This window comes from Danaus plexippus (assembly GCF_018135715.1).
Source record: "Danaus plexippus chromosome 13 unlocalized genomic scaffold, MEX_DaPlex mxdp_15, whole genome shotgun sequence".
NCBI classification, from domain to species: domain Eukaryota; kingdom Metazoa; phylum Arthropoda; class Insecta; order Lepidoptera; family Nymphalidae; genus Danaus; species Danaus plexippus.
In genome coordinates, this window is record NW_026869849.1 from 4,539,870 (window position 1) to 4,684,048 (window position 144,179).

General features: G+C 31.2%; 4 protein-coding genes across 6 annotated transcripts; 2 read left to right on the forward strand and 2 right to left on the reverse strand.

Annotated features, from left to right (window-relative positions):
* Positions 1 to 2,548: 2,548 nt before the first annotated feature.
* LOC116770286 (transducin beta-like protein 2) lies at positions 2,549 to 44,253 on the reverse strand. 2 transcript variants are annotated; one of them, XM_032661695.2, is made up of 6 exons: positions 43,942 to 44,253; positions 42,039 to 42,239; positions 19,007 to 19,230; positions 7,804 to 8,176; positions 5,223 to 5,408; positions 2,549 to 3,171 (listed from the first exon to the last, which is right to left on the reverse strand). In XM_032661695.2, exons 1-6 carry the CDS (start codon positions 44,063 to 44,065, stop codon positions 2,951 to 2,953), a joined length of 1,329 nt encoding a protein of 442 aa, XP_032517586.2. In that variant the 5' UTR covers positions 44,066 to 44,253; the 3' UTR covers positions 2,549 to 2,950. The 2 variants fall into 2 exon arrangements, with proteins under 2 accessions (XP_032517586.2, XP_061383798.1); XM_061527814.1 differs by lacking the exons at positions 2,549 to 3,171; positions 5,223 to 5,408; positions 7,804 to 8,176; positions 19,007 to 19,230 and adding an exon at positions 24,535 to 25,855 and having other exon boundaries at positions 43,942 to 44,228.
* A 165-nt stretch (positions 44,254 to 44,418) lies between these two features.
* LOC116770287 (coiled-coil-helix-coiled-coil-helix domain-containing protein 10, mitochondrial) lies at positions 44,419 to 49,031 on the forward strand. 2 transcript variants are annotated; one of them, XM_061527816.1, is made up of 5 exons: positions 44,457 to 44,547; positions 47,760 to 47,858; positions 48,207 to 48,360; positions 48,670 to 48,886; positions 48,968 to 49,031. In XM_061527816.1, the coding sequence occupies exons 2-5, from the start codon at positions 47,839 to 47,841 to the stop codon at positions 48,976 to 48,978; spliced, it is 402 nt and encodes a 133-aa protein (XP_061383800.1). In that variant the 5' UTR covers positions 44,457 to 44,547; positions 47,760 to 47,838; the 3' UTR covers positions 48,979 to 49,031. The 2 variants fall into 2 exon arrangements, with proteins under 2 accessions (XP_032517588.2, XP_061383800.1); XM_032661697.2 differs by lacking the exon at positions 47,760 to 47,858 and having other exon boundaries at positions 44,419 to 44,547.
* LOC133318694 (coiled-coil-helix-coiled-coil-helix domain-containing protein 10, mitochondrial) lies at positions 44,789 to 47,641 on the forward strand. The gene is made up of 3 exons (XM_061527815.1): positions 44,789 to 44,965; positions 45,036 to 45,180; positions 47,103 to 47,641. Exons 1-3 carry the CDS (start codon positions 44,916 to 44,918, stop codon positions 47,343 to 47,345), a joined length of 438 nt encoding a protein of 145 aa, XP_061383799.1. The 5' UTR covers positions 44,789 to 44,915; the 3' UTR covers positions 47,346 to 47,641.
* A 421-nt stretch (positions 49,032 to 49,452) lies between the features above and the next one.
* Positions 49,453 to 72,637, reverse strand: LOC116769928 (rho guanine nucleotide exchange factor 10). The gene is given in 14 exon segments (XM_032661138.2): positions 49,453 to 51,608; positions 51,611 to 52,370; positions 52,810 to 52,983; positions 53,428 to 53,691; positions 54,074 to 54,276; positions 54,436 to 54,634; positions 55,344 to 55,499; positions 55,788 to 55,910; positions 56,314 to 56,543; positions 57,030 to 57,189; positions 60,353 to 60,529; positions 63,249 to 63,459; positions 68,683 to 68,785; positions 72,442 to 72,637. Coding segments are annotated over 14 exon segments (3,690 nt in total). The 5' UTR covers positions 72,518 to 72,637; the 3' UTR covers positions 49,453 to 50,754.
* Positions 72,638 to 144,179: the final 71,542 nt, after the last annotated feature.

Consider the following 144,179-nt stretch of genomic DNA (forward strand, 5'->3'; position numbering starts at 1 on the left):
TAATCTGCGGGATATCTTCAGCTTCAGAATCACTAGGTTTATATGTCTCATCAACCACATCCAGAAATGTGTCCTCTGAGCTATCTGTGTGGTCAGATTCCGAGTTTGGTTCATCTATATTAACTTCTTCTTCCCCCACTGAATCAAAACTCTGAGAGGAAACTTCCATCTGACATTCAGATTTTGATTCCTGCTCTATTATAACCACATCTCTACTAGTCAATATTTTCTTTGTTTCTGGGTTATACAGCCTGTATCCCTTTATGTTTTCTGGATATCCAAGGAGAATGCATTTTTCTGACTTCTTGTCCCATTTCTTGCGCTTCTCTTTAGCTACATGGACCATTGCAGTACTACCGAAGATTCTGATATGGCTTATGTCGGGCTGACAGCCAGTCCATATCTCATACGGTGTCTTATTACCCAATGCTGCAGCCACGCTTCGATTCTGTAGATATACTGCCGTGTTAGTAGCCTCACCCCAGAATTCTTTCCCTAGGTTGGCATCAAAGAGTAAGCATCTTGCCTTTTCAACAATAGTACGATTGAATCGCTCACATAATCCATTTTGCTGCGGTGTGTATAGATTACTTTTTTGGTGTATTATGCCAGCACCTTTTAAATAATTGTCAAACTCTTTATTACAGTATTCTAATCCATTATCACTCCTTAATACTTTGATTGTCTTCTTAGTTTGATTTTCCACCTGGGCTTTGAATTCTTTGAAACACCTCAAAGCCTCATTCTTGTGTTTTAGAAAATAAACAAACACCATTCGACTACAATCATCGACAAACAACAAGAAGTATTTGGATCCTCCTATGGATATATTTTCCATAGGCCCACAGATATCTGTATGGACTATATCTAATAGGTCACTGCTTCTCTGATTGATACTCTTGAAAGGTAACCGACACTGTTTGCCTTCGCAACATGTATCACATGAAGATTTACCAATATCCACTTTTTCATCAAAAGACATACCCTGTACTGCAGTCTTCATCTGATTCAGGTAGTCTTTATTAATGTGTCCTAATCTGCGATGCCATGTAACACCTGATACAACTGATGCAGCCAAATGTTCCTGTTTTGTAAGTTTACTTTGTACACTCCATTTTCTAGTAATGCTGTTGCTACTAACTTATTATTTTTGTTATATACCGAGCAACTACTATCAGAAAAAGATACCTTGTTTCCTTTGCTTATGAGTTGGCTGACTGATAGCAAGTTAGTCGCCAGACTTGGAACACAATAAACGTCTTCAACCATAATTTCGTAATCAATATCACCAGTTGTAGTTATAATTTTCACATCGCCAGAACACAAAACTGACAACTTTTCACTGTTCGCAACGATAATTTCCTGTTTCTGATCATACGACGCATTCATAACCAAACTTTCATTTGCCGTAAGGTGTACACTGGCTCCAGAGTCAATATACCATGCATTTTTACTGAAATTCCCGCTTAGGAACACAGCACTAAACGCATTAGACTGCATTCGGGGTTTTTCCTTGAAGTTCGACGCGTTATTTTCGTTATTAGTACATTGATTTCTATAATGGCCTTTTTGTTTACATCTGTAACATGTCACGTTTGACTTTGACGTATCGGCAGTGCTACCAACATTGACATTTTTTCTTGACGCCATTTTATTTTTCTTGTACTTAGAATTCGAACGAGCTGCGAACGCGCCGCCAACTTCATCACGTTCCTCTATGGTTGACTCCATGTCTAACAATTTCGATTTGATAGAATCAGCCGTTATGCTAATGCCTGAATGCTCAATTGCCATGATCATCGGTGAAAATCGATCCGGCAATCCTGCTAATAACAATGAGCCTGTCCACTGGTCATTTATTTCAAAACCCGTGCCACTTAATTTTTGAGCCGTGTCAATAATTTGAGTCACGTAGGACGTCATTGAACTGCAGTTTTCCAATCTTATCGAAATTAGATTCCGTAACAGATTTATCCTTCTTGAAAAACCGTTGTCATCGAATAACTGTTGTAGTTTATCCCAGAGTTCTTTCGTTGTTCTTACACTTTTCACATGTACAAACAAAGACGGGTCGATTGTCATAATCAATTTTGCTCGAGTTTTCTCGTCGTCTGCAGCTCCTACTACAGCTCCTTCTGGCTTTACACAATGTTTCATGCCTTCAAGGATTAGGAAATTCTCTGCCGCGAAGCTCCACTCGCTGTAATTTTCCCGCCCGCGTAATTTGGGTACATTTACCAAGTAGTTTGCCGCCATCGTAATTCTGAATAAAATACTTTTATTTCACGAATGTCCAGCCAATCTACACAACACAGTGTAAACGCGTGTCGAAACAGTCTTTTTAACACTCGTACCGTGACGAAATACTTGTTAAAACACTACTTTTCATTAATTTTCTGGGCCCATAACCTATAATAAAACAACGCTATTTAGTGCAGAACAGAACTAACGTTTTTATTTAAAGTAGTTTTTGACGTTAACTAAACCATCACAGATGGCAGCACAAGTTCACAGATAACATTTTAGATATTACTTTTCTACACGTTTTTTATAACAATATTGTATAATTAACAAAATTATCTTTAATATACAATGTTACTATATTTTTTTTACCATTAATACGGAAATCGATTTTACATAAACACATAAATTTTTTGATATCGCAATAACATGCCAATTAGGTTTTTTCCTATCAATTCTACTAAAAGCCATAACATATCTAAATGGCTGGTTAATGGGAATGTTACAATCTTAAACTATTGTAATAAATGCAACTTTAAAAACTTAACACTTATATGACATGATAACGTCCCTCCTGAGGACGAACGAAATATTTACTGTTAGTCACTGGAAACATGTTTGTATTACACAATAACAATTCACGAGGCAATTCGATAATGATTAGGAAAAAAATATATGAAAGATAATTATATGTTAATATATAGAAAAATTAGTATTTTTTACCAAATTTCTCTAGAGTTTTTTTACACTCTAGTATAGTGTTATTGAGACGTTCCTGCGTCGCTAACGTCTGTTTGGACGTGAGTAGTCTCCTACAGCTGTTGATGGTAGTGTAGTATCCGCAGACGTTATGTAGTATCCTTATAGCGCGATCTCCGCAAACGAATAGATACTTACCAGCCGCGTCGAACAACATGTAGTTTATCAAACCTGGAAGCAATTAATGGTTTCATGGATTTTTGATATGATGACTTCGTTTGAAGGTCGTCTGGTTTTTCAATAATCGCGGGGACTCCAATGTAAATACACAAAGCTATTAAATTACCCGTCTGTACAACGGGGCGATAATGCATTACACCACGTGACCGATGTTCGTGAGAGGCTTGATCAAAACCTACGTAACATGTGTTCTGATATAGATACTCCTATTTGTTTGATTTTATGTGAAGTCGAGAAGAAAGTGCTTATTTATATAAGTAATTATATTAATCCGAGATGTCAAGCGGTCGTTAACTCTTAACAATTGTATTTAATTATTTTTTTAATACGCTATACATCAAGATAATACGATACATAAGCGCGTCTAGACAGAATTAAAGTGGTCGATATCGTTTACCCTTTGATATGTTAATAAAAATATATATTTTTTTTCTTAATGATAATTAAAGGCCACAAATATAAACAATTAGCATGGAGTTTAGTTATTCGCATTTTTATTGTTTACCAATATGAAGACTGATCTTCAATCTTTATCTTAACCAAGAATCTGCGTGGTCAAACGACATGCAAAGTTTCCAGTTTTCATAGATATATATTTCAAAGTATAAACAAACAATATTTTGGTATAGATACATACTAGTCTAATCACTCGAACGATCGAACATTTATATTAAATACAATTCTGTAAGCCTCAACACTAACACACCGGCATATAAACGGACATCATTAAATAATAATTTCCGACAAACAGTTCTATATCCGTACGTTCGATCGATTCGTGTCTTCAATAATTCAAGCAACACCTAAATATAAAGTAAACAGTTTAAAATGAGCCCCACTGAACCGTTTCCATTCATTTATGCTCTGACGTCAACGAAACTGTTTTACAAATAGACAAGAGATTTTAAAGAAACATACGCCGATTAAGCATATAAGGTAAAAATCATGACATACTCGTGTGTCAAGCTCAGTCGTGATTCATACTACGTTGTCTATATCGATATGACGTTGTGTGACGTTTTATTCGTGACCGTACAATGAACTTTGATATTAAGAACACCGTAATAAATAAAATCAGAAATTAAAAAAAATAAAAAACTCGTAATATTTTACATAGCGATCTAAATATAAGTGTATTTTTGTTTGTGTTTTGAAATTATCATCTGGATTAGTTTATAGCTAATACACGAATTTGTTAATTTTAAAATAGGTGCATTTGATGAAGTTTCGTATATATAGCAATAAAGAGACGGATATAAACTTGTGATATATACGAATAATTCACGCTTCACCTCGGGACAGTTTTTCTTTATTACCATAGAACGAAGGTTGGACAAGTCGCGAACATGGTCCAGGATGTCATACCATAAAGGCTATATATATAACATACATACTATATAACGGTGTATATATATATAAAGACGTATCAAATTAAATTCATTTCATACAAATATTGTTTGTACGTCGGAGTTTCAGCGGAACTTCCAAAATAGAAGCGTCGGCATCACTATAATAATACAAACAAGGACGCCTCGCTGTAATGGACTCGCTTACAGGAATATCGGATTTGATCGTGTTAATTTAAATCGGAGCCAAAATAAGTCACAGACGGACACAGATTGCTTTTATCTATATATTGCAGCTCACGAACAGTGTGATTACGGAGAGATTGCATCGAAAGTAATTAAATTGTTGTTTTTTTTTAGATAAAATTATAACATTATTACTGTATATTATATAATTTCGGCATGTAATAATGTTTTTAATTCAAAATTTGAACTAGTGAGACTTATTGGCGGTTCGTGTTTTAATAAATTTTATGTTACATCATCTTTCTTAACTACCTGTAAAAACACAGGCTATGTACTACATAAAAGAAATTATCTCAATATCCCATCAATATATGTCGAGATCTATTTGTAAGGATATTAAATTAAAAAAAATATTCTTTTCTTTTCAAAGGATAATACGGATACAACACCCAGAAAATGACGTAAGAATAAAATAGAAAATTCTTAAGTTTGTTGTATTAAATAACTTACCGGTGTAGAGATTCTCCACTGTATCGTAGAGTTCGCCGGTGTAAGTGTCATAGAACTCTACGTTGGAGTCGTTGGAGACGGCTAGAACCTCAGCGTTGGGTGATAGAGCTATCTTCGGAGGGTTGGCTGTCTGGGTGTAGGATCCGGTCTTGAGCACGTGAGGGGATTCCCCGCGCGAGTATTCAACTGCAATTGAGCAATTAATTTGCATCTTACTCCGAATACAGTGTTCCTTAACATATTTGTGACAACAAATCCTGTATAGTCCACATTTTCTTTCAAGATTTTATTGAATTGCGATAGTATATGTTTTAGTGTACAGTTTCTCAATACATACTATGGTAAATATTTAAAAAAAATTCGCCAATATCAGCTACTTTTTAAGACAGGACATATCAAAATATGTATTCACTTTGTTTTAATGTTGGTTTATATTTGAATAAATAAAACTCAAAGAAATAAATGGCAGTGTAGAAAGCTTCTTTTAATCAGCTCTTATTTTAGTTCTCAAGAACCCCCCCCCCCCTCCCTCCTCATTATATAACAATATTCATAGGATTGCATTAAAAATATTTAGCAGTCCATAATTTCTAGGTGCGCCACCATCCTAAATATGGAATGACGTAACTATAAAGCTAAGTATACAAATTTTCAGGTCAATCGATTGAATCGGTTTGAAAATTTAGTGTAATATTCCGTCAGAAAAAACATAGTTACGACCATAAGTTACAAATTAACTAAACCCCTTTATAAAACAGTACCAATAGATATGCTTGGTCCAAATTTACACATCCATAGTCCATAGTCACGCTAAATACGGAGCGTTGATAGTTTTTCATTCAGAAATCTCGCACATTATATTATTAAGATAGATTATTTAATGAGTAACGGGAAACGCTTCGTCAGCAGTGTGACGATGAAAACTTGGGACTAAAAAATGGATAACCATAAAAAAATGTTGTTTTAATGATCTAAGCACGGCGTAGGTTTATCAACTTAAGACGCAGAAGGCTAGGCAAAGCAGTATTGACATGAAAACTAATTTGTATTAGCCAGCCAATCATAAACTCTGAGTCAGACGAAACAATTCACAGAACATGTAAGTAGTAAGTAACTCAAACTATAATATAATATTCTCAATAATTTGGATTTTCTGTAATAAGCGGTTCTGGTGATTCATAAAGACCAAAACAATCCCATGTAAGCATAAATGCGAGTGGATCATACTTAGATTATATTAATATGCAATAGCTTCATTTAAATGAAACAAATATATTTCGGATATTCAACGCGGATATATCCGATATATATTAGTTTCATTTAAATGAATAAAACTCGCGAAAATCTTAGATCTCATTATGCAATAGTTTATTTTCCTGTTTGTTATCAAACTACCAACTCGAGTTGTGGTCATTTGATGGGTCTAGTAATTATAACGATCCTTTTAAATCAATGAATGAATCACACCAAATAAGTTCATACTTCCATATCAGTAATTATTAATTACGTAATGCCAACCTTAATATAATGCAATGATCAGGTAAATATACATGTTAAATTTTGTTCCTATCTTAGGAATATAGAGACTAAATAAATTGATATTGATTCCATACTATTACAGTAAGAAGACCTTATCAAGGAAAATCGATAGATAAAATAATTCTTTGAGAAAATACAAAGAAAAACAATCGTTCAAAACAACGTCGTGAACGGAAGGAAGGAAAAATTTTGCTATTAAATAGAGAAAAAGTGAATCATGATTATAATATAATCGTCTGATAAGAAAATGTATTTTTCAAGAATCACTGCTACAGAACGCTTGGTATTAATAGTGGAGCCATTAATGTATTTGCATGATGCAACATCGCATTTTATTGGTAGCAATTGATTGCAATGCAAAAGAATTTCATGGCGTATTATAGCCATACTTGAGAATAAAGATGCAACCGTTTTGTTTTGCCGTTTTTTTTCTCGCAAGCAGGTTACGATACAGCTGCACGGCCATACGGTTTACAGTGAAACCACCTTGGTCATGCATCTGAAGGGTTCATAATGGAAGATATGCAAAAGTACACATTGCGTTTTAGGTGGAATTGACATTAATTTAAATTTTTCCCATTATACTGATGTATATGTATATATACTTAATGACGCGGTTTCGAAGATATTTCGACATGTTTCTGTTTTCGTAAACACAACCGGTTCATGGGATATTTGCCATTGTAAACAAAATAATATTATTAAAATATTTATTGGAAATACCTAACTTGATACTATTTATAATAATATAGTATGGACGCATCAACTCTATGTAAAGTGACACTACCACCATCACACCATACTTCAAACAGCTAAAACTGCGCTGATTCATATATTATACTTCTCATATTTATATTACGGCAATAAGTTTGTTTGTCAGAGGATTTCACTTCTAGTAATTAACTGATTTTACCAATCATTCTGTAGCTCTTAACATTGAAAATCTTTAACAATAAATGAAGGAATTTTCCGAGGGAAATTAATCCATATCCTGCCATATCTATGTAGCAATAACCAGGGCAATATGAAACATGCAACTCACTTCTAGTATGATATATCTTCCACGTGCCGTCCTTGGATATGGTTGCGATGTGCGAGGTATCCACGGCGAATACAACGTCATAAACGCCGGACGTGTGACCGGTTAGCTCGTATGCTTTGGTCACTTGGTTGTATTCACCCGTTTTTTTGAAACACACTTCCATAATTTTAACGTCCGGTGAGAAACCGGTAGCGACCACGAAGCGACCGCACGGCGATATCTTGGCTGTGTGCGTGTGCATCAGGTATGTATCCAGCCTCTCGAGCTGTTGCCCCTTGAGATCCCATATGATCATATCGGTTTTCGACGAACATGACATCATGAACTTACCATTGCTTGATATACCAAAACCTATCACGTCATCCTCATGGGCCTATGAACAAAAACATACGATTTAATAAAAGCGAAATCAATAGTATTAGTGTTATAGCGTATAATGTTTTTATTAATTCGTGTCATAACACAGAACAACAGATGCAGTGGCGTCATAATGATCTATTAAAAAAACAACATTAACCAGCTTTACATAAATATTATACGTCTATATATTACGCGTAATTTACTAAGATACGAATATAAACGGCGTGTTCGGTGTGCGTTCCGAAGCATATCTTAGTAAACAGAAGATATTATCGTCCGCGTCCTCACACTACGAGATGGGGGCCAACGCACTCTGAGACAAACAAAATACCAGCCGGTACAAACACCGAATAATATATTCAGTCCCCATTGCAAAGATCAGTAAGGACAATAGGTAAATGAGCCCCGAAATGTTTTAAAGACAACATCACGATCCAAAACACGCTAATTTATTTTATCATCTGAAACTACCTACGGCGTAATGTCTTATTTATATTTGACTTTCATGATTGAATCAATTTATGTATTCAGAAATATAAGTATTAATATAAAGAGAAAAACTTTATATCCGGTTTAAAGTTATAAAAGTAAAACCCTTAATAATATTAACCCTTAGTAATTTTCATAACACGACAGGAAAATGATTCTGCATCTTTTGCCGACAGATACAAAACAAACGGAATGATAAAAACGTATATATAAAAGGTGATCGTGTTTAGAATATAAATTTCAATCCAATACATATTCAGAATTAAGATGATGTTTAATTTTGATAACTTCACGAGGAAATGTGGTGAACCTTCCTGAAGCTAAAAATATATCAACGAGGTTGCGCGTGCGACGATCCGATAGTATATACAAAGATATTATATACACAACTCCATTGTTTCAAAGGAAGGTCGACTCGCTGATAACGAGAATAATGGCTGACTGACGGCTAGCCGCCTCTTTCATCCATATACGGGCCACGGGCACAATGTGACTAAATATCATCAAAGAAAAATAAACCTTACCTTCCTAATTACAAGTTATGGAATACATATACTTATGATAATTCAAGTATAGTTTTTGCGTTATTAGCGAAAGCATACGACAATACGGAAAGATTTTTAATCACAGGAAGGAACTCCTTTGTTTAGTTAACAGATTTTCAAATATATTCAAAAGTCCTCGGCCGTTTGTCGTTTACAACATCTGTGATGAATATTTACGCTCGTAAAACAATGCTTTAAAAGACGCCTTCGACAATAATTACAATATATATATATATATATTTATTTTTATTAGCAAAACAATAAACATTAAATCTAATTATGGTTGCTAATAAAAACGCATTCAGCGTTCAGGACAATGGTAGGGAAGGCAAAAATATTATGACAGAAAGCTTTTAAAATTTATTTTCACTTTTTAAAAGGCCATTACAGGTTTCATTGAATCGACCCACTTCAATAACCACACTATAGGAATCCCCTACCTCGGGTTTTCGATTTTAAAAACTGCTAGATACTTTTGTGTTAACAGTCACTTGTTTTATAATAGCAATATGAATTTAAATTATTGGAACTGTATTAGATAGGCCGATTCATATAAACAAATCACCAGCGCTTTTACGACTAACGTATACGTTATGAAGCCACTACAAATTATTTCAGTCTGTAGTTCAAAGGACGTTCCGGGCTATGTGACAAATAATTAATAGGGCAAAAAAGATTTAAAAAATGTTTATTGTAGGAAACAAAAGTATTAATAAAATTATCATATTATTCTATCTTAGTAGCACTAGAAATTTCAAAACATCTATTTAAATTTTCACAGATAAAAATACCACTGAGCGTTGAAACCAAATATATCTTTACTAATGGTATAATTGATTATTATAAACATTGAAATTTAGCATTAATATTAAATACATGCATATTATACAACTGGATCACTATTGCTATAATATATATTTTTTTACTGTCGGCTCGTGTCTCAAAACAAAGGACTATAAAACAAATCATAGAGGTATTACTAGGAGTAATAGCAACTTACCGCAAAATACAATACAACTTAATTTTTATAGATTTAATTAAATTACAGTCGACCTGAATTACCGCAACACTGGCATATGCCACATGCATTACCACTTAATGACATTTACTTATCACACACACAGTATATGAGATGCATTAAATACTATGTTAGGATTGTAAGGAGTGAATTTATAAATAAAACCGTATGAAATTTTGAATAAAGAAACCAGCTACGTTTAAGGATACTTAAATAATAGATTTGTTCAGTATTTTTCTAAAACAACAGTCATAATAGAAAGATTCACATAACTAGTAAATAAAAACGAATGACAAGCAAGAAGTTTACATGTCATAATTTTATTTAAACACCATTGTTTTAATATAAAAAAAAAAATAAAGGTTACGCGGCTGTATAGTAGTAAACAATGGTGGGAGTGTGCGCTGTATACAATCTTGAAAGTGACGCTATTCAACGGTTAGGGAAATCTTGTGATAGCGGCGAATCACTTCAGGTTTTACACATTACATTCTGCTCTAACACAGTCGATTACTTTAACGCTGTTCTGATATAAAATAACTAATACATTTGAAAGCTGCTAATCACGGCAAGAAATGGCATAAAAGACCATAGAAAGTATAATCAATGTTATAGAAGGCGGGAGAGATCATGATTGTTTTAAACATTATTACCGATATAAATGAATTTCCCTTTTGACGTTACTGCTACGGCAGTCAGTAAGAAATGAAAAATAGATAATTTAAAAACAGTAACTGATTCGTAAAAGGCAAAACAATTTTCAGTTGCAATTTAAACTGTCATATATATTATGCAAATATAGTAGCAAAATAAACAACTGTATTAGTTCAATCTAATTAGATATTACTAATATAACATTGATAGATGCTGGATTCGGACCAGCGACATCCCTGATATAGCGTTACAGGCAACTCGCAAGTTGAGCTATCGTGTTACCTAACAAAAACTTAAATGGAACTCAGAAACGGTACCTCTATTTCTGTTTTTTATATAAAATATACAATTTTTCATTTGTTTATTGTAATGTTTCAAGCAAATACGATATAAGCAGTTTAATGGTTGATTGAACAGACGTTTCGACATTCATTGCAACACCGATTATAATTGCTAATATTTTTAAATACATTATTGTTATAAATATATATTTGCATTTACTTATCAAATTTTAAACTATTTAATCATATTTATTTTTGTTCAAAATTATTGTAAAAAAATTTAACTTTAGCTTCTTATAATAGGTCTTAGCAACGAAACGCCTTGACCAAATTAGCTTCTGGTCCATCTCTGCTAAAACGAATACAATGGCATCGCAGTTACTAAATTTCTGACATAAGATTGTTGAGCACAATATTAATACCCACGATATAATTATACGTATTGTATAATAATAGTCAAATGCCACATTTAAAATAATTTTTCATCACCTAAGGGATACAATTTTTAAGCAACATCCGAGCTAACGTTAAACGAAATGCAAAACGCTGATTAACTCATTACGAAAGCAACAAATGTTGTGAATAATACGGAGAGTTTTTTTTAGGTTTTCTTAAAATAAAAACGATTATGTACCTTACGAATACAATGGCTTCTTATCGAAAGTTACAAAATATACACGCAAAGGATGAAATAAACAAAGGGATTCATTCCAAACGCACTAAATTTACCTTTAATTCTAAGAAAACAATAGATAGACATTTGCCTTTCCTCTAACAGATCTGAGTTTAGAGGTTTATCTTTGTTATTTAAGCTCTGCTATATACAAAAGATGAAATGAAGCTATTTAGATAGTTAAGACAGACTATTGTTCTATTCTATTCTATTCGAAAAATTCTATTCTATAACACGATCATATAATTCCTTTAGGCATTTCAGTTATAAAATTTATTATGGGCCGTATATAACAACAAGTTTTTCAATAGTTTCAACATCTGAGTTCGATAGCAATCGGCTGACATTACAAGATCCGTTACCGACGTTAATTGCACATTAGAAATACAATTGAATTATTGAGAATTATTATATTCTGCTTGTTAAAGCCGTGCAAAATAATAATTACAAACAAAATATATTTGGAAATACGTAACTAAAAGGAAATGTGTGATTCATCATCAGCCTATAGGAGCCCATTGCTGAGCAAAGGCCTCTTCTCACATGGAGAAGCTTAGAGCATTAATCACCACGCTTGCTCAAGACGGGTTGGCGATTTCAATATTATAATTTGAAATTATAAGACCAGGATTCCTCACGATGTTTTTCTTCACCGTCCGTCAGTGGTGTCTAAATACTCTTAGATAGTACTACTTAGAAAATGTGTGATTGCTAGTCCTTTTTTACGACATTAAATTTGAATACTGTATATGTACATGAATGGAGTAAACATCATTGCATCTTGATAAAAGGACAATGACCGGAGGTTATCAAAAATTACTTATCACGTAGATTAAGTAACGAGAAGTTCCTTCTATCGATTGATTATTCCTTTGAATCAGAATTATTGGTGAGCGCAATAAACTTATATGGACTATGAACTAATTTATAGGTATAAGCATAGTCTAGTTTTTTGGCAGATATATAACAAATAATTTAAATGAAACTAAAATATGTCGAATATACTACGCGAATATTATTATTTTAAAACTACATAATCCCGACGTTTCGGTTACTTTTCAGCAACCGTGATGACGGGCAGACGAGATTCGTGATAAGTACAGTAATAGGTATACATTATATGGAGTATGCAATTTGATATTCAGTCTCATCTAATTACGTTGTATTTGCATTGTTTGCATAATGCATGATGGAATAGTGATTATATCTTAGAATATTATAAAACTAGTAAGTATATTATATGTATAATGTATATATAGTCATATATGTATATTTGTATTCTACATATAACTTCTACTATAAGTTCGATTTCCATTTTATAAATTCACTGTCAGCAAACTTCAATCAATGCCAATAAAAAGAAGTATCTAGTAAAACGTTTCTGTGTTAACATTTAAGCAGGTTCACTTTGATATTTTTCACATAAACTTGTAAGAAATTATATCAATAAATTACTGTAATCATTGAAAATTTCAGTATATATATATATATATATATATCGGATTTAATACAAATCCATTGTTTAAACAGAGAGACGCCAGCCTCTCTGACGTCACTTATTTTATGAACGATCCATGATATTTTAAAATGAAACTTCAATTCTTCTTAATGTATTTCTCGAAGATTCCTCATATTCACATTCTTCAATATTCCACACTCACTGAACTCTGTCGTCGTATTTATACCAGAATACAAACCTAGTTCTATTCTCCTTTTAAACAGTCATTGATTTCGTTTTACTTTTAACAATAATTATGAATACCAATAGGTTTTAATAATAATTGATGACAGCCTCAAGCTATTTTCATGTCGTATCCGTCATTAATGCTGATGACGCCGATATATATTACAAGAATAAATCGATCACATTTACATTGTATATGTGACCGTATGTCTATTTGTTTAATTTGAATGAACTGCACATGTTGCATTGTTTGCGACTAGTTTTCGCCCCGGTCTATGATGTGTTGAATGATATTTTTTTTTTTGTAGTAATAAATCTAATCTGTAAAAGTCATAATTGTTTCATTCAAATCGGTCCACTTCAAAGAAACACCAGCAACAGACTTGACAAATATTTATAATAAGATTTATATGATGCCAAGAAAAAAGATTGTCTTTGCACCTGGCTGATAAACCTAGGTAATGAGTTAAAAAGTTTTTATTCATCATAGGGATTTTATTTTTATGTTTATTAATTCTATAAATCTGTTGTTAACCACACTAAGAAAATAAAAGCTCGGGACATTACTATTTATCCGTCCCTTAGATTTTTTTTTTAATTCGAAGGGAAAGTAGGTTTATTCTTACATATAAATTATATTAGTTTGTGATTAAATAAGACATAAAGAAGGATAAAATCTCCCCAACAATTGGACATCTAACAACCTAGACCACTTCATACGTCGTATGGGATGACGTTAGTTGTTTCAAATCTTACCAGATTTTGTCGTCTTATTTAATAACAGTGTAATAGGACATGAGGGACATTTTATACTAGGTTTTTTCAATATAATATATTTTGCTGATATTATTATCATACGAATTCGTTGCGTTTATTATATATATAATATATGCGTTTATATTTGTGCTAATATTTCATTAGTAACATCATTTACAGGTTAATAAAAGTAACACGTGTTGTGACATAAATATATCAGTGGAATGCATTCTAAACATCTAATTGAAACGTACTAGTTGTGAATTTATATAAATAAACATCGCCCGTTTTAGTAACGGATCGGTAGGTACTAAATATAATCGCGTATATATAAATGCTTTGTGGGTTATACAATACGAAATGAGATGATAACTATAAATAGAAATTTTATCTAACGATTATAACTTTTCTATAAATATATTAAATCATACAACTACAATACAAAAGATCGCTGCACGTAATAATATAATCGGCAGAGGAGCAATTTTAAACGGCCTTAATGAGAACATCCGTACACTCCTTGTCAGCTGATAGTATTGCATTGCAATCCATTAGTCCCCTCACTCGACGACACCGATGGTATCATATTGGTTGAAACTTTTCCCATTAAACAATTACTTGACTTTTCAAAACTTATATTTATAACACAATCATCTTTTTAAAGAGCTATTTGTAAACGAGCCTTTTTTTGTAGAGAATTAAGAATGAAGTATCGGCTCTTGATCGCTTCGTATCATGTGATCGTTACAAAGTTTGTAAGGAGATCTGTTTGTTTTTTCAAACATACTAACTATACACATGTAATTAGAGTCCACTTTGTAATAACTCTTGTTTGTTAACTTTGTAATAACTCTTGTTGTTGTTTTAAGGGAACACATCGTAATTATTATGAAATTATTCTACTACTTTTCCGCTTGGACACTCAACATATTTTAATAACAAAGGAAGCAATCACAACAAAATGTAATAGTCATGTCAGTGATGTAGGAAACTTTTTATTCTTAACGCATTGGATTTTATTTTGTATTCAATACATGTACAGTTCTGTTGACAAGCAACCAGAGTGCTCTTCGAGCGATGCAACGTTGTAATTTGCTTCTCCAGAAACATAAAAAAAAAATTCGAATATAGTCAGTCAATAGAGAAAACGCTCGAATGAAATTCGTGTTCAAACAATATAATTAGTTGTTAGTACAGATACGTTTAAAATTTTTCACATATATACTGTTACGACTGACTAGTGAGTTCAAGGATATATAATCAACGAAGCGTGTAATATAAGTTATTGTAGATTCATGAGTTCATTAACAGTCTATTAAGTTTGTACGACGACCTTTGGGAACGGTTCATACATTGGATGCTATCACTATTGGATCAGGCCTTCCGCATCGCTATCAGTTATCAGTTGGTTATCAAACAGATAAGAAATATAACAAGATAAATGCATTGCGATTGTTCAGATTTTGTAATCCTAAGACGAACAATTACAACAGCACTATCAAGGATACATTGGACACGTACGAAATTACTAACAATTAAACATATGTAGGCATATGTAAAGATACGTATTATGATTTTACTAAGAAGGCTTAATTTTTGTTACCTTGTAAGTAGAAATCTTCCAAATTTCTATCGTTTCTAAAAAATTTACTCATCAACATTTTTACGGTGTTTCTTCAACAATTTTATTTTAGGAGAGTATTGTCTAACATAAAATTGTGGCATGGCAACCGAATTTGCTAAGTTGTGAGACGAAAAAACCAACAAAGAAAAGAGTTACTATACCGCTTATAGATAAAGATAATCTGTTCTTGTTAATGTTGTAAAAGTCTAAAAATATACAAGAATTAGCGACTTACTATTCTCTCTCATCTTAAGGCTAGAGGTATGTTTTTAAGTCGAATAAAATGTTGATTTCCACTGCATGTTACTATGACGTGTGTTTAGATGTATAAATAAGATAAACGTGGTGAGGTAACCATGAAAACAAGCGATAAAATTATCATCATCAAGAAAACAATTTAATTAATATCGCTTATTATAAATGTAACATTAAGTAATCGCTTGGTCATTACTTCAGACTGGATCAATTTCGATCTTATTGCCTGAGAACGGAACTGTTCTGGAATCGATTTGAGCCAAAATCAGGCAAAGTGGGATCAGAAACTGGAAAAACGTTAGTTTATTTATACAATAAACCAAACAATACATGACTTAGCATTGGAAAATTATCTATAAGGTTACTATTGTATAAGAATAATATAAATAATAAACCAAACAATGTATTCAAAATTATCACTAAACATCAAATAACTCATTATGATACATATAGTACATTTAAAACATCTTTGTATTCTGTTTTATGCTAAATCGTCTTTGTTAGGTGTCCTCGAAGATTACTTCGTGTGACGTCACAATGCCAGGAAATAAGAATACAATTTGTTGTATGAAATAAAAAGTAGTTACCGACTTCGGTCAAATGAATTCATATATTTAAGTATGTTACTTATTTAATAGAAATATTTGTTCAAACCACAATTTAATGTTTATATAATAAATAAAATATAAATATTTAAATTATGTAAAATATAAAAATGGAGCAATTGTTTTTGAGAAGAATGGCATATCCAAACGTATATATGATCAATTAAATTACATTCGAGAAAACATTGTAACATAATGAAACCATTTTAAAAATAGTTCAGGCTTTACGAAACACCCTTTGTACGTAAGAGGTGACCTTTAAAGACATTTTTTTCAGTGAAGGTCGTACTCTCGTGGGAGTTACCAACGCCCCCGACTCCTAGCCATATAAATTTCAAACCTTTCAATACAACCAAATCAAGTAAGAATCGATAATACAAAATAATTATAATTAAACTTAACACAGCGATATGTTACGGTTATATTTAAATAAAGATATGCTTTTATTCACTCTTAACTTTTTTTTATATGTTACATAAGGTTTCCTTTATATTATAATTTAAATTAGCGTAATTATTTCTTTTTTGTTTCTTATAAAAATGACGAGCACGTCAGATATTATTTAATAATAGAGCATGCACTCATTTACATTTTACGCAAACGTAAGTAAATCTTACGTTACCCCACCGCCGTTCAGACAATAGACATAATTTTACGTCACCGCTTTGGTATATAATGAGGGATTGCGTAAAGTTAATTGTTACCTTTTCGTTACTAAAACAGTTGACTTAGTAACAACTTATGCCTGAAAATGTAAATTGAAAAAGGATAACAGAAGAAAATTAAAAAAAAAACATCTAAGAAAAAAACGATTTTGCAATGGCTGAATACAGAATGCAATATAAAAAAACAAACAAGAATAAAAAAAAGAAGCTGGAAACGTAGAAAATATTATGATTACCTAAATACTTTTTGCTTCGCACTTTCATATACCGAATTTATAACCTGTATTTCGCCACTGGGTATGCGTAAGCGGCTTTTACACGGCTAGAGTAACGTTACGACGAATTACTAACGCAACATTATGATTCCTCATAACCTGTTTGTATCATTTTAATGGCTGTAATATATTTTTGAATACAGCATTTGGTACATCACAATTTCTGTATAATACAATCTTACATGTACTAATAATAATGTCATCTTTACTGCTAAAGGAATTGTTAAATTCAAATTAATTTTAACAGTAAGTTTTTTTTATATATATAGATGTTTATAGATAAAATAATCGTGATAAATATAATATGTTATGATGTATGCAATCTATTCACGACGTCGTCTTAGAAAAAACAATAACAATCCAGGAAGTGTTATGGGCCATAAATTTAACAATTTATTAATTTTGTTCGCGAATAATAATTTTATTTATTTAATATCAACTGTTTTGTTCGTTTGTAAATTTTTATAAAAGATTTTTAATCGATTACAAATTCAATTCAGCTAACTGGCACAAGCCCCGTTAAAATTCATCCACCAGTTGCGGATGTTAGGCCGCAAAAACGGACCAACAAACAGAGTTTAATATTGTATTGTCCAGTACACAACACAAACATACATTTGAATTGCATTAATATTTAATAGATATATAGAAAACTGCGTTGTTATTACTTGAAGAGTTGCGTGTCTCGCTTACCGACAGCCATATTTTAATAATCACATCGTACGTACAGTGAAACTGAAAGTAAAAGTATGCCAAGAAAATGATGCATATTATAAATAATCAATAAGATACCACAGATGAAGCTTAGCCACACCAAAGATATTTACATTTATTTGAGACCACATTTATATCATTTAAGACAATTGGTAGAAAACTTTCTAATTTTACGATGAGATAAATTTCATCAGGCAGAAGATTAAAGGACACTGCCACGTCGAAATGTTTATAAAATGTCATTTAAATCTTTTGTATTTATGTGTTTTTTACGATTACAACATTAAAAATACAATGTCATTTGCTTATATAACAGTTGGCCATACAATATTATGTATATATAATTCATTATATAAGCACATCAATGATTTTCCATCATTATAATATATTTAAAATTAATCGAATACTTTGTTTATAATTAAAGAATGATTTAAATAGATCTCCTTCATACTTTTGTTGTTATATTTTGTTTTCGTCACATTAGACACGAGACTTTGGTCTCCGAATTCTTTGTAGTTCATTAAAAATGTAATAATAAATCTATGTATGTATATTTTTGATATGTAAAACATTGTTTAAAAAACGTAATTTTAATAAGTTCTCACCTTATCGAACGTGATCATGGGATGAGCTGCTCCTATAGTGCCATCTTTTTTCTTCTCTATTTTGTACACCTGGATGTGATTCTCCTGAACCGTGTGTATCACGAAGGCTTTGGAGTCCGGACTCCATGCGATGTGGGAAGCATGGTCGAACGGAATGTTCACTCTTATATTCTTGTGATCTTTGACATTCAAGTCTCTTATATCCCATAGGATTATCGAACCATCTGTTAGAAAAAAAAGATTCCTTAAAATTACATTGATCGGGTACTAGATAAGCTGAATATTTTAGGGACAATAGGTGAGTTGTATGCTTTTTAAACTTATCTTTTTCTATAAGCTGTGTAAGAACACAGTCACGTATGTGATGACTGATATGTATACTCGATAATTGCGACATAAGACCATGACTGTTAAATCATTTTACTGTCAACCTCATTCCGAATCCTTCAAAATGTGGGCAGACGTCGACACTCATGGCTAGCGTTGGAAACTTTTAAACTGAAGCCAGTTTAAGAATTATCTACTTATACAAATATATATTTTATGTAGATCTGTCTGATTTTAAGTTTGATAGCTACATAGCAAACAAATAAAAAAGATCTAATATACGTATATTTACTAGCACGTATCATATATTTTTATATATAAGTGTAATGAATCAAGCCGTATTTAGCCCGTCAAAGATAGTCTTTGATTTCAGCGATGAAAATTTAAACATAGCAACCTGGCCTTCAGTCTAACAACAGTAGATTAATAACTGAAGCAATCTATGGCCAACTTAAAATGCAACAGCAGAGTAAAAGATTACTTAACAGTTTTTATCTCCTGAGTTACTTAAACTTTGTAACTATGAAATTGTTCACAAATTACTGTGAACTAATGATTAAGAGATAAGAGAAATCTTATACAGTTACCTAATGTTATTCTATGGTGGATATAAAGATTTTTTGGTATATAATGTTTCCATAAAAAATATATGAACAGAGTAATCGTGCAATAATGCGGGAACCAGTAAAAGGTCATCAGAGCACTGATATCGAAACTGAGTCACTGTACCAAGGTTTTTGATTTCTGTTGCAAGCTCGATACAAGCGACGGTATACCAACGGTTATTGGGTTAGCTAAGGTATACGAGTACATAACGTACGGTCAATGCGTCATATCTTAGTACGGAGGGAATAAACAAAGTCTATTGATGACGAATAAAAATTCACAAGTAATATGAAATTAATGATTTGGCTTTAAAAATATATTATAATATAAACACGGTGACGGCATACTATAACTAAACGTTGTTCCCTTATATAATGTCAACAAAAAATAGCAACTATACAGAAAAAACAACGTGTTGGATGACCACAAAAACAGCAGAACATTCAAAGTAGTCTGAAGTCAATAATGAATAATCATTGATAAACGGAAGGTCGGACATTTTTAAACATTAACTTTTATTGCATCAGTTTCTTTTTTACGCAAACATACTTTCCGTTTTCATAAGGAAATATTATCGAGTATAGTTTCGATGATATGTATGCGATAAATAAACATTATATAAAACGAACTAGCATACGTTATACCACAAACAAATAAAGCCTCATTAAGAACCAACAGCTTATCTTTCATACACAAACTATGGCCCTCGCTCGTGACGCAATATACATTCAAAATACTCGCAGATGTCAAAGGGCTTACTCAATATGACTCGTTCAACATCTAACTATTGCCTAAGTCTCACAAAGACCGATAAATAAACCTACTATCCAGTTCTATTAATAAATGTGAAAGATTCATTATAAAATATTTTATAATTATTTTAATACGCTCATTTTCGTTCCCTTAAAAGTTATCTTTTTTGTATGAAATGAAAATAGCAGAAAATTCTACTGTTCATGATTTATTTTGAATGCCTTACACATACATGATAGTTCATAAAGAAAAATTTCTTCCATAATATTTAATAATTCTGGATCCTGATCGATTCCCTGGCAATAGTGCTTCATAAATTGCGTTTAAAACTAGGATTTCACTCGCGTAACATTTACTTAACGTTTGCATAAAGTTTACTTAGAAATAGCAAAACATTAATTATAACATTAATTAATTAATTATCAATCCAATACACCCACATAGTTTTTTGTTTATCTGATATGAATCTCGTACACCTGTGAACTTGTTTTGTAAGTTTGACAACAACTTGAATGTTGGATGTCAGTGGAACAAAAAAACGGCATAAAATAACTCACGGCTATGGTTGAATCGTACCATCGGCTTCTATGATTAATATCACCACTAACAAACTGCGCTTTATATCGAAATCAACGACTATGATGAATTTTATTTGGAATTAAGCGTAATTTTATTATCAACTGCTGTCCGTTAAAAAAAAGCTGGTTTATGGGTCAGTGAAGATATACGCATTAATATTGGCGTCTTGATATTCAGAAAGCGACACTATTGGAGAGTTTGACCTACATACAGCGGCCATACAAACTTCTAATCTGAATAACAAAGATATGTTCAGTTATTTTATACAGCGTGTTCCTGTTAAAAATATATATATGTGTAAAGTCATACAAATAATATAACGCAAATAGGAAATGTAAGCTCAGCCGTCATAGTACATGTAAAATTATGGAAAATAATTATATATTTCTTAACAATCCAAAAATAAATGACAGCATGTTACACGGAGCGCGTTTAATTCTTTTAGTTCGTTGTACTTTTCAAGGGGACGAGGAAGTGTTGTTGTTTTATACAAAAAATATACATGAACTTGCAACCGTCAGTGAATACGTGGCCTGACAACGATGAAATGATATATTTCCAAAATGTACTTAGAATACTTTAAGCTTAATGAGAGTTAGTAAGGATTGGAGATTGAAATAAAAACCATCAAACCCCTTCTTTACTTTCTGTCAATAGAAATTGAAATAGATAAAAAAATAAATGATATAGAAAAAAAATATTTAATATAAAGTGAAGTGAACTAAATTTTAAAACTTATTTTTCAAAACATCCTGTACAACTCATAAAGGAGCCGCATAAGCCTTTCCCTATCTACTGTACGGAATCCAATTCAACGTCCGACTCTATTTATTCACCATATTTAAAAATTCAAAGGCAAAAACTCGTCTGTGTCAGTAATATACGAAACTCAAGGTTCCATGCTATTTAAGACGACACACATAACATATTTATTACCTACGCTAATCATTCATTTAATTTAACGTCAAACTTTAAAACAAATATGTAATATTTGATGGCAACGCAACCATAATGTATGAGCGTTCTGAAATCTGTTTGCACATACGCTATGCATCTGTTATGGTGTCAATGGTGTCATGGTGGGCTGGCGGGGGTCGGAGGCGTGTCCAAGTGGTGACGAAACAAGCTTTGTGCAAGATCGTTGTGAAACAGTATTGACACGGAGGCGAGCACGACGTTCCACGGCCACTGTAGCGCCATCAATATTTTAAACTCCTATACAATACATACATAACATAATACAACCTCGCGAGATTTCGTCTTCATTTATACGTGTTTAACAATTTTGTAACACGAAAAAAATCACATTGAATTTAATCACCTTTACCACTATCACAGCGAAAGTAATCCGTTATTTGTAAATACATAGACATATATAATATAGGTCAAATGTTTAAGATATCATTGTATCTATGTCAATAAATTGGATTACGCGTCCAATATCTGATATCAGTGTAATTTAAAAATTACTTGATAGGCATATCATTAGAAATTACTATGATCCGTCATTATAGTAACGAACAAAGGAATACTTACTAAAAGACCTCGTTAATATGGCACTTATCAGGTGATTTAATGTGCCCGTTCCAAGTAAGGCATTAGTACTTCCCAGTTTTTTCAATACCCTCATATTTGTGTACAGTAAGTTAGTTTGAATTCAAAACAGTCCACGCTGTTGGAAACCATCACTGTTTACATACAGATTACAGATTCCTAAACACCCAGGTGTACGGAGCACGATCAGCTGTTCAATTTGTTTACTTCCTTCAGCTGCGACAAAGCGGTCAACAACTCTAGTGATGCCTATGGCTAAATATTATATTTATTATATTTCAGGTTTGTTAGTCAGCTATTTGAATAAAACCAATTTATTACCGAGACGAGTTACAGTAAAATGTTATAGAAATATGTCTTGTTTCATTTAACAGGAATTGCGGAAGTATTAAATATGATTATAAAATTGATGTCATTCTTTTATAAACATTACATGTATTGTTTAATACTAAATAAATCCAATGTCGTATATTCGCGTGACAATTCAGGATAAGATAATCTATTCATACATTTTCATATTTACTTTAAAATTATTAAACACGCGTCTTATCTATTTAGGAAATGTAAAAATAATGAGCGCAATAATTTTATCTGATAACGACCCGTGTGTCAAATGTTAAAAGTGATCTATATAGATATAAAATGAATTTAAAAAGATTTTTTGCAAGCCCGAATGAATAACAAACGAGGTACAAAGACGTCTACGTCCGGTCGAAAGGGCGTTACCATTATTTATCCAAGATTTAGTAATAATTACACACATACATATATTATCCTTAGTGCATTTTCATGAGATTCTAATGCCACTTACCATTGAATTACAAGTAGAGAAAGCTCAGATATAAATATAACCAAGTAGGAATATTATGCCAACTAAATCGTGTTAATAGATTTATTTCAAATTAAGTATGACAAAAGTGGAAGCGGCCCTCGCTCATCTATGTTTCTTCATAACCTTATATAAGAGTTATATAACAACGGTCGTTCGTAAAGATTTTATAATTGCACCAGAGTTGCCTTCAAACTCTTATTTGTGAACGATTTACGTGTTACATTTAAAGTGTGACGACGTATGACGAAATTACTTGAAATTATATATCGGGATGATATTACCGAGACGGCCTACTTAGAATCCGAGAACCACAGCTGACTCAGATGAGAAAATAAAAAAAAAATCAGCGTTTCAATGAACCGAACGCTTAGTCACTCGGTATGGTGAAGGCGATGTATGATTAATATGAAATTTCTGAAGCATATAGATAAAGATGTTTGTATGCTTTAATCAGCTTATATTTATTTGTGTTACGTCATTCGATTTTCCTTGACGGCGAGGTTTGACCCAGACATACATGAATCATGGTATTTCATATCATTACTAGGAACTTAATTATTGAGGTAAAATAGTATACATCTAATATGTTATCTTGCAATAACATAACAACCTGCTTTATGTCGCTTGTTATTAAGCAGTGAAATCCAGCGCAGTGAAAGTGTTCTATCATATGATTGAGACATTAAATCGTATGAGGTTTGCATTAATCATGACATACTTTCTTTATTATTTTACCGTTGTTTATATATAATCAGAATACTTTGTGTGTACTTTATTACTTGTTAATGTCAAAATAAAACTTTAACGTCAATACATTATATATACTATGTATTGTTTATGTGTTGTGTTTCGTTTAGGGTAAAGTAAAACGACAGAATATTGAAAAAAATAATATTACGTTTATTGCAATACCGCAATTCGAAGGCACATACACAGTACGCGCGCTCCGTCAACGTAATACATCCAGAGTCACTTAAGAAATGTCCACATAATCAAGTTTTTTTTAGAACAAGTCATATAATAATCACACAAAATTTAGGCGGAACTAATTAAGGGTTCGTACGGTTGCAGAATAGGCAACTGATTTGAGATACGGGCTCGTTGGGCGCGTTCTTTGTGAACCTTGAGTAGGACGAGATCCATGGCAGCCCGGGCATCCTCCAGAGGCGAGTGACCGGAGCTGCTCCTTTGTACGCTACGCCCAAGCAATTCCTCGGAGAGAGCCCGAAGAGAACGTCTTAATGGAAATCCTCGTGAATGTGGATATAGTGCAGACGTATCAACGACGGCGCTATGTAAAAGCTTCAAAGATCTCAAATCGTTTTCCAAAGCATGTCCCACCAATATGGTATCGTTTCCGATAAATCCTAATATATCGTTCTGAACATCTTTCAGCGTCTTAGTCGCGCGCGCCAAGTCGCGCGGCCTGATGCCTGAGAAGCGTGTGTTGTGATCGACGACAGGCGAGCCAGGTTTTACCAGCGACCTGTATACCAGACGACCGTCGGCTGCGATCACGGCTACGCTGGCTAATTCGAGACCCGCTGTTGTATAACACATCTCCGTGTCGATAGCGTAAACACCGCCGCGAGGTGATCGTGCACGCACATAACCTTCGAGAGGCCCGTTCATACCAGGCTTGGTACCGCTCCAAACGTGAAAACGAGATGTGCTGCATCCCTTGGATCCAAGCGGGGCCTCGCAGCACGTGTGCCGGGAGTTACTACTGATGCGACCCCAATGATAGCTGCACGTTTCCTCGACCACATATTCACCTTCCCTAGTCATTCTAAACATTTTGTCACAACGAACACACAAATGTTCCACTGCATCCGCTTCCTCGTCACTATCGGACCGTGGAGTGCTTCCCCACGATCCTCGTCCACTGTCACTCTGAGAACCACCGGGTACGAATTCCGGTGCGTTGACATCGAAAGAAGTAAATTGAAGAGGTCGTCGAGGCGGTGGATTTATATAGACCACGGCCTTCGAAGAGGTGGGCTCGATTTCCAGGGGGTAGCCCAAAGCCCACATCCGCTTCGGCGAGAGCAGATGCGGGCGCAGGGCTTCCACTAACTCCTCGGTGGAGATCCTTTGCGGCGTCGACGGCGTCGGCGGCGCGGGCGGGGGGCGGCGTCGATCCCTGGGCCTGCGCCGGCGTGCTGCGGCGCCGGTAGGGTCCACCGCAGCGTTGGTCTCTTGATAAAACCAATCGTTCCAATGAGTATAAAATTGCATGTTTCTTGTTGGGCTTGTATACACATAGAGTCGAGAGAGCGAGCGCGGAGCCGAAATCGGTAAATACGTGTGAACGCGCGCGCGGGCGCTGTGCTAATGCCTCGCTGGTGGGGCAGCCCACGCTTTATACGTCACGTAGGTAGCGCGCGTTCGTTAACGGGACATGCCAATCGACCGGCCTATTCTCATTTTTCTAAACAATAATAAAAATTACTCTTTGTTAAAAATAAGTTAAAGCAATTAGCCCTATTGTGTCTCTAAAACCGTATGCTTCGGATTACTATTTATAAGTAGAAATCTATATCTCATTGTTTACGTCTATCAGCTGATTGAAAGTAGTACAAAGAGAGCTTGCTTACAATTAGTTATCAGTATTGCCAATTTTATTTCTGTAACATATTTTGTAATCGATGAATACATAGTTTAAAATATTTTTTTAAAGAAACAGAGAAAATATTTTAAATAAATAATAATTTAAGTACATACAGATAAGGAACTAATGAGTTATTAAACATAATTTGTAAATAGCACATTAAATATCTTTTGGTCAATGACGTCAAATTAAGACGCACAAAGCGAAAGACCATTTTCACATATAAGTGAAGACGGAACGTATATGAGACCGTTTAGGAGGGAATATTTTAAAAGTGCGCAGTTTATTGCATCAACAAAAGAAGATTTATCGAAAGTCGGGACGATGTTTGCAGCACGTACACGAGAGACGACACGTTTCTTAAAAGTTGAACGTCATTTGACGGATATCGAGTCAGCCGGTCTTAAAACGATATATAATACTTGAAACATTAACGAGTCTATTATAATTGTTACGCTTAAAACACTATTGACCTAATTTTGCATAGCTAGTATAATATTACGTGACCCACTTTCGTTGTACGTATACATTATATTGCGTAGTAATCATCTCAGCTGTATTATATCAATATATTTATAATAATAATTCCGATTACGATTCTATAAATGGGAAGGTAAAAATTTAATACATGCACATCCCCTCACAGGGTCAACGTACGCCCGTTTAAGATATTTGATGTATACTAAATAGCGTGTTCAATGAACCGTATTCGCTCGAGTGTTGTATCTCCGTTTCACTCTGCGTTCACACCTAAAGATAGTCCACAGTCTACAGTACAGTCAATGAGAACTGGCCCGTGTCCGGAGTGTATAGACCGACGCATGTGTGATATTGTTTGTATACAGAAGCGCGTGTAGGCGCGGTCTGTGGTCGCTGACATCGTCGATAACCTTCGAAAAGGTGTCAGAGCACGCAACGACATTAACGATAATCGTAACTAGATTTTATTAAACGTTACTGTTCCAACACAAACTGCCAAGTTCACAGACATACATACATTATAAAGTCTATAGTGTATATTTTTTATAACAATTCAATAAACAGCAGGATGTTATCGTTACGTCGCCAAATTAATACATAAATATTTTTATATAACTCCAGACGTGATATCGTCATTTTGACAATGTAGTAAACAAACATTTTGGACTGTAATTAATCAACATAATTAATCATTCTATTTGTATTGTAATTAGTCCATTTTATAATGCATGACTTCCATTAATAACTTAAATATGAAACATGACTAAAACATAATTACAAAACCCACTAATGTGTATTACGAAATTGATTCATAATTGATTTTAATGTTATACAAAAAATTGTCATAATTATTGTAGCGTAATCTTTTATTTTGTTAGTCATGTAACATTGAACGTGAATATCGATTGCTTTGTTATAAATTCAAGAACATATACAATATTTTCACTAAAACATAACGTCTTGCTAGTCAGATAGTATACAAATGCGGTCAGTAGTCCACGGCTTGTAAAAAGTACTACCGGAACATAAAAAATTCAAACGTATTCATTATAACCGATATTAGCCATCATTAATGATGTTTGATTTGTGTTATATATAGAGCACATTTATACGTTCATATAATCAACTGAATGAAAGCCAAAATTTCAATACGTAATTATTGTAACTGAAATAACATAGAAAAGAATCTAGTTAAGTAAGAACTGATTTGTAAATAAATAGTAAAAATTTTGACGTTGTCATTTAAAATCTATCAAAAATGAGGTGACTTTTGGTGAAAGTTCTACATCATTCACTGAGGCGGCACAAATTTGACCACAATTTCGCGATACCAACTAGGTCAAGGAACACTCCTTACTTCAAACATTAAAACTCCCACTGAATTAACCAATACTGTCAAAATTATAAACACGAAACGCCAAAATATATATAGAAGGTAGTAAAAGAAACACAGACAAAACGCGGTAGTGGAATAAATTATACCTTTAACCTAAAAATAGAACGTTTTTATATTTAAATACAAATAATGTAATTCAATGTGCCACAAGAACAGAGTCACGGCTTGTTTGATTGTTAATTTTGTTCGCAACCTATTTAATTAACAAAGGAATTATGTATTTATTATACCTAAAATACTCTATAACAGGATGAATACGCCTTCTATAATAATTAACCATTGCCCAATACGTATTATAAATAAGATTAAATTATTATAATTACTATTATTATGTATATTAAGAGCAACGCATAATGTAGAAAATTACGTTTTCTGCCCACCATGACGTTGAATTCCATCGGATTATTAGTTCATCGGGGAAGTCGCAGATCAATTAGTATGGGATTTACGTAGAGTAAACGCATACACTACAAGGAAATACTGTATAACAAAACATTAAAACAATATCCTTATCATTATAACTCGGTCATCATGAATATCAAACGACCCGATCTAAACCAAATAATCAAACCAATAATGATACGGTCGGTATAACAATAAATTGTATATTAATAAGATATTATATTAACCCATATCGTAAGAACAAAAATCGTAACGAATTATTTACTCAGACCGCGTGATGTTACTATTAAAACGAAATGCTGTGAGTCATTTCATTTCTTTGTTAACGGTACAATAGTACATTATTAATGGAGAACAACAGACCCATATATCTGTGCTGATACGAAGGTATCTACGACCGCTTATCGGTACACGCACTGAGAATTTCACAAACATACAATACAATTAAAAAATGATATTGCAGACTTTTACTATTTATAAACATTGTTATCAATGGTTTTGATTACGAGATCTGCTTTGCGCTTAGCCGATTTTACGTTATGACTTGCTTTGATACATGTATGTTTTAAAGAAATCTTATAGTTTATTGATCTCATTTAATTATTCACTAGATATAAGTAGTTAGTCGCAGTTTCGCTTTTGGACTTAAATATCGTGAACTTTTGTAACATCGATTTGCTAGTTATATCGTTAAAATTTGACAAACATATGTAAATCGCAACAGATATTCGTAAAAATTTAATATTTGTAAATATTATTAAATCGTAAGTCGATAACAATTGTTTTAAAATATATACATGTGAATTCATTACGAGGTGTTTATATTTAGATGTGATTGAGTAAAATTCAAGGCGGAGGACGCTTGGTTTGTCCAAGACGATACGGATTCCCCGTAGTTCAGGCAACTTGCCAGCACAGAAATAAGCTCATAATGATAAAAAATATAATAAATTTATTGAATACAATAGTATATAACAAACAATAAATATTATGTACGGTTATTAATATTGTGTTTATGGAGTGTTATTTGAGAATACCGTGACAAACAGCACGTCATACGATCACATATAATCTAACGTCATTTTCTTAGAATCATATCTATCCGTCTGGTGTTCTGAGAACGTTACGTAGTTGGAGAGCTTCAGATATATTCTAAATGTTGACATCGGATATAACGGTTCCATTATGTGTTTATCTGTTATACGACAAGCGGCAAATGATTTTAATAGGCCAACCGAATGACCACTTAGCGCAAACATCTCGGTCAATGGCCTTACATATATACGTTTCAAATTGTCTAAAATCACAAAAAATGACTAAATTATATTTGTATATTTCATATTTTTAAACTCGAATGGAATCAAAAAAAAATCTACAAATATTGTCTTACAACATACGCGAAAAAGATTCACGGAAGATAAAAAAAATCCATTTGTAATAAGTTTATATGTAATTCGTTTATATTAAACCTTGAACCGTTTTAACAATATATAGTTACTTCAAGTATATGAAAAGGAGGCGTCAGGCGTCAATCGTCGGTATTGCCTAACAGCTTAAATCGCTGGGTTTCTAAAAGGAAACAGACAATATTGAGGTGTTTGTGTTAATGTTGAGCAATCAGTCATTCATTTAAAGACGGCCCGAAGGTCTTACACACCACCTAAATATTATAATCAGTTAAGTTTCTTAACAAATATAGCTCTAAAATGCCCGTTCATATCCATTAACATGTAAAAAATTATATAACTTTATATAACACTAGAATAGAAGAATATTTAGTGTCAAATCTCCATCTCGATGATGCTTTTTGAGTTATTGTTTCTTATTTTATAAAGCAACTGAGTACCTCAATTATATCCTTCTATATTTCACTATAACCAATCGCAATACTGAATAATTTAATTCCTACAAAATAGAGTATGACACTCTGTCTATCAAACTTTATTACGACTATTTACGTCAACGTGTCGGTCGTAACAAGCCTGTACTAAATACATTTACAGTAAAAAATAGAAGCAACGGATTTAATAAACGCAACGTAATATTTAAAAACACAAATAAAAAAGAAATAATCAGACTGTGGCAGAAACTATTACGAATGTATATGTTGTACGAACATTCTATTTTATATATTTAACAAACGTTTTCAATGCAAAAAAAATATTAGCTTACATGTACGTTTTTTAATATGTTAGGCATTTACTACTGAACTTATTTTTATGAGACCCTAAAGCCTATATATTTAGAAAATTATTGAGACCTCTAGCAAAATTGTCGTATACAAACAATATCTATGACTCATACTTTCCTACTTACAAGATGTTTATAGTTTAACTAGAACATGGGATAATCGCATACAGGTACAAGTCTTTATATTCAGAAGCTATTCATAACCATCTTTTTTTTATATAGGTTAACAGAGTAATCGTAAACAGTATTGAAAAATCGTATGAAATGCCATGCAAACGGAGATTTACCACTGACGTACCGATTAAACAATAGTAACGTACCAATATAATATTAATACCACCTTTGTTTACATTTGCAAAGAAACCTTTTTAAAGTCAGAATACAATTGCAGTTATAAATTTTTTAAATTGTTACAAAGATTATTTAAATTTTAGAAATTATGTTTCTATAAGACTTAAGTAATTACTGTACTCGGAAAAACATTGTTCTCTTTTGAGGATTAATTCCAAAAAGATTTAAAAGTATTTTAAAATCTAATACATAGATGTATTATTCACGCCGATTATTCCTAATTTCATATTACTTTGATTTGTTTCATTTGTATTTCATTTGTTCCCCGATTGAAATTCTCACAGACTAGATAACAATTAAGCGACATAATTTGGGACGCGTGTCGAATGCGGTTTTCACTTTACACTGAAAACAACGACGCGGATGTAACTAACTGTACGTTTTATTTTTATTAAATTTGTATTTATATCAAAGTGACAATATACACGGATCAGTATTTACACCGGGCACCGTTAGCGTAACGGATTACAAGACTATGTGTGGGAAAGATAGCGTTACACGCATCTTACACAGATTTACATTCTATATAAACATACGAGACTATAATACGATATATTGAACAGAATATATCATAATTAAATTCACTATAAAACCTTCTTAGTTCTTTTATATAGTTTGATAGTTGTTATATTAGAATAACATTATGTCTTATAGAATTATGCATTATTTATGCAAGTGTACTTGCAAGTATTTTTATTACCGTAGTCGGAGAAATCGTATCTGATCGGAATAGGAGCCATAAAGAGTCGTTACGTAACGTTTTTTGCATTATTATTATAATTTCCACGAGATATAGCGGATATGATCTAATAAAATTTTATCGTTTTCGGACATTAATATATATCTCTGTAAATTGTTAAATTGTATCACAGTGAACGTATTTCACGTAAGGTCGCCATTCTAATCACAAAAACACAATTTTTTTGGCAATGACATTGATTTAGAAAGTTTTTTACTATAACTTATTTTTATAAACCACTAAAATCTCCGATTGTCACAAATTGAATGTAATGAAATGCCCAATCATTGTTTATCGGTCTCGCCTCTATGAATACACAAGCCTATTTGAGTCGTTTATAAATAAAAGTATATAATATTATTTACATATACAAATATTATGTACAAACATCCACCACCAATGTTAATAATTAATTAGTATCTGTCATGTGTAATTTCGATGGTCCTGTTAAAAAATATACACTCACATATAAACTAAATGTATAAATAAACAAAGTCAGTACATTAATGTTTTTATAATATATATATATATATAAATATTTGATTATGGAATATTTCACAATGTGAAAGTTCCATTACCTCACTCCCAGCGGCGAAGTAGAAAGTGACCGGACAGTATTTTTGTTTTGTATCGATATATTTGTAAACAAACTTACAACGTGTTTTTTTTTAATTTCGCAATAATATATCCGTTATTGGTAATATGATAAAGCAATTTCATCGCCATAACGATCTCTTATCATTCAACCGAATATTACGAAACTAAGAACTAATCGCTATTGTTTCATAAAGAAGATATTTCCTAATAAATTAATAGTATTTCAGAAATTACACATATATATAATTTTGAAGATTTTTTTTTATTTTCACCTTGGCATAATAAATTTAATATATTATTCTGACATGAACGGACGGCCGTTTTGTCTTTGTTCATCCGTTAAAGCATCGCGTGAATTACCAACGAGGTATGACACGGAGGAGTTTTTATATTGCTTTAAAAACTGTTGAATTCGTTAAAGTGAATATTCTAGACGGACGGCAAGGTTGATTAACATCTTCCGCGGGGTGACGACGCTGTTTGGAAAAGACCTCGACTAGTATTTTCCTGTTGCGTTACGCCCTTGACAATAACCGTTGAGTTTTTGTTCAATCTAAGTTACTATTCGGTTAGAAGGCTCTTTTTATATAGTTAAAATTTTCAGACTATTTACAATAATAAAATAACAATAATATATAATATATATCAGCCAATTTAATGTTTACGGAAAATTCTAAACGAGCATAAAAAATATAACTTAAAAATGAAATAGCAAACGCCATCTCACGGAAGATGTAAACACTGAATGCATTGTAAGAAATCGTTTATTAGTTGTTTTAACACAATTGTAGATGGCGCCACAAATTTAAAAATATTTTTCTTGTAGAAATCATATTGTAATGTTAAAAAAAAGGTTTCATCAAATCCTTACTTATGCTGTTTTCCGCATATATATATAACTAAAAAAAATCAAAGACATTTAGACTAATACAATCATATAAGAAGCGTAAATATTTAATATATATAAAAAAAAACCTATTACCGCTTGAGCAATTACAATAGAAACATAAACGTAATTAGACGATTAAAGAGATAATATATATATATATATAAATTAACAGGTCATTTATAGTATATAAATTAATAAATATACTATGAAGTATACATATGTATCCACCTCATAGTATATACCGCGTGTATTGTGTGTACATATATATGTATATATATATATAATACACGCGGATGACGTAAAGAAATTTTTGGGAAAACCATTTTACTATGAGTTATATTTTAAAACTTAAAATCGAAGTTTTACAATCGCAATATATTTTTTATTTGAAAAACAATGTTCACACAAATTAGCGATTGTCGTTTCCAATAATTTTGAATTTCAAGACTTGCTGGTGAAAGTGAACCGGTCTGTTTAGATTTAAACGCGGATTAAACATTTCACTTTGCTTTCGAATAATAATTAAATAACAATACAAATGAGAGACAAATATTTTATATGGAACAATAAAAATATAAGAAATTTATCAATAAATTCAAATAATATAAGGAAAGAAATTTCCTTATAAAATTATATCATACAACATATAAACATTTAAAACATCTGATGTAAACAAATGATACGACAGGTTTAATCATCACCTTTATTGGGAATTTCAATTTGATAATTTTGCGATTTTAGGTAAAAATGCTTACTCATATGGAAATATCGGAAATGATGGATATTGATGTGTTATCTCGCAATCTTTTAGTCTGAGGGATATCATTTATTTAAAAAAAAAAATTATCACTAAAAGCAAAAAACAAATGCACGTGTAAATTATTGCATGAATATAACTATTCGTTGTTAAACTTAGTCAAGAAGCCCTGAAAAAGGACAGTTTTTTATATATTAGAAAATGATTTTTTTTTATATAGAATGCAATTTTAACAGTTTTTCATATAGAATGCAATTGAATTTACGCTGCGATCTCCAAATAAAAAAAAAACGATAAATAGATTTAAAAGTCGTAAAAAATAAAATAAAAAAAAAAGGATTGCATCCGCGCTTCGAAAAGAAACTAACATATAGTGTAGGAACAATGAAAAAGAGGAGGCGGTGCGAATGCAGTGAACTGTAGAAAGTTTGCAACGAGACAACTTTCGCGACCGAATTCAAGAGAAAGTAGTCCGAAGCGGGGCTCCGACATTATATCACATGATACCACAGATTATATCACGATATTGATATAATAAAAAGATTTTATATACTATCTATATGTCACATTTAGAAATATGTTTACACATCTTTGTTTCCACACAAAAACTATTCGGATTATTTTGTAGAACTTTCCCATAAAATAGCTTTCGTTACAAAAAAAAAACTTACAAAAAAAAAAGGAGACATTTATACATATAAAATTTTAATTATATCTCTTAGTTACAAAACCTTCAATATTCTATTGCCTTATGACGTAAATAAACACTCATATGTTTTACATATGCATAAAGCTTTTCACTTGCAATTTTCTTTCCTCTGTCCTTACTATGAGTTTTCCGCCTACTTATGCACAGACAGTTTTAACATGTTACATTCAGAAACCATAGGTTATACGTTATCTTAACAGCGACGCGACGTTCAAACGGAAATTGTTTTTACGCTTCAAATCGTTTTACTTAAAATGATGACGTCACGAGTTTTATGAAATCAAATTTTTCATCTAAGTATATTATTTCAAAATTAATAACACTAGTAAAATAAATAGAGGCATAACATTAATATCCTTAAGCTATATTCAATAAAACGTTCAACGTCTTAGACGAACCTGCTCTCCCAACTTACAGTAAATTATAATTGATAATTGTTTGAACTAAAGTAAGTATATTAACTTATAATGAGATCTAAGACTTTCGCGAGTTTGATTTATTTATTTTAAAACTACATAATCTAAACGTTTCGATTGCTGAAAAGTACGTAAAGGTAACTAAAAGTTTTAAAATAATAAAATCCGCGTAGTATATCCGAAAATATATTAGTTTCATTTAAATATTAACTTATGTTAAATTGTATTACCATCAAATTTTAACTTAGTATGTTATACATAAAAAAGACGTTAGACAAGTAGATTACTTATATTTTCTTATATAGATATCAATATATATATATATAGATTGGTATGAGAGTGGTTCAAACAAATGCAAAATATATATATCGGAATCCGATAAAGATCATAGTAATATAATTCAACAATAAAGATCATTAAATCACAACTATTCATAGAACTGTTGTTATGAGATCAGCAATGACGGCGCCGACGGGTATAAGGTCATCGCGCTAGCTGGAGTTTCTTGGTCTCTAATATATAATGATACTACACAATAATACCTGAATTAGTTGCCATTAATTTTGTTGCTCTTTCGCGTAAAATATGCTAGATGGATTATGATGAAACTTTCAACTAAAAAAATAACAAAAAGGCTTTAATTCATCCCTTCATTCCGCTAAGTTTGAAATGGGATACATCATAACAGTTTTATATGTGAATGGTAAAATGACTTGACAGACGACGTCGCCGATGGTTGTTCAATATATATACGTAATTTATGTCTCTAGACGAGATTGTGGAATCTTCAGAACATCCTTAATATACTTTTAAAAACAGATTATTATTAAATTAATGTTATTGTATTCATCGGCTCTAAGAATCGAGATGAAAAAATTTATATATAAAGATTGATAACCCTAAGCTAATGAAATCTTCCATAAAAAAAAACATTATTATTTTATTCGCATTTTAAATTACGTGTGTGTTTGCATATTTGCAAGTTTATCAAAAACTATTTATAGCTGAGCAGACCCTCCACAGTATATTTATATAGTAATCGGTACTTAATTTGTATGTGCAGCCTGTGACGGCGGCCTTCTATTGTTCAATCTGTTAATGGCTGTGTCAAATCAATGGATTCGCTAAATCAGCGTACACTAACATCTCAGTGTATTTGCATCGTCAATTTTTCATTAATAAACCATCGTTACTAAGAACATACGGTGGTTCCTGAATGAGATAGATGAGATGAAGTGGCCGTGTTTAGTGTTTTTACTACGAGTTCGTATTGTCACACGACGTGAAATGTTTTTTATTCATAAATATTACCATATGATAGAAGTATGATCTGTGAATTTTAAACAGGAAATACTCCGCATAATGTGATAATGAAATTAGTGTGAAGCCAATTGTATGATGGACTAATTTCAACAAGAATATTTACTTAATAAGAATAAGAAGATCAATTAGGTTGAATAAAACAGTTACCCACGAACCTAACTATTTAAAAACTAAAGTCAAATTACCCCATTTTTTCGCAGGGTTAAAGTTCTATCGAGGACAATCATACATATATTTGTACTTTTTACAAACAAAAATTATAAAAAAAAAACATACATTTAACATACAAGGGGCATGTGGAGACGTTATCACTATGAAGAATTAAAATGTCGTAATGAAGAATTAAGAAATTTGTAAAATAATATCAGATAAGGAAATTCTACGTTTGTATAAATCGCTGAGATTATTTTATATTTCGGAGATAAGGCAAGGTTGAGTCGAACCGAGAATTCATTTCTTTCAAACGACCACGTATGCATTTTTAACAATATTTATCTTTATACAACAAAAAGTTTTAATGAAATTATAACCTATACAAGATGGATCACAACCTGCCTTTTTTGAATTTCATTGCGAGTTCAACAACTTCTAAAGTATTGGAATATATACGACACACCCACATATTAAAAAAAAAAAAGTATTTATTAATTTATAATATTCTACTAATATATAAAAAGATGTTATTAAGGTAACAAACATTAATAGTATGCTTAGACTCTGCTTAGTGCTATACAAATTTAAAAGAAAATCATTATACTTTTTTTATATACTTATTTTTATTTTTATAAGTTTTAAATACAGTAGTTAACAAATAAGAATATACATGAAAAAGTATGCAGTAACTAAAATTGTTTTGCTAAATTATTTAAACGATTAAATCAATAAATCAAACATCAAGCAAGTCCTTACTTGACTCTATTTGAATAGCTAGTATTTAAAATACTATTTAAGATATTATATAAGCAATAATTAAAAAAAATACCTTCTCATATATAAAAATTAAATTAAACCGTAACATTGCGAACATAGTCACGGGTAGATTCTTGTATAGATATGTACATAATTACTTAATGACGTAGTGAGGAAGTGAATCTTGTTAGTACAGCCTACAAATAAACATTGAACAAATAAGAACATCAAACAGACAAACTATTACGTAACTGATTTTAGTGTAACAATTATCATTGAAACAGGAAATAGATCCAAAAAATCAGAAATATCGCATATGTTCTTTTAAATATCATATAATATTTATTCTTGTAATTTGTAAAAATATATTATGGGTGTTTGTACGTACTTTATGAAAGTTATCAACGTAGCAAGAAAATCTATAAATATAGACTTAAATCCGAGGAAGACTATATAAATGAAATGGCTCAACGAAGTAAGCAAAAACGTAATACTTTAATAGACTTAATTCTGAAAAAGACTATAGGAGTGAAAACCGATCTTTGCAATTTTCAGCTGACTCAAATCAAAGGTCGTGATTTAATAAAATTTCAGTATAAAAAAATTTATAATAAATAATAAACTCATAAAACCAAACACTATCAACGGTCGTAAATTAAAAATAATTTAAACTATTTTTTTTTTTTTACAAATTTTTATTTAACTATCAAACACGTGAGACGTGTTGATCACAAGTTTGTCTTATCAATTAACACAACGTTAACACAATGATAATATTCTTTTTAATTCAATGATAAAAACACCATGATTGTCATTGAGTACTTCCTACTTATCATACTACATATGGTCGGTAAAGCCTGAAAAATTTCAGTACGGTATGGATTTAAAAAAAAAAAAATCTATTTGCTTTTCTCGTAATAAATAGGCTTATCGGATTCATTTTCAAAGGTTATATAAAAACGATAAGGAAAATCGTAAGAGAGAATCCTTGTAAGAGAAGATTACTCGTAAACAAATAAAGTCATTAACTTTAGACAATCCCGACCTTACTTCTCGACGGCTACATCTTTAGTAAGAAAATATTACCACAATAATAAGAGATTTGTTGATAAGGTATGTTCGCAACGGTTAAAATAATACAAGGCTTAGTTTCATAAGGTATAAATTTACGAAGCTGAAAAATATATATTATATTTGTATCAAATATATATTAGTAACTTATAAGCACAAAAAAAAACAAACGTTCCTACCTCAAACTTAATATAAAATTAAAAAGATGTTTAAATTTATCGAAAGATAACAAATTATAATTTAAATTGTGACAAGAAGAGTTCAAACGCCCAAATTTTAAAAGAAATAATATCGGCATTGGCGAAAAATATAGGTATCCAAAACATCTATAACAAAAACTCCAAATAATTAACTGCTTTTCTAACATTTTTAGATTGAAATTACTTGTACATTACTTGTTTCTCTTTAGATTTTCGTAAAACAATTTCGAATTTCGTAATGATTGACACAAAGACAGTTACAGTCTAACAAAACTAAACGCGACAGAAACACATAATATATATTTTAAAAATGGGACTGGTAGGAATTTCTATCGTCAATCTTATGAAGCTCAACATAGTTTGTTTGTTAGTTGCTATTGGTTTGTTCGCTTGTTTCATGGTTTCTTATTTAAATACCTAAATATTCCTCTACCTAAAAAATCAATCTACGATCACTGAGGAGCAAAACGAACCTCACTAATCACGTATTATTTATTACAGTGTGCCTAGAAGTTTGTATCGTCACACAACATACGAAGCGCAATGTTTGTCATTCATCAATAGATCTTCGCGTAACATAATTTTAACGCTATTGAATGATAAACGGAGAACGATTCGTACGGTGTGTACGGAGAATTTCGCTAAACAATATCAATATCCTATTATATAGATAATATAATATTTATCCTTCGCTATCAGTGAGGCTATTAAAAGTATCGTTTATAGCATAGTAACAGCCACGGGGTGTACTTATCAATAATATTATATTTGTAATCTTCGATCGTGTTGCGTGACCGTCGCGGTTCGGTCTGCTTTAATTAGTTATTGTGTAACAGCGTCTTGAATAAATAATAATAAAAAAATATCCTATCAATGTTATAAATAAATGATAATATCATTTATATTCAACTCACTCATTTGACATATTTATTTTGGGGATCTGTTCGATAACAATTTTTGTTTACATTAATATATAAACTCTATAAATATAATGAATTTCATTACGTTTCACTACGTACGTAATTGCTCCCCCACGATCCTACGATATAAAACAAGACCTCATTAATAATACCGAAGCCGATTGTCAAGGTTGTTTGTGAATATAAATTAGTTATAACATATGAGCCATCATTTCTTTGATTTTATTGAACCATAAAAATGTGAGCTTTTACATTTTATTGAGGTAAGCGTGAAGGTATAATTAAAATATTTTTAAATATTCATAAACAATACTTAACGTTATTGTAAAGGGTGTGCGAAGGTTACAAACATATACAACCTACTTCGATCACAAACATACATACATAATATTAATTACATAGCGAATTATGACGTAGTGGTAAATTGAACATTATAATAGTATGCCAAATTTTTATAGGACTTTAATAGAATGACTAAACTTAAACAACAATATTAATATCAAAATGTCACACCGGATTTTATTGCATTATTCATGAATTGACAGTATGTGTTTCAGAATTAATGAGCTCAGAATATATATGTACAACATATCGAATGTTTAAAACAAAAATCTTATAGCTTCCTTATTTTGTATAAATAAACATATAACAGCAAAACTGTGCAAATTAACTACCGAATTAATACAAATGGGATGATAATTTTAAAAGGCGTCATTTCGTCACGATTATAAAATACACGACGTAATGAAGCATAATTCGACCGTGATTAGACCTAGGGCAAGCGTCCTCGCCGGTGGACCATGAACGACTACAATGAAAAATAATATCTATATTTAAAATATCATATAGATAATAATCATCCGATACATTTTATACATCGATGTAAAACGATTATCATATAGCGGTATCGATATGCAAAACACCTAAGTCTTTGACCTGAGATCAATAACCTAAATTCCGTTTATAACAAATAAATATAATGAAATTTTCGGACGTAATAATCATCTAACGAATAACAAATATGATTCTAATTATGTTTTGTTTAATTTTAACAAATTTATTATTAATTTTAATTTCAAATAACCTTCAACAATACCACGGGATGGATGCCATGTGTTAATATTAATAATCGACCTAGTAATATAAATCGTCTGTCGCGGAACAGTGTCACAGACGGTTGAGGTTGGCGACCCCTGTATTCCGGTTAGCAGAATACATCATGGTACACGTCATGGAACTAGACCGGGAACATCTCATTATAAACATTCATAGAATATTATTCTAATGTAGTTTATTACGTAACGGTAAAACGAATTGTTTATTTTTATTTCTTTTTTTTCAACATAAAATTAATTTTCCACGCCGCCTTTATTATATTAATATGTTATAGTTTGAAAGGCGATGAAAAAATATGTCGCATACGTATTAATAAAAAATTAATCCTTCCGTTTCACGATATATATATATATATATACATATATTTCAAATAAGAAACAATAATATTACCATACGTGTTTATAATATTTGTTGAACGACTTCAAATATTATCGGACGAAGGCGAACGAACCACTTGTTTTACTTGTCTCTTAATAACGCAAAAATTTTTATTTAAAGTACTATTATTTTAATAAAACTCAATTGTTAAGATTTAATTAACGAAATATGTCTTGCAAATAAGCATAAACTTATAATGATTTTACTAAATTTATTTTCAGCGTATGAATAAAAAAATATTTTTTTTGTTTTTAATAAATAAGTTTGTTATGATATTTTAAATCAATTCACAATAGGGACCTCTAAAATACACATAACAGCGAGTAAAGCACACGAGCCAACTTCAACCCAGCCCGAACACAGCTAGTTTAGTAACTACATAGAAGTATTCATGTTAAAATTAACAAACACTATATAAAGCTATACAACAACAGAAACCCATCACCTGTCTAAGCTGTATATCACTTGTAAATTATAAGCGTATTGAGTAAACAATTGTGTAATTAATATATTGCATAAATTCACATTCGATAATATTCTCATAATCACTAATCCATCGAAATAAGGCATAGAATCGCTCGTCAGGAAGTTGGAACGTAATACACAGTAACTGGTAGATTTGTTCAGGCGTATCGTTACTATAGATTATTGTTAGGCCGTGCGTTATCTAATATTTCAGTTACGTATTCATTTTATCTGTTCTAACTTCCTGGCAACTATAGAGGAAAAATGTTTCTTTTCCACCATCTACTTCCTGCTTCCTTCTACAGTCGGCGCATTACAATGGCCAGTGCTCAATGAAATATATAGAGAGAAAAAAAAAATCAATTTTTACGTTATTATTATGACCATGGCAATGTTTTGAACTACGTATTAGTCACTACAAAGCGTTCGGTGTAATTTACACATATATTAAAATAGACTAACCGTCACAGGTAGCGGCCAAGAATTTGCCGTTCGCGGAGAAATCCATGAGGAGGACATTTCCCGGATGACCTTTGAGATTCTTCAGCAGCCAGGGATGGCTGAAGTCCGTCTTGCCCGCCTTCCACGTAGCGCGCTTCTTGCTTTTCCCGCTCGGACGATTCTCATTAGTAGAAGTTTCGGATACCGTCTCCGACTGAGCTCCTGTATTTAAAAAGAAATATTGAATAATGTAAAGAACGATCAAAAATAAAAAGCCCTTCAACGAAGCTGTCTTATTTCGACACATTCAACTAAATTCGTATAATTTTGTTTACGTCGAAAACATTTTTACGAATATATATATATATATATATATTTTAACTTTATCGAACTAATACATAATACAAAAGCTTGAAAATATAAAATGTGACTATATATTATATATAAGAGTTTACATAACTCTTTATATAATTAATCATAATAATTAACCGAACGTGATTTTTCAATCATAATACTTTGTTATTTACACAGGAAACAATGGCGGCGTGCTCTATCTTTTTGTTGCACCGATAAATGGAACCCGCGTTAAACTTTGACGTATGTAAAAAGCTCTGTACCTCGCTTTGTTATCGTCACTGTCTAATATGCTATATTTGGCTTCAGCTACGTTGGACGTCACTTTCACTGAACAACCGCTAACTTGGCATCGTTTGATGTTAAATAAGTGGCGATTCGAAATTTCGAGAAATCACTTTAACACTTCACTCCTACTATTTATATTAAAACTTATTGTATTTTGCGTACTTGCGTAATTTGTTCAGTAATAAACGGAAACAATTTTCATATTTTATGAAACACTTTAAGAAGTTTTATCGAGTCTGTATAAATTAAACAGTCATTATAATGATACTGTTTATAAATAACTTAAATTGATGTTTACATATTCTTAGCGAGACGTACGTAACATCGCGTCGTGCCGAAATACGTTTTAAAACAAGGCCGTTCAATACAAAATGTTAAAAATTTTAAAAATATCCATTTTAATATATTTTAAATTTTATATTCGCATAAAAAAATAAACTGTAATCCATCTTAAAAATTCAGACAGGTTTTCATTGCAGTAAACATATAAAATCTTATGCACAAATTGACATTATCATCTTCATATTTATTAATAAAATTATTGTTTTTAAAACTGAGAAAAAAATGTTAAAATTATATTTCCCTTTCATACATACCCTCAATATTATTAATAATTGTTTAAGTCAAAATGACTCAACATGGTTGAATCATGTGCATGCTGGATATATCTTGTCTTGGAAAAAATTGTCTCAGTAAGATTTTATAACATGTCTAATAGTTAAGGTTTCAATAATAAACAGTATCTTTAATGTACCAATCACTACTAACTCTTAATATATATAATAGTTGTGAACTTTATAACACTTAAGATATTCATATAAGATAAACATATCAAATAAATATATAAGCATAAATTGAAGAGAAGGTATATTGCATTTATAAATATTATGAAGGGGAAAAATCAATTACTTAATTATTAATATTATTAATGTTAGAAATTGTATTACAAATTAAGTTATTATTTTAAATAAATCACTATTAACACTTAACAAATACATTTTCATAGAAGATTCTTATAATGTTTTTAAATGGGATATGTAAAGAAAAATATAAAAAATAAATCATTAATAAGCAACATCTTTGTGATGCAAATTAATTACTATAAAACTAACTGTAATTTATAATAACTAGCTTAGCAAAATATAATGTAAGACATCACATGGTCTGTAAAGCCATGTGATGTTTCGAAGGTGTTGTATGAATGAAAATGTGCTAGAGAACAGGATTAATAAGTGAGAATAAGTAATTTAAGCCAATAATAGTACAATGTAATATTTAGTACCTGTTACGCTCTCAGATTCATCATTTTGTACATCACATTTTTGTTGGCCAAAGAAGGTCTTGTAAATAAAGTGTAGAATTACACACATAAATCCCGTTACACCAGCCAATATATAGACATTCATTTTTAACCGGAGTTATAACTCAATGTCACTTAGTTTTAGAATTAAAATAGAACCAATATCAATTAGCGGCAATAGCAATCACGCGGTTCCAAATTAACTAAAGTCTAAACCAAACTTCGACTTGACACTTGACGCTGACTTTGACTGAACAGTGACTGAGCCGAATAATCGTGGGTGAATGCCTGAATGGTAAAGTGACGTTGCCAGCATTGAAGAACTCAAACCGAATGAGTTCAATGTAATTTTAAAAATGCTTTGCCCCTAGCGAAGCTAACATAACAAAAGTAAATATTTATTTTTCTGAAATATAGTTTTATAAAGATACTGGCTGCAATAAGAATCGGAATATAAAAAAATAAAACTTATATGTCATATAATGAGGGAACACATGCTTTGACAGTAAGACAAAGATTTAAAAATTATTATGGTGACTATATTTTTTTAAAAGCTTAAATAAATATGCCCGCCCGTAGCAGATCCAGGTAAATAAAAGCAAACAAATAGTATATTTTACTTTAGTTTTTATATTATATATATAATATTATAAGTGATATGGTAGATAAATCTAATAAACGCTTGTCATGGTAACCCTCATAACTACGAATACATATATCTCGTTTTTACATAGCTTCAATAAGGTTGAATAGAAAAAGATAGGTGATTCTAAATTTAAACCTTCTAGAAAAAGATGTTGAAGTTTTATATAAACGTCAGTGTTCTGTCATGAGAGTGAATGATTCAGTATAGACTCGGTTATAGACTCATTAATACTATATTCTGCGACAACGTTGTGTTTTCTTGAAGGACTCAAGAATTGCAAGCTCTTTTAAAGTGTTAATTATTTGAAAAAATGCCTCGACGTGGTCGATCAGCAAGTCCGCCTCCAGCTCCTCAGCGAAGGTAGATATATTCAGATTGACTTGGAATTTCATTATTGGAATGATATAACCTCTAGGGCCAACAATTTCAGAGCTGCGCCGCCGCCATCTAGAAATGTACCAGCTCAGGCTCCTCCATCCAGCCCTGCTCCCATGGCAGCGGCTCAGCCGCAGCAGCCTTCGCTTTTCGGTCAAATGGCAGCAACTGCCGGCGGTGTCGCCGTTGGTTCAGCAGTGGTACGTAGTTTGTTTATTACGTAACTGGTTTATGTTTCGCTACTACTTTACTGATCTTATAAACAAATATCTTCAATAATAATTTATTTCACAATATTTCATAATGGTTCCCAGATACCTCCTTAATCGAGCACGTTTTTTATCTGGATTATGTCCAAAAGACGTCACGTGTGTGACTAGATATTTTTTGCTGTCTTATCGTGTTTACAAAATTTAAATAAGAAGTCATAAATACTTATGGTATTTATAAATAACTAAATAACGCTTAACTAAATTGACTTGAAAATGAAAACATTACAACTATACAGTACAAGTACAGTTTTATATTAGGGTGTTTAAACAATATAAAAGTATGTTGTTAACAACATTCAATATGTTTTGAAGCAAAAGAACAAAGGAAGCCATATTCTTGTATGAAAGAAATGATCAAGGTCTTCTGTTAATCATATTGGATTCAAAATACACAGTTTTTAAATTACATCAATAATCTTTTAAAGTTTTTCCATTAAATACTTTTATAGTATGGATGTTCCAATAATTTTTATTAAAATGCATAATATATAATGTATTTGGAATCTTTGATGTTACAAAAGTAATGAAAATACGTAAAACATGTTAGATTAATATAACACACCAAAACCAACCAGTGATGACATTTGTTACTGACTTTTTTATGTTAATCCAACTCTAATAATTTTGATATTTTGAACTTTAACTATATAAATTATAAGGGAACGGAGTTTTTGTTATTTAATAAGAAATTTGATGTTACTAACATTTATTGTTTCATTCTGAAACTGCTCGATGGATTTTATTGAACCTTAACAGTACATAGATTAAAATCAGAGTAATAGGTCATATAATTAGATTCATACAATAATTTTCCCCAAAATTCTGTGTAATTACTTGTTTATTTAGCTATAGTGGCTGTACTGTGTGAAGTTGGATATTCAAGTACATTTCTCTCTAGTTCCAAAGTCCACTTCCACAATGTCACAGGCAGAAACTATTTACTGGTCACATAAATATTTTTCTTTGCATACTGACGTTACAAAATATTGAAATATGTCTTAAGAAGATTCTTTTGAAACCAATATGTTCTAAAAAAGGCAGTTTTAAGAACCACAATAGTAATTTCATTTTTACTCATTTCTTTAGTTATTGTGTCCAAATCAATATAAATGCTAACAAATTGCTATTTTTAAAACTGTGGAAAAACCCAATGGGGAAAAGTCTTGTTGCTCTTTATTGTGACAAGTAATAAATCACTTCTGATAAAAATATCTCAAGACGAAGATGGCCCTGCTCTCTGAGATTTTCTTCAATAGTTTGGTTTTTAAGATGAATTTTAACACTTTGTTTGATGAATTTTGTCATACTTCATCATAATTTCCTTGTATCTATTAAAAAAGATAGTAATAAAAGATAATACTTGATGTTAAATGAATACTATAAAATATTTTTAGTATATTCTCTAAATAACACGACTGCTTTTGAATATAGAACAATAAAAATATAAAAATTAATCCTATTTCTACATTTTTCTTTAGACATTGTTCAAAGAATAAAATGAATGTCTTGAAATTTATGATAAGTAATATGATATGATTTAACAAAATAAAGATTGACAGAATTATAAATAAATCTCACAATTATTCAAGAGCCATTGAATTTGATTGCAACTAATAAAAGTTGGGATTAAAAATGCATGATGATAGTTTTTAATATTGGTCTGTGTGTAAGATTACCAAACTATGAGCGAATAAGGAATTCATTTTAAGATTTTTTTAATACCAAAAATATTGTTAAGTTTTTAAATCCTTGAAATATAAAACTAATCGAAGCAATTCTAATGAGAAATAGTTTAAAAGGAAGTTCATATAAATCACAATCACATGTTAATGAGTCGATACATGTTTCAGGGCCATGTAGCCGGTAGTGCTCTGACGGGTATGTTCAGCGGAGGTAGCAGTGAACCCGCTCAACAACAACAAGCTCAGCCGGCTCAAGCCACATACAGCCAGTACCAGAACCAACAGCCGCAAGGCCCATGCGCCTGGGAGATCAAGCAGTTCATTGAATGCGCCCAACAACAGCACGACCTCTCGCTCTGTGAAGGATTCAATGAAGCCCTCCGTCAATGCAAACTGAATAACCACATTTAAATCAATCAAAGGTGTCCAAGATGCTATTCGTTTTTCAAAGATATTTATTCCTTCTCAAGACCTGCGCATGCAAATTCATCAGATTGAAGACCCATGCTAAAGTACAGATGTTTCAAATCACATCTAATCTGCGACACCTTCCTAGTTATTATTATACATAATTTTGTTACTTTATGTAGAAATAAATTTTAGTAAATATATTAATTTTTTTTGAAATGACGTAGACATACCATATTCAATTTATTTTATAATAGTTATTAAAAAGTTATCAATAAAATACAATAGAAAACCAAAAATGTTTAATTTTATTTAAAATTACTTTTTAAAACCTTGTTCTTGCCACAATATTAACATGACGTCTATTAAGCAGTTACAGTGCCTACTGTTTTGTGTGAAATAGTTTTCCTATTTCAGGTTGATCTAGAATGTAATCAATATCTAATAAAAAAAAGAAGTTTATAATAATATAATCCTTTGTTATATTCCTAGAAAAATGTGCAACTGTAATAAAGGGTAGGTACTATTGTTGTTTGAATCTGCTAACATCTTAGTACCAATGTCCAGATAAAATGTCAGTGCAGCTTTAATGATACGTTAAAGAAAGTACATGGATTTAAATTCTAATTCGCATACGTAAGAAACATTCAAAATTTGACCGGACATTTTTATTCCTAAGACGTGTTTGACCATGACAATAAGTAGGACGTAACTTTGTACCATCCCCTATAAGGATATTTTAAAAATAGTAACAGTTGTGTTTAATAAAAAAAAAACAGTAGTATTGTGATATTAATTTGAAAATAGATTTATTTATTGCAACTTAGGATTGTATCGTGAGATTTATTGCTAACTGTGATTCAGTTCCGGCGGCTACCGTAGTCGCTCAAGATACTCGCGAGCCGATGCTCACGCACCAGCGCGACCGCCCACCATCGTAGTGACGCCAATGCCAAGACGCTCTATGTTCAGGGATGCTGCGGCCGTGGCGGGGGGAGTTACTGTCGGCACTACCATGGTAAATTAAGTTTCCAATCACTGTCATATACCTACTGTATAGAGTATTTGTTTTCAGTTGTTTTTTTTTCGGGCAATTTCGTTATTAATTTACAAATGGGAAAGGTGTTTAGGAATCAAGAGAAATATGAGTCGTGCTATTTATTTATCTAATATTGTTTTCATAGTTTTAGTATTTTTTTCTGCAGCCAGGATTCCGTTTTTTTATGTAAATTGTTTCTGTATTGCACACCTAGGTTTTTGAACATATAAATCATTAAGTTTTTCTTAAATTGTTTTATATTTATTATTTATAAATTAAATGTTGTAGGGACACTTAGCAGGCGAGGCAATCTCAAGTTTGTTTACTGGACGACGGAGAGAAGAGGTGGTCCAATCGTTACCTCAGAATTATCAAATGGGCACAGAGCCTTCAGGACCTTGCGCATATGAAATAGCCCAATTTCTAAATTGCGCTACAAATCGAGAAAATATTGAAGAATGCCAAGCCTTTAATGAAGCCTTAAGGGAGTGCAAGAAAAGGAATCGTAAGAATATTTGGTTATACGTTATAAAGGTACAGCTTGAACTGTTGGATAATTCTTATCACACTTTTTTTTTACTTTCAGATATTCCCTGAAACCAGCTTTGAAATAAAAAATATGAAACCATAAAATACATCTATAAATCTAAGTATGGCTTTTATTTTCTTCGTTACATATACTTTTAATAAATCTCAATTAGAATATTTTTCTAGTTACACAAATAGGTGCTAACACCGTATTCTCTATAAAGTCGTGTTTGCATTAGAAAACATATTTCAAATATTATAAATTTAATTTTGAATTGTTGTAGTTTTAAATCTCAAATCTCTAAAATGTTTGGAGCTGAAGTTTTTCGAGGAGATAAAATTACTTGTTCCATTATATACATGTTAAGTAATCACTTAGAATGTCTACCAATTTACTTTATATCAGATTCATAGTATCATCTGAATCTAAAATTTTTTTTTTTTTTGAATAATTCTCTTGGATGTATCCTTAATACGTCGAATGGAGATGTTATCTTAGTTCAAAATAAAAATAAAGTAAGTGGGGAAATAATAACACATAAATACAGGTGTATACATATAAACTTATTTATTTACACCTTATCAATAACATGTGACGCTTTCGAAGTGTAAAGAACCGTTTGTAAACTAAAACTGGTTACGAGAATTACAAATAACAATTACTCGTCATAATTTTGTTGCGTTTACGGAGACTGATAGAAAAACTGAGACAATAAATTAAAACATTTATATGTATGTCACTTAAAAAAATAAAAAAAAAACTAATCTGTACAATCCTTTATTCGGTAATTTACATTTTGGCACGTAATGCATTTAATATTGCCAAACATTTATTTGCATTTATTACACAAAGTTAAATAAATTTAATAATTTTCTTTGGACTGTTGATCTCTATTGTTGCACTGACCGAAACGTGTTAAAGTAACAATAAACAGCAGTAACATTGATAGATTATAAATATTTTATTTAACATGAATATTTAACTTGGGGAACGATTAACGGAAGATCACTTTGTGACTGGACAACCTCTACAGAGTAACACTAAGTAAATGGACAGTTTTCAGCGAATCATGACAAGAGATATTAAAGATTTTGGTTAGTTTCTTACATACTTAATGCAGATTCATTCGAAATGTCGTACATTCGTCATAATCTTTACAATCAACTAATAATACGTTTTAACGCTTAAGCTAAATCAGTCTAATTCTTAAAGCGACAATAAAGTCTAACAGTAAAGCTAAAACGAATGCCGTCATCACACACACTGGAAATTTATAATAAAAAAAACTAAGGCCGCTAGATTCTTAACTGAAAGGTTAAATCGTAAGACAACCAGTGTACGGTAAAAATTAGACAGTTAAAAAAATTTACAATATAATTTTCATTTCGATTTATAACACAACGAAATTACTCTATGTTAATATGGCGTTTGTTAAAATACATATTAATTATTATTATTATTAAGCCAAAAGTGTTCATCATTCGAGTAATATTCGAGCACGCTATGATAATAACATTAGTTTCGCAGTTTGAACATTAATAGATTACAATAGATTTTGCCATGAACATAATAAACAGACAAAAATATAATTCAATTGTATATAAAATAAATACGGGGTCGCATCAAGCATCAACGCAGCCGGTACCCGAATATAAGAATAATTTAAAGCCTACAAACAATATATCTACATAATAAATTTGTCAACCGCATTCCATAAATAAGGCATGTTACAATCACATGATACGCTAACGACGAAAATATGTTTAACATAAGCACGAGACATTTACATACTTACAATGTATATACAAACTGAATAGAACATAGCACGGGGTTAGAATATTAGTTCAAAGCCGCATTTCCCACAGTATCAGATGGGCGTCTTTAGGGTTTGGGTCGGCCGCTGGAGCCGGTCTCTCAGCGGCGTCTGCGGTCTGCCTCCAGTCCACGTAACCCCTCCCCCCCACCACCGTCACCACCGACCGCCGGCTACCCTCGCCCACGATATAATCAGCACCGCGCAGGCTCCGAGCGGCAGTCTTATTTGTGCTCCGCAACTCGACGGCGGCGGATGAATCGCTCCGTGATATGGAACGCTCTGAAGTGCTGGATTTGCTTGAAGATGAATCCGGCGTAGACACGGCCATCGGCACCAAGTTCGCGGCACCTGAAGCACCTGAACTGTTCCTAGACACTCCACGCAGCGCCATAGACTCCTCGCTGCCGGATGACGTGCACAGACTCGACGCTCGCGAATCTACTGACCAGCTGGACAGATCTAAGCTCCTAGGCCGTCCCGCTCTCATTCTTAACCGTCTGTCCAATGTACTTACACGGAACGGTATCGCAGCTAGTTCTGGGTCACTCCGTCTCAGCGACTCTCCGCCGGAGCCGCTCACGTCTGCTTCCCCGACACAGTCTTTAACGAACATCAGTTCTCCGAACAGTCCGTACACGTCGCAGGCGTTTAAGTTTGCGCATTTAGGCAATGTTTTGCTCAGTCGGACGTCGCCCGGCTTCTTCCTTCTAATAACAGCAGATTGAACCCGCTGCGGTCTATAGGGACTCATCTCTTCTGATATCCGTCTCTCCAGCTTCTGTTTGTCCGATTCTTCTTTGGATTCGTTCTCCTTATACTCTACGTTTTCTGCGAGCGCTCGTACGTTGGATAAATTTCGTCTGACGACATTTACGTCCATTTCCTCGATTCCGGCGTCAGGGACAGCAGGAATGTAACAGGACCAGCGTGAGCGTGATACGACACGGCTATGTGTCCTCCTATCAGCGGGAGACCTTCCAATTTTGGTAACGGAACAGTTACAGTCACACCGGCCGTCGTTCCGACCCACAGTAACCCCTGACCGGCCAACAGAGCTGAAACATAAGCCGGTTTGCTCCCCTCCCTAGCGCCGATAGTTTTCGCCACATCAGCGGCTATATCAATATTCTGCAGGTGCTCGAACGTCTCAGCGTGATACAAGCTAACGTACGTCGAATCAGAGAAGGCCGCCCACAGTCCGACTCCGGAATGCGCTAAATATTTCACAGAACGGTCTCCTTCGCCTTTTAATTCTAGTATTCTCATGATTTCGGCTGTGAGTGCGTTGATGGCGAACACTCTTTTCGCGCAGGTCGCGTACACGACGCCGTCGACGGGTAGCACACAGTGGACCGGTTTGTCTCCGAGCTCCACGGCCAGCGGTTCTTGCAGCGCCCACGAGTCGTCGTGGTTCCTCCTATACACGGACACTCTTCCGTTTGCGAGCCCCACGAACATTGAGTCACAGTGATATTTGATTTGCGTCACCGCCGCTGTCGTCGTCACTTCAGTCAGTTTTTCCTGTTTCTCTGGTTCCACTCCTGAGAATATTATTATCTTCTTGTCCTCGGTACCGAGCCACACCGTGTCTCCGCACAACGTCGTCACATTTTGGAGACCTTTTGCGTATTCCATTGACGTTACCTGCAATTTTAAATATATCTTCAAACATTCATCTTTTCAAAGTAAAGCTTTGATTTTAAACAAGACCAATAACGAAACAGAAGGCAATTTATAGAAAACTACGAATTCCTCGTACCTACTAGCTCATAGCAGAACAAATATTTGTTAACAGAATATAACAGACTCTTTCTTATTTCTCATCGACTACCATTTTAAATAAGAATAATTGGTTATTTGAATATATGTGTGAAGACGATAAACGACTTATGTATATTCTGGGATATAGTAACACAGAGACGTCTCACAAACACCATTTTATCAACAAAACTTGACATGAAACACCAAAAAAGTATTAAATCATTGAAGATGTTTATTTAATGGCCTTATTCTTGTATAAGTACGAATGCTGATAAGACATCTAGTGTTCGATGTCAATTAAGGCTACCAGTGTGTAACATACCTTAGTGTCGGGCAGGTCGAGTGTGACGAGCGTCTTGAGCTTGGCAGCTCGGTGTGTGAGGACGGCCACGTGACTGTCCGCTCCGCCCGCACACACCCACAACAGAGCGCGGGAGCGACGAGTGGTGGTACCACGAGCACTACCTGACGACTGGTAGAAACAACCACACCGCACCTGGACGATACGATTATATTAGATATTAAATAAAGTAAGCTATTAATTGTATTTTATTTTTAGATACAGTTATTATTAAGGAATAAATATTAATTTTCTTTTCTTTCTTTCTTTATAATTTTGTTGATCTCAGCATTGGATATTATGTTCAAAGTTATATTTAAACCTTCGTATTAATCACACGGTCTATGTGTGTGTATGGATTTAGATAAAATTTTTAATTCGATATTTGGAGAATTTTAATAACAAAACCGTGATATATGTATTTTTACCAACATAGACTAGTATTTATTTAATTAAATAAATTAATAAAATATAATCTCATCTTATAATTTTTATGCTACAGACAAACACACACACACAGGCGCCTAGACGTACACAGATACAGAAAAATGCACACACAAACATATATATAATAAACGACATCCTAAGACCGGGCAATACCTCGGTGAGTTGATTTGAAGAGTACACAGTGGTGGCCGTGACGAACAGCGGCATCTTGTGTGGTGGTGAGTGTGGTGCGGGCGGTGGTAGCCTCCAGGACGGACAGTTGGCTCTGTCCTGTGCGAGCTGCGCCAGTCTGAGCTCAGTGGCCCAGGCCCGCCTCGCGCCCGGCTCGTTGGCTTGGAACGTGATCGCTTCCTCACGGCCTCTGATAGTCAGCTGGAGACAGCACGAGTCCACCCACGACATCTCGTCGTCTTTTTTCTGGAGACAAGTTTTTATTGGATAAGCATTCAGTTTGTTATGTATTGGACATTTTTTTATTTGTATTACAGAACTTCTATAGTAATGAATTGAGTATTATATATTCAAGATCTATGCAATATAATTTGTTATAAAGAATTGAGATAAATGCACAAGAGTCAAAATTAGAGTTCCTCATATATGGCTGTGTATGAAACACATCTAAACAACATTAAAGACAATTTGGTTACAACCAGTTACATAAATCGTTACAAAACAACCACCAGTCGTAAACTTTGTTTTATACAAAAAAAAACTCGCAAATTCAAATTGTTTGATATTGATTATTATTTTAATATCGTCCATCGATATGAATTGCTATCAACTGGTAAATGATATACACCTGTATACTCTGCTGGATGTTCTGCAATAGGGCCTTAAATGTTTCTGGTGCCACTTCCGGGTATGGAGTCTTTAGTGACGCTGCGAGATCCGCCATCCTCGACACAGTCTCATAGTCGTGCATCAGAGATGACATCTCGTTACAGAGTGACTCGCCCGTTGAACTCGACGAGTTTGAACGGAGACTGCCGTTACGATTGACGCCTGTAGAAAAAGAATAGTTATATTTTATTATTAATTTTTTTCAAAGGTTATTAATTATATATAAAATAGATATAAAAATACGTGAATTCCGTGCTTTGATTGTATGAAATTAAATTATGTTTGTATGTTTGTAAAAATGTATGAAAAAACTAAGCATACCTTGAGCAAGTACTCGACTGAGCGTCGGCCATGTCCCTGTGTCCAAAACCTCGACGTCCTGGACAGGATACGCCCACTTCAGACTCAGCCGCTCGGTGTCATCACCGCCGGCACCCACAGACACGCATACCACAAGGTCGTTAAGTAACAACAGGCGACGCGGCTTGCGTTTAGTCAGAGTTCCAGATTGGTTGAATTCCTACAATGTATTTATATTGTCAATTTAAAGTTTAAAGTTGACCAGACCAAACTTTATTTCTTGAAGTTATAACAAAAAGATCTAGCGTTAATAGCATTTGTCGAACTATTTCATACAGCTAAATTTCCTAAACTTCTAATATTTATATAAACATATAACGCTAACTGACAATTAAAACTATTAAGCCTATTATGTATGTATATTTGGAACAATTCTTTTGTTAAAAATCTGTATCAAAAGAATTTATTTATATTACTTCAATAAATTATTAGTATTAAGATGAGCTACCATATACATGTGGATTTGATATAGTATAAGGCACATCCAATAACTCAATTCAGACCTAAGCTGCTAAATTATTCTGTCATGTGTAAGGCGGGCCATACATCTTCAGTAATATTGCACAATATTATTAGCAGTGCAACCATAATATTGAAAAATTGCGCAATTATTGTACAGTAGTTTGAGCGACCTTAAATTTTATTGCGCAATATGTATTTTTTGTACTGTGTAGGGTTAGTGTTGCGCAATATTTTTTCTGTTCACTGTTTCGGGCGGTTGTGATCGGTTCTGTCACGTGAATGGTTCGTTAATCTTATTGCTAAATATTATTGAACGTTTGGATTCAGAGGGTATTCAATATTATTGCACAATAAAAATATTGTGCAAAATTATTTTAGATGTATGGACTGAGTCAACTGTAGCCCACCAGCTGTAACAGGTCGTCTTGTCGGAGCAGATGTCTCTTATCAGCTCTCGCCGCCAGCAGCCGGGCCGCTCCGAACCTGGCGGCTCCGCCGGCAGCCCCGCCAGCCGCGCCCGCCACACCCCCGCGGGTCAGTCGACGCAGCGCAGCACGGAACGCCTGCAACCAACGCGCGTCAACAATTGTAGCAAACTAGCTTACTTTAAAAATTTCCTTTCGATGATATTTCAATTTCAAACAACTCGATCAATGATATAAGTGATTCATACGAATTATAAATGCCTTCATATAAAATTCCTTTACGAAAACAATATTTTTTTATATTTAAGTTTCTTATAGTCAATATAGTTACATAGTCATAGCTTCAGTATCTACATTTTCAAAAAAATCTGTCTTAGTTTCATATATGACTGTCATTATATGTATGTATGTTCGTCTTCACGTTACCTGTATCCTCTCGGCGTCTCGTTTCCTCTCGTTCAGGGCCTCAGCCATAGCCTCGAGTCTAGTCAGAGCTCGTTGTAACGCGACACGGTCTGAGTGACCCGGCGGAGTGTGCTTTAATAGATCCTGGAATTATTGTTATGAAATACATTTACTTATATATAGTAAATATAAATATTAATACAAAAAGATTTAGTCCTATATCGGTATCCAAATTGAACCCTAATTATAACCGAATTGGGCTTAAAATTGTTTTATTTTATTTGAAATCTAGTTTCCACATGATCAGTATTAGTAGTATTTAGAGTTATACTATAAACCTGTTAATGTACTATTTGAACAAAAAAAAAATATATTTTTTATATGGATGGATGTATGTCTTAATATGGACAAGCGTCAATATCACTATCGAGCTTTCAGATTAGGTACTTATATAGCCTACAAAACTACCTCCACAAAAAAATAATATCTGGCAGTTTAGTAATTATCGAGTAATCAAACAGTCATACACAGTGAGAAATAGAAATACCTGCAAGAACATAATGAACTGCGGGAATCTCTGTACAGGTTTCACCATCAGCCCGAAGAAGGAGAGCCTGTCGTGAGCGCTGATCTGTTTCACTTTCAAGAAATCGGCCAAAGCCGATTTTCTCTTAGACTCCATTTTCGCCAGTTCCATGGCTACTGAGAAGTTATTTATAAAGTCCGAGTAAACGTCCAACACCACCGCCTTTGAGAAAGCGTTCAGGAACACCTCGCCTGGAACGTGACAAATACTGAAATAGTTACACAACATATTCAACACTATATAAATATTAATAATAAACTTGGCCATAAAAAACAACAGAACTTTTTTAACGATCAAACCAAGTATGGCACTGAATAATGTAGTATTTTCTTAAACGTAATAACTATGGAAAACATAGACATGGCGAATTATTTATGCATGCATGCATGTTATGCATGTGCATTTAATTATTACATATTATTACATGAAACAAGGAACGGTATTTACTAGAATGAAATATGTTAGCTATTCAGTAATTACTAAGTAAGAAATAATTTTATGCTCTTCGAATGTCCAGTGGGGTGGATTCTATTCTATATGTAAGAAAAATATATACTATATAATTAATATACATATATGTACATATAGTATGAGGTTAGTATATTCGATTCAACCTAGTATACAACGAGACTGAATAAAACTAACATATATATATATTATATATAATGTGGACTAACCAATTTTTTCGTCGCGATCCCAGGTTCTAGCGCAGTCTGCGAGCGCGGTGCGGAAATGTAAGTGACATTGCAGTATGTCCGGTAGCCTGTGGAACAACGTGGATATCTTGCCAGCATTCAGGATAGCCGGGCTGCTCTCCTCCAACGGCTTCTTGTAGTCCTGTCACGTTTCATTGGTACATAATTAACTTTAAAGTGCCACATTATAATGTTACACGGTTAGTATACACTTGGATATGTGATTACGATTTTCAAACTGAATATATTATTTTTTAAAGAAAATAATCCAAATTATATTAAAAAAAAATAAGTACTTCTGATTCATGTTAAATTTTAGGCTGTTGGGTTAGGATTTTAATCTACAAACTAATACTGACAAACCTACAACTGTATTTTATATAATAAAAAAATATTATACGAGATAAAACGCAATAAAACATCTCATTAAATAACAGATGCGTCATCTCTTAGAATATCTAACGTGCTTACAGACTGTGAAAATATTAGCACTTGACTCTTCCTAACAACGTCTCTAGATAATCTAAACTAACACGAATTAAGGACTTTGAACCCACAACAATTACATTTCATTAAGATATCACAACAGATAAAAACTTCAGCCAGTCAAAAACTATTTTTTTTTTTCAATGATAAAATACATAACCAACCTTTTTGCGAAAACGATATTAATACGAAGATTATAAAACTCGAACAGATAAATAATTTTCAAGGCTATATAAATGTGATTTATATTTTAGTTATAATTCAACATTAAATCTACACTAATGGTATTCAAACGGGCTGTTTGATACAAAATCGGGCGTGCATTTCATGACATTGTGTTGATAAATTGCAACCGTTTTGGAGAACGAATTACATAAAAGATATAGGAAGAAGGAAACTTGTTAACATTGTGAGTACAAATCGGCTATTAGATCAAATGACCAACAACAAAGATGCTCAAACAGGCGCCGTCTGATATACTCCGACCTCGGACGGTACCATTAAAACTGTTCCACTTCCTAATATGCAAATATAGAATTCTATGACAATGACACGAGCCGCACGTATTAGAGAATATTAACATGTATTCTGTACAATTCTTGAAAGGATCCAACAGACGTATTCCAACAATGGAAATAGAAAATTTCGTATAAACTAAACGAAAGCGTTACATTCATATACAAGTTAACCGAGAGAAAATCACGCGAGAAAGTATGAAGCCAAAAAAAATATATACACATTATTAACCTTTTAATATTTTGACACATAAATAGTTATCGAAAGATACCGAGCTATAAAAAATATATATCGTGAAATTTTATCGATCAATTAGAATACCTTTCACTGGCTGGTAATATTGTTATGTAACGTGAATACAGAAGGCCGTCGCGGCAAGTAATAGTACTAATCTCATTAATGAACATTGGATTAAACTGTCAGGCAGCGAGTCTATAAAGCGGCCTGTCAAGTCACGCCTCCGTAGTGATAGAAAGAGTTGGTACTTATTTGCATCGATTCACTTCAAGTGTTACGTAACACGTTATCAAAGTATTCAACATCAATTATAATGGCCACCAATCCCTGTTTCTCTTGAATTATTGACGATATGTCCATTTTGGTATTTTGGTTCCAAGTACTTTCTCTTGTAAGAGACTAGAGTGCAAATAGTTTTATTTGGTAGACCATGTATATATATACATATATATACTCGTTTTAGTATAGAGAACAGATTTTACGCAATGACATTATTTGTGCCCGTTTAATATAATTTTATTTTGTAAGCGGACAATAAAATAGCACTTTAATAGTTCTGTATAACCCAAATAATTGTAACTTATAGAGCTGTGACGTCACGAGCTTAGATTTTATTGCAATAGTCAACGGAATCCTATTACGAGATGCTGTGTTTTGTAACAACGGAATGTCTCAGTGTAATGGTAAGGTAATTTTGATTCTATAAGTTTCTTTACCTTGATGTTTTCGCCATTAATTATATTTACATAGAAATATAACAGGTCCATGTTAATTCCGTACCTGTTAGCAGTAACATTGAAGGAGCTACAAGTGACGTTGGTTGCGCAAAACAAACATTCGACACAGCCTTCGAGCGCTTGAACGTTATTGAAATGCAATTAATTCTCGTTTTGATAAAAAAAAAAAACCTAATTAATTTTTCATGTCCATGAAATTTATTCATAGAAAATATATTATAGTAATCTTTTGAGTATAATTCTTACTTACAACTCGAGGAAAAATTTAAAGTACCTAATTAAATAGTACAAAAAAAAAAACGCAACGTAAAATTAATATCTCAATTAAGCCATAGCCCAGTAAGCAATTGTTGAGACACGTTTACTAGTCGACAAAATACTTACAGTTTAAACGTTATTATGACAATTAAAGATAAAGTATACCATGACTTCAAGCGGTCGGTTTACAACTTAATGACGTTAGCATTGAAATATTATTTCGCGTATATCTTAAAAAGGGCTCCTAATATGATTAAAGTTAGTTGCGAGTTATTTTACTTCATAGGGTAGGTATCATAGTCACTGTCTCTTTAAAGCTGACGCGATAGATAAAATTCATTATTTCTGTCCTCGTCTTGAACATAAACTATAATCTAAATTGGAATAACTTTTATCGAGAAAACTATTAAAACGATTTATAATAAGCTGATGAAATAAACCACACTGTGCTTGCAATAGTTTTGATTGTTAAGATAATAAACAGATATTTATCCCTAACATAATTTACAGCTCCCATTACTTTATTCTCGAAAATCGTTATAAAGCTATAATGAATAGAGCAATCACGAATACTTTAGCTGGGGGTAATAAATTTCAATCTCATCATCGAAGTACGAGACTGTCGGTTACACGCAGACATACATACGTTCTTACAGCTTACTCATATTATTTAAAACAACAAGGAAGACATCGATGTAAGGTATGAGAAATTATTCTATAATACGCACAATTAGAATACCTGTACAATACAATCTGTCATGACTGAGACCAATTAGAGTAACCAGCTGCGTTTCTCACGGTAACAAGTATTATAATTTATCGCTTATTTATCTGCAATTTTTCTGTTGTCGAAGGTTCTTACGCATCGGTTGACAATGATAGTTGCTGTCGGTACACAATGCGTGACAATAATATAACAGTCAAAGAAAAAAATCACACGTCATTATGATATTTTATTCACACAAATATACGGAATAATTTGTGTGATAGAATCGAACCTACAACTAATGTGTGACTACCGCCGCTGTGACCACTGAGCTATCGTGTCATAGGATGTTTCAAGTAACTTACGTTTATAAGCCTTTGAAGTGTAGCTACGTAGGAGTTCTCGCTGTGTATGATAGCGGCTACGACATGCCGTCGTCTGAGCTGCACCGGAGTGAGGGTGTCAGGAGGAGGGCCCAAGGAGGGAGGTGGGACTCTACCACCGCGGACCTCACCACCGCAGGAGAACATGTCCTCCTCGAGCTAAAAGAAATAGAAAGGCACTTTGAAATTCCTATTTGCCATCTTCTTGATTACAACTAACTAAATAAAATGTAACTGATAGTTGATCTCCTTGTAATTGTAATTCAAAGAAAACAAATTACAATCCAAAAACTGAAATAACTGTTAAATATAAAACAAATAACTGTATTTAAGATCAAAAGAATGACTAGCTTTCATATCTTTACATAAATATGACGCAGTACTGTACATCGTATACATTACAAATTAGCCAATGCATTTGTTCCGGAGGCGGGAGGTTGTTGTATCAGGTGTAAAATTTTTCATACTATTTCAACAAAATGTTTAAAGGAAAGGTTGGGCAACGATAGTTTTCTCACAGCCATGTAAACTGACAAACTGAGAGCATCATAATTTATTTCTAAAGTTATTATAAATCAATTTTGTATCTGGCGAACTGAAAGTCCTTTGTTTTGCGACAGCCTAATACGGTTTTGAGTACTTTAATGTACCGTACTAGAGACCTATTGGTTCAGATTTGTACTTAAATATATGAACATAATTTATGATAAATTGAAAGCTCGCTAGTTCGTTACAAGTAAAGCATCGACAAGGTCGTACGGCATCTTTGATACAGAAAAACAGTTGCATAAGAACATAAAAAACATAATCGTTTATAAAAGTAAAAAAGTTTTTATTAAATGTAAAAACTATTGTCGTCATAACTATGAGAACAAAGACTGTTTTATCGTCATATTAGATTTTATTCAGCAATAATTTCATATACATTTTTGATGTTAAAAGCCGAATATTTTTATGGTGAACAATAGAATTTACGAATGACGTGAAATTATTCAGAGTATTAGAGTTGTCATGATCATTTCCCTTATAACATGTTTAGTGTGGAACGAGGGTGAACAAACACACGAACATTACGATATCAGCACCAGTTAATGCTATAAATACGGTACATAGGTTCTGGAGACATTGTCCAGATGATGAGATATCGTTCGTGCGTATATATCTGTATGCATCTAGCGTGAAAATGTGATGAAATTTAGTTCGATACCGTGGAAACGTGCACATATAGTCATACATGAAGTAAAATGGCGCGATCACGTCACTGTTTATACATGCACGAAACGAAACGGTTTGATTGCGATACAAACAGTACATTTACCATGAGTTTTAATCGTTATAAAACTATCAAGGTCATCGTAACCGTTTATAAATTCATGTATTCATTCATCCGTTAGACATAAAGAGCTGATTTCTTTAAACACATACTGAAAGCCCAGGATGTTATAAGCGTAAGCCGTAAACGTCAAAAGCCCAAACCGCGCCCGTCACCACGTGACTTACGTATACATCGAGAACTGCCATCGAATAGTTGGCTTTATCACGAAGAACTTTTACACAGAACATGTTCATACATCAACCGATACGATACACAGATAATATAAAGAGCAAAATAAAGAAAAACACATCTGACATTTACGAATAACACGTTACTCATGCCGTCACACTAAAAATATACTGAGTAGAATAAAAAAAAAAAACGTTTATTACAATAGTGAACATCAGTCCACGGCTGACTGTTGCACGGAGATCGCACATCGTTATATCACATGTTTAAATAGATTATTTATTTAACAAGCTTGTATGTACATGCTCATGAGGATACGGCGTTACTGAGGTTTGTTGACGACCGGCCAGACACTCGAGCGTCCGAACGTGAATCATACCGTATAAATGTGATTCATATACGCAATATATTTAATAATTGTACGCCAGGAGCCATCAGAATCAAAGATGGCGAGCACACCAATGAATGACGTCCGTTAATTCCACAAATTATTATCAACAGGATGTCAATGACCAATATAGTTTTTGATAATTCAGGTCGCTTTAATATCAGAGATCAAATTGTATAAAATGCTTCAATTAAATTATTCCGATGGGCGTGTTAACATTTAAGGGCACTCCCTAATATAACAAATGACGATTACCGACCGAGGAAACGTATTTAAGAAATTAAACAATAACGAAACGATATAAATCATTCGTAACGAAATTAATTATCTTTATTGCATTAATTTTTTTATAGTGTAATTTAAATTCTGAGACAACAAAAGGGCAAACTTGAAGAATGTTGCTATAGTACAGCAAGTTTAGTATCCTGTTACGAGCATTTGCCGCTGTCAGAATGCCGGACCTAAACCGGATTTGCATACAAAATATTTATTGCACATTCTATTGCTTTATTGGTGAGAAGAATGCACTGTCACTGGATGGTTATTACAATAGTTCATCATTAACTTCATTAAAGCTGTCACGTTTTTGCATTCGGCTCATTGTGAGTAAATTTTTATGGCCGATGGATGACATTAATGTGATATGTTCAATGGCATTCCAAAAATAATACTGACGTTGAAATTCTAATATATTTTACATGTAACCGACGCGGCCATAAAACGTTTAGATATGGATCAAGTGTAACCAAGGACAGGATTTCGATTAAACTAGACAGCGAAACGAAACGGTTGGCAATTAAAACAAGGTCCATAAATTTGGCCAACCGATTAAATACATGTAGATCCACATTATAATTAACTGTTATATACAAACAAATTATATCATATATGGATAAAAGAGTTCTTGATTTTAGGAATATAAAAGAGTAAAAATACCCAACTATTTATACTCTCATAGCCATAACCCATCCAAATTGTTAACTAACCTCTGGTAACTTGGGCATCTTGTCTGTCTCGTGTGTCTGCATGTCATAGTGATGCGAGGTCCCCCTCCTGACGCTGAACCACCTCGCCAGTCTCCCTCCCCCCTCGTCGTCGGGGGCTGGCGCGGGGGGAGATGGACTCGAACCCCCATTACGCCATCGTTCACACAACTCGCGAGCACGGCTCAACGTGTTACGAAGCTGGCCGGTGCTCCTGGAACAATGAGGTTTTAGGGTAAAGAGATATCATTACGACAAACATACATTTTGAATAGAGAAGGACCTTGAATAAAATTTAAGCTAGTTTTAATGAGTTTTTGAAGATTTTAAATCCAGTTTGAATACAATTTTACATTTGAAGCGTTTGTTCTTATACAATGTATATAAAAATCAATTATTACCCTTCGAACAGTTTGTTGCTAATAGTTATTATTTATAAGGTATATATATTCTGTTTAAACCTTATATATTTTTTGAATATTCAGACAGATGAAGCTTTAATATGAACAAAAGAATCCATCTACAATATATTTTTTATCGATGTACTAATTAGTTTCCACAAACGCTATAATTGTTGTAATACATCGTTATCATTGACTCAATCGACTTTAATTAACAGCACTATTGAGAGGATGCTGGCAATTATTTGACGCGGAAGATCAATTTAGTAAAAAAAAGATTACAGAGCCATATTTGAGTTAGAGAAAATATATAGAAACTAGGGTGAAACCTTTTGAAAGTTTGAAAAGTGTATATATAGTAACACTCTTGTTTCCTTATGAACCTGCATATATCTATATTCTTGTAAACTGCAATATAATTATTAAAATATTATATATTAATTGATTACGCTGTTAAAATATTTACAAATAGAAAATTATTTACATTTATCCACTTTTGTAACATAAATAAAATACAATTCTTATCTTCGTTAAATTTTAAAACCGATGCACTTTAAAACAGCCTCCGTATTTCTAACAATAAGACACGAAAAAAAAATCACAGTGTCACCGTAAAATAATTGAGTGCAAGGATCGGTTATCCGAAGCGGTGTGCATCGGGGCTTGAGAATATTAGATTAGATGTCGGAGGTATAAATGATACCGTCATCTAAACAGCAATTGAACTCAATGTTTGCAAATACAACGACTTATTGACAAATCGATCAACATATAACGACAATGGATCAATTACTTTGACATAATACTAAACAAAGAAACAGTCGAAGGTTGAAACGACAATAAACATTTAAATCTTCACAATGTGATTGTTAACAATTATAAATCTTTACAAGCGTCTCACAATTGTATTTCTCACATTCAAATCACATACGAGCGATTAAAAAAAAAACATGATATATTTAAGGAGCACTTTACATTTTTCCGGCTATATAAATACATCTCGTTTAAAGTACTAAGAATAATCATAACCACTAAAATTGAAGTGAAGGAATCCATACAATACGATAGAATTTCAACTGAAACGCTGCATGATAGACATCTATGCGAAGAAGCCCATGAAAACCGTGCAGAAAGTTCGCACGGAATTGTTTCAGCAGCTTCCAAGTTCGAAACTATTTATTGTCTATAATAAAATTACATAAGCGTCTCTGATATTAACATCAAGAGAGTGTGAATCCTATGAATTATTTATTCCATTCCACCTTGTAAGGCGCGAATTCAAATAGTCAGCTGAGCATCTATAAACTACGTGTTATTCTAGTCATCAAGGCATTACGTAACCAGTGATTTATTGCAGATTGTCTTCAGATCATATTTTATTATACATAACCTTTGACTTTGAGGATATTTATTAATATTTTTTCCTATTTATAAGACGTATATAAATATTCGAACGGAATATATTATGTCAATTTATAATGTGATTTAAATATCTCTTTGCCCTCTATGTGACACTTCTATGGTATTGTCTATGAAGAACGTATATTATTTATAGATTATCATTATCTTGGAAGTTTCAAGAAACTTAAAAAGCAAAAGATCTCTATTTGTCTATAACAAAAGCTAATCTAATTCTAACCCAATACATATAATATTTCCTTACTTAACATTCTATTCATAGCAACATTCACGAATGTTCAAATTTGATGTTTCGCAAGAATTCTATGTATATGATATTTATAACATAGTTATGTAACTTTCTATTGTTACAGTCGTCGTACAAACATACAGTTATAACATTACGATGTGGTGTTGATTGCGGTAGGTTTAATAAATATTGCATGTTTTGTTAAACCTTGAGAATAAATCTACCAAGTGGTGTTAAACGCCCACGCTGGTCGGTTGTCACAAAGATTGGTAAATCACAGAAGCTGTGTCACAACCGCTGGATGCTATAATGTTTTACAGCTGCATCTAAACCTTTATATTTATTCAAATTAATATATGAATAATGGGTGATAAAGAGTTATGAAAGACGACGCTCTGTCTGTCAGCTCGTCACTTTATCTAAGTGACCTGCAGCTCCTGACACGAAATACAATAATATCAGTGATGTATGTTCCTTTGTACTATATAATTAACAAAATTTTCACAGCTACATTCTGTTACATGTGAACTTTGAACTTTGAAATATTTTGACAAAATATAAATTGTCGTAAAAATATAAAATTTATTATTAATTAAAATAACAATGTGTTTTTGTAACGTAATTATCGTTTTATTTTTTATCACTACTCAAGGAAGCTGATTGGAGATTTTGTTATTGTATCATAATATATTTAATCTCGTATGGATTTAAAAGTTTTTTTTTTATATAAAGTAGAAACCAAAGTTTTATTTCTTAGGTTTTAAGATAACTTTTGACCTGTTCCATACACGGACAAGAGTTATCACGAATACTTCTGGTGATAAGGAGTTTATTGAAGATTATTTTTATACCTACATCATTCACTTTTATTCTAATTTAGCTTTTATAATTTAGGTGTATACTTATTATCTATGGTCATTAGGCACTTTCCATTTGTAATAATAAAACATAAATAGGTAACACATAAGTGCACAGAAAAAAAAACAAAAATCTCAGAAGATTGACGAAGATCAAAGAGGTTTAAGTAAATTTAATTGGCAAAAAATAACCATTTAAACCTCCATTGTCTGTGGGTGAAGTCATTAAAACAATGTTCAAGCATCATGTACCTACTATTAAAACCTACTTTATATATATGTAAATAACCTCAAAGCAAATGACAATAGGGGCCAGAATAATTGCCCCATACTTAGAACATTAGCTTTAATGCAAATTAGTTGTTAGATCCTTGACATTATTTAATACCAACTTAATGTCAAGAAAATATAACTCATTTACATAATAAATACTTAAAATCTGTATATATACAAGATCACAATATCAGTAGATTGATTTAAACCGTTTTATATTAAGAATAGACTTTTTTAAACAATCTATAATATCTCAATGAATGTTTAATCTAAGTTAAAATTATTTCAAGGCATCGTCATTAATATTTATATTTGACAAGTATATCGATTATGTAATTGATAAATCATTTCAATTTGTCTGTCTGTCTGTTTGTTCCGGCAAATTTCTGAAATGGCTGGACCAATTTTGACTAGAATTTTATTGGTAGGTAGCTAATGCAATAAGAGGTAACTTAAGTTACTTTTTATCCCGATCCCGAATCCCGACATCACACGCGAGTGAGAGGGGGGGGGGGGGGGCGCGCGGCGCTTAAGTTCTTTATGTTTTTACGCAGACGGAGTCGCGAGTAATATCTGGTATATATATATTTATCAGTTATAAATTAGGACGGGAATTTTTCCATCATTTGTGTAAGTAACTGTATGCATTGACCTATCATTTGTATGGAGATTATAAGACGATGTGAGAAAAATTGAAATCGTGAGAGTATAGGTCCCGTTCTTTGCGATACTGTTAATATTTTTTTCATCATCCCATAAGTCATAACAGTAACCACACTGAAAATATGTAAAATATTGTTTAGCTGAATAATGGTATAAATATATTTTATTATGACTATTACTATATATGAAAATATATACACTTTTGTGTTGTAGGTAATTCAAAAAAAGTACTATGATATTGTAAAGAAAATTAAAAATTCCCAGATTTGTTGAAGGATTAAATATGTGTGGGCATACATCTTTAAAAATAGTAGCATTCTTTATATGTCTGTTTCAACTGTCAAACCCCAAAAACTATCACTTGCAGATGTCTCAAAATACTATTAGCACGTTAGGAGTGAAGAGATAAGATAAAAATATCACACCTTTCCACTTCCTTGATTTCGCTTGGTATCCGATATAAAGTATTAAAGCTTTCTAAAAGAATGTATGTCAATAACGTCACTGGTTCAGAATTTTGACATATAATGCGTTTTATGAGTCAACTTAGAAAGCGAATGCGGGTATACGACTTTTATGGTAAATGGGACCCGCTTTGTGGGGGCGCTAACTTCTGGCACGTGCAACGATAGATACAAACACAAGTAGTTTTATATGAACACAACAAACAAGCTATATATAATATTGATTTATTAACCAGAAACTAATTCATAAGCGTTAAATTAATATAACGCAACCATACATCAGAATAATAATTACATGTTATTTAAGTTGTATAAACATGATTTTGGATCAAAATGACAATAGTTAAACGGTCCATGAGAGGCAGTGGCCTGTAGTGGCCCCAGGAACACAGGATATTTGTGTTAATTGGGTACGCGTCGACGCTAATTGCAGGGCGACGAGACAACACCACAACAAGGAAGTCCTTTATAGACTATAAACTGCCAGTATACAGCCAATATACTGGCATAATGCAAGTCATTGTAATTTCTAATATAATCTGTGGCATTTGTTTATGAGCAATCCCGTTTAATATTCTCAAAAATATATTTATTATATATTAGAAACGGTTACAGAGAAAATAATAATAATAATAATTTCGCTACAAATTGCAGTTATTATATTAAAAATTTTAAGTGTTAAGAAATTGAGTCACTTTAGCTCCCCCATTCAAACGAATTAGTTCTAATTTCGGAATAGACATCAATCATACTTAGAAAAGACAGCCCGAACCTATTTCCTTCGTTTAAAGCAATACCAATGCAGTGGGTAGTGCATTATATTGCTCTGTTTTATTTAACGTCTATTGTCTATGTGTGGTTGCTATTGACCGGACTGATTATATTAACAGCTGCAACATGGGAACCATTCGACGTTGCAACGTATCTCACACATATACATATACACTCCTTCAACCAGTAAAAAAGACATCATATATTATAAATTCAAGGAAATACAGTTTTAAACTACACTTGTAAATCATTATGTATAAGTAACAATACTTATCAATAATGTATTTCCATAAGGCAAATGTTTGAAAAACTATAAGAAAGCCAATGATCAAAGCTACCGTGTATCGAAAAAAATATTACCTGGAATCCAATGTGGAGTTGAGACGTTGGGATCGTCTAAGCGGCGTGTTCCTAACAGCACTGATCGGCTCCTCCCAGCTGCCGCCCGCCGACCGGTGCTCATCTGGAAAAGCATTTGCTTCAACAATAATACATACACATGTATAATTTAATATACTCATTACTGTAATAGTATACCTAATACTAACTACATCAAGCTGCATGTAACTTTGGCGAAATTTAATTTCGAATCTGAGTACACGAAAGTAAGCACAGCGTTTTTTAATGTAATAGTAAAAATAAAACATAACACGCAACGCATCTACATCTACTCGTGATATCGTTATCATAAACTCGATTGATTATAGCTCATTTACATTCCGGAATTATCTATAAAGATGCACATGCATGCCATCCAATCATGCCTTCTAAATCTTAGGTCAAAATAATTATTGTTGCATGCATGTTATGACTTACACTGGTGAATATTCCTCAAACTCCTTTCATACGTGGGAAATAAGAAAAAAATATCATTAGTAATTGTATATACATTATATTATTTATATAAAAAAAACTTGAATAAGATTTAGGAATAGGTATTTAATGAGATATGACCATGAGCATTCAGCGTGGGCGTAGAGCCGATTCTCTTTGCGATATCGCCCAAAAAATATATATAAATTTGTATAAATATAATTTTATTTACTATAAAGCAACAAGAAATCATACATACTTCTACATTTCGTTATCAGCTTAAATTTAAATTTCGCGATTCTGCCATCGGTTTGCCTTGAGGGTTTCATTGAACAAACAAAACAGTATGATATTTAAGTCATCAAATTGTTACATGAAGTATGTGGATCGAGAGCACATGTCTACCGCGAGCTGTGTGTGTGACTAACACAGAAGTTTTCCCACACATCCAAACAGATGTAACATCACCTAAGAGTTCAATCATAACTAGGGTTGACGACCCATTTATAAATTACTACTTAAGTTTCGCAACAGAGATTTTATATTCGACTCCGTACGAAAATGGACCTTGTTATACGAAAAATATGATTTAAAATTAAAATTTTGCAAATAGCAAATACATATGTACATTCAAATTGCTAACTAGCAGGCTAGCTGTGCTAATATTTGATGGTTATTTATTTATACTTAAATATGATTTACAGTTTACTTTGCGATACTTCTATTTACTAACCACTAAACCATCACCCGAAGACAACTTTGTAATGCGTAATTCTGTCAAGGTTATTTCTTATTTAAGTCTTTTTGTATGAAAATCTTAAATAATTTTTACTCAATTTGTAATAAACAAAATAGAAAAACTAAATTCCATAACATATACTTAAGATTTATTTATTACATAACGGCTAAGTATTTTAAAATATATTGCTATAGGAATAGTCATAGCCAAAAGACGTTATAAGTAGTTTTATAATTGGGTAATATCTCAAATATATTATAGAATAGTATCCATATATTAAGTAAGTAAATTATTCACATAGGAATTAACTTCCAAGATAATTCCAAGCTTCCGATAACCTTAAGCTGTTAACCTCTAGAACTTAGATAACATCAAAGAAAGCATAAACATAGTTCCAATTCCTAGTACATAAAGGGTACATCTGTTATAAGGTAAATTAAGACGTCCGGATCTCGACTAATGTCGACCTCTATACAGCTACTGAATATGAGAGCGTTCTAAATCATAGCTGTCACAAACATAGTCTCACAGATAACACGGAACACAGATAAAATGGAACTTATACAATATGAATTTAATGTGCCAGTTACTAAGAAATCCCATCACAGCGCAGTTCAGTGTGATATAAACATGTTTTTATTTTATTACATTGCATGAAAACTTCTTTGTTTGAATTAAGACTTATATTTTTAGATCAACCAGAATCGATCCCGAAAGTTTATTTTAAAAGATACTGAATTTAAGCCATCTGATGTGAGATTGTTTATATTTTTATTTTTAAATATCGTACACAAACATTTCGCTAAATCAATGTTTAATGTAATGGACAGGAAAATAACAAAATATTCCTGAATGTTTACCATATAGAAAAATCCAAAACAAACTTAATAAGACATTATGAAAAAAATTTACCTTTCAAACCGTAAGTACGCGTAAAGGGATATATATAACTGAATAAATTAATCTGTGTCGATAACCCAATTAGATATACCTAGATAGCCGATAGGCGGTGCAAACAGCAAAATTGTAGGTCCAACACGATTCGATTTATAGATGGTCAGTACTGCGTACTGGTTGAAGTATCATATCTTAAGATCGTTGTAGGTCGAGATAAAAGCCGCCGCCGAGCACGCCCCGTCACTCATATACACTCATTGTTTGAACCCAGATATTTTATGATTCATGCCGCCATATTGCAAGATACAGATAAGAATGCAAGCAAATAGGGCGTTGCGAGCACAATCGATGTTTTGCCTTTGACATCAATACATGGACCTGCTTCTGATAGCGTGAGGTCGGTTTGAAAACAGGATATTGTTAGGACATCAGTAAATAAAACACGATCGAATTGAACGGTTGAAATAAAGATTTTAATTAATTATGGGTATGTGTAGTAGGAAATAAGTATTTACGTAAATATTTAAAACATACATAGGTCTAAAACAATGTTATTTCTTAGTTGCATATATGTCATATTGACTTAAATTGTCTACAAATAACTCAACAATAGATAATTGATATCAATATAAAACCAAGCAAAACTGGATTAATATTTACCGTTGTACATTACGTTATTGATAATAGGTATATGAGAAATCTTTGAAATTCAAGCGTATAGTGTTGCCTCAATCCGTAATAAAAAATATATATATTTTTCCCCAGCATTGTTATACAAATGACGTCAGAAAAGTTATACTCATCACTTGGTTTGTAATGAAAACCTCAATAGAACATTAAATCAATATTATGACTAATTTTATAATAAAAATTTTATGGTAACAACACATTAAACGGAAAGTTTATTACGCTTTGTCAATGGGGAAGACGTAAAGGAAAATCGTAGGAATATTTTCGAATTCGCATTCGATTTAATTTTATAACAAACTATCTGTTCCAATGAAATATCCTAAAGCTTTAGTCATTTAATACCTGTATTTTTTTTTGGTATCTTTTAAAAAATTCAAGTATTTTTTCAAAATTCTTTTTTGTAACTAAAACTTCACATCTAATCATCGTAAAAATATAGATTTAAAAACGTTTTGTTAAATGTAGTTGAAAATTTATTTAACAAAAAATATTCAGTGGGCGTAGTAATGTATGTGTGTTTATTATATCAGTGTTTCGCAACGTTAAGATAACTGAAATTATTGGTACATATTGATATTAAATTTGTTCAAGTGTTGCTCTTAAATAAATATAAGATTAGGATTTCCACAGGCCCGTGGTGTTATTATAATTCTACGTATATATATACAAAACTCAACGAAAAACTTAATTAATATAGAAGCGACAAACAATTTAAAAATATATTCATACATACTCCGAATTTAAAAAAATCTATTTTTTAAATTTGACTTATTATTGAATCAAAATCTACATAATTTAATATTAAACAAATAAAACGGGGGCCGATATATTTCCATGAAATTTTATAATCAAATTAAGTCAATATAATATCATATTATATATTATTGGAATGAATTATTCATTCATAAAATGTATGAATCACTCACGCATATTAATGAGACAACGGTATCAATAATCACCAGTAACAATATTTTACATACCAATTTGTTTCAATGGTTCCTCTGTGACCGGACACAGTCTAACTTTGTTTACTACTATGACGAGTGTGCACTGCATTGTCACATACACTAATATCAACACTATGAGAACAGCATACCTTCGACAGATAAGTGTCCATTGATAAAAACATCGTACAACGTGCAATCCAATGAACCGTTTGTTACCAACTGACGTATTAGCATAATTTCTACTCAACAAAAGCTAATTGCTCACTGAAAATACATCATATATAACTCGTACCAACAGTTATTAAGTTGATGGTTTTTAATTGTACACGACGACTCCCGCATCAATTGAGAGCGGCGAGCAACGGGGGAGCTTTCAGGGACATATATAAAGCAATGCTATTTCTGTATATCGCAACGTCAATAGTAAAGTCGAATTCTTGAGATTAAATCTAGTATTGCATACCCGCTCGCTTGAATTATATGTTTACTCTGACTAATAAATGATACTTTGAATATTGTAAACACCGAATATATTACATTGTCAGTATAAGACATTTCAGATAATGTTATTAATAAGCACATTAAATACAGGTATATTATTAACTAATACTGTGTATCAAATAAAGCAATTTAACGCTATACGACCGTTATATCTGTAATGGCTCTTATCGTTGTGAAATTCGGTAATAGCTCAACAGGTCAACATTGAATACGCCCTACATTCGATTCCCTTTACAACAAATATATCTTTATAAAGCTAGCTATGTGGGTAGGTGCAAAAATTATTCAAGTAATATTGGGAAGGAAACGTTAAATATTGTTACGATCACCATAGCTAATTAATATAAGTCACACATTGAACGTTTAAAACAAACGGTTAACAAAACTTATATTATTCCCACGTTTGATTTGTTTATTGACATATTAATAGTTCAAGAGTCAAGTGTGCTTACATTTAATGAGTACGACCGAGTCGTGGGGTTCGCACTGCACCTGGGTGGCGTTCATGGCCAGCAGCCCTCCGCTGCCGACCCCGCCACCCGTCCCGCTCGCCTCCCTGAAACAAATACACTTTCAATACATACTCAACAAATTACTTGTATCAAAATACTTATTCTGGCATTATAAACGAAACGTTTGCGAACTTTAAATAAGAAAGGGTAAAATACGTAATAATATTTAAGAATTTTTATGTGGGTTTCATTATTTCATGCATACTATGCATGCAAAAATTCCTTATGCCCAATGCAGATCAAAATAACGGAAATGTAATAAACAGACAACAAACAAACTTCTGCGCAATCCTATAATTACCTGTTAATGTTTATGTTTGTGAGTATTATTTTAAGAAAATAAATATCACAAAAAAGAGGTTAAAAAGACAATTTAACAACAAAGTGGTTCATAATAATATTTCCATCTTTCGAAAGAAAAAATTTACAGATTCATCTTTTATACATAAATATTAAAGTCATTTAAGAGTAGGACAATAACTAATACAATATACTAAATACTATTTATTTTTAACTCAATATGATTTTTTCAAGTAACTCTACTCTATCTTAATAAATTTTGAAACACCTTATCTAAAACAAAAAAGAAACAAATAGTATTCAGTCCCATAGAGAATAAAAGCAGTTTAATGTTGCTTTATGAATAATTTCACTAAGAAAAACCTCATTTAATGCAAAGCACCTTCAAAATTGAAATAATATACATTTTGTTGGAGGAAACGGAGAAAAATTTTAATTAAATTAAAACAGATTTATCATATCATTGAAGATATTTACACCAATTTTCAGAATATAATTGAATCTAAGCAAAACTATGTAAGTAATAATATTATGATTCTGAATAATCATGGTAAAAAAATTATTTAATGATCAGCAGATTACTGTCTACCGATCTATACAATGTCATTACGGCTGTCTATTCTTGAGTACTTGCAACTAGAGTGGAACAATTGACTACTATTATTGGTTTTGTACCGAATTTTATGTTTATTTTCACTTCACAACTTTCTTTATAAGGCTTTAAAAATATTTTTTAATAAAACTGGCATAATATTATAATTATAGCTTAAAAAGTTATTCATATAATTACAGCTACAAATCTTTTAAATATACTCTGTAAAAAGGAAGTGGTTCATCTCAGTAAAATGCCTGGAATTCATCCAAAAGCTTAGTCATAGAACTTACAATTTAAATGAACAAACTTTTTACTTTTTTCTAACAATTTACTTTTATAAATACTAAGAATAATTTAACATCTGTAAAAACAATTAGTTGAACACCTGCTTCTGTTGCATGGAATTCTGGTTGTTTACTTTCTAACGAAATTCTTTCAAGTGTGAACTGTAATGATAGCATGAAATAAGAAATATGTAACATTATACAAGAGTTTGTTCATATCACACTATAGCTAATAAAATGATATGTCTACTTAAAATGTTAAAAGTTAATTCCTCCAAAATAAGTGAATGTTAAATCTATTTAAATAAAATATAATTTCTCCTTTTTTACTGGAATATTTGTATCCATTATTGCCAAATATTTCATAAGTGTTTTTTTACAATTCATTCATTATTAAGTTTAGTTAAATCTCAATTTGTATTAGGTTCTTTAAAAAAAATTATAAAAAAAAATCCAGTGCCCACAAAATTTAAAAAGAAAAAAATAAAAACTGCATTTTTCTTTTCTAACAAACATATACTTAATAATAATAATTAATAGGTAAGTAACATTACTCATGTATTAATCATGAAATAACAAAGTTAAGGGTGAAAGCGTAAACAAATTAATGAGGCAAATATTTTAGAGGGGAAACATTTTATTTCCTTTTTTATATAACAATAGCATTAATCATTGTTTTTATATCATAATAAAATAACCTTCATTTATGAAAACTAGTAGTGTTGCAAACAAGTACTTTCTGGTGTTCATGTGTGATAGGAAATTAATTAATCATAAGTTATATTACGTTCTATTAAATAACTGGGTTTTTTGTTATATTTTTTTTGTACTTACATATGTTTATAAATATAAATGCCAATGTAATTATTTTTAATTATCTATTCATAGTTAAAATAAATAATTTTAATGAATTCCAGAAAAAATATTTCTAATTTAATAAGCATGCCTTTATTTCAATCATTTAAAATGAAATTTTATTTACTTAAAACTGGCATAATAGGATGTTCAGGAATTATATTTCATAAAACAAAATCATGGAATTCACAACTTATATTATATATATTTTTTATCACTATTAAATATCTCCATATATATTTTTGGTATAAAAATCTTTAGTTTGGACACAATTCAATTAAATACAACCAATTTAAATTAAATGCTCTAAAATGCACAAAACGGAAAACCTTGATACTAAGGGAGATGGTTGCTTTTTTATTTACTCTATCCTCACACTCGTAAATCATTATCAGTAGCTATCTGCAATTTTAAGTTTTTGCATGTTTAAACTGAGTTAAGCTTTTTGCAGACATAAAAAACATTTCAAGTGACAAGGGCACAGGTAGAAAATAATTTGATGTATCTGGAACAGTGGTGCAAAACCGAAAAAAAAAAAATTGAAGTAGTAATAAAGTTTAATGAAATATGAATGTATACTTAAATATCAAATATTAGTATTTCCTATTTATATAGAGGAATACTATATAATGGAAGTGACTGCGCATTTTGAATGATTTGATGTAAAATTTAAAGGTCTCTAAATGTAGTCCTTGACTTTTAAGACTTATTTTTTAGTTTTGGTTTCTTTGTTTTGAAAAAGTTGAGTATTCATGGACGGTATGTTAGTTAAATATTTTCCAGTATATTGCACTAAATGCCGAATAATTGTTGCCAATTTACACCGGCAAGACAGCTGTATGTGTATCATTTACATAGTTTATATTTTTAGGTCAAAGTACGATGAACTTAAGAGCGCTTTACTTACCGTAAAATACTTAGGGCCAGCACTTGTTTCCCAATGGAATGCGTGCAGGCAGGGCCCGCATTCACTAGGTAAGCATTACCCACTGTTTTATGCACGTTTGGAAAGTTTCCTCAACGGAAACCGGCCACGACAACAATCACTGTTCACACTGCTGGATTCACAGGCGTTCAACCTGCCAGGAATGTACCAAAATAGCACCACTCTTGTTTTATTCACTGTTTCAAACAAAAGGCACTGGTATCCAAGTAACAACAAATAAACGGCACACGTTTTAAGCAATGTGTTTTGTTTTTAATCTGTTCATTATACAATAGCATCTGTGAACTTTTTCACACGCGCTTATCCAATAACTTGTTTTAACTATATTTGAATGATAGAAAATCAGAATGAAGCGTCAATCTCGCTGCGATAACCGAAAAACACGAGCAAGACAAACGCGCAGCTGGCTAGCTGTCGCCTCTCGCTTACGCTTGGGTACGGCGCGGGGTGAGGGAGGTTGGAGGGGCAAGCTCGCATCGCCCCCCAACCTTCCTGCTTCGTCTCAAAGTGGCAACTCGCAAGTCATTTTCATTAAGTATTACGTTACGTTTACGTTTTATTTTTAAAATATCGAGGTATGAAAAATCCTGCACAAGTAACTTACTTGCCAGGTATAAAATTTATGAACTATAGGTAATTACGATGTCCGTGCAGGGCTAAAGAAATAACAGATTTTCAATCAGATCTATTGCATGTGACCATAAATAAATATTCAATTGAAAATATACCTATGTTGCATTTATAGGTTATGAGTATTATATATTTTTTTATTAAATATAAAATATTGAAATTAGGTAAATTATAAAAATTATGTAATTTGTTAAATAACCTCTTTCAAAAAAATATTAATTTGACATTGAAACATTTTTCTCAAATTAAAGTACAGTATGTTTACCAAGATAACATTAATTTCCTTTCATTTCGTTCATTTCTATCTTTATATTAAATTTTTAACAATAGCTGACACAAAAGTTTGTGGTATGTGTACTTGAAAAGTTAAGCTAAAATAATAACCTGCACATTCCTTCAGAAGCAACTTTTTCACACGACACACTTTCGTATAATTTTCGAGAAAGTGATCCATCATTGATGATCTATCATGAGGTCCGCGGGTTTCTCCACATCATGCAGGAGCGGACAACCCCTGTAATTACGTTCTTTACCGGCAGAAGAGTAAATGCTTGAAATTCTAGGTTGCAGGGAAAGTACGATAAAGCGACAGCATAATAATAATGTATTGTCAGTGCTGTCCAGAATTTGTTTAGTTATGTGATTTTTTTCCAATTCAGATATGTACCTAATGCTGTTTTTTGTCTTCTAACAAAGTACATCTACCCTATTACACTGAACGGAAATGGGGCGCGACTGGGTGCGTCCTTGAGAGAGCAAATCAACCGGAAACAGTCATTCTATAATTTCGTTTTACCTTTACAATTGTACGTTTGTGACAGGATATGAACGAACTCTTCGAACTTTTCTGATTTTTGTATCTGCTTGATATCCAAACGTGATATATCATATAAGGGCATATTATATAGTATATGTAGGTATTTATTAAGATAATACATTAAATGAGTGTGTCGGGTATATTTTTAAAGCTCTAAATTAATTGAATGAGGACTTGTGTTACAAATATCTAACCTCTTTATGAAGCTATAGAGTAGATGACTAGAAGATAGTAAAGGATAACACAATCCCAACGGATATCCTTTTGATTAACACTTTGTTTAAGGCAAATGCAAATTAGATATCTACCAGGCAAGTCATATTATGTCATCATACTTAATAATGAATTATGTCGCTAATACAAGAAAGATAATGAAACTGCAAAGTATTTAAAAAATTAAGCTTAAATTCACAAGGTACAAGTTTACCAAAAGATATTAATGACATTTCTTATCTTTTTCCATTGATAAAAGTATTGTTTTGTTTTTTTTTTCCTACTCATAATTATTACAACGTTGCCAAACACCTTCAAAAATGTCACAAAACTATGTACTCCAGTTAAAGTGTACATTATTCCACAACAGTGACTCGCGATACAACTTGTTTGCGAGTATAGTAGCATGTTAGAGGTTATATTTATACTTGCCGCATGCCCCGCGCGTCTTGCTCAAAATATCGCGTCGTCCCGGCGACTTCCGCCGATTCAGAGCCGTCAGTTGCTCCTTACGAGAGCTTTACCATTATGCTGCATTAATTTAAGACGAGATACAATAAAATATTTTATGTGGGTCTTCGGTCTGATTAATAAATATTTATAATATTATTATTTTACTTGAATATAATAAGTTTTAAAAACCTTAACATTGATATCACTATAAATAGATAGTTTGTATTTAAGGTCGATGCAGCGTCAATGGGTGTGAACTGTGATATTTTCATAATGAATTTAACCATTTTTTCACTAGCAACACCGACATTTGTGTTAAAATACTGCCAACTTTTTAAGATTGAATCATATCGTTTATGTCAATTTGTAATTTAAACTAACGAGATGCAAAGATTCATATAATCAAAAGGTTTTTTGTGTCACCGTTTCTTTCGTATCAATTCCATATAACGGAATGCGGTACGTTTATAAAATATAAATTCAATTGATGTTGTATTCGGTCAATTTGTGTCGGATACTTTTCGAATCACTCAACCAATTAAAGAGGCATTAGCGAATTGAATGGTGTGTATCAATCGAGGGTCTTTTGTTATAGATCATGACGCCACGCATCATTTGACCTGCACGGTATAGTTGATGGATAGGTCGTTGCACCTTTGTTGTTTGAATTTTGAATCTTATCTAAACCTTTTTTCATGCCGCCATGTTTGTACTTGCTGACTACACCGTACACGACAGGGAAAGAATTATGACAACATCAATAAAAATCTATTTATTATATTATGTATACAAATATACTAAAAAAATAATATTATATTTTTTTATGTTTTTTTTAGAAATTATATGCATTTTTATACAATTTAGAAGTAATGACATATTTTTAATGATACTCGTATGATCCATACAGAGCTTAATTAATTGTTAAACTCACAATGAAACTCAATTATCGTTCATTACTAAGTGAAAAAATAATGTCTTGATTTTTAATACATTGCTAATAAGGTTCACGAGAACATTAATGTCTCCATACTTAGCAATTATTTAAATGTCATGTAATTTGTATACATTGTTAATGTGTGTTGAGTTCATATAATTAAGTGGCTTAAACTGGAACATGATAATAAATGACTTTATTAAGGAGTTCCTGAAAATACTGACAGACAAATGTGTTGGTTAAATACAAAGGTATTGTAATTTTTTTTTTAATATATTTCAGGTCAATTTGATAGATTTCAATTCCGTTTATTTTAAAATTATAGCCTTAATAAATTCACAGTGTGATTTTCACCTTATATTTATTTAAATCCAGCATGAACGACCGATTCCATTAACTATTTCAATCCCTGATGTGGAGTAATTTTTTTGTCGCAAAAATATATCACAATTTCACACCGCATAACTCTGCAATATTTTACATAGAAATGTATATTTTAATGGAATAGTAATATAAAGCTTTTTTTAATAAATATATTTATTTAATAAATTCTCGCAGATTTGTTTTGCAGATAATTCATGCTCCATTTAAAATACAAAAACATAAACATTTATTCTAAAGTATTGTCCATCATGTTAGCGTTGTCTTGTAACAATACTGTTGTGTCTTCCTTCGGTCTTCATTATTTTAGGGTTTGACTCTAAGGGTTCTATTGAAATATATAGCGACTGAAACGTTGGATTGCATTTGAACAGCTAAAATATATAGCTTCCCTGAAAGCTCAAGTTTTAAGCCACGGAAACTTGGTGCAGTTGAATTGTTTGAACTGTGGCGATGTTCAGTTCATTTGTGCTGTGGATTGTGCACAGTGTCGACTTTTCACTGTCGATAACGACACTATTTAAAAATCATTATATTTTCTGTCGTTGAAATAGTTGTTAACAAGCGAAGTTAATAAATAATAATTGCAGTACATATTTATAATTATCTATTATTCATGCACTTTCGAACTTTCTAGTACAGTAATTGCATGGCATAAAAGTATGGGAGTAACAAACAATAAAATCCTTGAAACAGCTTTTTACTGCCTCATCGAAATCCACTATTTTAATGGCAATATCTCACATTTAGGAAAAGTCTGTTATAGGGTATGAGATGGTCAAGATGAATCTTGTTTTATGAATAAATCAGTAAAGTAATTCAATAATCTCGTTTATTTAAGGGTCAGCTTTTCTATCAATGTCTGTAATTGTTGGCAATTCAGATTGGTCGAAATCAATTGTCCAGATCAGTATAGTATATGCCAATAGCAGTGGTGTAGCAAATACAGCAGTACACTTTTTAGGTTAAATTTCGTTTGTAACAAGATTTGGCGATTTTCTGGGTTCACTGTTCCGGCCTTTTTCATTGTCAGTGTCAAAGTTGTCAGTGGTATTAAACATCTAAATTATGAGCGACGACCTAATATTGTGGATTTTCATTTGTTTTTTTGAGCCTTTGACTGTCTTTTGGGAATTATATAGGAAGAATATTTTGGTTAATTGTTAACATTGATATATAAATAAATTTCCTTCGAAGAGCTATTAAAAGTAAGTATTTATATAATCGTAGATAATTTCACCCAAAATATTATCTATTCGTAATTACGTTGTTGGCTTTCTCGAGAAAAGTTCAAATTAACCTGCGGGCTTAATACGTATTTAACTGATTTTGGGTTTATTTTCGTAGCTAATTCGATGGCATTACTTTATACGTAAGTGGTTAACAGTTAGCTATTAAAGCTATTATTGATGGGAGGAGAAGGCTTTTAAGATGTAGAAGGTTACGTAACTATCTGCTTTACCTCAAGGCAGTTTTCAATACTTTGTATATTTAACGTTACACTGTTCATTGACGTATTAAATTTTTGGTTAATATTAATTAGTTAATGATATATTGTTATATTTTTTTATATGTTAGTTTGTTTATGTATATGTCACCCATAAATTAGGCAGTAACTACTAAGGCGTCTTTATCGGATAGGCAGTTCTTCTAGGTAAAATTAATTTTAAAATTCAACTTAGTAGTATTATGACGTTTAAAAAAAGTTATATCTACAAAATACTCTACTCTCTCATTGAAACCAAGTCGATATGTATTCTATATATTAAAATTTCTACTTTGTACACAATTGCGTAACTAAAACAAATCTTCGACAGAGTATAATAAATGAAATCGTGCTCGTATAATCCGTCTCATTAGACACAAAGGAAAATTAAATCTCCGCTTTCTTTAGCTACAAAAGGTAACTATTGAAAGTTCTGACAAAGCTCGAACAAGCGAGATGACACTGGTATCGTTATCTACAAGCTGAGTCATACTCCATACAATATTCTTAATTATTATAATTTCTTGGTCATCTCATTCGCGAGATAACTTGTCCAGAGTGAAAGTATTCTGGTTTAAAGAATCATGTCCAACATAGATAGGTTCAATGCCTTGATGACTGTTATTTAAATTATATATTCTTCCACATACGAATGAATGCAGCGTAATCTACGTAAGAGCTATTTCAATGACAGGTAAATCTTGCGACACCTGATTACTATCACGGATATCTGAAGAGAGTTGTATGAATCCGGTTGTAATTAATTAATATAAAGGACCCCACGTATTCTGAGAATAAGTTTATTTTGATGAATGTTGCGAACCATACGAGTACGTACTACGTAGTCACCATGTTAAAAAAAAGATTTGCAAACGATAAATCTATATTATGAATGAACGTAGAAGAAGTATCCTCTATTAAAGAAAGTTTGCACACCTTATATAATGAGCCTGAAGCAAGATTATAGTGTAAAGCGCAATCTTTTACGACTGTGTATTATTATTTTAACTTACTAGCAATTAGTTTAATATTTTATGGTTTTGTACCAACTAATTATTGTATTTGAAACTACCAATCGTGTGAATGATTTAAATGCTACACAGCTACTGTCGGTATTAGTCCGTAATGTCGGTCAGAGAAGACATCTTAAATTGGTGAAATGCGTGCGACTCTACCGTGTTGACTGTTTAGCGTCTTCATTGTTTCTTTAAATATTTAGAACGCATGAGAACAACAGTTTGACATCGATTTGTTTGTACGTAAGATGGTGTTGAACATTTTTTCCAATTACCTGGTAGAATACTAATATAATAATATACCAATAGATCCATAAAATTGTATCAAAAATTAAAAAAGGGTTTGGTAAATAACAATTATTTTATTCGTCCTCAGCAAAGAGCTCGTATGATTTGAATTCCTTTTCCCTCCATTGTATAGAGATGTTGTGAATTTCGATCACACATTATTATTTAAAATACGCTGCATTGTATCATAATATTAAATAAAATTAAAAAAAAACATCCTAATGAATACTTGGCGCTCTTCTATAACGCTAACGATTTTATTTAAAAATAGCTTTTATTTTTGTAATTGGACAATAAATATTGTCGTAAAATAAAATGATGCAGTTAATCAAAATTATATTAAGCCTGCATTACCCTAAATTTCTCGTGACCAGACAGGCAGTTTACTCCAAGAGAAGATTTTAATTTCGTAAATGACAATTTATTTTACGTTACATCTACTTCGTTTCCTCATATTTAAATGCGCTTAACGCTGGCAACATCCCAAAACCGGCTGTCAACGTTCAAGATTAGATGTCTTGCAGATACCCACGTGTAACGGTGTCGGTATGTTTGTATAGATAACAAGGTTAACGGGGCACCCTCCAGGCATACAAATCACGAATGCGACAATGGCAATAAATACGAAAGAATGCATTATGCTGGCATTACATGGTTTATTTTGTTCACGTAATTGTTGAGTTGTATGATGTTCACCCAGTTTCTGTTAACATTAATCCGGTGACTTCGCTGTTTGTTTGTCATAACTTATCTTGTCATAACTTATGATAATACCCTTTATCTATATATTAAAAAAAGCTAATTCTACTGTATTTAATTTTTATTTTAATCTTTATTTAGTAAGCTAGAGTCGAAATTCATTTATTTGTTCTCAATATGATGTCCGAGGGATTTGTATATAAAATAAAAATTTCCATTAATTATTAATTATGGGTAATATATATATGCATAATACAGTGTAAATGTTCTGGTTTGTTAACAGAAAACATTGTCTCACCAGGAGTGAGAGTTACGCAAACAAACAGCCTGTAAATACTCCTCTAAAAGAGACTTCTTTGATATGCTCCCGTCTAGATATGGTCAAAAACCTTTTCTTTAAGTAGAACGTAAGTGAGATAAACGGAATTAATATGAATATGAAACGATATATTAAAAGTTTATGTTGTCGTAATATTAGGAATATGTCGTAATATTAGGAATCGTTTGAAATAACGTCATTAATTACGTGTTAAAATAATTTGAAAAGACCAAATGTGGTTTCCCATTTTGTAATGTATCAAATGATGTATGTAGGTATGTGATATAAAAAACAACAACTATTAGAACATCTAAACTAACTGTTATACAAAGTGGCGCTAGCATAACAAATTGCCGATAAAGTCTTATTATAGGGCCTCGGTGAAAGTGTTTGAACTAGGACCTACGTCAAGTATTGTTGATAGTTGTTCGACGGTCACGATCCGCTAATTTGAATGCTAACACGAAGTCCATAATAGAATAATCTCGTTAAAACTCTCGTTATATTACGGTGATGAGGTTCCAGGAAAGTAGATATCACATTGTCCCAACAAAGGCGTGTCGTTGATATATGTATATATTATTATAGCCTTCATTACAAACTTAATTGGAAATAACGTTATGCAACTAAAAATCACAGTGAAATAATTTCTGAACGTCTGTCCTCGGGCGGTAAAAGGCTTTTGGTGTTTTTCTTTCTTCTATTACGGGGATCGAAGCTAGTTCGTTGACCTTATATGTTTTATGGTCCAAGTAATTGACCAAATCGACAATCTTTATAGTTTCCACGTGAAACCATTTGATGATCTTGTGTGAAATGTTGAATCATCTTAAATGCATCGCTTATATAGCAATTTAGGAAATTAAAGAACACCTGCGCAAAACGATTATACATTAATTGGTTGACTTTTAATGCCATTTTTGAAATACAAAATAATTCGCGATGAATATGCCGTCAAAGTTGTGTATCAAGGTTTGAATGAAAACACGCGAACCACGTTATCGGACATTCTAAATCTAGGTTCACAGTATGCTGTGTGAGAAATGTCTGAAATATTTAAGTTCTAAATTGTTACGACTCAACGGAGTCATTTAAATGTTGAGAAATTTATTACATTACAAATTTTAGAGTTGATCAAGTTTAGTGTTTAAAAGTAATGAGTTCTGGTCAACATTTTTAGAGACCTGTTGTTTAAATCTTCACTGTTAGTATTAATTCCGGTGAGAATTAAAATCTCTATTTATCCATTGTTAATGCGACAAAACAGTCTGTGTTTACAAGCAAACATAAGTAAAATAATTTTTTTTTACTACTTGAGTATTTTAGAAAAATAAAAAGGTATGTTTATAGGTTAAAATAGAAATATACATAAATATATAGATGGAATAAATGAGTATGTAATTTATTTAACATGTAAGCATTAGTCAAAACACTGATAACGGAATCTGTGTGAGTACATATACTAGTTTGCTGACTTTCACCATATAAAGATAAGTTATCAAAATGTTCGCAAGTAACTTCTATTATGTGTTATATGGTTCGGTCACGAATTGACAATAAGTTATTTGGCACCGTATTTACCAAGGTCAGTAAAACCGGATGATATTATAATAATGTACTTTCGTGTTCGCCGGCTGAAAGCGAATCTGATGGCTCCTTACCGAAGACAACTTTCTGTGTGTATTCGAACCACTTTTTTGTCCTTTCCCAATCGGATTCTTGATAAACATCAATCGTACAAACCGTTCAAGTCTACTTTCCATATTACATAAGCTTTCGGCAATATCATTGTTGCTGCTTTGACAAGCTATGTGACTTACGAAAGAAAGGTTCTTAATTAACGCGTAGGATACGATGTCCAATTCGGTCGTATTGTTATGAATATTCCAATTACAATCTTGAGATTCTTTATATTGACCGCAAGTTTATTTTATTTTTTTGTCGTATAGCGAATTACAAGATGCTGACGTGATGTCGAAATACTTACACTTTCGGAAAAAAAAGAATTGGCAATGCATTTTTTAAACGCTCCTTAATGAATAGGTAATTAACATAGCCGTTGTCAAAACTATCAGACAAAGAGAACACGAGGGATCTAATTTTCCAATTAGCGAATTGCGGTTAATTAGATTTTAACAAAGTGAATATGCTAGCGGCATATATTGTGTATAATTGATGTTATCTAATGAGGGGGATGTGACCTAGTTACTATATCTGTTATCTGATAAGTTCTACTTAACGTCTAGTAGTGACTTGATAATCTTGGATTTTGTGACTTAAAATTATTCTTATGGTTCCGATCCATTTGTCATAAGTCTTACGAATCGTGATTATCTCTGTGAGACAGTTTGGTTTAACATTTCGGTTCTACAATAGAAGGCCGTTAGAGGCAAATGTTAACTCGTAACAGTTTTACATTTGGCACGACACAGCATTTCATATAGGATCAGAAAACAAATTTACATCTGACCTTGACACAATAACATTTAATTTGGGTACGCAATTAGGTAATTCAGATACAAGCAGTGGAAACTGTACCGATTGTATCATGATAGATTACAAGGTATATTATTGCCAATAAATAATATCGCTGTCTGCATTTAATAAATAAAATAACAAGTTCAATACATTTCAATTGCAAACAAAATCAACCTTGTCATTAAGTTACTAGGAATATGGAGAAGTAATAGCACTTAATATTTCCCATCTCGCATGTTAAAATGTTTTGATGTAGTTTCAAACATTTTGGTATCAAAAACTCATTGGTTCTGAATTATGGTAAAATGCAAACATTCAACCGATTAACAACAGTACCGGCTTCACGGTCATAGATTCAATAATAGTTATAATTTCTAGACCTTGTAGCGAATGATGTTTATGGGTAAGTCAGGTTGGGCAATTTCAAATGTTTCGGTCGGTCGGTACCGTTAAGGCAATATCAGACTTTGAATGCTGATTAAAACACATATCTGGTAGTTCTAGCAATAAAAATATAACTAAAACCAAGTTGACCTTAAACTAAACTGGCCGTAAACATAATATAAAGGTCACCGTACACTGCGTGTCCCAGTTCGCGAATTTATGAAATGGTGGAGTGGGTGCTACGGAGGTTTATTTTTCGTTATTTGCAACGGATCGGTAATCCGTGGGTGCATGCGTAAGCAAGGTCGAGGTCGGTAATAAATAATTGTTTTTGGCGAGTTTCGTAAATAATTGAAATTCATAGCTTCAAAGGCGCCTACATGCATTACTTGTTTTTTAATCGTGTTAACTGCAGATTACATCTACATTGCAGAATAATTTGAACGTCCACAAATTAAAAAGGGCACGAAACTAAATCTCTTTGATTTCAAATCTTATAACCGTATAGGTGTTTTCTTGTCTTTATAATTATTTATTATATAGTGACACCATTAATTAAAAACACATTTTTTTTATGTTCTTTGAATTCTCATGACATCAGATTTGAATCTTAGCAGGCTTAACATGTTTTATATTTTATTTTATTTTTCATTTTTAGCTTTAAAAGAAGAATTGCCTTTTTTGTTATAAGCGTAAATTGTATAAATGTAGTATGTACTTTTATGAAGATACATAATCAACTTATTTTGGTGTGAAAAAAAAAACATACTTTTTCGGTCCGAATAAGATCAAGGTAACACTGGCCTTAAAAATTGTAATGTGTATTGTTTTAATCGAAAAATTTCAACGCCAGTCACAGAACTGCAGTCATTTGAAAGTCGTCCCTAACAAACAAAACAACTGATTGTTGAATGGTCTGTTTTGTTTTTGTTGGACTTATAAGGATCGTCAAACAGACAGCATTATAACCGTGAAAACCGGTTAGATTTGAAAAAAATTCTATATAACCGTCGATTCCTCGTAATTATGTTGTTACTGGTTTCAATATATGTATTACGTAACTAATTTATATGTTTTGTCAATAATTTTATTTTATTTCAATACCAAACAAATTTTGAATACGTTTAATTTATAATTAAAATAAATTATAAATGATGTAATAATTCGTAATAATGTAATAGAAAACAAAAATTGTTAATAAGACAAATTGACAGACATTTTCATCCCTTCTGCCCGTGATTACGCTTGCTGCAAAGTAACCGAAACGTCGGGAATATGTAGTTTAAAAAAAAAGTAATAAAATAATGCGTAGTAATTGTTAAATCTTAGTTTTATTTCGAAGAATAGTCTCGAAAATCTTAGACATAATTATGCTAAATTCTGGTTTGCGAATTCAACTGCAATATTGAATAATATTGATCAAGGACTACAGTGTTGGTAATTATTTACGTATAAATCTTAGTTTTTTAGACAGTATTTATGAATAAAGATTTGTTATGTACAGCACACAATTTAAATAACAAATGTTAGTATTTATTATTTTCACCATTCTTTGTCCATGATTTTGTAAATCCTTAATATATAATATCGATATTCACAAAAGTTTGATAGAATTTATTGAAATTTACATCAGGTAATACGTTTTATTTTCAGCTAAAAGTAGCATTAGGATTCTAAAAAAAAAACAGTTGAAGATTCGGCACAGTCCATCCAAAAAAACTTCTATATCAAAGAAAACAGCCGCTAAGAAATAAAAAAAATACAGTCCATCAATTATCCGAAAATGATAAAATGAATGCATTCATGTTAATATTTCTCAGTAGATAACGTTTAGTAACCTTAATGAAGTGAGAGGTGCGTGCAACGAACCCAGTTATGCTCAAACGACGACTTACGACGTCTGACGCAACAGTCACCTGTATATGGAACAGAACTTGATTGCTACTGCATTCCATGCCATAAGCAATACTGGATTTAAAGTATTCATGTGATATTAATAAACAATGGCCTTTGTGTTGACAGAAATGCGGAAATTATATGAAAATCGATCGATATTAAGACCTTGTACCCGCTTGGCAACAAGAAGATAACAAAAGTAGAAACAAACATGTATTTAATTCGTCTTTTTAGTTACATAAAATTATAAAACAATTTAACACGTCCATTATAAAACAATATATTTTTTCGACGTAGTAAAAGTTAAATATTTATAATTACAGTCTTCGTAATTCTCTATATTTTGAGGAGGTAATTTTAAAAAGAAAAATAATTTTAGAAAGCAATAATTTACGCAATCCCAAAATTAATAGGTAACTAAACTTCCATATATGAGTGGGAGTCACACAAAATCACTTGAATACTTTCCCACGATAATTTCACTTTTGTAGCAATATATACTAGTTAAATATTCTAAAGATAAGATAAACTTTAATATAATTTATAAGAAGATCTTACTAACCTCAATTGATTAAAATTATTTGTTTTTGATATATTTTGTGGAAAGTATTCAATATAGACTATTATATATATATCAGATTTAATATAAAAATTTTTGTTTTGCAAGAGAGATGTCAGCATCACTGACGTCACTAATGTCACTTCTTTCGGTATGTTCCATAATATTTTAAAATCAAACTTCAATTCTAAATGTTTTTGTATTTCTCGAAGATTCTTCAATAGTCCGCACTGACTGAACTCCGCTGTCGTACCTCCAAACTTCGTATTTATAGTAAAATTTAAACATAGTTCTATTCTCCTTTCAAACAGTCTGTGTTTTCATTTTACTTTTAACACTAATCATGAACACCAATAAGTTTTTATAATAATTGATAACATCCACAAGTTATTGTTATGTTGCATTCGTCATTAATGTAGCGCCGACATATATTATATATATTATTATATATTCTGATATTCTCATGTTTATTATGGCATGTGTATGTCAGGGCTAAACGAAATGTCCAAGAGCTGTGCAAATATTTTTGCTACATCTACAAGCACTCGCTTGAATTGAAATGGTCAGTATGCTTACCCTAAGTTTGCATCATCGCACTCCAAACGGAGCGTAAACAGTTTTTCATTTATACATATTCGTATATTATAGTATAGTACATAACAAAATGAGAAACGGGAAACGCTTCGTATGTAGTGTATCTGTGCAAACTTGTGCTAAGCACAAAGAACGCGGTATTGAATTGGTTTTGAGAGAACTCGAATCGTCACTCAACAATAATTCAAGTGCAATGTGAGCTTTTAGAATAAATAATAAAAGTTAAAAGCCTGGACAAAGTCTGGTGACAGACAATCATAAACTCTCCAAAATTATTTTTCATATTAAAATTTTAACCTCGTAATCGGAAATGAAAATAGTTTGAAAGATGTTCACATTTTAAATATGATAAAAATGAAAATCATGTTGTTACAATTAAATATAACAAGAGAAAGATTATGAACATTCACACTAGCTAGAAAGTAATTGTTTGATTACAAACGTATTGTGTTACTTAATGACCAATAACATTACAATGGTATTTATTCCCTTTGTGACCCATGATCACTGTTTAGATAAGATTGCAGGAAATAAACCAACTGACCCTGTTGCGAGTAAAACCTCATTGGGTGGTCCGGAATATTATAAGCAGCCATTACTCTACGGTCTCACAGTCTTATAGAATCAAGTAAATGAACGTTATGAAGGAAATCACATGTTTATAGATCAAGATATACTGGTATGTGATGATTCTTCAGGTGTCCCGGGGAAAGTGTGCGAACGGAGCGTGTTTCCGTATCTGATCATTAATCAAGATTATAATATTTTTATAACAAAAGTAAAAAGCGCCAAACAATAACATTGGCAAAGAAAGCGATGATGTTTGTTACATAAAACGATTGTTTGGAAAGTATTTCGTCTCACTTTCAGTAACAATTTCTTGTCGACCTTCCTTGCGTAGATTAGATAATTTAATAAAGGAATATCAACAAATTTATAACATTTCCACAGATCCCTAAAAGGTTTACAAAGACACTTAATGCTATGTTTCAAACGGTTGTTATCTGACTCGGGGCTTAACTAACTTTTAACAGGTGCTATCTTATCTGTGTGTGGTTCTGTAACCGGAAATCCTTTTAGTCAAAACAGTGATACAATGCCCAACCACCTACATTATTACTTGTAGGTGCAAGCAACTTAATATGAAATCATGTTGAGTTTAAAATAATATCCGTAATAGCTATATATGTAAGTAAATTACGATGTCATTTCATCCAATCACACAAATAAACAGTTAAGTTGTGCGAGATGTATGGAATCTCGTGTGATGTCCTTCAGTCTGGTCGTGTTTTATTATTATAACGTAGTATAAGTAGCTCGAGGTACGAGGTGTGTGGTCGTTCGCAAACGCAAACAGGTTTGATAGCGACCGCAGTTCCCTCGTCTCCATAAAAACCATTCAAATTTTAACGACGGATATAACCAGCGTCGCAAGTCATAGCATATCGTTCTATAGAAATCTCACTTTCCATAGCATACTGACATAGTGATACAATCAACGAAGCTGTTGCGTACTATGTCGCAAGTTAAATCACACACATAAATCATCTTGGACGGTTTATTTCATTACGCATACCATAAAACAGAGCTCGGAGTCAATGGTCGTAACGGTCCACGTTTTGTCAGGCTTTGTAAACATGACAATGCTTTGCTGTGTCAACTAGTATATCAAGGTAATATGTTCACTTATTGAAATTATACAAATCTCATGTGCATAAACAAGTTTGGTTGTGTTATTAATAAAATATATATAATATACATATAGTGTATCGTTGTTTTGCTTAAATATTCTATTTGCGGAAATATAATTGGGACACATGTTACAAAAACCTCTTAATAATTCTGGCTTCCTGTTCAGATTGCTAGAGACAGCTGTTGGATTTTTTGCTTCAACCATCCGTGTGAGTTCTAATTTCGTCTGTGGTTTCGGATGTTCGTCTTTGCTCACACAAGTTTCTCCGTTAGAGGTAAAACATTTTACATTCGAATATCCCATGCACGAACTGTTATGTCGAAACGCATTGACATATACGGTACATGGCTATTAATACTGTTCACAGTAATGGTACACCATTGAACTTAAATGCAAGATAGATGAGAGACAGTAATGCAAATCTTTGATGCTCTTCAAACATTCCTTTTAAACGACTGGCACAGTACAATAATGGCTAAAATACAATACATTAAGTATAGTCTGCGGTCACGTATGGCAGTGGGCCCGAGATGGAAGTGGAAGCGTGGGCGGCCATTGATAGCAGATAGCCGTGAGAATTATGAACACTTAAAACAATCATGTATATAAAGAAAAATATATGGATTGAAACAAAGCGTCTTCATCGTTTAACAAAAGTAAGCATCATAAGTTAAACATTTTTCGTGTTATTGAATCATTGGGTTTGGTGTTTTGTATTCATCTGTAAGATGGTCTGCGATTTTTGGGTATCTTAAATATTAAACAGGGACAATGTTTTATTCACAAACAATGTTTAGCAACTTTACAGTGTTTTGTGTTTTATGTTCTGAGACGGAGAGCATCAACTTTTACCGCAAAATATTTGTGTCTATGACTTTGTATTAAATGTAAGATACTTTGATTGTACGGTCAAATAGAACATATATGACTGAATAGGTATTACGCATGAATTACCTTACAAATGTATTACTAAAAACCGTCTAGGATAAAACTAATCGAGAGGAAGAGCTTCGATCTTTCTTTGTCATGAATCGCTGTTTAAATTTATTTAACAGTATAAAAGTTTGAACATATTCAACTATATTGGGTAGGCGTCTTGAACTTAGGTACACGGACTCTTGACGTGCCTCATGTAGAAATCACACGGTCTGTGCTTTTAAAATCGGATAAAATCGCAACTTTTGAATATTTTTTTCAAAACAGTAATCTGTGTCTATTTTACAAATTACAAGTAATCACTTTCATTCATATTCAATTAAACCTTTGAATGACTTTAGAATTTTTTTAATTGATTTTAAAAACTTTTTAGTTACAGTTTCTGGAAAATAAATATTCAATTTCGTAAACGTCCTACATCGATGGCTATCAAATCTATCTTATTTACATAAAAAAACATATTTCACAACGATTAGCTGCAGTTCGGGGTAATTTGAACTCTAAAAACAACATAAACATAAAATACTACAGATGACCCACATTCGTTAAAGACTATTAAGTAAAAATATTTTCTAGTTTACAACAGATCGAACACGCTTTATTAGTAACAGTTTGAATTATTATAAAGTGCCTATAAAATATTCAAAAAGAAAGTTAAAAACGTTTAGTTTATAAGCCCTTTAGATTTATTGCCCTATACTAAGTATATTGATAGGCTGTAAAAGTAACAGAGACAAGTTTTTAGTGCATCGTTATAATTCACTTTCACAAAAATTTGATATGTAAACCGATTTATTATTAGCAATAGCTTTTTATGACACATTTATGTATTAAAAAAAGAAAGTACGATGAAATATTATTCTCGTCCGTAATAGCGAATAATAAAGTTTTTACAATATTACTGGTAAATATTTTGTTACTTAGAGATCTTAGTTATGAATAAATTATCATGCAATTATAAAATAAGCGCTGCAGCGCTGGAAATTCCTAAATCCATACAGAGTATAGACTTTTGGTCTGAGGTCTTATTGGTATGCTGTTGGTGTTCATGTGACTGACTAATCGTGTTCCCTCGATCCTTTTGTCGGTGACACCCTCATTGTGCCCCATTGGCGTGTCCGGAGTCGGGTCACTGCTTTCAATTTGCTTTTCACTTTAAATGCTAATAAACCCACTTATATGCTCACTTGTGTTTCAACTTATAGAAACAAGTTCGTTAAGAACAATAATTCGTGTTGCTTTATGTTTTAAAAAATTTTGTAATATAACTTAAATTGGACATGAACTTCATTACTTCAAAAAAACTCGTCTTTCGAAAGTCAGTCCACCAAAAATTCCTTCATCGCAGTACAGGAACAAACAACTCGGAGTGGAAGCGACAAAGCGTGTCTGTTGACAATTAAAATAGTCTCTGGGATTAATTTACTCGACTCCAGTTGTTTAATAAACGGCCCGGTTTCTGTAATGTCACTTCACTGTTTGCTGTTCGGCCATCTGTACCCATCACAAACGGATTGTTGCTTCACAGTTGCGTATTTTGTTGCAGCATACATTATTGCGATTGTCATTATATAGTGATATAATTTTTGGTTCTCATGGAGATTGATTTTCTAGATTTGCAATCATGGTGATTGCAACCCTGTTAATATTAGAATCTGTGGGCCTTGAGCGTTGACAAACTTTCAGTGAAACAATGTTTAATTATTAGGTAACATGTTGAAATATAATAGGCAGTATAATATAAGATTATGAGCAACGGTCATAGAGGGGATACTGGTAAATAATTTGCCTACTCTTAATGATAGTAATTAATTGAAAACCTTTATATATCTTTTATTAATAAACTTAATCAATTTCGAAGTGAAAACCCGAGATATATCTATCAGTGACTAAATTTAATTTAATTCCTCGTCATCCTTTTTTAAACGGTGTTTTTAGGGCATAATTATGGCATATATTTGAACTCTACATATCAATTACTTTGTAGTAACCATGTGCATAGAAAGACGAGATCTATGATATCGAAGTCGTTACAAAAATGTTATCAAATATTTCAGAGCAATCAATAAAGTATATCTCTATCCCAAATAAGACCTCAATAAATATACTAACTTACATGTAAAAACTAAGTAAAAGTTAGTATTGTATAAGATGGTAGGAAAAAAACATTATAAATGAGAGAGTAATTTTGTCTGCGACATTATTTGCAACATTCAGACGCTATTATATTTTTATGTGTGAACCAGTAAAACACTTAAAAAGAAATCTAGTATGCAGGTAGATAGGATCTCTCAATAAGTCAAAGGCTATCAGCAAGACAAGCGGGCGGAGACGAGGACAAAAACTAGTTGTGTTGTAGAGTCATGTGGGCGTGTTTAAGAGAGCACTCGACGACATTTTAATTTCGTTCAGTAATAATATTGACAGTCACGACTTTTTGGATGTTGCGGTTTTGATTTCACGCCTCTGGTGCCATTTATGAACGACACGGAATGTTCATTCATGAATAACAATATAATTAAAATGATACATAATGAAATAAACAATTATATGGTGGTCTGATAAATTTTATTAAGTAAATAATTATACAGATTGATATCACGGGTGAAAAAGAAAGACGAAAACAGACGGGAGATTGATTGACTCTTTATTTTTTTATAAATTTAATGATTTGCTCGCGGATATTCTTTACATAATGTGTTTAAAGTTTAATAAACTAAAGATGATATATTGATTTAATTGTAATTTAAGCGACTTTTTCCAATTATTTTTGGAATGCTTAAGAATATGCCAGGTGAGTACATTTACAGTTAAAATAAATCCTATTTATCCGCAAATATTAGATTAACTATTTGTGTTCCAAATGTTCGTCTTCAAAATTGGTAAAACTTATAAATCACTCTAGAGTAATTGCTAATTTAAAATCAATCTAAATAAACATATCTTAAGATTACAACTTTGTTTGGTTTAAAATTTAATTATAATATAAAAAGGACCAAATCAATAATTCGATGACAGAATTTCTAAGACAATCTATAACTTATTTTTGTGAAAGTGTATGTACCACTATGAAAGTAATGCGCCACTGATTAGTGAAAATGATCAATCAAATACTATCTCCTGAATATTCAATAGAATTCAATTATTAAGTGGAGTATTTCAATTAATTTTATCACAAAACAAATTCCAAGAACACAAAACGTATATTGTATATTGTATACTGAATGGTCTATACATATTGCATAATATGTAATCTTAACTAATACTTCTTTAATGATAATAATTGAGTCATGATAATAAGTTAATAATTACTTTGTTAAATATTAAATACCTTCGAATATATTGTTTGTTATATCTGAGATAGTGCAATGAGAGCTGATTACGCAAGTGACGTCATTACACGTCGGATGTCTGAGTGTCATATCTGGATGATCAGAAAGCTGTTTAATTATTTAATAACGCCTTGTTTCGTAACGGTTGTTAGGTTATCTTCTCACACATGATGGTGTATTTAAAGCAGATATAGGTCTGAAAGTTGTTCGCAGCAGGTTTAGGTTAATGTTGAAAATAAAAAATTCTTTGTGTCGAAAAATGTTTTTGCTATAACCATAATACTTATGTATACAATTTTAAATCAGACGATAGATATCTAATAAAAAGTATTTTTTAGCTACGTCGTTGATTTATTTAGATTTTATTTTTATATGTTTGTGTTTATATAATTTTATATGAACCATAAAGTATTCAAGTTACAATCCTTTATTATGTTGCCATCATGCAACACAATAGATCGATGGTCCTTCAAGCCATTTTATTGCTTCGGAATTACATCAATAAAATATATTTATTAATTAAAATATTGTCTATTGTTTTAACTGTTTATTTTGAATAAAATGCTCTGAAAAACAGATTCCTAGTAAACAGAAACGAAATTTGCAGTCTTTGAAGGACTTTGAAGGTTTCAGTGTATTGAGAATTGAGGTTATGAGATTACATCAAAGAGTGCCGCTTTATCTGCACGGTAATTGAAACGTTTGACCTCCAGAGACGTATCTTTGAATCACTTAAATGATTGCAGTCCGTCAACAAAACTGTATCTGTAATTAAGAAAAGTATCGAAGTGTAATCTGTTAAGTTACTAAATAAATTACTTAGTATTTTAAACTGTTGCAATAATTTGAATAGATATTTAATTTTACGCTCTTATCAAAATCAATATCATTTTGTAACATTATATAATGCAAAAAATGACAACGAATTATTTCAACGGCTGTTATTAATATGAATGAAGCCGAACTTCGGAATTCAAGTACGTTATGATGATGCGTAATCGAAGAGTGAGTCACTTCCCAATGCAAATTAAGAGACCTCTAAAGCGTCCTCTACACCTGCACCTGTATTATTGGACCAAACGCGGCTAGTAAACTGTTCTAGCTGCTTACTGTACGAATAAAAGTAAGTCCTGTAATTGACTCGGTTTGATTTTAGTTACAGTTATCTCATATTATCGTCATATACTTGTTTACAAGTGGGTGCCAAACTCGGTTTTTCAAGTCTTTTTAAACGAACTTCAGCTAATTTATTTTAAAGGTATATAGAACAAAAAAAAAAAAAACTTTTTGTACCTTATTTGAATTTTTATCAAAATCTATTCATCACTGTTTCCGTGGTTTAACCACCCACATACTTAGTAATCACTTGTTTTTATTATATTAGAGGGATTGAGTATTTTCGTAACTACATATGTATTTGTAAAGTGAAATGTTTGATATTATTTGGTTTAATTAATTCATTAGGATGATAAATCAAATAATTTCAAAAAAAAATCAATTGTAAGTTTCAATATAATGATATATGATTATAAAATTATAATTTGAAAAAAATTCCGACGTAGATCTTTAAATTATGAGGGCCTTCAATTTTGTCCACGTCGGTTCTGTAGCCTTGAGTGTAGATATAGCTTTATAATATGAATTCATTTATAACTATGGCAGGTATGAGCTAGCGATCTTGTTTTGTTATTTTTCTTTCGTTGTTGCACATATTTTAAAACAACCTGGTATTTTGAAGCGAGAACTTAAATTCCTGAGCTTTGGAATACAGGTTTACTGATATATCGACTTCGGTAGAATGTAAAATGTTTTTATAATATACATACATATACTTTCGATTGTTTTAAATACTTATTAATGCTTTTGAAATACTTTTAATATAGAACGAAATAATTTTTATATTTGTTTAACTGGTGCGAACCCAAATCTTAATAACGTTTGAGTTAGTAAATTTTCATGACACAATGTAATGTTGAATATTTATTATAATTTTAGATGATTCCCTGATGTCTTCTTCAGTTAATTTATATTTTAATATAGTATAGTATTACAAGATTTTGCAATCATATGAGCTATGAAGTTTACGCTTCAACGATTTAAGAGTCATGCTTAGTCAGTTAGTCAAATAATATTATCTGCCAATATAAGTTTATGAATTAAAAGGTTCTCTAACAACATAAGCATTATGCATGCGAATAGGTAGCCAAACACATAATTATTATCTCACCGGCTACATCGGTGGCACGAGCGTGGATCGCATTCGCAAAGGCTAATTTTGGAGTTGGTCGCGTGCATTGACTTAACAACCGGACGCCATAAAACACATACATACATACATACATATCGTACCTTCACTGAGCGGTTATTATGGAATTTAAATGAAGTGATGCTCCTGCATAGCAGGCACACTAAACAGATAATAAAACGATTAAATAACGACAAAACTTTTTACTTCTCTTATTACTGGTGACATAACGTTTGAAGTGAAATAAATATATTCATTTCGGATGACATACATCTTATATTTTACATGTATGATGACATATATCTTATACATCTTATGTGTTTGTATTGTGTGTCTATGTATGTGTGCTATGAATATTCATGTTTATCATTGTTGCACTTGATTATAGTCAGGGCGAAACGAAAGAGTAACTGTGTCATGAGTTAATATTAATTGCTTTCAGCGACAAACAATTGATGTGAAACCAGATATTAGAGGTCATGGCGTAATGATATGCAAAAATAATGCTAATAACTGGGTAATACAATTGTGGGCGATGTGAGTCAGGCTGTGGGTGAGAAGGCTAAATCATGTCTTGGTCATCGGAAGCCGTTCACTTGTGGATTAAGAGTTTACCCTGATCTATGATTTTGTTAGATTTTGCGACCACACGCCGAGTTTAACTTCACGTAGGACGGTAATCTCTTTGGAGCGTATATAATTTTGTCGTTTATAATTCAATCAAATGGAAATGGCGTAGACACGAATGCGCTGCTTTATAAATTGAATGTCAAGATTTCATTCAGTTTAATTTGCTGCTTTGATAAGCGAGGTTTGATTGGATTAAATAAGAAAGTAATGATTGTTTAAATTATAACAAATAAACGTTTAAGAGAATTGTTATGTGGTTTTAATAGACTATGATGAAAATAAAGTTTTTTTGTGAAATGTAATAATTTTATGAAAAAGTTACTTATATTATAATTTGTAAAAACACACAAATATCCTGGAAGATTCGTGCGAATTAGTGGCAATTTTATTGCTACTACCATATTGACCTGAACTGCTCTACTACGCGCTTTTTAATTTAAACCTACTTCGCGGCTGGCTCCAGGTAATGCTACATAGATAGATGCACGAATTAAATTAAGGTGACTTACTGAATGATTTCACCATGAGACTTTGAAAAATTGTTTTTAAAAGTTTATTAAACTATTTTATGAGCAAACGTACTAAATAACTATAGTTCTGTCATACAATAAAGCTGAGTTAGACTGTAGTGATGTTGTCGTTTATTAAGGTCACTATCAACATTTAAAATCAGGGTCATTAAAAAGTGTATCATCAGTTCTGGGCCACGAACCACATGTCAGATTTGACTTGAATAATTGTTCAAGCATTTTATTCACTCTGCGATTTGGCGTGTGAGTCATGATCATAGCCGCATCAAAAACTAATATTCGTTAAAATACAAGGTCAAATTTTATTTCTAGATTTCTTACAATAGCTTACATTTGATTCAACGAGGATCGAATTTATTAATCTCTCACAGAATTTCGGAGTATCTCACATATAGTTAGAAATCAAAGTTATCCTTTTTCTTTCACAATATAATAAAAATAGATAAAACAATTTTTTTAAAGAACATTTCTATTGTCTTTTCATCTGTGATATCAAAATTTTACTATTAAAATACTACAAGTCTATACTTATATATATTACGAATTTAAACTTAGTTCATTGAGTTTACGAATATATATTCTATTTTCATCTTTATATTTTTTGCTCTCATTTTATACATTTAAATGTACTACAAGGTTTTAAAAAAATTATCACTAATTAATATTTTTATAAAAATATCCAAACAACGGCCGTCAATGATTTCACGAACACAAAGCTTTATTCTTTGTACAACTTCTAGATATTTTTTTTTTATTTCAAAACTGATTTCTCTACCTGAGTACAAAAATTACTCAAAAGTTTTGGAAACACCTCAACATAAAACATAAAGGGTGATGTTTTTTCTATTCGCCTATTGATAACAAACAATACGTCACGTAGTTTGATTTTGCCACGTGATAACAAACCATTAACCATCCATCTAGATAAAACATCAAAGGAATGTTCCACTTGCAGCTCCTGATATAATATATTCTAATATTAATCATTTTGCAAATTTGAATACTTTACTTTCGTCTGTTTTTTTTTACCATCATAACTGAGGAATAAATTATTGTTACAAAAATACAGAAATTCCTGTTATTACTCATATTTTTATTTATACAATGTATCTATTCAAACTTCGTCTTATTGTTACGATGTCCAAATTTTTATATATTTTTTTCCAGATCAAAGTGGCATCAACCTCCAATAGTCCTACGCTCGCGATAACGCTTAACGATATATTATTTTTCATTCGCCGCCAAACAATCCTACTGATATCGTTCCTAGTTTCTAAACAAAGGACTATTAGAGGAGATCCTTTTAAGCAATCTCTGTAATTAATGTATTGTTGCTCACAGTTTCTGTCAATATATATTTCCACATACAATTCAGATCTCGATATTATCGTTGGCTTCAATAACATTCAATTTTGCTGACGAAATGGAATCTTTCATGAAGGCAAACTATTTGTATTGTAAAATAGATTACAAATAAATAATGATTTATTTTCTATTCTGAATATAATTTAAATTATTTAACATTATCGTATGAAATTAATTTTTATAACTTTTTCACATTTGTCATTTACGTTTATTAATATTAATGAAATTAAATCTTTATAAGGATTTAAGGCAAATAATCTGACGATATTATCGTTTGATTTACATTTTGTTAAAGGTCTAACAGGTTGTAGATAAAGGTCAGTAAATGAAAAGGAACACAACAAAATCAAATACTTATTTATTGCATATTGAAATATTTTTGTGTGTATATTTGTTTCTATTTGAATTAATCTAAATGTTCTGGTTGGTATTATTTACTAAAATAATTATTACCTGTGTTACGTTTACTTTAAAAAACAGTCTAGATATTAAACCTTTTTCAATCAATCAAGTAATTAAGGGTCACATAAATGCGGAAGGATTGGAGAATCCGTGCATTCAAAGACTCATTAAAATGGTCCAAAGTAATTTACTTCGCAAAAAAATTTAAAGAATTACTCAGATAAAGTAAGCTATTTAGATCTAGTTACAGTTAGTATCAGTTCCAGTTAGTCAGATACCATAGGATGTGGAAAAAATATTGGATACAATCCGTAATATTTTCCTTTGGTGCTGGCATTGCGTAAATCGCATACGATCTATGGGTAAGTGATAACTATCAGACACAATATCGAAAAAGGTAATAAAATCGTGCCGGAGTTGTATTTAAACGAATACCATTGCAAGTTGCAATTTAAATTTTCCCGTCCCATTGTTTGTGGTCTAGTTTTAATTATTAGTTTTATTTAAATTAAAATTTTAATGCGATTTTTTTATTACATTAGCTTGATATTTAGTATGCTATTAAAAGAGAAGACCCAAATTTATTTTCTGAAAAGATCACCGAACATATGATGTTAAATATTTAAAATTGAATTTATGATAAAAAAAATAATATCTAACGTTAAAAACAGGTGGTTTTAAAATATAAGTATTGATGTATCGATGAAAAATTACAACCGTCTCGCAGGAGGATCTACACGAAGTTACATTTCGAAGGAAACAAGTAGCCTTAAGGGATGCATTTGTCATGACGATTGAATTTGGGCTTTGGGTATCTGGTCCCTGGAGAAAAGACACTCGCCGGGCGTCCCCGTTTCACGGGTAGTGACTTGTACGGTTGGCCATTGGTTTTTACTAGGCCTAATGATAACAAGGGCCCGTCATTTTCTTATAAAATATCCAGATGCCGTTACGTTATAACAAAAAAAAAAAGATATTCAGAATTTACTTTAATTACAAAACATGTTTCTTAATATATAAAACCTAACAAACTATTATTGTTTTGTTTACAGTTCGTCAATAAAGTGGTTATCAAGCGGTGTGGTCTTCAATAGTTTATTCAATTCAAGTTGAACAGTTAATTGACATAGAAGTTTGAGTCATCCGTTGACTCAAGCAAAAAGTCTGACAATCTTAAGAACCGTCTGATGTTGGGGATCGGACATGTTTCATGATGCCTGCGCAGTTATAAATATCAACGCATCAGGGCTGTCACATAGTTAAAAAATGCTAAGATAAGTTTAGAAATGGATTTCCAAAACGAGATTCCGAAACGAAACTGTATTGGATGTCGTTTGTTTGTACAAGTATTCAGTGCGTTAGTTTGCAGATATATATAAAGATTATTGATTAGTAAAATTCAATATTTGAGTTTATGTATTCTGAATCAGGTTCTGCTATACATGCAATGCTATTCGTTTTTATATTTTAACATATATTAATTTCTAAACAAAAAGGTCGTCTATATTTAAATATTCATAGTTCTTGGCGAGGAAGTTATCATTTGTATAAATAAAACCATTTTTTCAATACTTTGAATAAATCTAACTTACTAACTGAAGTGGGTTAGTTAACGACTTATATTCCGAGACATCACAGCCCCGTTTAACGGGCGGTTTACCTTATAAGAATATATCAGTACGAATGTGATGCTCGCATCCGTTATTGGTGTCAGTATACTAACTTCCTTGGTCTCCACCCATTATGGGATGATTAAAAATAAATAAGACTTAATAAGTGTTCTATAAAAGATTTAATTATTTATTTAAATTGTATACTCTCTATTTCTATGGACGGTTAACGTAGGAGACTAATTTGTAGTTGTAGTTGTTTTAATGACTTTTACATCTCAATTTATTGATTTAACTCCTCTTGATATACAAGTTCGTATTTTAATTCCATTTTCTAATAGCTTTGGAGTTGCACATGTCTAATACGAGCATATAAATTACGATCTTCTATATGTCGTTTACCGCGTATTAATAAAAATTAAGGAAAATTTTATTTATGATAAAATAAAAGATTAACTAATTAATTTTACTCAGCTACAAATCAATGTAAAGAAAGTGATATACAAAACGTCTTTGCGATCCATTTAAGATAATTATAGTATACAAGGTACTTATGGGAATTACAAATTATTACGCATATTATTTTATAACTAAATATTGGAAAGAATTTGTGTACGCTAGGAAAATGGATGTTTCGAAGACTTTGTGGCACAAACTATACCTGGTCTATGTGGTTTAGAAATATTTTTGGTGTATCAGAACTTACCCTACTAACCAACAAAATTTTATATAAATCGACATTTCTGTTTTTATTCGTATAATAAACGAACACGTACAATTGTAAAATTGTTCTTTTATATATTTGTAGAATTTACTTTTTGTGTAACTACTAGCGCCATCTGTTTTAATATCGAGAAACTCTTTTTATCGTTGATAAAGCTCCTCTTAGGAATTTTCATTAAGGCTAAATAGATGTCTCTTGTGAGATACAATGTTCAAAATTTTTTTCATAAACAATTTTAATTTTAGTTGCATGTTATTAAATTTTAACTATTGAGTGAATATCGAGTTAATGAGCTGAACTTGTAAGTTTTTTATGATATTTATTGAAATGCTGGTGTCTTTTTTCAATATATTTAAATGTATTAAAGTTTTAAATATTAGACGCGCGGTTTATTGTATACCTACATAATTATTATTTTAAACCTATACTATTAAGGAAATTCTTTTCGTGTATATAAAGGTAGTCTTGGAGAGTTTTTATAATAAAAATTGTCGATTTAAATAGAAAAAAAATGTTAATGATTGCGATTTCTTGGTTTAAAATTCAATAAAATAATCACAAACAGAATTGATAGAATGATATGTTTTCTTACTTAGTGAAGGTACTAGAACGAGGTATTTCTGACTTTAGATGTTCGGATCGTGCTTCTGTAAATACATTTTTTACTTAAATATATATTCAAGTATTAATTCAGCTTCAAGGTTAACTAAGCTGTTACTTGGCTTAATTTTCATTAATGTGTAGTATTAGAGATGTTCTGAAAGATTTTTTTTTTTGTAAAAAGTAATAAAACAATATTAATAACGAACACACGATAGCGTAGACCACATTTACAGAATTATTGCTGTTGAAAATATGTCTAGTCGGTATGTAGTTATAAAGTGTATGTGATTCTGAATCTTGAATATTTTTCATACCAACCGTCAACAGACACGCGACCTGAATTTTGATTTAGTGTCTTCTACAATTCTTTTTGTGTCGACTGGAAGTATGAGGCAACGAAGAGTTAGTGACGGCGGAATGTAGGTAGTTTTTTTTTTTATGACAATGACAATATATATAAATACTTATTCCAATAATTACAAGTAGGCCCTAATTCAACATATGAAGATAATAAGGAGCCTAAGAATTTGTAATTCTCCATTTAAATTTTGTTTCATGCGATGGTTACGCAAGGTACTGGATATCTTATTTCTATATTCTGAATTTTTTTTACTATAATTAAAATATTTTATTATTACTTTTTTTTTTTATAAGGAATTACTTTATCATGAAAAGTGTTAGAGCAATAACAATATAGTCTCAGTTGTTATATTTCTTTACTTTGTATAAAAAAAGTATAAGTGAGCTATACATCTTATTTGTTAAGGAATCCAAGAAAAAAATAACTTATTCGGTCTCGTCGAGGAGAAAATTAGTTCATCTATTTTGTAATTTCTATTTATTTTCATGCGACCGATCAAGGAACCGAAAAGGAAGTATGTCATATGTTTTAAACCCAGTACAAATGGAGAGATGTTTTTTCTTGGAATTGGGAAACTCATAGATTCATTGAGACCTGTCCTAACAAAACATTGCACATTCCTTATGATACACTTCGTAAAATATGTTTCGAAACCATTTATTCTAAAATTATTTATTAAAAAGGAATTAAAAGGCTTAAACCAATGACATTATCTGAACAAGCATCAAAAAACATTGGACGTTTATATTCTTATATATTTCATATAAACAGAACGATTGACTTAATTATTTCCACTGCTAAATTTTTTTATATATTTCAAGTTTTCTAAGCAACGGAAAATATGTTAACGTTTTTTACTTTTTTTGGTTGATTTTAAGACTTATTTATTTAAAAATGAAAATTAATTCGTATTCTTAGGATGTGATGTTAACCGTTGTGTATCGTCTGGTTTCGCAACTTTAATAAACCATGTTCATGTTCATACATTGTCTTGTCTTAAAAACATAATGAATAATAATAATTATGGGGACTATTGAGACCTTATTTGAATTTCTATTATGTTCCCAATTTAAAAACTCCTCGACTTTGCCCAGCGGTGTGTAGTATTGCGTCGTATTTGAACATATGTATAAGTAAATTTAACACAAATTATTTGTTAAATTTTTTATTAATATTTTCAATTTTAGTTTAACATTTAATTCTTCTAGATTAGTTCGTTATTAAACAATGAAATAAATTGAAATGTATTAATCTATTGTACATTTTGTTACGACATAGCGTAATATCTATTTTTATTTTACACTAGTTCAAGTTCTGTAGTTTTGTTTTCTTTATACGGCCTTATTTTAGTTCGTTCATATTAAACCTAATGGCTGTGAGAAATGAAGCAATATCACCTGTTTTATTTCGCACACTCCTTTTGCTATTTCTTTGCAGTTTCCTTTCAAATAAACAAACAAATCTGTAGCAAGGTTATAAAAATTATTAAAGAAAGTGATTGAGTAATATTTAATAATAATTATTTAAAATATTTACTGCATTTATAAGATGTATTTATTTTTGATTATATATAATTATTAAATCACAAAATCACTTAACACAATGATGCAATTTGTAGAAATTTTCACAAGCATTATTTTATTGTGTGAAGGTTAACGAATTGTTGTTACATAATCCATATACATCTGAACATTGACAGATGTGTACTGTGTAGGCGGATACTGTGACCGGATATTAATAACATGTGTTAACATTTAATATAGGTACATAAAGACATTAGATTCGTAAATTAGTTTGAAACATAATGTAAGTATACCCCTCTGGGTTCATCTCAGTCATTAGTTATTTAGTTGTCAAAATCTGGCGCTGATCGATAATTAGGTTTCAGTTGAAATTTTATGTTTTTTTTTCTCGATTTTTTTTTTGCCATAAATGCTATATCATTTTTGTAAAACATACTCTTATCTGTACTTGAATTAGTGTTAATATTAATAAAATTATTTTATAATCTTCAATTCGAAGGTGGACCGTCTTTTTTAGCCTGATGCTCAAAATGAAAGCAACTCTCTTGCGTTTCTATCTTTAATTCTCAAAATAAGTTATGCAAAACACTACAGAACTCGGGGCGATAAAGCAATACTAATTTGCATTGCAACTACATAAAAGGTAAAATGTATAGGAATCTAGATAGGATTTATTTACGTATTGTCTGAGATTTCCACCAGTGAGAAACTTTTAAAGAAAAAAGAAAAAATATAGCGAACGATTCACTATTTGTTAGCTCTAGGTAAAATAGGATCTGCTTTTAGATTTAGAATTTTCTAACACTCGATATCTTTTATTTTTAATAATACTCATTAGAATATCTAGATAATAAGATAGATTTCAGTTTTGACGTCCTAGGGAACTAATAGCAATCCTTTTTCTAATTAAGTTTTATGTCCTTTTCTGAAAAGTTAACTACTTAAACAATTTTAAATAAATATTTTGATCTTTATTTATTCCGTTGGTGATTATCAAAAATGTATTTCGGTTAAAATTTTGATTGTTAATTTTGTTAAGTAAAATGATTGTCGTAAATAATATACATACATAGTTCCAATCGACTTCATAAAAATACAATTTTATGAATTAATCTTTGGTAGAAATACAAATATATATTATAAAAGAGTTTTTAAAAAACGGCAATACATTTTCCCTATCTATTTCATGCTGTAAAATAGTGATGCTTCAACTTCAAAAGAGCCTAATTTAACGAATATAAAATTCGTAACTTATTGATCGATTTGTGAAAAATAATGTTTTTATTTTGAAATAAGTTTTCATTCTCTAGCCTCTCTCACGAAAATATTCTTTTGTTAGTGATGAGAAAATTTTTAGTTAAAAGACGATCAGTGCCAATGATTTTCTTTGTGTACCAATCTCATATTATATTTCTTTCTATTTATCTTATGTCAAATCATATTAACATAAATACCAAGAATGCGAATGTTTGGGGGGAAGGACCAATACAATACAATGTTTGTTTTAATGTCACGCAACGGATGTTTATAAAGAGTTGAAATTATTGAGGATTGTGTTTATACCTCTTAAATTCATTTACAAAATATGTGACCTGTGACTTAATTTAATGTAATCACTTACCTATAAGCTGCTTTTCACAAAAAAAAATAAATCTTATCGTTAGTAAAATATTATACCACAATTATAATTTAACAGAATCAGCTGACTCCAATTTAAAAAAAATATATACTTTCCATTAATTGGGACTTCAACTGTATCGAATATCAAAAGAATCGATATCTGTTATGATTGAAAAGAAATATTTCACAGCTTCTATATTGAGCATAATGATGTGCATATTGTCATGGTGAAGGTTTTCGTTTCTTATTTCCAACTCTTTCATCTAAACACTTGTATAGACAACAAACTCTTTTAAAAATAAAATAAATAGATACTAAAAATTTAGTAGCTTCCCTTTTTTGAGGTGCTTAGATTGGAATATTCTGACGATTAGTTTGACCACGATATTATTACGTGACCAGTTGTCTAAACGGTCAGGCAATCTCTACAAAGAGGCATTTCGGACCCTAATTTGCACTCCCTTCCGTTATACTTGGCATCTTGGTTATGAGGGTCAGATCTGGACGGCCACCCCCTTAGTTTTGTATCCATATTATATAAGATATAAATCCGTTTTGTGTTAAATTAAAGTCCAAGTTGCTTGTTTGTCATATTGTTACAGATATTGACTCAATTATACTGATTCGCCTGGTTGTAGGTATGTCATAAAAAGATCCTGTAATAATCTTTGCCCTTGATATTATGATATCTGCATACATAATTTTAGATCGATTTATTGATGCGTATATTTGTATAGAAATTTTTAGATATTTTGAGCATTTAGTCCTTTTTCATTGTTTGGCACTGTTAGGTATTGAATATTATGTAGTTTTACGACAAACATCTGAGCTGCGGCTTAAATATTTCCTATCAGACTACAACTTTACTGCGACTCAATAAGACTTAAGGTTTTAGATTTGTTTAGTAACAGAAACATAATTTTATGATGTGCTTAGATTTTAATAAAACTATCAAAGTAATATAATACATATTTATGGAAAGACCGTTATTATGTTAGACCGAGATTATGTTTTCCAAATAAGATAAGATTTTTAAAACAAGTTTGGTTTGTTTTTGATTAAGTTACGCTTCGCTTCGCAGTTGTTTTTCGAGAGAAAAATTATATATTTAGGAAAATAAGAATAAGACTCTTGTAAATTTTTTATCATTGTCAGTTATGGTAAGTATTATTTTTTATAAATTTAAGGACAATAACTTGTTATGCTATAGTAAAGTATGTAACTTCTTTTTTAAATAATACACCAAATATTTTCAGATCGATTGGAAACTCTTATTATCATAATAATTTATAATGTTAATGACAATTTTTATTACTTTTGCAAAAAAAAAAAATCGTCCGTTAATATTCTATAAAACCAAATAAATACGATTTTTTTTTTTCAAATACACCCATACAGTGCTTATAATGGTTAGTGACTGAAACAAAATATTATTGATAGATATCAAGTGAGAGTTTGAAATATTGTGTTGGAACAATTTACAAGTTGTAGACATTTGCTGACAAAGGAAGGCTAATCCGACTTGAGAACGGTTCCGTATATTGACATACAATTTTTCATATTCACATAACGACATGTCATTTACAAGATCTACCGTTATCAATGTTGCTATTGTCAAAACACATAAATGAGGGAAGAATGGATTATGTAGTTGTATGAGACACTAAAACTTATTATGTTTTGAAGTTTTCTAACAATGGACTACTAAAGTAAGTGCTATCGTTAATACCACATAAAATGTCATGAAATCGGTTTGTATTTCTTCCCTATTGATTAACAAATATACACAGCGTACTTAAACAAGATTTCGCATTTATAATATTAGTGAGATGGTGAACAAATCAAGCTATTCAGCCGCTTAAAATTTTTTCCAAAAATTTGTTGGTTTATGTATTTATATATGCGATTACCTATCAAGTATGTTTCATCGAGGTCTTAACATTGTTTATATATATATGTATGTATAAACGAATTGATCTTTAGAACATCGGGTCCGGATTAAACAGGATTATTGAATGAAATAACATCAGTTTTTAAGTTTGGAAATATTTTACATATAATATCCTGATATAGAATAATTGAGGTATGAGCATAACATAAAAGGTGGAACTGTTTACGTAAGAAAAAAAAGTTCTAAATTATTTTTTTATAATAAAATTAAACTGTTTCAGAATCCATTATCCATATTACAAGGGATTCTTAATATTTTTTATGCCAGTGAAATAAAATCTTTTCCTTAATTATATAGAAAATGTACATTGAATATAACGAGGACATTATATTCGTTAGTCATTATCAAAAATGTCAACAAATTAATCATTTTGTGGTTGTAAAATGTAACTCAATATTCCAATATGTTTCGGTTTGTACACCTAATTTCTCTCTGGACGGCAGTCCTTTGTGATCGTCAAATAATTAATGCCTGTGAATACAACGTGTATTAATTTACAGCATATTGGCGTGTACTGACGAAATTATTATTTATTTAAGAATACTAATAAACGCATGTTTATTCCATAATAAATAGAAAAAAACTGTGTCTTTATCTTTTTCTAGAGATCTTGATTGTAAATAGCGTAAATTTACTAATTATATACTATAAAGAACATATATATTGAAATAAATAAATATTTTTCCTTTACATTCAGTTTTAATAGGTTAATATACTATGATACTTTTATGTTTAATGTAAATAAAATGGGAATTAATAGAAAAAACCTCCTTTATGTTTGCACAAATTTTAAAATTAGAATACATGTAATATTTTTTTTTTATTTAAGTCGCCGTGGTGGCCTGGAGGTTTAAGGCCCGCCTCTCATACGTGAGGGCGCGGATTCTAAACCTGGCAAGTACCAATGTGATCTTTTCCGAGTCATATGTACTTTCTAAGAGTATTTAGATACCACTGGCGGACAATGAAGGAAGAGATCGTGAGGAAACCTGGCCTTATAATTTCAAATTATAAGATTGAAATCGCCAACCCGTATTGAGCAAGCGTGATGATTAATTCTCTAACCTTCTCCATGTGAGAAGAGGCCTTTCCTTAACAGTGGGCTCTGATAGGCTGAAGATGATGATGATGATGATGATTTTTTTATAACTTTAGCCTAATATTACAAATTTAATAAAAAATAACACAGAAAGTAATTAAATAACCAAATATTGTAACTTAAACTTTTATAAGGAATTCGTTACCAATTAAAGAATCAGAACTGAATTCAATCCAACTGTCTGTTAAGCCGATCACAGATATCTTTATTATTGCTTGATTTTCACGACTGATTCAGGGAATTACAGCTTTTAGCCGTGTTTTTACACCAATCAAGCTTTTTCAACCGATTTCCTGAAAATAAGAAACAAGTTTGTTTTTTTTTAACCAAAAAGTAGATTCTCAATAATACCTTTGTTTTATATTATGCTAGGTAGCTCTTAGCTCCGGTTAGTATTGTTTATTTTCAATGTTAATATTTAATGAAGTTACTTATAAGTAATTATCTTTGAAAATATTTATGAATTATGAATTTGTTAAAGTGTTGATTCAATACTGTTTCCGATAACGATGATAATTAAAGTAGAAGGTACATATACATATGCATGTATGTTGCATATCAAGGAATATATTATACATAACTCATATATATACTGCTTTATCGTTTAATTTAATTTAGAGAAACCTCAAATCTATACAATGTGTTAAATTAATTTATGTATGTTGAAAAACGTTTGCATTAATAATAATTAATAACGCCGTTTAAAATGTTTAAAAACCTTCAAATTTAGTAAAAAAATATTTTTGTGATATCTTTGAAAACTTCCATTTCCAATAGATATGTTCTTATACTATAACATATTTTTTTAGAACACAAGGTTTGGAATATAAAACATTAAGGTCAGCTTTAAAATGTCATCTTAAAAATATTCGAAAGTTAGAAGTCCTTCCATAACATAGTATGCAGGCTACTGTTCTGAGAAATCAAGTTTAAGACGTATGTATTTTGTAGCATATTATAAAAAATGTGAGTTAACTTAGTGGCTCAAATAATAATTAATAGGATTTTTAATTGCAGAAAACATTTAATATAAAATTATGATTATGAGAAGAAATTAGACTTTAGTAAATAATGACTTGTAAAACCTTTTTATTTCCATTATAATAAATAGAGACGGTTTTTACACATTGTATTATGACCTCTTTCTATGAGATAAATAAAAACAACAAGAACTAAGAGGAACACATTTTTATGGTGAATAACTTTACGTATTAATGATCGTAAATACGAAAAGATTAAAAATACAAGATGTGACTCAAGATAATAGTTAGTAAACATAATGTTACTTAAAAACTAAACGACCAGTTGCAAGTTAATAGTTACATCTGGAGTAAAATATAAAATCCAGTGCATGTGACCACACTGCCAGACCTCAAGACACAGTTAATGCATTCTCCTTGTATCCAGAGCAGTACGCTTCAAAATTTAGAAATCGTTGGTGGTATATAATAAAAAATAAAGCTTTCATGTTTAAAAATAAAAAACCTTTCATGTTTCCTGCAAAAAGACGAAACGTCGGGAAAAAATGTAAAATAATAAAATAACGACGTAAAATCCGAAAACCATAGTCTTATACAAATAAAAAAAATATACATCACTGTAAAGGATCAAATAACTGAAAAATCGTGTATATGAAGTGTACGTTTCTTTATATTTAAATTACAAAAAGCATTTTTGTAATTTAAATATACAGGGACAGCAGATTTCATTGCAAAAAGGAAATTCATCTTTTCAGTTGTCTCAGTTATCGCGTAATGAGTCAACGTGATATTTTAAGCAAATTGTTAGTGCATTTTTGCCTTGAGACTTGTCATCTCGTTTTATGGAAGTAACTCATAGTGGTGGATAGTTCTGATTGGACTGAAATATGTTATTTAGTAAAGTAAATTGTGGGAATTAATTAAATACCCATTGAAACGATTACAAAAATGGCAGAAGACTAAAAATCTTTTGTCATAATTAATTTGGAAGGGAATATATGGAATAAGCGAAATAGAATCCTAGAAGGTAATATCGAAGAAGAGTTGACAGAAGTTTCTAGAAGTAAAACGATACAGATGAATTTAAAGGTTTTTCAGATAAGTGTAACATGTAGAAATAAGCTCAAAAATAGGTCACTGTAATTACTCCAGTCACTGTAGTTACTCCAATCACATGATATAAGCGAAGTTTTATGTATTAAATTCATTAAGCCCTTTAACATACCAATAACTTGTAAAACCATTTCAGGCGATGACATATTTATGGCATGTGAGAATTTTTAAAATATGGCGTTAAAAATTGAAAAGAATTATGAAAAATATCGATATCGGCTTACCACAAGAAGGTTTATTGAACCATATTAAAAGTGATGCTGATTTTATGAAACTTAAACGGCTAAAAAAGAGAACTGAGGTGTAATGGGTTTTTAATCATTGTATTTAAGAGTTCTGCTTCACCATGTCATATTTTCAAAATTGTCTTAAGTAGATTCCTATGTTTTCCGATTACCCAGTACTACTTTCTCGCCTGTCCGAAGTGTTGTCAACACTATTTAGCACTTCTTAAAATTAGCTGTGTATTCAAAAAAGAAAGGAAAATTAGAGATCTCATGTCAGAGTTTCATGTAACATTTCAAATTAGCACTGATATTATAATACCTTCTACATCTTCACGATATATTGTTGATCATAATTTTTATAAGGAAAAACTAAATCCTGACCCTACTAAAGCTCAATTACGGGATCCTACAGAATTTACGATTCTTCTAATTAAGGTGATTCAAAGCCTTTTATGGATTAAGTTAAATCTTGTTGACGTTTAAATTCAAAAAACTTTCTTTCCAAATAACATGCTAGAAGTTGAATAGCCTCAAAATATTTATCCAGGTGGTGAAGAAGTGGGTATACCAAACGAGTTCTTTTTTTAGAAATTGCGGACTTAGGGAAAAATTCTGCATTGCAGCATCTTCTCCAAGAAACGCTGTTATTTGAAAATATTATCTTATAAGTTAAATAGATTATTTCATAAGAGAAGACTCATCCATCATGTCCAAAGATAGGAATAGAGGAATTTTTTTAACACTATTAACCAAATTTTGTATCTTAACTAGTTTTGGATTCAAATAGAATGGTTTAAAGGTTAATTCTGTTCTGTCAGTCAGTTCAGTCAGTTAGTGTCATAAGCTTGTATTAGAGAGAACAGAGCCAGTTATCTCGTACATTGTTTATGTCATATTTTGTCCCATCACGAGTCCAAACGAATAATACAATTAAAAAAAAAACAAATTAATATTTTTAAGTTGGAGGGATGAAAATATTTTCCTTCTATTGTGTGCTATAATTCCTGAAATATATTTAATTTTGTTTATTATTTTAATTCTACTGCTTGGAATGGAACGTATTTTTTTATAATATCAGTTAGTAACAAAACGAATCATTGACTCGTTACACTATCTTTGAGCCAAGACTGTGTTTCCTCCACTTTTGCATCGTCACACTTACAGATCGCTAAGAACGTTTCAATCATAAATCTTCGCACATTATAATATTTATGGAGATTATTGAGTGACAAATATGAAACGCCTCGTGTGTAGTTTGACGATGCAAACTAGTTGATGATGATGATGATGATGAATGATCACGAAATATTAATATATTGAGAAGCAATTCAAAAAAAAATTATAAATGTATTCGCGTTGTTGTTACTTGTAAAATATATTTTAATATATTATTTAACGTTATATTATGTTTTCCCGTTTCCATTATAATAAGAACAGTAAGAAAGTTCTTAATGAATAATGTATCCTGGAAGAATATGTTTCTTATAATATGTAAAGGAAGTCCGTAGAAACGGGAGCATTACTTGCATATAACAGTCAAATGAGTTTTAAAATGCTAGAGCTGCTTGAATTTCATATTTTACGCTCAGACGACACCGCAAGAAAACTTATACTACTAAAATATACTTCGTTATGTAAAAAGGTTAACTGTAAGTATATACCAGCATATATTAAACTTCTTTCATTGTAGCGAGTTTTAGTCACTGACGCATTTTTTATTAAAACAAATTTTTTATTTCTTTCTGTCTGATTGTGATGAAGTACGAGAGGAATAATTTAATAAAATATTTTTATGATGTTATTTATATGTCGTTTTGTTTTTTTTTTAACTTTAATATTGTGAAGTAAGTTTAAGCAACTCTTCAATTCGTAATATAGATAAATCCAATTAAATTATTTCTACGAACTTATTGTCGTTGGTTTCTATGACATTAAATGTGACATCATCTTAATGTATCCATTATCTATGTATTTTTGATGAAATAATTGTTAATACAAACACAAAGACATTAATTATTATTATAAACTCAATTGACAATGTTTAAATCGATTGTAAAATTATGAATGTTAAAAAAAAAAAACAATTCAAATTTAGATTACAGTTAATTAACTTTATTTGTAACGATGTTTTACTTAGAGATAAGTAATAATAACGACCCCAACGTGACGTATTCTATCACTGTTTTGCGACTTTACGTGCACTATTCTCAATTCTTCAACTTCAACTTCAAAGTCGTAAAGAAAGGACTCTGAAGTTCTATTGTGTCATATTTCTGCAATATTATCTTTGAAACTTATTCATAATAATATGAAACGCTAATATGAAAAACACGTGATGGGGGTATGAAAAATTTTTATACAGTATCCACACTTGTGCACAAAAACTATCAGAGCTACTTTTCAGATTGCCATACTGAAAGATTTCCTCCAAGCTTTTTGGAGGGCATATCATTATTTAAAATAAAACTCACGGGATGTGACATCACTGAAGGTCGCTGATTGGTTAAGCTGAGTGATTGATTAAGCTGACAGTTTTGACGTTGTACTCACGGCACAGTTTCTTAATGCCTTTGGTTTTTTTTCACATATCCCTTTGCCATAAACAAAATGTAAACAAGAGGTCACATACTTTATGATAACGAATTTTATTAAACTAAAACTCACATTTTATTCAATTACATCTGGACCGTTTTAATCCTACGTAGCGTATTTTGTTCTGATGCACTTGAATTATTTTACATTCAGCAATTTAAAGGACTACTTATCGATTGTATCATACTCTTATAGCTGTAACAAAATACCTGATACTTCTAATTTTCATGCATTTTTATGTAACAATATATAGTACATTGTTAAAAGTCATATCATTATTAGGCTGGTATATTAAGGGCTATATTAAGGGCAATTTTTTTTTAATTCTCTTAATTACCGTTCTGCTTAACACTCATTATTTTTAGGAAATATTTGAAAGTAGAAGCAGAGGCCAATAAATTTACCGTATTTCGTAATCATTTTTAGACACAGGGAACTTTGAAACAACATTTAACTTTGAGTCTGGCTTTGTATAAACACTTTCCAAAGAAATTCCAAAATTAATATCAATTAAACGTATTAGTAAATCATCAAGTAACGTTAAAAAATATTAGTAGTTTTAATTTTATTTTCCATACAAGTTTACTCATCAAACATGTGAAAACGCATAACAGATGGCAATGTTGTACCATGTCACAAATAATAAAGTTCTTCTTACCAGCCAATTTAGAAATGTGGTTTTCTATAGTAGGATATCTATGTAGTCTTCTATATTATCGAGAGCAAAAGGTCTGTCGCCGTTCTTTTTCTTTACTTACATTACCAAACAAGCTAAATAACTCTGAATGAATGATATACACGTCTAAGAGGTCGCGAACTTTATAATTAACGATTAATGTTGTTCTGCGTGAATAAAATAACGAAATATTGGTTGTGAAATATCGTCTTGTTTTCGTGTACAACAACGTTGTGTAACCAAAATCTTATCTACTCATTGTAAAAGTATACTTATAATACAATAGTAAACGTATCAAATTACCCGTCTCATACTTTACCTAATAATATGGTATGATTTGTATTTTAAAGAAAGGTCAGAATCTCTAACGAAATGATTTGGTTTAGAAAAAGTTGTGGTTTAGTAGAATATATTTGGCAAAAAATTTAGCAAATTAGGTACTGTCTTGGCCTACTTGATTTCGCTGATCAGTTAAGTTGTGACAGCTATCCACATTCGGTAGAATCTGGACAGCTTGCCATTTGTCATCGGCAAATAATTATTTTTTATGTCAGCTTCTGTCACGTGTGTGGTACATCGTGACTGAATATTATAAATTTTTAGTTTAAATCCTCTTAACCTTTAAATCACCTGAGTAATAATTAAAGTGGGTGCTTATATTTACTTAACAGCCTAGTATTTCTAAAGCTGGTACAAAGATGCTGTCAAGGCATTATCTAGGATGAAAGCTTGTCCAAAATAGTACCTAAAATCAGAAACCTTAATGATGAAAATAATGATGAGTTGAAATTCCAAAGAAACTACGTATCTGACATTTCAACTTTTACTACTACTTACTCGAGTATGAATTTCACAGATTTTTTTTCCTTAAAAACATTCTTTAAGCTATTTCAGAAGCCAAGGAAAAGATTTTAACACCACCTATCTAGGTTCTCGATAGTTTTACAAAGTTTGGGAATATCTGGCAGACGTGAACATTTTTATAAGATATGAAGGTGAACAGCATTGCTATTGTTTCTATCGTCATTTGTTTGAATCTTGCATAAGGAAAATTAATTTACCAAGGTAACACTATTATATTTTGGTGATGATACGGATGTAAGACTTTTAGATATTACAGGTAAACTGAAAAGAAAATTTCATAAAACCCATTTAATTATTTCGATTGGATCTTCCTCAGTTGGTGGATTTATTTTAAGAGGTTTGAGAAACAATAAATTTTACATAAATAATTTGAAACTACAAGTGCGCCACCTAAATCGATATCGAGAACAGTTACTCAAGTTTGAATTGATGCCTACCTAGGAAAGGTGGAATTAAAGCTCCTCCTGGGTCTGTAAGATCTACAATGTATATATTTTAACATGATGTTCGTCGTTCGTCAATGTTATTTTGTTGATAATTACAAACAAGTAGATAAATTAATTGTGCCTTTTAAAGTGAATTTAAATAATAAATAATATTCATAGACAAGATTGACGTTCGGGGTTAGATTCGAATTCCAGAGAATAAACAGAGCTTTGACATTTGTGAGGTACGAAATAATGATTGTACGACGTGAAGTCCTTCGAGACATAATTTGTTTGATTTATGACATACATATTATCAGTGCCCATTTCTTTGTATCTGTTCTCTAAATTTTACTAAAAAGGTTTGTTGAATAGAATATGTGTTTATTATTATTTTTATTTATATACGACATAATGAAATAGTAATTGTGTCGTTGTGCAGGTTTACTATCTTACGAATTGCATTTTAATTATAATCATATGAAGCCTTAATTTCCTTTATCAGAAGACGAGCCCAAAAAATGACTGCAGGACCTTTATCAGTGGCTTCTGATTTTTGACAGCCGCTGAGTACATAGTGAAAGATTCTCGTATAATAAACGGTTTAGTAAATCTTTACTGTACAGTTATTATTTTTTTATAAATTTTTTTGCTCAATCACAAACAAAAAAAAAGAAATTTAGGTTGGGTAAATTGCAACAGTGTCAGAAGAGTTACCACTATTAACATATTTTGTGAATTAAACAACATACAAAACTCTTGCATTCTTGTTTCTATATTTTTCTTAAATTTCTCAATTATTGCCTGGATTCTATGTACCAGAAAGTGTCACTGAATTTTGATATATAAATTAACATCAGCATATCTAAACCTAACATAAACACACAATTCCTTTTTAGAACCTATGTTCTTTGATTACTCAGGTTAAAGCCAAATAGAGTATAGGAATAAAACTAGGTGGTGAAATAATAATAGAGCTTAACACCTTAAAATTATGTATATAATCTTCCACATTCACAGTAGTTTCACAAATGTCTTTTTCCCGAATAGCAGAATAACAATGGAACTATCAAATAAAAGCAAAAACAAAACTTTGTGAATTTTTTATTCCGTGGATTATGTATGAAAATGTTGTATTACATTTTTTATTTATTTGAGGAAAGAGCACTTGTTTGAGGCTCATATATATATAGTTGTTGAGGTATAGACTTATTTAAAATATGCATATTATTCAGTGTAGTAGTTTTCGGTAAATTAAATAAGAAAACGAAAATAGTGTATTTCTGTTAAATGTAATGTGTGTACATGTAAAAATTAATGTATTTCGGTTACTTTTAAACCATGTTTTGTTTATAATATAAATAAACTCGTTGCGAAATTATTTTTATGGATTTTCTGTAATATTTTACGTGATTAATATTATATAAAAATAATGTTATCATAAAACTAGACATAATATAAGTACGACCGTTTTTATTTATATCTTTTTAGAAAATTTTAAAATATTTTATAAATTATGTATTTGAGCCAGTGTCTTGAGGTAGATGTTTCAAAACCAACAAACACAAAGAAAACATACTTATTTATATAAAAAAAGATCGCCTTGTCGAACATAATGGTAATGTACACTGGGAACAACTTTCCACTGTAGTATCATCAAACGGCAATAATTGAAATAAAATACGATTGGGCTTATTATGTAAGATCTTTGAGCCCATATTTATAAAATTATATAAGAGACTATGTGTAATATTAATCTTTAACCTGTGTATAACTTACACATACTTATTCTAAGCGAGCGAAGTTGAGGGTAGTGATAGTTAATGGTAATTTGTTTTTCTTCTCTATATCTTGTTCAAAATTTAAAACCAACAACTTGAAAGTTGTTTCTTATATAAAAAACATATATAATTATGTATGCAAATTGTACAAATCTTTGACAAATGATATAATGAAAACCCACCTTTCAGAACTTGTGCAGACCGATATTAAGATTAATTTAAAAATAGACTTTCTTTTTGATCCGTTTTCGTAATACATATAAAATTGTTATGATAATGATTTACGAACAACATTGATAAAGAATACATCATATAATTTTTATACGTAGACAAACAAAGCCGACGACTTTGATATATTTTAAAACATTTGATTTTCAATAGTTAACAATTCCATAGCGATTGTTATACAATAAATAGTATACAAGAAATATTATTGATTAATGGTCATTATGATGAGTGTTCTTATTATATATTATTAAATAATCTGAGGTCATAGCTATTAATCTTATTAGCAGTTTCAATAGAGCGTGAATACGGATTGGCACAATAATGTTTTTAATTAAAAATCACAAGGCATTATTACACAACAATTATCACCAGCAGAATTTAGTCTTTGAAGAAAATTATAATTTTTGGAGGAATAATTTTTTTGCATATATATGGTAATGCTGTTTTTTATACCTCTCCAGGTTTTGCCTTCTAATTTTAAAAAAATCTTTATTCTAATTTGCTTGTACAACTAGCTGAGACTTTAAACGCTACAGTTTAAAGTTATAATATACAGACAAAAGACAGCTGTTTGTAAATAATGCCTCCAGCGATAACATTATTATTATGATATTTACAGAAAGTCCAACGAAACGGGAGCATCACTTGCATATAAAATTGTCAAATGAATTTTAATAAGGCTGCATGAGTTTCATATTTTTAGAAGACTTGCATGTCGACTGTTACTTAGCTTACATGCGACTTCTACTTAGTTACGCAAAAAGTTTAAATTTTTTATAACTTCTTTTGATATAGCAAAATTTAAGAGACGTGATTTATGATAACAAAAAAATATTGCCCTTATTAATTATTTCATGTATACAAAGAATCTTAAGGATTTCATAGGCGTCAATAAAACCAAGGCAACACTTGTTTATAAAAGAAATCTTTTTTGGTTTGATGAATTCCTTCCTTATATCTTATCTTTTGTCCCTCATGTTATCTTTAGGTCTTATAAGATCAACAAAGAGAAAAGAAAGGAACAATTGCAGCTAAGGATATAATTCACGTTTTTATCAAGGAATTTATTCATATATTAATTTACATCGTAGAAATTTTGCTAAATTAAAAATAATCACATATTTTTCTGGTTTCAGGACGGAGGATTTGAATTACAGATAATAATCAAACCTTGGAATGTCTGGAGGTGAGAAATAATTGAAGTCCTCAGTATATTATTTTATAATTTGTTGCCTAAATGTTATTAGAACCTTTAATGAATATAACAGCGAATGCTTTTAAAAGTATTATTAAATATTTTTTTTTTATTATTCCGCTTTACTTTTTATATGTTTAAATTAAATTCATATTCAGAAAAAATCAAGTAATAGTAACTTAATGTTTAATATTTTCACAAAATAATAATATTTCTTAAAAGATCACTAAACGTCCTATGGTTGGAGACAATTTTATTCATGAGATACGTAAAGCCAACAGAAAAGAATCTTAAATTTAATATAACACTCAAATGAGTTTTAAAGTGTTTGTGGTTTAAGACATTCCAAGTCATTGACATTGATTTAGTGTGATCTTTAAATTTGACTGAATAAAATAAATACTAGCAGAATATACTGTGCACGTTTTTACACGGATAAACGCCATATTTACAACGATGCCATATTTAAAAACAACCAACCAACCAGAATAAATATATTAGAAGACCAGTCTCGATAATACTTTCTGTCAATTTCAGTTGAATTAATGATAGATTATTTATATATAGAATATACTATTCAAGAAATTTAATTAAATTTACAGAAAAGTTTGAAGCTGTTGGGTTGAATGTGGAAGTTAAAATAAAATCGTAAAGATTTATTTACTCAAGTAGGTAAGTGAGCCTAGTATAGTTTAATCGTTAAATATAAATTGATCTTGTTCTGATTAATGTAAATGAAATGTAAAATTTTGTTTAGAAATTATCTTCATATCTCTTAAATTTCTTAAACTACAGAATTTATTTAAGTATCATTTACTATTAATATAAAAAGCATTAAATTTTAAAACCAAAACAAATTCGGTTTGAAGAATATAAACATTATTTAGTATATTATGAAACTTGTTATTCATCTCATTCTTCTTAATCTTTTATAGAATGGGGTATGGCTAAATACATATGATACAATTAAGTCCAAAGGGGCTGCAAAGAAAGTCAAATTCCTTACAAAAGTACTTCACTATTTTACGCCGTGATAGCTTCTTAGTCTTTAGAAAGCACAAGTCCAAATGTGTCTGGAAATCTGCTGTCACGTTATGACAGGAGCTGAATGATGTCACATCACTGTTTGGAGCTTCGGGGAGAAAAATACAAAAAGGCTTATCGGTGACCACAACTTGATTAAAACCAAACTAGTCAATTTAAGCATTCGTGTAAAGTTGTCCGTCTCTTAGTATCCTATAGGACCTTCCTCAAATCTGAAGGTAGCGATACGCTCCCTCCTTACTCAAGCCCAGAGCAAAAAATTGAAATAGTTTATCTGCACTTGCGTTTCCTTTCCATTATAACTTGAGTGTCTTCAAGGCTAGACTGAAAAGGCTCTTACTTAGGTAGTAAGTTTACCATATCCGGCTTCATTCCCGCTAACCAGCAGCTAAATAAACAGGTTGGCTCTAAATACCGACCTTCTAAAGAACTTGTAAAGCAATTTGGTGTATCTAGTATCTATACACAAGTAGTAAACTCCTCCGTATAAAATATAGAAAGGAGGAGGATATAATATTAGGATATGTCCGAACTATCGATTATTAGATAGTTATTTGTAATTTTAATTTTTGACTTACTCTCGCTAAAATTTAAAACCAAAATTTTGACTGCAACTCCATATTTGCAGTAAGACTGTAGCTTTTTATACTTTGTTCCTGAGTCGCAATGAAGTTGCGGAAAGACAAAATAAAAAGAGCGTTATTGTTGAAGAACGAACATCTGAAATAAGCGTGTATGTTATTTGTTCGAAATGAATTTATTTTAACTGAATAATTATGATAAAATGTAAAATTTCTCTTTTAAAAAGTTTATTCGGATATTAACTGTAACTGTAGCTACACACCCAACGATATTTAAAGATAGATAACAAATTATTACAACATTTAACACAAATTCTAACTTCTAATAGCGATGGCAATATTATAAAAATATTGTGTATTATATCTGTTATAGAATAAAATTTAAAGATATTAACTAACATTATATTATAAGTATGAATTCATTCTCTACTTTGATTTATTTCTGAATGTATTATATTATACTCTTATTATATAATCCCTCAGCGTGTGCTATAAAAAAAAACTAGGAGTAACATTCATCTGTGTTGTTTTCCGTGATTATTGTCTTATAAGCAGTTTCAATGGAAATTGAATATTGATTGCAAAACGTAATAATGTTTGGTTAATATTTTCAATTAAACGTTATTACGCCAACAATAACGTATACATTTTTTCATACATTGATTGATTGAATTTTTCGTTTCCTCAGACATTTTCTCATTTCGTGTCTTTGAAAATGACTTTCTTATATATCCAAGATTTTCGCGTGTACTCTTTTAAATAAAACTAAGCTTATGGAATACTACACGTATACTACACGTTATTTAAAACTCATGACTTTCTTATTTAAAAAATAAAATTCATGTATAATTTATATATGTATATTTTTGGAATGGATTGACGTTATTGATATGAAACGCAGAAGAAAGCAGAAAGACAGGAATAATGTATCCGTCAAAGTGTCGTTCTTATTATTTGAATAAGAATTGTGTAGAGACGAGAGTATTAGCTACATGTACCAGTCCAATGAAGTTAAAAATTCTGCGGCCGCTTGAATTTTATATTTTAGATTCAGAACACGTGTACCCAAAATTATATGTAGTGCCAACACATACTTGATTATAGTGAGAGTTTAACTGCTCAGATGTATGTACAAGCTTTCATCAAACTTCTTCCAATGTATCGAATTTAAGTGAAAGTCATTGGACACATTTTATTAAACAAAAGTTCTATTGCCTTCATTTCTTCTCTAATAAAAACTAAAAATTTTTCAAAAACATGATAAGTGTAAATAAAACTTAAATTGGTCATAGAGTTACAAAATGTTTAATAAAATTGTTATCAACTTTTTCATATTGTTTTGTTTTTAAATTTTACTTTTTTTTACTGGATAAGAAGGTTGTTTACAAGATTCACGTCAATATCTGTGTGCGTGCGTGTGTGTATGTGTGTTGTGGGTGGCATTGTTCCTCTCAAAAGGTTCGCAGATGGACCGATTTCTATTTTGTATTTTTCATTTGAAAACCAGTTTCCTGCCAGTGGTTATTATTTATTTTTGGTGAATATGTGCCCAGCAGCTTAAGGACAGATCGAATTAGTGTCGGCTCTTTTCCAAAATTTTATAACTTGATTAAGTGCGTCGCGCCTGCCAATATTACAGTCAAATAATAATAAAAATGAATGCTTGCTTATTTGGCAAAAATTAATCATAATTTTATCCGTAATATTCGCAGATTTAAAACCTAATATTTCGATTGTTTTGATTCATGAAATGTTCTTCATATTACACTTATTTGTGTTTTATGTTTACTGAATGAACAATATGAAAAAATGTGTAAATATTATAAGGTTTTCACTCAGACATTGCTACAGATATGACGATTGTTTTCACAACGAGAAACTAGGAATCTTTCATCTATAGTTGATTTTTATTTTCTTTCCATTTATTTTACAATTTTATTAGTTAAGATATTAATAAAAGTCAAATTTATATAAAGAATTTATAAAAGACCTTACGAAGTTAAACAGATAAGCACCTAGTAAATTATGGATCCGTAAACGTCTTGATATAATTCATACACATTAATAGAGATGGTAAAGTCTAAGTAATTATTTTATGATCTGATTTCAACTGAGTTTCTAAGAATTGATATTAAGTTACCAACCACAATAAAACATTGACATTAATTTGCTTTAAAATAATATCATTTTGGAAAAGTTAACAGAAAATTGACCTTTTCATATATTATATTGCTTTAATCTTATAGTAAAATGTATGACCATTTAATTAAACAATATATACTTTTACAGTACATTGTTTAACTAGAGAGCTTCACTTAGGACAAGTTATTGTGCCTTAAACACAATCTAATTTCCATTTTCAATTTAATTCCTATTTAAGTTACTCTATGTTTCAATTGTTTGAAACAGATATCTGTCCTTTTTTTGGTATTGTTTTAAAAGTTTATGAGGTGATATTTATTAACAATTAATATTGATTTTGATTAAAATAGTTGAGTGGTCCAGGTTTCAATAGAACGTTTCTAATGTCCTATTATATATTATATATATAGTAGATAGCAAATGTACTAGAATAATTAATAAAATTATTCACGATTATTTTTATTGCACGAAAATAATGTTTTGGTTTTTTATAACCGTTATATATACAAATATAAAAACTTTATTCCTTCCTCTGTCTGATCATTTTTCCTTCATCTCATGTCTTAATAGATATTTTATATAAAATAAAGATAGAAAGGAGCAATATTAGTAAATAGTTAAATTAATTCTACATATTCATATGGCCGTCATTAAAGTAAATAATTTTGTTTTGTCGTAATAATGTTATATTTAAAAAAAATACACAGTTAATATGGCTGTGTTGGTGTTGGTGGCTGTATTCGACATACAGATAATAATAATAGCATAGAAAATTTGGGAGGTGTAAAATTATTTATTCGTTTTCATTATCTAAATATTGACTAAAGGTTACTTATAAAGAATAGCCATTATTTTAAACATTCTTAAAAGTGACATGAAGCATGATTAAATAACGGTATTTTAATTGCCCCTTTGATACTTTTAAATCATCTCTTAATTGTATAGGGTGTCCCAAATTTAACGCAAGATTTGAATTTGCCGTCATTTGTGCAGTGAAGTGTTGGCAACCCTGAAAAAAAAGCAATTTGACAGCTAACAGTATAGGGTTATTAAAAATGGAGCGTTACACGATAGAACAACGTGTCTTCATTATTAAAGAATATTTGGAAAATAGTGAAAGCTTGGTGGCTGCAGTACGAAAATTTCATAAAAAATATGGTCGGAATAGTGTTTTAACTTCGTCAACTGTGAAGAGATTAGTTGAAAAATTCATGGAGACTGGATCCGTTGGAGACGCCAAACACACTGGTCGTCCAAAAACAAGCCGTTCAAATGTGAATATCGAAGCAGTGCGTGAGAGTGTTGCTGACAATCCAGGAACCTCAATTCGACGTCGTGGACAAGAATTGCAAATTTCAAGAACCTCTCTACAGCGTATACTCACCAAATCTGTGTTTTCATGCTTACAAAATTCAATTAACACAACTTTCTCGGTTCGGTGATCAAAATTGGCCTCCTAAATCGTGTGATTTAACACCATTAGACTTCTTTTTATGGGGTTATTTGAAATCACAAGTCTATGTCAACAAGCCCACAACCACCCGTGCATTAACGAAGAGATTCAACGCTGCATCAACGAAATTCAGCCACATTTATGCAGAATGGTCATGGAAAATTTCGACAAAAGAGTGCGCATGTGCATGCAAAGCCGTGGAGGTCATTTGTCCGATGTGTTATTCCATACATAACCCTATCCTATGTACTTTATGAGTCAATAAAAATATAACTATCAAAAGACTAAAAACGGCGTTTTCTATTTAATTCAAATTTTGCGTTAATTTTGGGACACCCTATATTTATTTTATTATTATAAAAATATATTTTAATATATTCTGGTGTAATATTTATTTCTCTCTCTATATTCATTATGTTTTATTTATCCTTAAGATTATTAAAGCCATATATATCCTGCATTTATATGTAATGCATTTTTACTATTGAAACATGTAAAGACAAAGAAAAGTCTTTGAAACTTTAATATAACACTCCAATGAATTTTAAAATACCAGCGCTGTTTCTGATTCTAAATATTCTGAGTCGATGACGCCGTTACAGGCTGCAGGGTATTCAGATGTGACAGTATGAGATAAAAATAAAAAACAGTAAATCACAGAAGTTACAAGTGTTCTAGAATATTATAAAGATATGTCAGACAATTAAATCTAAGGTAATACAATATACAATTATAATCAAAAAGATAGAATTAATAGCAGATCCAACAAAGGTTACAGAAAAATTTACATAATGTTTATTTAGCTCACCACTAAGAAACATGGGACCACATCACAGGTGGTTGCTCAATTTTAGCAGTAGACACTATATTGGAAGACAGAATAATGTATCAATACAAATACATTTTCAGGGTCAAAATAATGTAAATGGGAAAATCAGGAGCGTGTTGCAAATATTTTAGAAATATAAAACGAAAAATATAGTTCATAATGAAAAAACTAATCTTTCCGGGGACCGAGAAATAACAAGTGATGAAACCACGGAAACACAGAAATTGACTTAATACCTTAACAATAAAAAGAAAATTTCGTAAAGGACGTTGCTTTTATAAATTAAAAAAAAAGTAGTTATAAAATATAATTGTTTACAAAAATAATTTAAAACACACTCCACACGTACACGAAAGTGATGAAGTAGACTCGATAGATATTTATCTTATATATAAAGAAATATCTCTCTTCTACATAAACACTATCAATACTTCACAATGCACCGAAGCCAAAATAAAATAATAACGATAATAATACCTTATTGCTTCACAAAATTGTTTACATTAGTAAGTATTATAAGAACTTACAAATAGGATATTCTTATACCCAAGCTTAATTATTTAGCTTGTTATTTCGTTCCATTTCTTTTTCCGTTAATGACAAATAAATTAATACCTTAAAAGAATAGTGGGAGTGTATTCAGTATTGATAACACATTCAAACATCGTCAAGTTCCCGGGAGGCGAAATAATAAAAAAAATATATTATATTTTCTTACCTGAAATTTGTTAAATTAATATGAAACTCATAATTTGTTTGTAAGTTATATTATGTCAAATAAAAAGAACGAAAAAAAAATAACGACTTTATAAAAAGAAAAAAAATTAAAAATAGATTACGTATGAAAATATATCTGAATAAAATATGGTGAGATATGTTAATGATAGTTTAATTTTAAAACGTACATCTGGATGCATTTCTAAATCAAAGTGAAAATTGGTTTCTGTTATTAAATTCACAAAAATCTTTACAGATTCACTAAATCAATATATATTTTACAAGTAACATGTGTTTTATTCAATATTTTCTTTGATATTCTTTAATTTATTATATATAATATTAAAAACTCTATAGGCTCACTGTATATGAGTTTATATATAAATTATTTAATAAGTATTATAACTCGAAACACCTCACATAACAACGCATTGCCTATAAAATAAAATAACCTTATAATAATTTATATTTAAATAGAAAAATCAGGATAAAACATTTCGTTTGTAACACATTATACATATTTTCACTAACATAATTATTAAAAACGAATAAAAAGTGAGTGAAAGTTAGTTTAGATTGTAGTTAATCTCTAATATTTACAATTGAAATAAATAATGAGGAAGACCTTTCATGTCACAGCTCTTTATAAAAAGATGCAATAAATAACTTATCAAAGAAAAAATGATTCCTTAAATGCGTCTCTATTAACATGATGTGATAAAACTCTTGTAAAGTTATCAAAGTTAAGATGATCAATAAATTTTATTCTCCAACGTTCATTGCGTTTCTCTTATCTCTTTGGAATTTTTGATTGAACTAGTAAAAGTAAGTTGATAAAAGTTGTAGAGTTTTATTTGCAGCAAACGATGTCTTGCTACTTTTTGCGAGGCCAAAAATTTTTCACATACATAACAAAACAATTTGCACACTTTTTTCACGATGACAGTGGCTAGGCATGGGTTGAAATGCATCAAAACTAGATTTGATCTAACGATAACCAATCCGTTAGATTTGAAAATCAAATTGCGATAAGACAATAGCAATCTATACGTAAGCAAAAGGTAAAGGAAGGTGTGCAACGAATGTATGTATATACAAGAATGGGTACAGAATACCACACAACAGAATTTGAGTCGATCTTAATAAGTCGATCCATGAAAGACTGACTACTCACGAATGCGTGTTTTGTTTATTGTTATTATTGTCACATCATGTTCAGATGTTACTCTAGAAAACTTCACTTATATATTCCATTCATTCAGCATAGCTGTTACAATGACCGTAGGTTCTCTTTAATAAAAATAAATAATGTTGAAATAATAAAAGATAAATTGCAGCTGTTACAATAAAGACATTTTTATTTGTGCAATAAAAATCTTACATTAATTTCATTACCGTTTCTAGATAAATAATTTGTGAAACTGCTTTTCATTTTCATAATATATTCTGAAAATATTTCACCTCAACGTGCATTACTCAGCGGAACAAATTATTTAGATGAAAAATTGCTCTAGCGACTTGCATGTATGTGGATTCCCTACGTCATTTTAAAAAATGATTCTTAAATAATGAAACTGCTGAACTTAGGAATATTGCACACTGGCGTTTAAATGTCATTTTTTATTAAGACTGAGTGAATATATATTCCCATTGAATTAAAATTTTAATAGAAAACGCATAATATGAATTTCATAATTTATAGCTTCGAGTTTTCAGAATCCTGTATACCGTCTTTCAGTTACTCACAAAGTTACTAATTAGCACATATTACTTAATTTATTTTCAGGAACTAAAAGTTTTTTAAGAACATTCAACATTATGTACATATTAAAAAACATTTGATAGTAAATGGTATCAGAAAATTAGGTATACTTCTGAGTATTTTTTTGAATAAAATGAAATATTTAAATCAATTTGCATCAGACAATGCACGCAAGCACTTTTTGAAGGCAAGAATTTTTTCTATTACTGGATCTACGAATGAGGGTGTTAGTCCTTTTAAAATTCAAACTACGCTTCAGTTATGTCTGGTGTAAATAGCTTAAGAAATAATTGTATTTTTGTATAATTTTTGCAAATATAAGTTACTTGGCTTACTATATCAGCAATCTCTTATATAAAACTCCAGGAAAGTGAAAAGAAAGAATGAAACTTTATAACTTGGATCGGGTCATAGTGCAAAAAAAAATGTATTATACAAAAATATTGATATTATATTTTACTGATATAATATTAATATTTATATGTAAATGAAGTATATGTTTATCAAAAGTACATCTTAGGTGTCAATTCGGCTTTATATTTAAGGTATGTTGGTACTATAATTCTTGATAACTTTGCGCCGTTTCCATTTTAATCTCTTTTCGCTTCCCTTCAACAAATTTTATAGCTTTTGGCAGGAGGCATATGTCATACGTGTAGTTAAAGTAAATATTATATTTTTGTGACAGTTATCCCGATCTTGATACTTCCTTCTCTGTCGAAAGTTTCAGAGTGTTAGACCTAATAAAAAATAATATTTTAGTGAACTTGTCCATAATTTATTTGATTGTACATTGTACTATGTGCGTAGTCATGGACAATGTGTGAATGTTAGCAAACTTTTTTCACTTAGTTTTGTTTTTCTTTGCCAATATATTTTTGTGTTTTGTATTGTACCTTGATTTTATAGAAGAATTATTGAACAAACTGGATGGAGCTTTTCAGAATTTGTACATATCAGTATCGTACCCACATACGGTAATAAGAGATTTGATTATAGATCGATATCTATTATGTGCCTTATTTCTTAGTCAGACTACTATAGCTGGCTATTAATTGCTATTCGTTCTTCATTCTTATTCCGTTCTGACTCCAACTCTGACTTTTAACAAAATGTTGGATTTTCGATGACATTAGCTGGGAAATGGTAATTTTCCAGTCACAAGCTTTTAATAAAACTTTAAAAATTTAATCAAATAAACTATCTATTCTGAACTATATAACGTAATTACCATTTATCTCATCAATTAAGCATCTATATGTGGTAGGATAGTCTTATGCGTCAGCTTTCCAGCTAAGACGTTTAATTTTGGACATTAATGTGCCTTTTACTTAAGTATAGAGGCCCACCGAGTCTAAGGCAGCTAAAGCTGAGGCAACTGCAATAAAACTCGTTGTCTTTGCCAAGAAACGTTAGTATTTTAAGGGGGAAGCTTTTGCGTCTCTCAAATTCTTAGGCCTAAGTTTGAAACAGTTATCCTACGTCTGTGTTCCCTCCCACATCAATAAAATCAAAACATCATAGAACAAAGTCCCACGCCACGTCTGTCTGTCTGTCTGTTCGCGATAGACGGAAAAACTCCTGCACCAATTATCAAACAATTACCACCACTCGATAGCGTGATTCTCGAGGAAGGTTTTAGTATAGAATTTGTTAAGTTTTTGTATTAACTTGTACGTACATTAACGATATTTGTTAAAGATGTTGAGAAAACATGAGCCATCGGAGAGCTTTTAACGAAAACGCTACCAAAATCTTTGAGATAATATATGGTGGAATTGTGTATCTTATATAGGTCTATAGAAATATCTACGGTGGTCATATGTCTTTACCTTAAGGATAACATACTATATCCCAGTGGCGTGCAGAGAGATTTGGGGTAGGGTAAGCAGAATATGTATGAAAAAAAAAAATTCATTTTCATCGTAATTTCCTCCTCTAAAACATTGATAATAATGAGATGTTTCGCAAGTATTCATTTAAATGAAATTAATATTTTAGGATTACTACGCGTAATTTATTATTTTTAACGGGCAGACGAGATGTCTGCCGTGATCAAGATTGCTGCAAAGTAACCGAAACGTCGGGAGTATGTAGTTTTTAACAAAAATAAAGCACGCGTAGTATATCCGAATAATATTAGTTTCATTTAAATTAATAAAACTTGCGAAAGTTTTAGATCTCATTAATTAAATCTTATTTACTTGCGCTTAGAAAGACAAATGACAATATTCAATAATAACAAAATGGTGACACTAATATATGAACAGTTTACCGACCAATCAGAGAGTCCCGATTCATTTGACAATTGACTTTCTACATTTTAAACGAAAAAAAGAAAGCATTGCTTCTCGAATACAACACATGCATAGGTTTTGCACATACACATGCAAATATTTTCGGCATATAACACTCGTGTGTACAAATCTCGATTTGTAGATTGTCCTACAGCCACGCTGGCTGCACAGCGGCACTAGCAGTTAGCAGTGGCCGATTGAAAATGTTTCATTTTCTGTTAATAGATGTCACTTTTAACAGATCGTGAATCAAATGTCATTTTAAATGTCTGTAAACATTTGTATTTCGTAATGTATAATTAAAAGTATGTAAATAAGATTTAAACAATATAGGTTTAGTTGTTAAATGGGTAGGGTATGCAGTGCTTATTTGCATCTATGGTGTAAGCTAGATCCATCCCATAACTTTTAAAAATTGGCATTCCTAAAGTGTTTTTTTTGGAAAGCTAGTTACATAAATACGGTATTAAGTATTATCAAAATAAATTACTACGTTTTCAAGCCTCATAATTTGAGTACTCGAAAACTATTTTTAAGAAATAACGCGGAAAGCTTCTCTTGACCAACGACATAATTTACGACCATTTTAAAAGCAGCTATGAAGTGCCCAAAAATTTCAGAATGTATAGGGATCCGGATGGACAAAAACCTGAAATTTCTCGCGTCGACTTCCACGGTATTCCACCAACGATAGAGGAAATAGATTATCATATTAGGGTCGGCGAAATACAAAATATACCTCATACTATCCGAGATTATCGTTAGGCGGTCAATGCGTTTCTACGGTTACGGAAAATGCTCCTTTTAAATTTCTCGGTCGTAAGATAGATAATATAGGCTGTACTCCATCTTTAGAAGGAATAGTAGATTGCTTTTTGAACGATCCTAACGAGGTTGATAACCGACCGATTAGTAAAGTCAAAAAAGCTTGGATCTACGATAATTATCTAATATCACATTTGAATTGGCCTTTCCTCGTTCATGATTTTAGTAAGACCCTTCTGCTTAAACTAGATGCAAGCGTCGTAAAGGTTTTGAAGTTGTGGCTCGGTCTCGCGCTATCGGCTGATTCGTCAGCGTTATTCAGGGATCGAAATAATTTTAGCATGAATCTAAAAAGGCCATCGGAGCTCTATAAATAACTTAGAGTTTCCGAGAGACATATCCTGGGAAAATCCCAGGATGACGTTATTACATCACTCCCAAAAGACAATGATGCCCTAGAGCTAGAATCGAGACTTCAATTCCACAAACAGTTTTTGATAGGAGCACAAAGTAATAGAGTAGGGTTAGGATCAAGTAAGAAGGTCCAAGATACGGATATATTGAAGTCTTTTATTTGGCAAGACGAGAATGATAAATATAATGTCCATGCAATAAGTTTAGAAATGCAGAACGAGTGGTTAGACATAGGAGATTTTTCATCCCATTAGCACTAAAAAGGCGCACCCTAATCCATGATTGGTCGCCAGCATTGCTAAAATTTTATCTCAATGCGTTTCAGATGACTCTCCCAGATCAGAGTAATTTAGTAAGATGGGGTAAAGGTACCGAAAAGACTTGCTATAACTGTGGGAAGGCAGTTGGAACTGCTAGGCGTAGTAAATCCGAATAATACTAGTTTCATTTAAATGAATACTCGCGAAAACCTTAGATCTCCTTCTGCTAGGCATTTGTTAATGGGATGTAAGGTACTCCTCGATAGCGGTTAATACTCGCGTCGTCACGATAGGGTTCTGGAAATCAGACGTGAAGCGGTTAGTCTTTTGGTAGCCAGGGCGCAAAGAGAAATAACCACAAACGAGCAATCAGTAGGTTTTGTGAGAGAGGGCAGTAGGGCTATAAAAACAAATGTCTGGCTACGGATTGGACTATAATGATGGATACGTATGAAAAACAATACAAATCCCCGAGGATATTTGTGCGTCGGCCTCCAGACCAAACATATTTATATATTCTCCAATTTTAAAGCGCGTTGTGATGATAGACCTCACGGTTCCCTGGGAAACCAACATCCCCAAAGACCATGCCATCAAGGTCAACAAGTATTACGAATTCACTAAGAATATGTTCGTTGTAAATTTATACGCGGTAGAAGTAGGAGCGAGAGGTATAACTGCCAAACTCTCTACAACCTGCTAAAAAACTTAGGCCTGCCAAGAACTAACATCAGTTCATTCTTGGAACGTGCGTCGAAGGCAGCCCTAGCAGGTTCATTTCAAATTTGGTTAGGTAGAGAGAGGGGCTTGGACAGTGGAGGTGAGCGTTTAACGCGTGTTAGTTAAACCTACACCTGGGTTGCAAGTCCCAGGCACTGTTAAAGCTCCTCTACCTGCAACGCGATTGACCCGGCACCCGCACGGTGAATCCATGGAATGCTGAGAGGTTTCGTCTCTCTCTAAATGACTTTTTAAATCTTTTAAATCGGGCGTACCATTTGAAAGTTATCATAATATAAGTTTAATAATTCTCAAAATTAAATAGGCTTTTTATATTTTTTGTAAAGAGCCCGTGCGAAGTCAGGGCTGGTACCTAGTTTTCGTATAATTTCAAGGTTTCCTCTACTTATCATTAAGTGGTATGATAACTAAACTCTACCCAATAAAAATATGAGATGAAACTCTGCTTGTTTAGAATTTTGATTTGAATGAGTAATTGATAATTGAAATATATTTGAAAACTTTTTGCGAGACGTCAATGTGTAATAGAAGTTAATTTAAAACTCAAATAAATATAATAATTTCATCGCCCCTCGATGGTACGATGAATTTGATGATTGCGGTAGGCTGAATCAGAAAATTACCTGAATAATAAAACATAAAAAATATCCCTTTGCAGTCGACAGCATTTTTGGACAAAATTCAAATGTTCGAGTATTTTGTTAAATTCTAATGGTGCTGACAGACAAATTGCAGTCGCCATATAGGCCACTCTAGCGAAACATCAGTGATGTTAATTTTAAAAGCAGAGTGTCCATTACAATGAATTGTGACCTATGTGACAGGTTTGCTATAAATGTTGATCTAATTAAAAAACAGTACTGTAGTCGTTTCGGAAAAGTATTGTTTTGGAAACTTTTTAAGTAATTATTAATTTCTCTCTAAAAGTCGCGGACATAACTAATTTTATCAAAAAGCGGAGAGGGTAGTTGCAATTATGTATAAAAAATGGTGCTTTGTCATCGTCTGTAGCAGTATTTGGGTGTTATTTGTTTGGAGAGGTCATTATTCCTTTATTTTTAAGGGGAATTGAGTAATATTTTCCGAAGTTAGGTAGAAATTTGAAAATAATGCACATGGTGCATTTTCAGTGTGTTGAGTTATAATTAATGCTTTTTTAATTTATGAATTTAAAATATTTTTTCATATATTAACTTACTGTTGTTAGGTGTGTTATTTCAATTCTGTTAAGTTTTAAATAAAATAATGTACTAGTTAAAAAAAAGTACTGCGAATTTAAAACTTAAAACTAATAATGTTTGCCTTTAATCTATAGCTCGGTCAATAAGGATAAATGCCTATATACATAATTGAATTTCTCCTTCCTGGAAATTTTATTAAACTCTTGAATGGGATCTGAGAAAAGCAATCGCTTACTCCATTTGCATTGGGTAGACATTACAAAGCCTGGAATCTTCGAAGAAGGAATTTCAATGCAGTCAAAGCATTGAAAGGACTCGTTTTAGTAGACCTACCTACATTTTAGTATCTTGGTACCGCAATAAACTTCTAGATATTAAAAAAGGGTATATTATGACGTTTGTAGGTATGTATTAATGTTGGTTGATATATGAAAACGGTACTGGAACTAATAAGCAGATTTACCAAACATGTTCTAATAGGTATGCCACTTAATATTTTTGTAGCTGGATATGACTATCAGGTCATCATATATTATCTGACATAGATTAATTTTTGTTTTATTATGTCAAACATACACTAACTCAACTATTATTGCAGATAGAAAGGAGAGACGTATTGATAGGAGGAATTTTAATTAATTTGTTTCACGTTATCATTATTAGTGATACCTGTTTAATATATCGTACAGACTAATTATAGACGACTAGTCTATAAATCATTGTTTTCTCTTATGAAAAAAATTGTACTGAACTAGAGCTGCAACTAATTTAAAAGAATATACTGAATATAAAAAATTAAGTATGATCTAAAAGGTTAATGAGTTAATATCTTTCTTCTTCGGTATCCTTCCTTGAAGCGATCAAAACATGAATTTGTGTGAATTATTAAAAAAAAATGTATACTTTTTTACATCCGATCATTATTTTACCAAAAGCAACCAAACAATTTCTTTCTTAAACAGTACTTTATTGTTTAATGAGATTTAATGCATACTTTTTTAAATAAAAATTATATCATGCATTTCATATTCACTGCAGATATCAATTAAGAACATACTACTGAAGACAAGACGAATGTTTGTTCATTGTAGAATTCATATTGTTTGTTATAGTTAGTTCCATAAGTTGTTTTTAGCTTTACAACTTAATGCAAATACCTTCCGAACTAATATTGAACACTTAATAGATGTAATAACTTAATTACGACGAAATTCATCTCGAACACTGTATATCAGCATTTCATGGAAATTCTAACTTTGTAGTTTATTTACTAGGTACATATGTATATATGTAGGTATATAATTGTATGGGTATTTATAGTAATGATATTGTTTATTGCATATTTTTCAGAAGTTTTTCTAAAATTTATGCACTTCACAGATTTTTTTTAGCGAATGTAAAAAAATAAATCTCAGTTTGAATTCCAGATCGAGGAATAAATTTTTTTTTAAACCTTGATGTTATAATTTTTTTTTAATGATAGTAGTCATCTTGTTTGTCTGATTTTAAATGTATTAGAATTTATTGTACTGTTGTGATCTCTTTATAACATACGACAAAGACTTGTTGTACTTGGATCGATTTTGACAAATTTTTATATATACATCAGCTGTTGTTAACCAAATGACATATTTTTAAGTTTAATTTGATTAAAAGTTGACTTACTGTTTCAAAGCGAATTTTATTCAGAGATATTTTATTTTTGTTGTAAAATATGGACACATTTCAATAGAAGACCTTTCCAAAAGATTAGGAAATAGATAAAAAATGTAACAAAAGTAAATAGTCTGAAAGGGAACATAAAGATTAGCTTCAAATTAATGACTGTTATAAGTCTTTTATAAGTCAATAAAAATAAAATTTAAGGTTGAACTTTTTGATAAATTTTAAGACTATGCCATAAAATGATCGGAGTAATTATATAATTATATAAAAGTCTTTTGGTTTCTCCTGACTTATTTTATTTACTACAGTGGCCACAGTTTTATGTACATTTACAACCAACATTGGTTGAAGTACGAAGTTTCATAGGGATACCATAACATAATTAAAACTCAAATGTTTGTTAAAATTTGTATTTGAAATCCTTATGACATCATTAATGTCAGATTATATTTATTGTTAGATCTATAATTTAAAAACGAAATAGAAACAAAACTCTTTATGCAGAGTTTTCCAGGAGTCATATAGGATAGATACCCAAGTTAATATATACCACGCAGGAAAATCAGGAACGATCTATATAATACTAATTAATATTCTTGATTAATGATTTGTTGATACAAAAGACTGACTCATAGAAATATCTAAACTGTATTCATGTTATATATCCAAGTATATATATATATATATAAATAGCGATTGACGTTACCAGAACCACTAAATCTATTTATGAAAGTTTATTTATATGTAATATATAACTGTTATAACTCATTGTGTCATATATTTATTTCTTTATAATTCAACAAACACATTTTATACTATCAGATCAAATATCAGACATGGTATCATCTTATACATAGCCACCTGATTCGCGATACAAACTTATTACTGTCGATAATGTTGTTTCCGAGGTATATAAAATATGATGAATAAACATATGTGGTTAATAGTTAATGTAATTTTTTTGGGTGCATAAAATTTCTATGATGATTCTAATATACCAACAGGCTGGTATTTTTTCTTTCCCTTCCTCTTTCTGATGGTCTGGGTTGAGCTTACAACCACGTAATAGATTTTTGTGGGAAGCTTTCTAATACAAGACACTACTACAGTAGGTGGAGAAAAAAAAATATTATTCTAAGTGCCGTAATTAGTTTCTAACGCAAAATGCAATTCTTTTTTACGTTAAAGAGGCAAACGAGCAGACAGTCTACCTAATGGAAGGCAGTTACCGTCGCCCATAAGAAATGTTGCCAATGGGTTTTCGACTGTGATTATGGAAAAGGGAAAGGAAGGGGTTGGAAAAGGAAAAAAGCAACCGGCTCTCTCACTCATCAGACGAAACGCAGCCATTTAAGACTTCTTCAGGCCGACCTTCTGTCAGAGAGAGTAAATTGACAATAGTCGATCTCTACTACCTCAAATGTCTTATTTTAGCAAATAAATAATTATCCGTGAAAATAATCTCATTCAATTCGTAACTTAAATAAATATTGATCTTCCATTTATACTATAAGCTCAGTTCCGTAGACTGAATCTCTAGGTAAAACTAGAAATAAAATAAATAAATATTATAGTAGGATATTTTTGTTATATTTTATGGGAAGTGTTATTGTTTAATAAGTTGTGTTGTTACAGAATACTTCCTCCGCCAACTTGTTTGTTTCTTCCGTTGGTGATGTGATTTATTGTATCCTTATTTGTTCTAATAATAATGTTCCATTATTTATAAGCCTATTCTTTATGGAATAGGTTTTGTTGTTATATCTGTCTAGATAAAGCTCAATAATAAATGTATTTTTTACAGAATGATTTTTATATTATATAATAGATTTCGCATAAGTATAATCGACATTAAATATGTTTATAATAGTTAACTTAAAATATACCTTGCGCGTTTAGTCATAGATTTTTGTTGGTAGCCCTTTCCATTCTGACTTAAAATAGGCTTAAATACTTGTAAGTTTATTAATAAAATGTAGTTTATATCATCTCTTGTATGAAATTTACCCGAAACCCGAAGTAAGTAAAGGTTAAAATATAAAAAAAAATCGCTATTTAATAGTTTTTAAGTATAATGTCAAATGGAATGTACTGTGATGTAGTCTCAGAACATATTTCTTACGGTTAACTACAAAAGAAGAGAATAAGTATTCATGGTGGTGTACATTAACAAGTACTATGTTCGAGTAAGTACGTACATACATATGTGTTGGTACAACTTCAGGTAGTGCGTAAAAACATTAATATTATTAATTCTTTTTAATCTTAAAATAATTTTTGATTTATCTAGGACATGGATCTCAAAACCTACTTCTACATACATATATGTAAGTTAAACCAGGCAACCAAATTGAGGGGAATCTAACACATCAACATGTTGCATTAATTATACATACAAGTAAAGGAATATGGAGACTTAAAGGAATTCAAATTAAATTGTTTCGGTTGATGTTTTCTTCAAGATGAAAAAAATCATATATTAATCATTTCGTTAACTTCTTAGCACAGTCTTAAGGGACTCTTTTACACCGTTTCAGGCCCCATCCTCACGTGGTGGCTTTTCTGTGGTCACCCCCAGTTAGGTTTCAGAACAGTTTCTTCTCCTGAAAGCTTTTTTTGTGGTGAGGTTTTTCCAAGAGATTTTTTACATTGACAAATGAAGTGAAGGGGCAAAGCAAGCAGTCTTGCAGGTATCCATAGACTATGGTGTCCAATTAGCTTCCTGCGCTTGTTTCACGGCTTGTTGTATACATTCTTTGTATCGACTTTGAATAAAGAAGAATACAAATTTAATATAATCAAAATAGCTAAATAAGTCAAAACAATAAAATTGAAAAAATTTAAATTAATTTTTAAATAAAGATATGACGTTTTATAATAAAAATGGAACATTTATTTCATTTTCATATTATCGTAAGAAGTCGTTTATTGCGAAATTTAATAATAATATATTGTCTAGAGATTCCTGTCAAAGCGTAATATGTATGATAAATAGAAGTATGAAAAAATAATAATTTGAGCTGTTTTAATCATCGAAAACGAAAGAAATTCAGTATTTTACGTTTTTGCTCTTAATTTTTGCACTGCTTCTTCAGGGCTCGTAAAGCTAATATCTCGAAATTTGTCTTTAGTTCTTCGGAATAAATAAAAGTCGCAGAGCACCAGGTCAGACTCCTGCCATAGTCAAATATTCAACAGTCCATTTTGTGGAGTGTGCTGAAGGATTGTCGTGGAGAAGGAGGATCCTGCTTCGAGGACGCTGCTGTTGAATTTTTTCCAAGACAACAGGCAACTAGCAATTGACATACGAGTCTGAAATAACTGTCCGTCCATCTCTAGCAAAACGGTCGCGAAATGACACTTCCGACCAAAGACTAAGGCAATTATCTTTTTTCCTTGACTTTCTCCTTTTTTTACCTTAGCTGGACGATTCGCGAAAGGAAACACCCATTGAGCTGATTGTCTTTTGGTTTCAGGTTCATATCAATATTCAGCTTGCATCACCTGTGACGATGTCAATTCACCGCCACCGCCGTTGAACTTATCTAATATTTGGCAATACCTGTCCAAGCTTTGGGAATGCATCTGGTACAAAGCTTTCTGACACCTAAATATTAGTGTAATATTTTCTGAACTTGACTCATACTAATGCCTAGGCTTGTTTGTACCTGCTGATAGGTTACTCTTTTATCTTCCTCTATCATGCGTCGCACTGCTCTGATGTTATCTTCAGTAGTCGCTGTTAAAAGATGTACTAATACGAATTGCTACGTTCAAGCTTAAACTCGTTAAAACAATTGTAAATAATGGCAAGAGATGGGGCATTATTAAGAATTCCTAATAGCTTTGTTGTTGAGGAAGCCCACAACGAAAGTCATAATAAATCTCGTCTGCCCGAGATCACGGTTGCTGAAAACTAACCGAAACGTCGGGAGTATGTAGTTTTTTACAAAAATAAATCACGCGTAGTTCATCCGAAAAATACTAGTTTCATTTATATGAATAAAACTCGCGAAAATCTTAGATCTCATAATAAATCCTTGACCGAAAATTTTTTCGTGTTAGGTTCATTTTCACGTGTAACAAGACTTTTAGATTTGCCACCAATTCACAATAACAAATGACAAATGATTTCAATTTACTACATTAAGTTACCATAGACTTCTAAGATAAAAATTCCAAAAAAGTCTTCATTAGCAATGTTTGTAAGTGACGAGTTCTAAACATTTTCAGTGTTACCCACATATATAAACGTGTATTTTATTTATAACCACTAATTTTAAGGTTTAAGAATTCAAGAATGGCTCTATTGAATTATTCAAATAATTTATGAAGGTCAAATATTATTATTTTTTGCTACAAACGTATAAAATTTAGTTTTATAAAACATTTATTACAAAATCTTATTCTTTGTATCTTTAATTCAAAATTACAAACGCAAATGAAGGGATTAGTATTAAAATCATATGAATATGCACAAAATAAAAGGATATTAAATACGAAATAGTTAATAGTGTGGGGATCTACAAAGGATCAACAGCCTTAGGGAATATGCAATATAATTATTATATATAATGGCACATAGGAACAGTTGATAATTCTGATGCTGTTCTTAATATAGTTTCTTGAAATATCTTGTAATAAATATCCTTTGATGAGTTAGTTTCCTGATAATATAAAAACTTGGATTATATTCAAAAGAATTTATTTTAAAGCAGTTGTTACGTTTTAATAGAACGATAAAAGAAATAGTGTAACGGCCAAATCATCTCCACTAACTGTATTTTAACTTCTGAATTCTGTTTTATTAGATGAAGAATCATCAAAATAAAGTAATCGAACTAATTACTGTATATAAACAGTGATTATCAAGAGTTTACAACAATTGTATTCACGTTTATTGTAACTAAAAAACATTTTTTAAATTTTTTCATATTTTGCATATTTATTTTTAAAAGAATACTTCAAGATTCATATAAATGTTGATAATTTAAAATGTTGGCCAGTAGGAGACATTACATTATATTTTATTTTTCATTTTTTTCTATTTATAAACTTAGTATAAATGTGCCTTGGAGCAGAACTATGACTGCGTCTTGGTTGGAATAAAATCATAATGTAAGGCTCGAGAAATGTGTAATATTAAGACCGTTATAATAACAGGAGAGTTAATCTTCCGTACAAAATATCTTAATGTATTAATGTCTTCCATACAACCGTCTTTAAACGAGCATTTAAAATTATATAAAGTTATTAATTTATTTTATTATTGTTTGAGACTACGAATATTTTTTTCAATTTAATTATATAGGAAAAAGTTCCCTTGAAACTATTACACGTATATTCAAAAAGAGGGCTTATTCTTATTAGAAGTTATAGTTTGCAATAACTGTACCGTTTCTCCTTCAATGTTGTAAAGTTTAATAACTATAATGTAAGTACGAGTGTCATCAAATATTTTATATAGTTTTATTTGAATGTACAGTTTTAAAAATTTTATAAACAAAAATTTTTAATATTATAATAATATCATTAGCATAATAATTGCTTTAATAGAAGAAGCTAAAGGTAAAAATAAATTGAGAATATTAAAATACAAAGCAGATTCCGTTGAACTTAAATAATAAAAACAATATGTTAAAGCTGTGGAAAATATATTTTTGATTTGACGGCTTCAGGAATGTGTGTCGTCGATGTGCTGATGAGACTGTTTTAAGCTTCATATCTTCACCTTACTTCAACAAATTATAATTACTTTATGTAATATACAACATCATATCAGTGAGATCATAATAAGTGACTTTTGATATAAGTTATAAAAAATCAGTGTTTGGAACACGTTTTTAGATTTACTTCTTTTTAATTAAACAAATTTTTTTTGGTATTACTTCCATACCTTATATTCTAAATTTTTTTTCGATGTTTGATTGATTTTCAGTGCAGATCACAGGCAGACGAGATGAAAAACCCGCTGAGTAAATCTGAAAACCATAGTCGTAGCTAAATGTAGATTTGTCTAAAATATCATTTTTCCTTTTTCGTCTTTCAAAAGTCACAATAGTACTCATCTTAAAAGCTGAAGATAGAGAATATTCGAGTCATGTATGAATTCACATTCTTACACACAGGCCTTATTCCGGAATCTGGCAATGAATCCAAGACTGTTCAAAACTTGGCCTACATTCTCGGTATGCCAAATATAATAGAAGGGGCTGTAAATTAGGGTCTCAAATGCCTTATTATAGAGATTGCCCGCCTGACCATTTAGGCAACCTGTCACGTAATAATGTTGTGATTCAATATTACGTAAGATTTTTGCTGCGAATGTTTTGACTATATCATTTTTGATTTTATGACAGAAGTTTGAAAGCATGATAGGTGTTATTAATAGTCAATATATTAATTATATTTTGTAAAAAAAAGTCTATAATTTATAAGAAAAGTGTTGTAATATTTTTATTTGTGTAATTATAAATTCAATGATACATCCAGCATACATCACAAACTTATACTTTTGATGTCCATATATCACATATACCTTTAACGTCCATATATCACAAACTTATATTGTTTCGAACAAAAAAATCGTCGATGAATTTGAAACGATATGGAGTTTTGTCACGGGTCGTTATCGTATACGCCCAGGGGCTTCAATAGCAAAAGCTTTCAAAGGTCAGTCGTATAACAAAAGAAGTAATTTTTCGTCTTTCGTTTACTTTCTATTTTTTGTTTTTACAAAATGTAGAATATGGTCTAATGTGAATTAATATTTAGTTAAAAATTTAAATTTAATCATTAAATATATTTTTAAAGCATTTTCCCGAGCTTGATTGGAAGGTAAATAAAGAGCAATGTTTCTAATTGTGTCTTTTGTAAATATTCCAAATCTTTTAAATAACTATAACTTCTCTGTTGGTTTATATGTTATCTGTTCGATCTACACTTTCTTTAACAAAAGAAGAGCATAACTTTAACCATTTTCATATCAATATGTATTGAGGACGCTGGAAATTTAAACAAAACTTAGGTTTTGTAATTACGCATATACTTAATTGTACCTATTTGTTTTATATGAGAGTACTGGTGCTTGATCGACATAGCTAAATATATAAAATTAACTAAACGAGTATAAATTTAGTTGAAAATTATAGCGTTCCTATAATTTTTGATTTAATTAAAATTGTAATTAATTTTTTGTAACTGTAATAACCGTAAAATTGATTCCATAATTAATTCAGGTTCCTAACACCTACACAATGTCATTAAATTGTGTCGTAGATTCTCCATGGAAAGCTCAGAGATTAACGAAACAGAAGTTAAGACAACATCAATCTATTTCTACTTATATTAAGCCTTTACATCCACATGTCTAGTATTCATAGATATAAGAACATTAATTTCAGTTCAGAGTTTATTACAAATATATGTATATTTATAAAAAAGTGCAATGTGTACGTATTTTCGTTAATGATGACTGTTGATAATTTTGTGGAATTAATGTACGTTTTGAATAATAAATGGCAGGAAACTCCAAATTCACTATAGTGTTAATGTCCCAACACGTATCTTAAATGTCCTCACACGTTGTTAATATCCGGAGCCACAGCTCAATATCCGTTCAATAGTCTGTCAATGTTGTGATTTAAATTGTATTGTAATCAGTCATTCACCTTAAGAAAACGGAAAATTAGGGTCAGTATGTATGTTGAATCCTCAAGCAAAGCAATGACTGAAAAAATGTATCTATCAGTTTCCATAACATTGAGAGCTTGACACTCATTTTTATAGTCACATAAAAGTAAAATATTTTACGGTATTCTATTTGTAATACCGCATTATAATGGATTTTTCACTACATTTAAATGTATACTTTTTACAAATATATTCTATCATCGAAAAAGAAACGTTCCTCTTGATGATAAGAAATTTTCTTAGTATATGGGCTTTGAATTTTTTTTAATTAATTAGAACAAAGTATTTTCAATTTTGTAGAAATGTTGAGAAAGGTTAGATTGTATTTCTTGATATAAACGAAAAATACTTTAGAACAAACAACCGAAGTAAGGGTTTTAGTG

Bases quoted from the DNA above. Each gene is read 5' to 3' on its own strand.
- LOC116770286 (XM_061527814.1), bottom strand. From the start codon at position 44,065: ATGAATGTCTATATATTGGCTGGTGTAACGGGATTTATGTGTGTAATT. The intron at 42,240-43,941 runs GTACTAAATATT...TTTTAAATACAG, and splicing joins TGAATCTGAGAGCGTAACAG to GAGCTCAGTCGGAGACGGTA. The intron at 25,856-42,038 runs GTTAGTCTATTT...GGTTTTATCAAG, and splicing joins CTTGGCCGCTACCTGTGACG to AGACCAACGCTGCGGTGGAC.
- LOC116770287 (XM_032661697.2), top strand. From the start codon at position 44,525: ATGCCCGCCCGTAGCAGATCCAG. The intron at 44,548-48,206 runs GTAAATAAAAGC...ACTGTGATTCAG, and splicing joins CCCGCCCGTAGCAGATCCAG to TTCCGGCGGCTACCGTAGTC. The intron at 48,361-48,669 runs GTAAATTAAGTT...TAAATGTTGTAG, and splicing joins TTACTGTCGGCACTACCATG to GGACACTTAGCAGGCGAGGC.
- LOC133318694 (XM_061527815.1), top strand. From the start codon at position 44,916: ATGCCTCGACGTGGTCGATCAGCAAGTCCGCCTCCAGCTCCTCAGCGA. The intron at 44,966-45,035 runs GTAGATATATTC...CAACAATTTCAG, and splicing joins CCTCCAGCTCCTCAGCGAAG to AGCTGCGCCGCCGCCATCTA. The intron at 45,181-47,102 runs GTACGTAGTTTG...TACATGTTTCAG, and splicing joins TCGCCGTTGGTTCAGCAGTG to GGCCATGTAGCCGGTAGTGC.